This window comes from Panthera onca, chromosome A2 (genome assembly GCF_046562875.1).
Source record: "Panthera onca isolate mPanOnc1 chromosome A2, mPanOnc1 haplotype 2, whole genome shotgun sequence".
Taxonomy (NCBI): domain Eukaryota; kingdom Metazoa; phylum Chordata; class Mammalia; order Carnivora; family Felidae; genus Panthera; species Panthera onca.
The window spans coordinates 42,365,597-42,487,492 of record NC_138340.1 but is presented as its reverse complement, the minus strand read 5'-3'; the positions used below and the strand labels follow the sequence as shown (position 1 = coordinate 42,487,492).

The following is a 121,896-nucleotide window of genomic DNA, read 5'->3' as shown; positions in this document are numbered from 1 at the left end:
CTTGTCAGCTTTTGCCAGGGCCAGAAGATGAAAACTAGAGCGTGTCCTAATCAGTTAATTTGTTATTGTAAGCTCAGCTGACATCTTGGGGATGGACCCATAAAATCTGGCCATTTTTCATTTGTCATCTGCAAAGTGCAGAACTCCTTAGCCCTTAGTCACAGTTTCTACTCAATATCTTAAAGCTGGGCTCAGTCCCATCTGTGACTCATCCCCTCAGGGTTGAGGATGGGTGCTACTCATCAAAATCTGGAATGTCATCGTAGGGGTAACCCTGGTAGCCTTTGGATGCATAGTAGGCCATGCGCAGGTGGTAAAATTCTGGCAGGAGCACCAGGGTGCCAAGGATCAGGACTGGACAAGCCTGTTTTCCCTCCCCCCACTCCCCACTCCTTCGCTGATATAGCCCACCAGCAGAAGGGAGCCTATGGCAATGAGAAAGGCACCAATCCAAACCAGGGCTGTAGCAAGCATAATGACCTTATATGGGATCTTAGGAGGGCTTTTTTTTTCTTTTTTAATTTTTTTAATGTTTATTTATTTTTGAGAGAGAGAGAGAGAAAGAGAGAGAGAGAGAGCGCCAGCAGGGGAGAGGCAGAGAGAGAGGGAGACAGAGAATCCGAAGCAGGCTGCAGGCTCTGAGCTGTCAGCACAGAGCCCAACACAGGGATAGAACCCATGGACTGTGAGATCATGACCTGAGCCGAAGTCGGTCGCCTAACTAACTGACTGAGCCACCAGACACCCCAGGAGGGCTTTTCTTAAACTGAAGGTCAATGTGGCCATTATCTGTGCTGGAGAGCCTTGAATATTTCACTTTAGTATTGAGGATTCCAGCAGCCAGGATGTAAGAGAGAGCATCATAACAGGCTGACACAGCTACAGTTGGAGAGCCACACTAAGCCACCCGTGCACAAACAGCTCACTGTCCATTGGCAGCAGAAGCACCTGAGTCCTCGTGGTATGCCTCACCTAACTGCCCCCTTGCCCTTCAGTATACTATCAATATTTTATTTATTTTTTAAAGGTTATTTATTTCGAGAGAGATCGTACATGTGCGAGAAGGGCAGAAAGAGAGGGAGAGAGAGAATCCCAAGCAGGCTTCATGCAGTTAGCACAGAGCCCAATGCAGGGCTCATTGCCATGAACTGTGAGATCATGACCTGAGCTGAAATCAAGAGGCCATCGCTTAACTGACTGAGGCACCCACGCACTCCAATGTTTTACAGATCATTTTAAATTTGCCTACATGTGTTAAGTGCACTGATATCTAATGCATCCTCTACGACTATATCTAGTACTGTGATATTTTGCATAATATCTAAAAACCATAAACATAATCATAAAGACACTAGGAAGAGCTTATGTGCCAAAAGTGTCCGGAAGAGGAAATCTATGGGGGCCTGTTGATAGCCTGTTGATGGCTCTGTGTGGATAAGACAACCAGTCCAATGGCTGTATCTTTTACTATGCATCCTGCTGTCTGCAGCATTCTGTAGCACTGTCAACTCAGATTTGCAAAGGTGAAAAGGGTAATGGTACCAGAAAAATTCAAACAAAGTTTCCACCAATTCATTAAAAAATCAATTTGCAAGCAAAGAGAGGATATCAGGTATTAATAACCTCTTATTTATCAAGTTAAATGAATCCATTTTTTTTAATATCAAAGAACTGATCCTGCAAGTAGGGTAATTTCAGACATAAGAATTGCTTTGATTATTGTTTTGTTTTGAACCTATCCTCACATGAAGTTTTTCCTTACAAGATGGTGAAGGATATTACATTTGGAATAATAATTCAGAGGAAAAAATACCAGTATGCTTGTTTACAAGCATACATATGCTTGTATATATGGACACATAACAACTTTCTGGGGTTTTCTGGCCCTTTCAGTTTTTCAATTTCACATTACCTTGGATTGAGGATACATAAAATTTAGGCAAGGAAGAAATAGAATAATATATATAACATAGTGTGGTATGCTATAACATACTTTTGTAGTGGGAACATTTAAGCAAATGCATATAAATGGGCACAACTGTAGCTTATTTATTATATATTGAGAACAGTGGGCCATCTGGCATTGAGAGGTGTGTTGGAGAAGAGCGGTGGCAAGAAGAGAGGCAGTGGATGAGGAGTATTCAGAATGAGGCAAAGGAGTTTGTATTTATATGAATTTCGGTTTGAGCATTCATGGAAGATTAAAGTGACAGCAGAAGTGTCATGGCTCTAGAAGTGTGACCTTTCATGATGAGTAAATGGATTCGAAGAGAGAGAGGAGCCAAGAAATGAGCTAGGGAGATACTGCAATGATCCAAGCATGATGTTGATATGGTGGCAGGATGGTAATGGAGGGAGTGATATACAGGAAAAAATACTTTAAAGACAGAATTGAGAGAATCTAGTGTTTTTATGCCCTGTAAGGAAACCCTAAACTAAGGATTCGAGTTGGATGGAAAATGGGAGAGAAGTCTTCATAGAAGCACCAACTCTGAGATTTGCTGCTCATCATGTTTTCCCTTGAGACTCCATTTTTTTACACCTGTAAAACACATTACCAATAGAGGCTTTCAGCTCTGAAATGTACGCTTCTACAATACAATACATGGGAAGAATGGCCAGAGTAAAAAGGACTGCAATGAGATAAAGAAAAGGTAAGAATGGGTAGTCGTTTGAATAATAATGCATATAATTGAGCATTTAATATGTACCAAGGATTGTATTAATTTAAAAAATTTTTAGTATCCTCTTTAGTTCTCATAACATACCAATAAGAGAAGAGGCAGATAAATAAAAGAAGAAAGGAAGAAAACCAAATAAAGAGAACTACTCGTCAAGTGAGGCAGCAAAGTATCCTCCGGGGAAAGATTAGACAAACTGAAAGGGTAGAAATCTGAGGGTTTTGGGGAATGTGGAAGTCTCCATCAAGTCTGGCTGAAGTGGCTTGGGGTTTAGTTTAATATGAACTCGATGCTATCTCTTGTTTATTTCACTCTCAATGGCTCATCTGAAGAGAAAGAGCAGTGACACCCATCTTAGCGTGCACTTACCAGCAGCGTTGTGAATCTTCTTTTTTTTTTCTCCTACTTGCCAACCACAGACCACTAAATTCCTGTAGCTGCCTCATTACTACACCATTTCAGCAGCAAATGCATTGTTCTGCACCTTTCTTGACCAGGAGCAAAGTAGGGAACAATTCTTTAGGTGACATTAGCACTTGAACTTAGATTAACGATGCCAAATCTGATTTATATTGTCTTTCCCCAGCCATATGATCTAGCATTCTCCCTGCCCTTTCACTGCGGCTGTACATTAAGCTGCATGCTTTAGAGGTTTTCTCCAACAACTCCCAGACCACTTTCCTAATCAGTATTCAACAGTATCTTTCCTTTCAGCAGATGCACATTTTCTTCGCCCTTTGTCCTTATATTTATTCTTCTAAGTTTTATTGACATCAACTGCCTTTGTTGTTTATCAGCCTACTTTAAATAATGACCGCAAGACCTAAAAAAATATACATTTAAGTTGCTCGATAGCAAAACACACCAAACTGTTTATAGAAAAATTAAGAGAAAAAATTTACGAGGGATACCTAAAAAAAGACATTGTTCTTCAGTTGGATGATCCAATAGTGACAGAATTTTCAAAGTTTTAAGATTTATAGTGGAATCTTGTGTTAGCCCCTTCATAAAGCATTTTATGTATCTGAGTGTGTATAAAATTATTTTAATCAAAATAGGGACAGTGGCTTCAATTTATTTTTTGGAAGATGAAGAACTAATACATTCTTGCTTTATGAAGTTATTACAAGACTTACTTTTTGAAAAAAGGTCTGCATATTATATTTTAAAAGACAATTTGTTGCAAAAGCGTCATTGAGTCAGTCTTATATAAAAATCATTTTCAATTTTCTTGATATGAAAATGTGAAAAGCTTGATGAAAATCAAAGAATATGAGATGTTGGTTAAAGATAATCATCTTTTCATTCCAGGCTCACAGACTGTGCCAGGGAGAAAACACAGGCAAACAAAAGCATTAAGTCCCCAGGCTTCCAAATGAGGAATAGTCATGATCACAATCCGTCAGTTCACTCAAGTAGTGTTCACAGTGACTCACCAGTTGAATTCTGGCTCTAATTGCCATTACTCAAACTATGCCTATTTATCACCAGACAGGACAAAATGGCTGTCTTTGTAGCCCAGCTTTACAGCAGCACATTTGCCACAATCAGCACTTGTGGCTGTTCTCAATTCATGCTTCCAAGAATACAAATTGCACTGAATGGTGAGAAATAGCAATATGAATAATGCTTAAATTCTGAGTCAATCAGATTATGCATCCATCCATCCACCCATCCATCTAATGTATATGTGGTAGACATTGTCCTAAATGTTGGGAATAAATGGTGATTAGGCAATTTCATTCTCATTTTGGCTGTGCTGAAATTAGAAAGATCCCAGAGAAGATATTCTTGGACTCAGCTGATATGTCACCTTGTGACCCAATTATTCTGCAGTGAGTGTGGTGTTACGTGAATAACCTAAGGAGGTATGAAACCAAGTTGTCTATCAGCCTCTTTACCTCTGTGACCACAGCACTGGTTTGAACTGCATGTTTGCCTGCATTACCTCAATCACTGTCTCAGTAGTCATCCTTCTCCTCTTTTATTCCCATCCAGTCCAATCTCAACAGAATCACTAGAAGGATCTCATGAAAATATGTCAAATCGTGTCACTCTTCTGCTCTTCCAATGGCTTCCATCTACCTTGGAGTAAAAGTCAAAGTTGTCACAGGGTGCCTGGGTGGTGCAGTTAGTTAAGCATCCTACTTCAGCTCAGGTTGTGATCTCAGTTTGTGAGTTCGAGACCTGTATCAGGCTCTGTGCTGACAGCTCAGAGCCTGGAGCCCACTTTGGATTCTGTGTCTCCCTCTGCCCCTCCTCCACTTGTGCTTAGTCTCTCTCTCTTTCTCTCTTTAAAGATAAAGAAATTTAAAAATTTTTTTTTAAGTTAAAGTTGTTACAAAATGCTTATAAATGTCCTAAGAGATCTTTACTCTTAGCCTCCTGTTATGTGTCTAATCTGGCTTCCTCCCTATCTCTACTCTCTTCTCTCCTCCCTTCACCAGCTTTCTTTCTTTGAATAGGTATACTCTTGCCTCAGGGTTTGAACTTGATGTTCCATCTGCTGGATCACTTTTCTTCCAGATATCCACTTGCATGGCTCCCTTATTTCCTTAAGGTTTTCACTCAAATGTTCCCCTTCTCACAGAGAGCTAACATGACTAGCCTATTTCAATCTGTACACAACCCAATCTCATTCATCAGGTTCTTGCTAGCATATCCCTCCATCCTGGTTTCATTTTACACCCCACCCAAAATACATGATAACAATTGAAAACATGACTTGTTTTATTTTTTGCTTTTCTTATCTTTCCTTTCTTACTAAGATTTTTTTTTTCTGTGTTGTTGTTTTCTGAATTCCCATGAATAAGAAGAGAACTTGATGAATCATGGGCTCTCAACACATATGTGTGAAATGCATGAATCTTGGGCCACTATCCAATGCTTCTATCCAAGGAGTCCATCCAGGAAATTTCTCCTGCAAGTATTTCATTGCTAAATCAAAGCCTATTTGTTCTCTAACTAGATCATGTGCTCTCCACATCAACTCCATATCAACTCCATTTCTTCATTGGATTCCTTTATTCATTCAAGATGTATTACTGCATCAGGCACTTACAAGGTATCAACTATAAGATGAACTCCATGTGCTATGCTGGGAATTCGGTCAAAATGTGCAGACTCAGCTCTCCAATATCACAGTCCTGGTAAAGACTTACATACACACCACAGGTGTAGAATATACAAAGTGTTATTTTGGAGGTCAGCCTGCTACTTCTGGAGCACAGTGGGGGAAGAAACTAGCTTGGACATTTAGGAAAGACTCCAAAAAAGAAATTATTTTGATATAGGCTTGCAAACTAGCAGTCAGCAGGCTGACTCCAGACTACAGATGTATTTAATGCAGCATGTAGAATGTTCTCTTTCTCCATTAAATTAATTAAATGATAAATATGTATATTCATATACCTGGATTTTAAAATGGGATGCTTCATATTAAACTATGGATTTCTGGGGCACCTGGCTGGCTCAGTCAGTTGAACATCTGACTCTTGATTTCCACTCAGGTCATTGTCCCAGCGTTGTGAGATTGAGCCCCACATCAGGCTCTGTGCTGAGTGTGGAGCCCGCTTTAGATTTTCTCTCTCTCTCAATCTCTGCTCCTCTCCCGCTCTTCCGTGCTCCCAATCTCTCTCTAAAAACAAACAAACAAAAAAGAAACAAACAAACACACCCAAAACAAGACAAAATACTCCACAGAACTATGGATTTCTAATTACTACCCCCCCCCCCAAAAAAAAAACTTAAAGGAAATAGAAGATACGACAATACTGTAGCCATATCCCACACAGCAGTGATGAGCCTAGGCTGATCATTACATTTCCATCAAAATTCTTTTGTCTAAAAGAACAACCAAGAAGAGAGAAAATGTTAAGAAAAAAATGGGATGGAGCATATCTCTTGTTGCAAGAGTTATTTCTATGTGTTTAATATGCATCCACCAGCACATTCTTCTCATTTGCATTGTTTCTCTGTCCCTGTAGGCATCTGAGATTGTTTGATGTGATGTAGACCTTGAAAGATGAGTCAGGAAGGACACTGCAGGCAGAGAGAGAGCAGCAAGGTCAAGAAGAAGATGTTATTCTCCGAACACATGAGTTGCTGGAGACAAGAGAGTGTGGAAGAAGCAGTGAGGAGTAAGACAATGAACAAAGGTTGTGACCAGATTAGGAAAGCCCTTTTATAAAATGCTAAAATATTGAGTTTACCCTTTAGGCAAAAACTGAGGCAAACCTATTTTTCAAGCTGTGGAATGAGTTAATCATTAATTCTGTTATCACTGTGAATTAAAAACTCATAAATGAAACTGAAAATGAAGGTCTGAGGCATTTCCTGTAAATTTAGGCGCACGAACTTGATTAGAGCTCTTTGAGCTGCTTGAAGGTGTTTTGCTACTTTCCGGTTCAAGAGTATATTGTGATATGTTTGAAGCTACGGGAAATAATGGACTTTAGTACATTTATTGTACTAGCACTAATTCGCACTTCAGTTTACAAACTGAAATTAAGATACAGTGAAGAGGAACATACAAAGAAATGTATGCACTGTGTGCACGCACTACTGATGGGCACTCAAAAGCTGTTCACAACCCCAGGCTCCCTTGCTGCTCCTATATCAAGGTTGAGGGTAAACATCCACCACTCACTTCCACCTCTATTTACGGGAGCCCAAGTGACACAAACAAATGTCTTCCAGGAAGACACAAGAAGATATTAGCTTCCCTAATAAAAAGGAGAGGCATGTCTGGCATAGACCTCCTTCTTCCTCTCTCCCCTTGTCCCTGTCAAATGCCAGGAGATGACTGGCATTCTGCTTTCTTGGCAGCCCAGAACATTTTCAGCTACTGAGCCTCTCTCTGGCTTCTTGTTATGTGAGAAAGAAAAAGCTCTCTTTATTTAAGCCAATTCTGATTCCTGGCTGCCTTAGGCTATCTCTAAAATGTCCCTCAATGGTCTTCACTCTCTGGTATGCCAATCTTTTTGTAATCTCTCCCCTTGGGAGTGACTTAGACCTAGTGGCTTGCTTCTCAAGAACAGAGTATGTTAAAAGTGAAGGGATGTCACTTCCAAGATTAGGTTACACATGACCATGGCTTTCATATGGGGTTCTCTTTGTTGCTCTCTGGATCACCTATTTTAAGGTGTCATACTGGGAGCTGTTCTTTGGAGAGGCTCACATGGCAAAAACATTGGTGTCTCTGCAAAAACCCACAGGGACTCAGGGATTGAGGCTACCCAACAACCATGTTAATGAGGGAGCATAAGGCAAGCTGACAAGGTGGCAGACACCCACCACCCCCAGGTGGGATATGTGCGACATTCCCTGGGCACTCCTGGCTACCCAAGAACAAAGGAAAGGGGAAAAACAAATGGCTAACTGATGGTGATCACAGTCCTGCAGGACTTGAGTCTCCATCAGTTTACACATATCTTAGTAAAGTACAAGAAAAAGGCAATCATCAATAGTCCAATCTCCAGAAACCTGTAGACTCAGTTTCCTGGAGCCCCAACCCTTCTCTCCATAGTGTCTGGGAACAAAGGCAAAAAGGAAATGGCAGGTAAAATTAAATTTCCTTATAACCTGCAGCCCGTTGACAAATACTTGAGGCTGGCAGAGTAAAACGTTTCTCCATGACCTCCCACTGTCTTAACGTTAATGCTTTGCTAGAGGGAAAAACAACCTTAGCTTGACAATAGCTAGGCCTATGGGATCCTGGGAGTCTTCGTTAGCATATGAAAATCTCTTTGGAAACTTCATCTGGACTTTACTTCCCCCAACCCCATAGTACATAACCAGTCTCTCCTCATGGTCCCAAGGGGGCTCTTACAGCCCACAGGTCCTGTCCCTGTGCTTTAATAAAATCACCTTTTGTGTTTGTTTTTTTTAAATTTTTTTTAAAAAATTTTTTAACATTTATTTATTTTTGAGACAGGGAGAGACAGAGCATGAACGGGTGGAGGGTCAGAGACAGAGGGAGACACAGAATCTGAAGCAGGCTCCAGGCTCCGAGCTGTCAGCACAGAGCCCAACACGGGGCCCGAACTCACAAACTGCGAGATCATGACCTGAGCCAAAGTCGGATGCTTAACTGACTGAGCCATCCAGGCGCCCCAATAAAATCACCTTTTGGAACAAAAGTCATCTTCAAGAATTCTTTCTTGGCTGTCGGCTCCAGACCCCACTATCACCCCAAAAGACTCATCAGTGTGAGAGGGCTAAGAAGCAGATCATCCCTCAGCTGAAGCTGGACACAACTGTAGTCCCAACTGATACCTTGATTAGTCTTGGGACAGAGCCTAAGCCGCAGGTACCCAGCTCGACTGTACCAAGATTCATGACCTAAACATGTAAGATAGTAATATTTATTGTTTGAAGTTGCTAAGTTTTGGGACAATTCATTATGCACCAATAGATAACTGATACATAGACTGACAATAGAATGACTAAGAGAATTAAAAAAAAAATACTTATACAGGAAGAGACCAGTTTCACCAGAAACAGAAAGAAGTGGAGCTAATATTCACTCATTTTAAATGCTGTCTAGGTAATTCTAAAATCAGCCATGTTTTAGAACAACTGCTTCAAGCTATTTGTGGTTGGTTTTTCTGCTACCTGCAGCTGAATGGATTCCTAACCATTACTACTCAATAAACTCAATAATATTCTATTAGGAATTTTAACTTTAAGTATATAACTAAACATTTTGTTATCCATCATTTCTTAACTTCTTTCCTTTTTTTTCTTTTTCATTTAGCAAAATACTTAACTTATTCTTGGTTGTTATCTGATCTCATTATAAGTAAGAAGTCTGCTTTTTTTTTCACCTATTATTCATCTTAACACATCAGTTTTTATGAGGGGAGAATCTGTTCTCTTCTCATAACAGCTATATTTGTCTATGTTCTGATCCTTCTAAGTTTAGAATAGGAATAGAATGAAATGTCATGTTATAAGACTATATTGGGCACTACATAAAGACTATATAAAATCCCTGTCTTTGTCTTCTTCCATTCTGTAAAAAGATACCATAGAAGCTACATCTGGATGGTTCGTCCCAATTCTGTGCTCAGATGGAGTCTGTCCTTTCTCGGTTAACATTACATCACTATGCTTTTCTGATTTGTAAAGTTTTACAAAGTACTCAGACAAAGTTTGTTTGTTTTCTAGCTTTAAATAATGATTACACATTTCAGGCAGCTCTTACTGAAAGTACATGAACCCTGGACCCAGAAGGAACTGGTTTTGAAATCTCCTTTCATTTACCAACTCATATTGAGTGCATTCTACTTGTGTGCAGCCTACTTCTTCATGTATGAATAGTAACACTAATATATGCTTAATAGAATTATTGTGAGATTCATACATAAAAAATATAAAACTCAAATAAATCCTAGACATTTAGTCAGGGCTCAGTAAATGCTAATTGCTGTTGCTAGTGTTGATGTTTTTATTTTTCATAAGAAAAGGAATCATTTCATGAAATATAATGTTGCAGTTAACTCACCAGGAATAACAATAATAATAATCTCCTTATTTCTAATTTTCTAGAAAGTTGTTAATAGAGGGGGGTAAAATGTTTTTTTTTTTTTTTAAATCACGTCTTTGTAGAAATTATTGCCTTGTAAGAACATTCTGTTTAAATCTAGGGCATAAGCCTTAAAGAATTTTGAAGATGGCACATAATGTTTAAGATAAGAGTCCACAGATACCTTTAAAACTGTGAAAGAACCTAGTAGGAATTAACAGGTACTATATATTTAAGTGAGGCAAGGGAGCTGGACTAATGAGTCCCATGAACATATTTCATTCAGATTTATGTTCATTCTGTTTGAATTCTGCCAAAGCAAATTTCCCATAATGGAGAGTCAGATGTTTAACGGGGATTATAGTGTAATAGCAAAACCACTGGAGCTTCTATGGGGAATTTTGTGTAAGAGTTCCCTCAATTCAGTTCATATTTCTTCAAAAATAAACCACAATCTGGATTGTCTTACATAATTGATCTAGAGATAAGGATTATGAACATTAAGTAGAAATAAAAATCAAAATAAAATAAATGGAAGAATCTTGAAAACACTAACATTTTATAAAAATTAAGGTATGTTTTAGATTCTGGCAACTATGACCAAAGTTAGAGTTGTCCTCAGCAAAAAATAAAATAAAATAAAATAAAATAAAACCAGCAAACTTGATCATCTCTGTGAAGCATAGAGTCTAATGGAGAAGACAGAGTAGAACAAATAATGCAAATATGTTCAATGTAACCATGAAGAGGCATCAAATACTAGGTATAGAAAAGCATAACAACCAAATTTAAACACGTTGGGGGAAGACTTCGCATAAGCTTTCTAGAGGATATAGCTTTTACATTCAGATTCAAAGACAGAAATGCTATTAACATGTAGATATGGAAGTCACAGGTGTTGTGACAGCCTTTTGCTAAACAAAGAATTACTAAAATTATAAGAACTTTAACTGGAAGAAATGTTGGAGACCATCCATAGTAGATGAGAATCATGAACGATATGCCTCTGTCCAGGAGAAATTGTCTGGTAACAGCAGTCGTGCAGTGAACAAAGCTATGGAAAGTGGTAAGAGTGGCAAAGCACAAGAGCTTTCTTTCTAGGTACCAGGGATAACCAGAAGAATAGATATGAAAACATTGTGAGCTTAGAAACTAGGTCATTCTTCCAAAGCCCATTCTGTGACAGTGATCTGGCTTTAAGAGGGCATCTGGACTTTTCTGCCTAGAACTCTTTGGTCCCAAGGGTATTTTACTGGCTAAAAGTGTTTTCTTTCTACTCAGAGCTATGTCATCTAGGTGGAATGAAAAGTTTGTAAACTTAGGCATCTAAACAGAGTGTAGGTAGGCATGCAGTGGAATTGGGGAATATGGTGAATTATAGTTGGGCACCAGTTACAAATTACTATCTAGTTCACCAAACCACAGAGCTTCCAGTAGCAAATACGTATATAATGCTTACGGGACTTAGGTAATGGTCCAGGAATTATTCAAAGATCTTCACATCTATGAACTAGGGGAAGTCTAGTTTAGGAAACTGAGGTTAAACAACTTGTCCATTGTCACACAGTAAGTGCAAGAGCTACACGGCAGCCTGTCTCACTCCAGTATCTTACGCTGTTACACATCTCCAGGCTGGGTTTTGTTGTCCTTTGTGTGTGTGTGTGTGTGTGTGTGTGTGTGTTTAATAGGTAGATGAGGTGTAGTCTGGAGAAGCAAGGTAATAATTATCCATAGTGATATGGGAAACTCTAGAGGCCTTTGGTAGAAAGCGGGTAAGTCGTTTCAAGATTGTGTTGTCATTCTTGAGCTCCATTAGATACGGGTGCAGAGATTATGTCTGCCTGCAATTCCATCCCGGCGGGCCCTCGTTAGAAGCTAAAGTGAATAGCTTTGCAAGTGGAACCGCCAAGGCAGGTAGTCATTGCGCAGACTGGGGAGTCATGTGGGGGGTGGGCAGGTCTCTAGAGCAGGTGAGAACTATCAAAATAGATGGGCAAAATCTGTCCTTGACATATTCAATTATAAGTTTGAGGATTTAAGAGGCACAATTTCATAGCATCTCTTGAGAAAACAAATCCTGGGATTCAATGGTATTGTTTTCATTATTATTTATACTGTTATGTCAGTCAATGTAACTACCATTTTTTATGTTCTTATCATCACTGCATCACAGATTTTGCCCCATGATGACAAGGAATGCATCTATTTTGCTTACAGTTGCAGACATGGTGTCTCACAGAGGTCAAGTTTAAAAAATATTTATAAAGTAAATGTATCTTAGTAGAGAGAAATATTTATTTAAAAATCAACATTAATTGGGGTGGGTTATTTAAGAACATAAAATATGAATGAAGAGAAGAAATCCAATGTGTGCTTAAAAAAAACAGGAGGAGAGGTATTTACTGGATATAGAGTTCCACTTTTGTAAGATAAAATAGTTCTGGAGATTGATTGCACAACAATGATAATATACTTAGCATTACTGAACTAAACAGTTAAAATGGTTAAGATGGCACATTTCATATCATGTGTTTTTTACCACAATAAAAAATGTTTTTTAAAAAGAGCATTGTCATAAGAAACATTTGCAGAGTAAAACTCAAATAAAGACCCTGGTAAATTAAAACAAAAACATAAACATACAGATTGGTTAGGAAAAAAACATAGACAAACCTATAAGAGATAATAATTCCTTGATATGTTGAGATAGTAATTTTTTTTTCTGTTCATTTCCTGCTAAATATTTGCTACTAGGACTTCCCTTGCCTGCTTTTAGTTTCCTCATCTGTGAAATGAGGTTCATGCCAATTCATATCATATTCTTAGGAGATGGGTTTCTATCATGACAAGTACTGCTGGTGCTTTTAGGGGGAAAAAAAGTCATGTCTGCTTTTATTATAGATACTTTACAAGACCTGGTTTGTGTAACTACAGCACTTTCTCATTTTGATCCTAAGCTCGAGTCAGACTGCATAGTTAATATGAGTATGTTTAAGACTTTTCTCTGCATGTGGTGCCAAGTTCATTTTCCCACTCACTGATGACTCTGCCTTGGGAAAAATAATCTTCTGTGTGAATGTTTATTATTACATTTAACCGGCTCTGAGGCTTTCATACAGAAGAGATTAAAAACAAAACAGACACTGAATACTTGTGTCCCCTTAAAAATCATATGTTGAAAACCTAATGTCCAAGGTGATGGCATTAGGAAGTGGAACCTTTGGGAAATAATGAGGTCGTAAGGTTGGCGCCCTCACGAATGGAATTAGTGCCCTTATAAAAGAGAGGCCAGAGAACTCCCTTGCCCCTTCTACCACATGAGGATACAAGAGCAAGTTTGTGACCCAGAAGGAGGCCTTCACCTGACATGCCGGCACCCTGATCTCAGACTTCCAGCGTCTGGAACTGTAAGAAATAAATTTCACTTGTTTATAAGCTCCCCAGTCTGTGGTATTTTGTTATAGCAGCCTGGATGGACTAAGACGCAAATAGAACAACGCTGACTAGGCAAGACCACTGAACTTGGAAGCAGACCATCTGCATTAACATTCAGTTGGGTTTATGATCTAGTTCACATTCTTGCTAAATCTCCCTTGTTCTGCCCCCACATCCCCCAAACAGAATTGCTCTCCAAACCAGATTCTATTGTTTCTCTGACAAATGTATTCTGACATCAGAAGCAGCTGTCAGGAGATTTTCAGGGTTTCACTTCTCATTTTGCCAGAAGAGCTCATTTTTTCTTTTGGCATGCATAACTACACACTGCACACACATCATGCATATACAAATATATGTATATAATCGTGTGTGTATGTACTAGGTGAGAAGTTGCCTGTGCAGGTCATTGCAGGAACCCTAGGGAGGGCTCTGTCTTCCTGATACCACAACCTGTAAGGCCTTTCTGATCTTAACATTACCTCTGTTTGAAACCAAACCTTCAAGTAAATGGTGTCTATTCCAACTCTATTACCTGTCAAGGTCTGGTCCAGGGCTTTGGTGGGATGGGTTAGGGTACAGAAAGCTAGGAAGGAGAAATCTACAGACAGCATTCTCCGGGGGTCACAGTAGGAAACAGAAGCCAGTCAGGTGATTTAAGGAAGAAACAATTTACCAATGCACAGATGAGTTTACTAGAAACGACACTGAACATTCAGACCTAAAGCCTAGCAGCAGCAAAAGCCATTAGCACACTCAAGTTTGAAGAGGGAAGAGGAGGAAATGACAGTGTTGGAGAACAGAGTGAGCTACAAACAGGCAGCAACGCCAGACGAGATGAGCTCTGTAATTATGGAGGCAGGCAGCCTTTGCCAAATTTCGGCCCAGGGAAAGAAACAAGTATAGAACGAAAAAAGCTTACTCCTCTCCCTGTGTGTTTGTAGATTTCCTGCCAGTACTGGCCACTGGCCAAAACCCTATGGCAGGGGTTCTCTAACTTTAACATCAGAATCATCTGAAAGGCTTGTTGAAATACAGACGGCTGGGCCCCACCTCCAGAGTTCCTGATTTACTAGCTTTTGAGTGGGGCCCTGAAATTTGCAGGACTAACCATGAAGTTCCCAGGTAATGGTAATGCTGCTGGGGTAGGGATCCTACTCTGAGAACGCGGGTGTACAGGAAGCCAACCAGCAAGAGAGCCCAGGTGATGCAGTGCACACGCAATCATCCTCCTCAGACAGGCACAGAGCAGAAAATGAGTATGAGTCTAGGGATAGCCGATGGAAAATCACCAGCATAGAGAGAGACCATCAACAAGCATGAAAGAAACCGAAAAGACAAATACAATAGGAAGTTTGTAGGTTGCGTGTGTGAATTTAGGAGCAGGAAGCAGGAAGAATTCCAAGAGTAACTGAGAAGGCTTAGTTCTTTGAATGAACCTAGAAAACAAGGCATGATTCCACTTCCCAGGTTGGGGACAGAGGTAAGGATCAGGTGTATCAAAAATAAGAAATCCTCAATGCAGGGTCCAAAATGGTGAGATAAAGGGGAAGGGGCTTGGGCAGTGAGTTACAAGCAACAAGACAAGACATTATAGTAGGAGTGGTATCAAGGATTACAAGATGCTAAACTTTGAGCTACTGACTTGGATTTCTTATTCTTCCCCTTACTACTGGGCAAGATTGGTCTCAATGTATGGTGTAGGAAGTTCACGTGTTCCAACTTTTAGTAGAACTGACAAACTGGGAACATGGATGCAACCAAAAGAGTAAAAACCAATATATATATATATATATATATATATATATGTACACACACACACACATATACATATATACACACACACACATCTATTGTGTATATACACACACATGTATGTATATATATACATATATATGTATACATATACATACACACACACACACATACACAGAGTTAATTTCACCATTATTTAAGTTAACACTACTCCAAGTGCAGACACAAGACCCGTGGAATCTGCATTGAGAGGGACCTTATTAAAATTGCAGTGTTGACCCCCACTACAAAAGTGCTGAATCGGTATCTCTGAGGATGTGGTTCACGAATCTGTAGTTTAACAAGTATTCCAAGTGATCCTGATGCACCCTGAAGTCTGTTTTTGTTGTCATCGTTGTTGTTGTTTTTTTCTTCTTTCTTGGTTTTATTTTTTACTTATTTATTCTTTTAATATAAATTATCGTCAACTTGGCTTCCAAACAACACCCAGTGCCCATGCCAACAAGTGCCCTTCTGAATGCCCATCACCCATCTTCCCCTCTCCCCCACCCCACATCAACCACCAGTTTGTTTTCTGTATTTAAGAGGCTCTTATGGTTTGCCTCCCTCCCTCTCCGTTTGTAACTATTTTTTTTTTACCTCTTTGAAGTTTGAAAAGTACTAGTCAAAATCACTGATCCTCAACTTAATTGCAAATTGGAGTTAACAAAAGTGGTTCTTACCTCTATCCATGTTCCACACCCAGAAATTCTAATCATTTGGAATGGGAGGTAATGTTCTCAAGGACGCTGCCATATTCTCCCGTTCCCCCAGCGCAGGAGCATTTGCCACTCCACACATGAAGAGGTGGAGTTTACTTTTCTACTCTTAAAATCCAGACTTTATCACGTGACTTGTTTTGTCCGATTGGTTATTAGGAAACATGATGTAAGCAGTGACTTGGAAAGACTTGCACATTATTTCTTATTGTTTCTTGCTCTCTTTGGCTACTTTCAGAAACCTGAGATCCTACTGTGAACAAATCCAAGCTAGGCTATGAGAGAGGCCACACGGAGTGGAAATGAGGTATGCCTGTCTGATGATTTGCCAACTACCAGGCATGTTAATGAGGCCACATTCAGTCATTCCGCCAGATGACTACATGAGTGACTCCAGATGAGAGGAGCAGAAGAGCCAGCTGCATGAGCCCAGCACAAATAGCAAATAAATATGGTTTCCATTTTAAGACGCTAAGTCACAAAATGGGTTGTCACGCAGCAATAAATACAGGGTATGACCTGAGCGTTCGAGGTTTTAAAAGCTTTCTAGGTGATTTTAATGCACAGCAGAGTTTGAGTACCACTGCTGTAAATCACCTGCTCTTCCACTCTGGTCACATATAGGAATCATCTCGAAAGCTTTCCATACTCAGAGCTGGCCTCACCCCCAAAGTTTCTGATCTGATTGATAAGGGCTAGCTCCCAGCCATTGGAATTCTGAAAAACTTCCCAGGTGATTCTAGCATGCAGCAAAGATTGATGACCACTGGTCTTAAATTATAGGATATTTTTGTTAATATGGAAATAATACAATCATTTGTACAACCACCTAGTTATAAGGACACCATGGCTGCAAAGGGAAGTGAAACAGAGGTAAAGCTCCACTGGCCAAAAGCGAGCCTTACACACAGAGTCCTTTGTAATAAATGTCCATACATCCTATCCCTACCCCTCCTGCCACTTCCCTCACTTCTGTTTCTCCAGCACTGTTTAGGTTACTTGCCAGGGCCCCTGTGAGCAGAGGAAATTTTGCATTCTCTGATAATTCTTTCCTTGATTTCCTAATATGTTACATTTTGATATTCAATTGCTTTATTTCTTATATGGTTATCTTTAAAAAATTTTTAACGTTTATTTATTTTTGAGAGGGAGACAGAGACAGAGAGAGTTCGAGTGGGGGAAGGGCAGAGAGAGTGAGACACAGAAGCAGGGTCCTGTGAGCTGTCAGCCCACAGCCTGACGGCTGGGCTCGAATTCACGAACCAGGAGATCACGACCTGAGCTTAACCGACAGAGCCATCCAGACACCCCAGAGCCACCCAGGCTCCCCTGGTTATCTTTTCTATTACAAGGGCAAATATTCCCTCTCCAGTTAGACTGCAAACTCCTTGAAGCCCAGAAGCACTGTATAAACTTCTCTGACATCTCTGAAAGAAACTAGCAATGTTAGACAAAACAGAGTGCCTAATAAATATTCATGGAAATATGGTTGAAGAACGTGGAAGGAAGTGGTCATTAGTAACTTGAGTCAATTACACATCCCCTTAATTATAGTTACTATTCAAAAGTGGTTCTGGAGCCTCACAAAATTGCCATGTTAGAACAGCCCAAATTTGGGAAATAAAAATCATTTCTAAAAGAGAGAAAATGATTCACTAGCTAGCACTTCCTGAGGGTTGTTGGCATGACATATGCATTGTGTTAAATTCTGGTAAGCTATTTCCAGATACTAACTTAATTAATCTGATTCTGCGTCTTCTATCACTGTTACCAAATCATATGTCTTAATCTATCTTTTTCCTGCATTTCAGGTCAAATAATAAAGAAAATCCATTAGACAGCAGCTTGGTATGCTCCTAAGTGCACCCCTGCAAGAGAATTTTAATAATCAAAGAAGTTGCTGATGTAGGGATATGATAAATCACTTGGCTATAGGGTAATATAAACCTTAAGTAGTATGATGAATATTCCTGCTTCACAAGGAAAACTGAAATACTGCAAACTATTTAAATATGTGCTTCCTGATAAATGAAGACAATCATCTGCAAATATTCTAGAGGAGACAGAATATGACTTTCATGTTAAAGTAAAATGTCTCTTTAGGAAGAAAAAGGCTCAAAGGAAGACATTTTGAGAAAGGAAACAGAACCATCAAAGTGTCTAATATCACCAGTGTATTTTGTAGAAACAGCTTTAGAACAATGATTTTTAAAAATTCATTTTCCAATTTACAATTACCAAAGTTCAGAATAATTGTCTTTCAAAATTCTTTCTTAATGCTAATTTTCATGGCTGATAATGAAGAAAGGTCTTTAACAACTGAAATCCCTGGGGTTTAAAAGTCATTAACACAAAGAACACTTGTTTTCTGAGCCTTCCTCATATATTGATACTAAAATGTGCCAAGAAATATTAGTGGAGTGGTCACTGTGCTTGCTTCTGTGTACAAGATAAAGAATAGCAATATCCTGATATCTCACAGAACTGTGACAAATGGCACCAGAACATTCGGTAGCTAGATGGAGATAGTCATTCCTGTCAACATGTAGCTGGCATCTCTCTCATATGCTTTTGGAGTGTCCTATTTTATTTAGTGTAATTAATTTATGCTTTTACATTTATTATTGCATCCTCACTCCCTTACTTGGTTTTTCTTTGCTGTTCTCCTACTTTGTTGAAATATATATATACACATATAGCATATTTGTGTGTGTGTATATATACATATATATATATATATTTAATCTTCTCTTTTCAAGACTCATTTAAAATTTTTTTAAATATTTATTTATTCTTGAGAGAGAGTGAGACAGAGCACGAGCGGGAGAAGGGCAGAGAGAGAGAGGGAGACAGAGAATCGGAAGCAGGCTCCAGGCTCTGAGCTGTCAGCACAGAGCCCGACACGGCGTTTGACTCACAAACTATGAGATCGTGACCTGAGCCAAAGTCAGACGCTTAACTGACTGAACCACCCAAGACTTATTTAGATGTGTGTGCTTGTTATAATCTTTCAAGGTATTATATTTGGCTACTCTTTATTTGTTAATTGTTCAATTGTATTACCTCTTAATTCAATCATCTGGGCTATATATTTTCTGTTTTGGAGACTATATTGAGATTTTTACTTTGATCTAATACAACAGCATTTTTTAGCCAATGGTTCATGTGTTTAAAAATATGTGTTATGCCCCTTTTTATACTTAAAAAATCTAGATATACATTAATGCTATGAAGCTTATCAATTGTATTTTTCATATTCACTTCCTCTACTCATTTATATTGTCAACTTGATATATCAATTTTTAAAAGGGAAATGACTTTCATTGTGTTTGGTCAAGTCTTTTTATTTCTATTAATTTGGCAGATAGTATTTCCATTTAACGTGTTCATTATGATGCCACATTATAAATGGGATATAAAAAATAAAAGCTTGAAAACACTAAGAAGAGGGAAAAAGAAAAGAGTAAAAATAACTCAAAACATCTTGTATGTAAAATAGTACAACTGGGTGAAGTCTTGAGAATCTTAGTCTACAGTTGATAAGACGTGGTGAGGGGATGGGAAAGGTAAAAAATAAACCATCCAAATCTGAATATATTGTATTGTCCTGTGGCTGTGACATGGCGCTTCTGGGTTCTAGAACCATGTCCACCATAGAGAAAACTGTTAACAAACATTAAATAATTCATTGTTGTCATTGTTGTCTTACCAAATATAATAGGAAGCAGGGTGCCATTGTGAAAAAATTAGTGCACCTTCGCTTTGATTGCAGTTCCCTTACACACTAGCTGTGTGATCTTTGGCAAATTGCTTATGTCTCCTGAGCATCAGAGTCTTAAACTAAAAATAATATTGCCTTTCTTGTAAAGTTGTTATGAAGATGAATGAGATAATTTCTCTAAAGAACCTAGTGAAGTGAACGTGTCTGGCACGTAGTAGGTAATCAATAAAGGGCGATCTCTGTAGTGACTGTAGTAAAAGTAATAATACTAATATACTTTTATTACTTTTCATAAAGCTTCTTAAGGAGAATTATCATTCAAGCCATGATGTGTAGTTTAGTAGTTATCTATTGCTGCATAACAGTATCACTACAAATTTAGTGGCTAAAAAACCCACACATTTATTATCTCATAGATTCTGTGAGTCCGGAATAAGAGCACAGCTTAATAGGACCCTCTGTTTCAAGGTCTCTTACAACCTGCAGTGAAGGGCTAGCCAGGACTGGCATCTCATTCCAAGTTCAAAAGGGAAGGATCTGCCACCATGCTTATGTGTCTGTGGGGAAAATTCAGTTCCCTGCAGCCTTTGGACTGAAGATCTTCGTTAACTTTTTTTTTGGTTTTTTCCCCATGGTGGTGCAAATGGCTAGATTTTATTCTTTTTGATTGATGAGTAATATTCCATTGTACGTATATACCACACCTTCTTTATCCATTCATCAGTGCTGATTTTTTCCCCATTATTGTTCAACCATAAGAACCATGTATTTATTTGTTTGTTTGTTTGATTTATTTAATTTACATCCAAATTAGTTAGCATATAGTGCAACAAAAATTTCAGGAGTAGATTCCTTAATGCCTCTTACCCATTTAGCCCATCCCTCCTCCCACAACCCCTCCAGCAACCTTCAGTTTGTTCTTCACATCTGAGTCTCTTCTGTTTTGTCCCCCTCCCTGTTTTTATATTATTTTTGTTTCCCTTCCTTTATGTTCATCTGTTTTGTCTCTTAAAGTCCTCAGATGAGTGAAGTCATATGATTTTTGTCTTTCTCTGACTAATTTCGTTTAGCATAATACCCTCCAGTTCCATCCACATAGTTGCAAATGGCAAGATTTCATTATTTTCGATTGCTGAGTAATACTCCATTGTGTGTGTGTGTGTGTGTGTGTGTGTGTGTGTGTGTGGATAAAGAAGATGTGGCATATATACCACATCTTCTTTATCCATTCATCCATCGATGGACATTTGGGCTCCTTCCATACTTTGGCTATTGTTGATAGTGCTCCTATGAACATTGGGGTGCATATGTCCATTCTAAACAGCACACCTGTATCCCTTGGATAAATACCTAGTAGTGCAATTGCTGGTTCATAGGGTAGTCCTATTGTCAATTTTTTGAGGAAACTCCATACTGTTTTCCATAGTGGCTGCACCAGCTTGCATTCCCCCCAGCAATGCAAAAGAGATACTCTTTCTCCACATCCTCGCCAACATCTGTTGTTGCTGGAGTTGTTAATATTAGCCATTCTGACAGGTGTGAGGTGGTGTCTCATTGTGGTTTTGATTTGTATTTCCCTGATGATGAGTGATGTTGAGAATTTTTTCATGTGTCAGTTGGCCATCTGGATGTCTTCTGTGGAGAAATGTCTATTCATGCCTTTTGCCCATTTCTTCACTGGATTATTTGTTTTTTGGGTGTTGACTTGGATAAGTTCTTTATAGATTTTTGGATACTAACCCTTTATCTGATATGTCATTTACAAATATCTTCTCCCATTCTGTCAGATGCCTGTTAGCTTTTCTGATTGTTTCCTTTGCTGTCTAGAAGCTTTTTAGGTTCCAATAGTTCATTTTTGCTTTTGTTTCCCTTGTCTCCAGAGATGTGTTGAGTAAGAAGTTGCTGCGGCCAAGATCAAAGAGGTTTTTGCCTGCTTTCTCCTCGAGGATTTTGATGGCTTCCTGTCTTACTTTGAGGTCTTTCAACCATTTTGAGTTTATTTTTGTGTATGGTGTAAGAAAGTACTCCAGGTTCATTCTTCTGCATGCCGCTGTCCAGTTTTCCCAGCACCACATGCTGAAGAGACTGTCTTTATTCCATTGGATATTCTTTCTTGCTTTGTCAAAGATTAGCTGGCCATACATTTGTGGATCCATTTCTGGGTTCTCTGTTCTGTTCCATTGATCTGAGTGTCTGTTCTTGTGCCAGTACCATACTGTCTTGATGATTACAGCTTTGTAGTATAGCTTAAAGTCTGGGATTGTGATGCCTCCTGCTTTGGTTTTCTTTTTCAAGATTGCTTTGGCTATTCAGGGTCTTTTCTGGTTCCATACAAATTTTAGGATTATTTGTCCTAGCTCTGTGAAGAATGCTGGTGTTATTTTGATAATGGATTGCATTGAATATGTAGCTTGCTTTGGGTAGTATTGACATTTTAACAATATTTGTTCTTCCTATCTAGAAGCATGGAATCTTTTTCCAATATTTTTCTGTCTTCTCCAATTTCCTTCATAAGCTTTCTATAGTTCTCAATGTATAGATTTTTCACCTCTTTGGTTAGATTTATTCCTAGGTATTTTACGGTTTTTGGTGCAATTGTAATTGGGATCAATTCCTTGATTTCTCTTTCTGTTGCTTAATTGTTGGTGAAAAGGAATGCAACCGATTTCTGTGCATTGATTTTATATCCTGCAACTTTGCTGAATTCATGAATCAGTTCTAGCAGTTTTTTCGTTGAATCTTTTGGGTTTTCCATATAGAGTATCATGTCATCTGCAAAGAGTGAAAGTTTGACCTCCTCCTGACCTATTCGGATGCCTTTTATTTCTTTGTGTTGTCAGATTGCAGAGGCTAAGACTTCCAATACTATGTTGAATAACAGTGGCAAGAGTGGACATCCCTGTCTTGCTCCTGACATTAGGGGGAAAGCTCTCAGTTTTTCCCCATTGAGGATGATATTAGCGTTGGGTCATTCATATATAGCTTTTATGATCTCGAGGTATGATCCTTCTATCCCTACTTTCCTGAGGGTTTTTATCAAGAAAGGATGCTGTATTTTGACATATGGTTCTTGTCCTTTCTTTTTACTGATGTGATGAATCATACTGATTGTTTTGTAGATATTGAACCAGCCCTGCATCCCAGATATAAATCCCACTTGGTGGTGGTGAATATTTTTTTTTAATGTATTGTTGGATCTGGTTGACTAGTATATTGTTGAGGATTTTTGCATCATGTTCATCAGGGAAACTGGTCTATAGTTCTCCTTTTTAGTGGGGTCTTTGTCTGGTTTTGGAATCAAGGTAATTTTGGCCTTGTAGAATGAGTTTGGAAGTTTTCCTTTCATTTCTATTTTTTGGAACAGATTCAAGAGAATAGGTATTAACTGTTCCTTAAATGTTTGGTAGAATTCCCCTGGAAAGCCATCTGGCCCTGGAGTCTTGTTTTTTGGGAGATTTTTGATTACTAACTCAATTTCTTTCCTGGTTATGGGTCTGTTCAAAGTTTCTATTTCTTCCTGTTTCAGTTTTGGTAGTGTATATGTGTCTAGGAATTTGTCCATTTCTTTCAGATTGCCCATTTTATTGGCATATAATTACTCATAATATTCTCTTATTATTGTTTTTATTTCTGTTGTGTTGGTTGTGATCTCTCCTTTCATTCTTGATTTATTTATTTGTGTCCTTTCCTTTTTCTTTTTGATCAAACTGGCTAGCAGTTTATCAATTTTGTTAATTCTTTCAAAGAACCAGCTTCTGGTTTCATTGATCTGTTCTGGTTTTTTTTTTTGTTTTGTTTTGTTTTTTTTGGTTTTGATAGCATTAATTTATGCTGTAATCTTTATTATTTCCTGTATTTTGCTGGTTTGGGGTTTTATTTGTTCTTTTTCCATCTCCTTAAGGTGTAAGGTTAGGTTGTGTATCTGAGATCTTTCTTCTTTCTTTAGGAAGGCCTGGATTGCTACATACATTCCTTTTATGACTACCTTTGCTGCGTCCCAGAGGTTTTGGGTTGTGGTGTTATCATTTTCATTGGCTTCCATATACTTTTTAATTTCCTCTTTAACTTCTTGGTTGGCCCATTCATTCTTTAGTAGGATGTTCTTTAGTCTCCAAGTATTTGTTACCTTTCCAAATTTTTTCTTGTGGTTGATTTCAAGTTTCATAGCATTGTGGTCTGAAAATATGCCCTGTATGATCTCAATCTTTTTGTACTTGCTGAGGGCTGATTTGTGACCCAGTATGTGGTCTATTCTGGAGAACGTTCCATGTGCACTGGAGAAGAATGTATATTCTGCTGCTTTAGGATGAAATGTTCTGAATATATCTGTTAAATCCATCTGGTCCAGCGTGTCATTCAAAGCCATTGTTTCATTGTTGATTTTTTTGATTAGGTGATCTGTCCATTGCTGTGAGTGGGGTGTTGAAGTCTCCTACTGTCATGGTATTACTATTGATGAATTTCTTTATGTTTGTGATTAACTGATTTATATATTTGGGTGCTCTCACATTTGGCGCATAAATGTTTACAATTGTTAGGTCTTCTTCTGGATAGACCCCTTAATTATGATATAATGTCCTTCTTCATCTCTTGATACAGTCTTTATTTTAAAGTCTAGATTGTCTGATATAAGTATGGCTACTCCAGCTTTCTTTTGTTGACCATTAGCATGATAGATGGTTCTCCATCCCCTTACTTTCAATCTGAAGGTGTCTATAGGTCTAAAGTGGGTCTATTGTGAACAGCATGTAGATGGATCTTGTTTTCTTATCCATTTTGTTACCCTATGTCTTTTGATTGGAGCATTCCATTGATGTTTAGAGTGAGTACTGAAAGATATGAATTTATTGCCATTATGTTGCTTATAGAGTTGGAGTTTCTGGTGGTGTTCTCTGGTCCTTTATAATATTTGTTGCTTTTGGTCTTTATTTATTTGTTTATTTATTTTTTCATCTTTTCTCCCCTCAGAGAGTCCCCCTTACAATTTCTTGCAGTGCTAGTTTAGTGGTCACAAACTCCTTTAATTTTTCTTTGTCTGGGAAACATTTTATCTCTCCCCCTATTTTGAATGACAACCTTGATGGACAAAGAATTCTTGGCTGTATTTTTCTGATTCAGCATATTGAATATATCCTGCCACTCCTTTCTGGCCTGCTAAGTTTCTGTGGATAGGTCTGTTGCAAACCTGATCTGTCTTCCCTTGTAGGTAAAAAGTAGGACTTTTTTTCCCTTGCTGCTTTCATGATTCTCTCCTTGCCTGAGTATTTTGTGAATTTGACTATGATACGCTTTGTTGATGGTTGGCTTTTGTTGAATCTAATGGGGGTCCTCTGGGCTTCCTGGATTTTGATGTCTGTGTCTTTCTCCAGTTTAGGAAAGTTTTCTGCTATGATTTGCTCACATAACCCTTCTGCCTCTGTTTCTCTCTCTTCCTCTTCTGCAACCCCTATGATTCTGATATTGTTCCTTTTTAATGAGTCACTGATTTCTCTAATTCTCAAATCATGCTCTTTTGCCTTAATCTCCCTCTTTTTTTCTGCTTCAATTTTCTCCATATGTTTGTCCTCTATATTGCTGATTCTCTGTTCTGCCTCATCCATCCTTGCTCCTGCGTGATCCATTTGAGATAGCAGCTCAGTTATGGCATTTTTAATTTCATCCTGACTAGCTTTTACTTCTTTTATCTCTGCAGAAAAGGATTCTAATCTATTTTAGACTCCAGCTAGTATTCTTATTATTGTGATTCTAAATTCTGGTTCAGACATCTTGCTTGTATCTGTGTTGGTTAAGTCCCTGGCTGTTGTTTCTTCCTGCTCTTTCTTCTGTTGTTAATTCCTCCATTTCCTCATTTTGAAGGGAGAAAAGGAATTTGAGGTAGAAAAATTGAAATTAAAAAAATATTAAAATTAAAAATTTAAAAACAAACACACACACACACACACACACAATCGAATAAATAATTCTAGATCCTAGGTGTGTTTTGGTCCGGGTGTTGAAAGTGGCTTGACAGATTAGAGAAAAAAGGGGGAAAAAAGAAAAAAAATGAAATCGTTTGAAAATTTGCAACAATGAATACACTGAAGGAGACTAAAATGAAATGATGGAAGTAAAATAGAATTTGAAAAAAATTACACAAAAGTAAAAAATATAGTAGAAAAAATTAAAGAAAAATATTTTTAATAAAATTGAAAATAAAAATGAGTTTTTTGTCTTTCTGTATTCAAGAAAAACGGAAAAGAAAAAAAGAAAGAAAGAAAATTGAATAGTTGGACTGGCTAACAGACTGAAATACGACTAAAATTACTTTGTTTTCCCCTAGAAGTCAAACTATGAAGTGCTTTATAGTCCATGAACTAAGCAGGTGGTGAGACTTGTGTTCTTGTAGAGTGAGGTTGGCCCAGTTGGGCAGGGCTTTGTGTACAGTCTCCATTCTCCACTGGATGGCAACTGCTAGGGGTGGATTGTTATGACGCTTGTAGGTGCATATGCACATGCGCGGGACTGGTGATAGTGGTGTCACCCAGCTGCCCAGTCTCTAGTATCAGAACTCTGTTCTCCGATATCAGAAATCTTGCACCTGTCCTTCATCTTTGGCTTCCATCCACTTCCTGCTTCCACACTGTACATGACCAAGCCCCACACGGCACCTCCCTCTTGAGTTTTGTCTCAGATGAGGCTGTCTTCCCCAGCTCCCCACTTCTGAGAGACTGCGGCTTTGACCCACTCTGCCCTTCTGTGGAGGGTCTCACTGAGCAATGGCTGGTTGCCGGCTGCACCCAGGGAAGTTCATGGGACTGTGCTGCTGCTGATACCCTGAGACTGTGGCCAGGTGCCAGCCCAAAAGTTTGCGAGACAACTTTTGGGATTGGGTGCAATCCCAAAGGTTTGCGAGACAGTGTAGCAGCAGTGCCTCAGGGATTATGGAAAAATCACAACAAACATCTGGCACAAGACCTCACCCCCAACGACCTTGTTCCAACATCAGTGAATGTGTCTGTTTTCTGGGAACTCCTGGGCCCAGGTGGCCTCACAGCCTCTACCAAATGACCTTCCAACAGTGGAACAGCTTCTCCTCATGTGGCCCAAGAACTTCCTACCCCACTCTGCTCTTGGGGTTTGCCCTTCCCACCAGAGCACCACCAGGTATCGAGCTGCAGAGTTGCAGACTCTGTGCTCCCCTTGTTTACAGTCTTACTGGACTTTAAACCCTCTCCTTTCTCCTCTCTCCCTTTTTAGTTTAATCCCTGTGGCTGTTTCCAATTTTCCACTTTCTCTCCAGCTGTTTTTGGGGAAGGGTGCTTTTCCCATACCCACCCCCCCCATCTCTGTCCTCTCTCCACACACAAAAGTGGCTCCCTGCCTTCTGCGGCTTCTCTCTCCCCAAGTTCACCTCTCCACACAGTGTACCTGTTGAATTCTGTGGTCAGGTTGTGCAAGTTGCTATGTTAATCCTCAGATCAGTTTTCTAGGTGTGCTGTATTTCATGGATGTGAGACACATCCATGTTTAGTGTTGGTCTGGCTGTATTTCATGGATGTGAGACACACAAAAAACTTCCATGCTGTTCTGTCATCTTGGCTCCTGCCACTGAAGATCTTGGTTTCTTTTGGGCTATTGGTAAAGGCACCATGTATCCCTTTTCATAGGGCAGGCCACAATACAGCAGCTTGCTTCTCAAGTCAGCAAGGAAGAGAGTGTACTAGAGAAACAGATGTTACAATTCTAAATAACATAACCACAGAAGGGTCATCCCATCACATTTGCTGGATTCTTTTGGTTAAAAGTTACAGGTTCCACCCACTCTGGAAGGGAGAAATTACACAAGGGTATGAATGTGAATATGGGATCATAGAAACCATCTCAGAATTTCTCTGTCATGGGTAGAAACTAGAGGAAGGGGTATTGGGCTTAATTTAAGGGATACTTTAAAAAAATTATAACTATTCAAAGAAGGAATGGGCTATAATACGGGTAAGTGCTCTCATTGGCTAGATGGGTTTGTCAAAGATATTAGAGATTACATGTGGCATGAGAAAAATGCTAGACAGCTCATTTCCAAGGTATCTCCTGAATATGATATAGTTTCTTTAGAACATTGCTGATAGTGCTTCACTATGATTTTTCTCTAATTATATTCTAATTTTTTGCTTAAAAGAGACTAATATCTTCTTAAGAAATTGGTGTTCAGGGAGAAAAAAGAGTAAGCTGGGCTAGTCCAATATCTACTCTCTACTATCCCCAAACATTAATGAAACTTAAATATTCTTTAAATTCCAACTGTTTTTTTGTTATGTCTTTGATTAGTTTGATTTGTTGTGTCTTTGATCAAAGAATAGGAAATTACCTAATATAAGAGAGTTGTATGGTTTAAAAAAGCAAATTATTCTGTTGACACAAGAGGTCTAACCAGAATCCTAAATAATAAATTTAATGACTGTCATTTCCCATTCCATGTTCAGAAAATAGTAATTAAGCTCATTAAATATTTGTTGAATGCATAACACATTTTGCTTGAAATCAAGAGTGAATGCTTAGAATCCCAAAAAGCCAAAGCAATTCTAAGAAATAAAAGAACAAAGCTGAGGTATCACAATTTCAGACTTCAAGATATACTATAAAACTGTAGTAATGAAACCAGTATGGTACTGGCACAAAAATAGAGATACCGATCAATGGAACAGAATAAAGAGCCTGGGAATAAACCCACAATTATATGGCCAATTAATCCAAGATAAAGGAGGCAAGAATATACAGTGGGGAAAAGACAGTTTCTCCAATAAATGGTGCTGGTAAAACTGGACTACATGTAAAAGAATGAAACTGGACCACTTTTCAACACCGTATACCAAAATAAATGCAAAATGGATTAAAGACCTAAATGTGAGACTTGAAACCATACAAATCCCAGAAGAAGGAATAATTTCAGTGATATCTGTGGTAGTAATATTTTTCTAGATATGTCTCCTAGGGCAAGGGAAACAAAAGCTAAAATAAACTATTGGAAAACATCAAAATAAAAACCTTTTGCACAGTGAAAGGAACCATTAACAAAACAAAAAGGCAACCTGCTGAATGGGAGAAGATATTTGCAAATGATATATCTGACAAGGGATTAATATCCAAAATATGTAAAGAACTTAAACAGCTCAACACCAAAAAAAGAAAGAAAGAAAGAAAGAAGAAAAGAAATAATCTAATTAAAAATACGCAGAAGATCTAAATAAACATTTTTCCAAAGAGACATACAGGTAGCCAACAGATACATGAAAAGATGCTCGATATCATTAATCAAGAGGGAAATGCAAATCAAAACCACAATGATAGATCACTGTATGCCTGTCAGAATAGCTAAAATAAAAAAGACAATAAATAACAATCATTGATGAGAATGTGGAGAAAAAGAAACTCTCATGTACTGTTTCGGCACACCCACTGGGAAAAAAAGTATGAACTTTCCTCAAAAAAATTAAAATAGAAATATATAATCCAATATTTCCATTACTGGGCATTTACCCATAGAAACCAAAATACTAATTGCAGCATTATTTTCAATGGCCAAGATATGGAAGCAATCAAAGTGTCTATCAATAAATGAATGGGTAAGGAAGATGTGTTTTATATATATCATTTTTTTAAAAAATGAGCCTTAAAAAGAGATTAGATTGTGCCATTTGTGACAACTTGGATGGACCTAGAGTGTACTATGCTAAGTGAAGTAAGTCAGACAGAAAGACAAACACCATACAATTTCACTCATATGTGGAATCTTAAAAAAAAAAAAAAAAATCTCAAATGAATAAAGAAACAAAAACCAGAATCAGACCTATAAATACAGAGAACAAAGTGATGGTTTCCAGAGGGGAGAGGATGGGCAAAATGGTGAAGGGGAGTGGGGAATAGAGGCTTCCAGTTACAAAATGAAGAGGAATAAAAAGCACAGTATAGAAACTATAGTCAATGATATTGTAATAGCACTGTATGGTGACAGGTGGTGGCTATATTTGCAGTGAGCACAGCATAATATATAGAAAAGTTGAATCACTATGATGTACACCTAAAACTAGAGTAACATTGTGTGTCAACTATATTCAAATTACAACAAACTAACTAAATTTACTTAGGAAAAAAAAAAGTGAAGGCTTAGAGCAAGACTCATTTTAACCCCTTTTCTGATCATTATTTCCAGATGGCCTGGGGCAACTTACTTAGTTACCATGTCCCTCAGTGTCATCATCTGTAAAAGTGAAGGTAATTGTATTACTCTTCAAGTACAGTTGTTTGAGGATTAAATGAACGTATTCCTATCAAGCTTTTACATGGCATGTCCTTTGTGCTTAATAAGTATTAGCTATTTTCCTAATATTATCTAGTCAATGGATTAAAGATAGAGACAAATGATCGTTTTTGGAAATTAAAGAGATTTTTTTAACTAATGAATTTTTATATGTAAGTATGTAAATAGCCATCATGAATTAAGCCTTCACACTTCTATTATATCAACTATTTGATAATTTATAGGGCGTGTATAGAACTAGCCAATTCACTTTTGTTGTAGCTTGATTACAATGCTTTTGTTCTTCTTTTTCTAAAAATATTTTTTAATATTTATTTATTTTTGAGAGACAGGGAGAGACAGAGCGTGAGCAGGGGAGGGGCAGAGAGAGAAGGAGACACAGAATCAGAAGCAGGCTCCAGACTCCAAGCTGTCAGCACAGAGCATGACTCAGGGTTACACCCACCGTGAGATCATGACCTGAGCTGAAGTCGGATGCTCAACAGACTGAGCCTCCCAGGTGTCCCGCTTTTGTTATTCTTTTTTTAAATTTTTTTTTTTAACGTTTATTTATTTTTGACATAGAGAGGGACAGAACATGAATGGGGGAGGGGCAGAGAGAGAGGGAGACACAGAATCAGAAGCAGGCTCCAGGCTCCGAGCCATCAGCCCAGAGCCCGATGTGGGGCTCGAACTCACGGACCGCGAGATCGTGACCTGAGGCGAAGTCGGACGCCCAACCGACTGAGCCACCCAGGCGCCCCCCGCTTTTGTTATTCTTAATGAGAACCTTGGAGGAGATTAAAATGGAAGAAAACAGGTGGTTTCTCACATTTTAATAACAGCAGGATAATGAAGACTTTGTCTTCCAATTCAATTAATAAATTGTCCCCTTTTGATCCGAAAGCAGTAATAGCTTTTGCTAAATAATCAGTCTGCCAATATTTATCAAACATTTCACACAAAATTGCTATCATTTGGATTACAGATGTATGTGGTTCACAAACCCTCCTCCTGGTTTTTTCCCAGGAGCAATGTGCAACTAAATCACCAAAGAAAAAACATGAGGATTTGGAAGAACTAATTTGAATATATTAAAAGATATTTAGCAAAAGAGCTAGTTTACATTTTTGCACAGACTTGAGCAATGCTGAGAAGGCTGTTTCCTTCCCTTTCGCCTTTCTTTGTAGGTGGGGATTTACAAAAGAAAAAAGTTTATATTGATGGTAAGAAAGTTTCAGAATTAACCCATAGATTGAAATGCTGTAGCCTTCCAGTATGTCTTCACCACCTTCAGTTTCCTTGTCAAACAGAAGTCTTTTATTTTTAATCTGTCAAAGTCCTACCAATGGCCATGAGGAGGAGACAGATACTGGACACCAGTGGGATGGACTCGACAACATGAGATGCTATTCTATGGTCCATCTCTACCTTCATGTTCTTTGCATTTGTGAGATAGGGACACATTTTTGCATAATTATAAAGTTATACACTAGGAAACACACAGAATGGGAGACAATTTGGAGGTTTCTTACAAAACTAAACACACTCTTATATGGTCCAGCAATCACACTCCTTAGGATTTACTTTAAGGAGCTGAAAACTTATGTCCACCCACAAACCTGCCCGTGGATGTTTATAGCAGCTTTACTAATAACTACCAAAGCTTGGAAGCAACGAAAATGTCCTTCAGTTAGGTGAATGGATAAATAAACTGTGGTACATCCAGACAACGGAATACTATTCAGCAATAAAATGAAATGAGCTATCAAGCCATGAAAAGACATGCAAGAACTTTCAGTACTTATTACCAAGTGAAAGAGAAGCCAGTTTGGAGGCTAAATACTGTATGACTCCAACTATATGACATTCTGGAAAAAGCAAAACCATGGAGACAGTTAAAAGATCAGCAGTTGCCAGGAGCTGGGGGAGGCAAAGGAGAGGTGAATAGACAGAGCACAGAGTTTTAGAGCAGTGACAATACTCTGTATAATAGTGTAATAATGGATTATTATAAATTTGTCAAAACCCATAGAATATAAACAACAAGGGTGAACTCTAAGGTAAACTACGGACTTTGGAGTTTGAATGATTATAATGTCTCAATGCAGGTTCATCTTTGGGGGGAAAACACCCACCATTCCAGTGGGGGATGTTGACAATGGGGAAGCTATGCATGTGTGAGGATGGGGGGCATATGGGAAATCTCTGTACCTTCCTCTCAATTTTGATGTAAAGCAAAAAAGCTCTTAAAATTAAGTATTTAAAAAGAAAGGAAAATACAGAGGCAATCTTTCTAAACCAAAAAAAGAAATAAAAAAAGAGTAACTTTATTCCATGTCTCCAGACAACAGAGACCTCTGCTAAGGGTGAAAGTATTCAATTTATAGTGTCCCCACCTTTCTTCCCCTCTTCCCAGGGCCTGCTAACTTAAATGGCCATTAAATCTGTGCCACTATTTATTTGTAATGTGAGCACCTGTGTCTCAGCTACTAGACCAAGACAACCAGATGATTTCACATACCATTGAACAGCAAATAGACGACATTATTGTCTCAAGCTATAAATTTTACACACATACACACATGCACATAACTCTTCAAGGAACAGTGTGTTTGTCCAGCTAGACAAAATAAGAGAACAAAATCATTAAGGATGATAGACAAATTCTTTTCTCAAAACACTCCAACTTTACTATAGAGAAGTAATATAGCATAGGAATACTTTGGATACAGATTGTCTGATTTGTTTCTTGGTGGCCCTGAGGCAAGGTATTCAACGCTTGGATTTTGATTCCTTAGTTTCCTCATCTGTAAAACGGAAATAACAACAGATTCTACATCACAGAGTTGTTATGATAATTAAATAAGTTAATATAGGCAAAGTGCCTAACACAGTATCTAGTCCATCCATTATAGATGACTATGAATACTAGGTAGAAGGAATTTGAATACGTGTAATAGAATAGAAGAAGCAACAGGCCTTTGTCTTTCACTTTCCTGAGTCCAACAGGAAATATATATATATATATATATATATATATATTATACACACACATACATATATCTATTCTTCAAATTGCAAGACTCTGCCTTTCTCCATCCTACAATTCAAATAAACTTAGTATAAAAAATAAAATTTTTGGTTCATGTCAATGGCAAATCTTTCATTGAAAGTCCTATATTTTTATTTTTATTTTTTGGCCATAATTTACATTTGGGAAACAGAAATATCCTTTGGCCCATCAATTGTGGGAAACATTGCTTTTGATCAAGGGATGAGAACTGGTAAAAAGTACCCTGAGTCATGTCAAAATTTTCAAGAGTTTGCTTGAGCATACATCAGTTTGAATAGGAGTAGTACTAAACCAAAGGTGATTTGGGGTCCTCCACCAACAGAAGCCAAGGGCGAGGTTTTTATAAAGATACTGAAGTAGAGGAAAGCAATTATTTGATTGTTGTTGGCAAATAAGATGCCTTGTTTGAATTTACAGTTTTGATTTGTTGTTCTTAAGTTTTATTTTCTGATTTGAGTGCATGACTGGCTTCCATTTTGTTTAGTTTACATACGTTATCAGGGCGTTAGAGCCACCTCTCTGTAGTGACCTCCATATTTAAATACTTCAAAAAACTGTAAAGCTATTACTTCAGCTATTACTATAACCATACATACTTGTTCTGGCAGAGAATCCATAGTGCTTTGCATGTGGTCCTTTTTGATTAAAGCCACATTTACCACCTGTGAACACAACACATGTAGAAAAACTACTTACACTTGGCTCTTTCAGAACCAATTTTGAAATTAATGCATTTGGAAGGATTTCACCTAAATTTTTCTTCATCAATATTGCGCTTTCTGTCATGGCCTTTTACATTTGAAAACAAACTATTCACTTGATTTATTTTTCCTTTAAAAAATAAAGAAAGCAAAAAGCATGAGCTAAAGACATAAAGTAATGCATTAGATAGATATATTTATTATTATTTCTCATACATCAGCTTACACTGATGAATGAAGTATACTATTATTATTTGATTATAGGTATTTCTATTGTTATAACTAATACTCATTGAGCTTCTACTATGGGGCAGATGATGTCAAGTATTTTTTTAAATTTTTTTAATGTTCATTTATTTTGAGAGAGAGGCAGAGTATGAGTGGAGGAGGGGCAGAGAGAGAGGGAGAGACAGAGTCTGAAGCGGGCTCCAGGCTCTGAGCTGTCAGCACAGAGCCTGACGTGGGGCTCGGCTCGAACTTCCGAAATGGGAGATCATGACCTGAGCTGAAGTCAGACACTTAACCGACTGAGCCACCCATGGGTCCCTGAAGTCAAGTATTTTTATATGTACTTCCTCAATCTCCTAGTAAACCTATGAAGTTGGTGTTATAATAATTGCAGTTTTACAGATGAAGAAACTGAAGCACTTGCAGAGGTAAGTAACTTTACCGACACCTCACTTACTATAGTAGATGGACCAGAATTTAAATGCAGGCAGTCTTGCTCCAGCATCTCCTCTATCCTCTCCCTTATTTGTTGAACAAATACATTGTTTTTCCACTAAAAAGAATAGTTTCTGGCATTATCCTTATATTATTTAGTTGGCTATTCTACATCTTATTGGTGTGGAAATTGAGGCACAAAAGGAATGAGTTATTTGTTCAAAGTCACTCAGGTAGCATAAGAGGGGAGCCAGAACTTGAACCCAGGCAGTCTGGCTCTCCTGCCTCAGCTGGGCACACAAGTATATGTTTTGTTCAACAAGAGAACTTGGTTTTTGAGTTTTAGCTTTGCAAGATGTAAAGAGTTTTGGAGGTGGATGGTGGTGATGGTTGCACAACAGTACAAATGTACTTAGTGCCCCTGGACTATACACATAAAAATGGCTAAGATAGTAAGCTTTGTGTTATGTGTATTTTACCACAATAGAAAATAAAATAAAATGGTTAGTTTTTATGTAAAAACGTATTTTCTACTTGAACTGGCTTTCATTGCTAATAGAATAGTTGAGTCTGTCAGAAGTATCTTGTTTTCTAAGGGCTGGCCTTCTAAGTCTAGCTGGTCTGAAATGTCCACCATTAGTGTCCCTTCTTACATTTAAGGCAAGGTCACTTGCACCTTACCCCATTAATAGAGTACCATCCATTCATCCATTAACATCCATTAACACATCCTCAGGGAATACCTGTCTCTGGCTGTAGAAAAGAGGGTCAGAAGAAAATGGGTCATAGTACTCATGAATTTCAACAAGTGTTGGGTGGAAGAAATAAGAAAGATTGCAAACAAGGCTCAACTCCTCCGTAGGTCCTGAGGGAGCAATGAAATGGGAAGAGGGGAACATTGCTAGGTTAACTTACGAGAATCAGGACCTAAGATGTCTCAGCACAAAGTGACCATAATTTAAGTCCAACAGGTACAGAACACTCAATCTTCCTCACCTCAAATCGTTCCCACTTCTGGAGATTACCGAAACCTTAGTGTTTTATGGAGCACTTTCTCAGTTAGTGTTTTATCTCTTAGGCACCAATAAATATCAAGAATACAAATACTAAATGAAGCCTTTGATGTGGCTAAATTTTTGCATGAGTTTAGAAGATTTGGGGGAGACAGAGGAAGAGGACACAAAACACTTTTAGTCTTTAGTTTTAAAATGACAAGGCTTTAAAGAGGAACAATAACAAGGTAGTGTATAGGAAACATGCATAGATAGACTATTTTCTTGTGGTTGGGGAGAAATATTGACGTTTGCCAAATGTTACTTTGCCATTTCTTTAGTGACACTCTGGCATATTAGGGGATATAATGAGATATGGCTGATGAATCCACAAGCAACTCAGGTAGCTATGAAGGGGACAGCAGAGACCCAGAGGTGACTGAATGCTCTCAATGACTTGGGCAATTCTTTAAACTTGCCAGAGTGCGTTGAAAGGGAGGAAAACCTTGCCAGCATTTTAATTCTATGAATACATTTTCAATACACTCATCTTAAGTCATTATTTCACCTTGTTTGTGAAAGAACAGAGATCTTTCTCAGAGAACTGAGCTGGGTTTAAATTGGAAGGAAAACATTAGTTAGGTCTAGAGATTTGAGCTTTGGTCTTCTAATGACATGTTTGGTTAGTGTGTCCAAACCCAATAAAATGCAATCATAAATCAAAAACCCAACTGTGTAAAGAGTAGTTATAATTGATATATAATAAACACTTTTTGAGGTGGTAAGAACTTGAAACTGATCATATTAGAATCTAATTTCCTCCTAAAATAACCCAACTTTCCAGGAAAATTAAGATAGTACCTCTCCACTTTGGATTTTATTATTCTTCCTTTTTGTCCAGCTTAGGCACTGATAAGAGACAAAAAAATCTATGTAAATATAAATATATAAGATAATCAATCTTCTACACCTACTAAATTCTGACAGTGATTAAATATTGAAATAGATTCACTTCACTAGAAACACACACACACACACACACACACACACACACACCCCAAGATATAAGCAAAAATAAAAAGTGCTTACTGAGAATATTTCTGAATAGTTTCAAAGCTCTAATAAGTAAAATTCCATAATATAATACACTGTATGACCCACTGTATACCCAATATGAAGTAATGTTATAGCTTGTTTTAATGTGATATATTGCTAGGGTGTATTAAAAACAAATCATGGGGGCGCCTGGGTGGCTCAGTCGGTTGGGCGGCCGACTTCGGCTCAGGTTATGATCTGGCAGTCCGTGAGTTCGAGCCCCGCGTCGGGCTCTGTGCTGACAGCTCAGAGCCTGAAGCCTGTTTGAGATTCTGTGTCTCCCTCTCTCTGACCCTCCCCCGTTCATGCTCTGTCTCTTTCTGTCTCAAAAATAAATAAACGTTAAAAAAATTTTTTTAAAAAAACAATAAAAACAAATCATGGGGCGCCTGGGTGCTTAGTCAGTAAGCGTCTGACTCTTGATTTTGGCTCAGGTCATGATCCCAGGGTCATAGGATCAAACCCCACCTCAGGCTCCATGCTGTGCATGGAGCCTGCTTAAGATTCCCTCTCCCTCTCTCGTAAGCACTCTTCCTCTCTCTCTCTCTCTCTCTCTCTCTCTCTCTCAAAAAAATCAAATTGCTGTAAATTATGACTGTATCTGTTTCCTTTTAATTATTGTTATTTATTCTTCACGTATCACTACAAACCAATGTTGAGAAGACTTCTGGTAGAAGACTACAAACCAATGAACACTTGTTTCTTAATATTTGTGAGGTATTAATGTGAACTATGGAAACTGGCATGTCTCTAAATAAGCTTAGCCTCTACTCTAGTGCCGTTCAACCTATTACCATGTTTTTAAAGTTTATTTATTAAGAGAGAGGGAGAGAGAGCACACACACGAGCAGGGGAGGGGCAGAAAGAGAGGGAGAGAGATAACCCCAAGCAGGATCCATGCTGTGAGTGCAGAGCCCAATGTGGGGCTTGAGCGCATGAACCCTGAGATCATGACCTGAGCCAAAATGAAGAATCAAACACTGAACCAACTGAGCCACCAGGCACCCCAACCTATTATCATTATTACAATGTGCCTTGATCCCTACCATCTGAATGACTTTTGTTACTGACCTGGCAAAATAAGAGCAATTTGAATAAGCTGAACACTCAATAATGTCACATGTTCAAGAACACATTTGTATTCAGGAACATATGGAAAAATACAAGATTATAGAAGCTTTATATATGACAAGTTTTGTACGTGAATACCATCTGACATTGTGTTGTATATTGCAAATATATAACAACAGAGATAAATTGAAATTTCAAAAGATGTCTTAGCTCTTTCTCTTTGGTTTTCCCTTTTTCTTCCTCTTTTTTTCTTTTCTTTCTTTCTTTCTTTCTTTCTTTCTTTCTTTCTTTCTTCTTTCTTTCTCTTCCAGAACAATTCAATCTTAAAGGGTTTGGTAGGATAGAACAAAGTAAATGTGTGTACCAAAACTGGGAAGGGACCACAGTGACCCAGAGAAGGAGGTAAGAAAAGTAGGATATCAACTAGGAGGGTTACCCTGTGGAGGTGGGCAAGGAAGGCATCAATGTAGTAGGATGGGCTGCTAGGGTAATTGGGACCCAATTGAGGTTTTGAGGGTGTTCACATAAAGGATGCCAAGCATGGGGTGTTTTAGTCCAAGTGGATTAAGGAGAACATTCATTTGGGGGACAGGATGCTGGCTGACACAGAATATTGTTATATACAGGAGGATTGATTAAACAAGTAAATTTAAAACAACAGGAGCTAGATTTCTCACTATCAGAGAGGGGGAGATACAAATAAAGGGGGGAAAAAGAGAACTAGACTGAACTCTTTGGTGTTAGATTAAAATTGCCGGTATGAACTTACGGTTTCTGAGGTATATATGATGGCTATGGAAATAAATATAAATACACTTGTGAATATACTGTGTGTATACATATGTATACTGCCTGGTTCTGTTCATTAGACGTCCTGGAAATAGTGACTCCCCACCAACAGCAAAGAGCACTCTTAGTGCCCAGATGTTGGTTTCTAAGTATCATTCTAGGGCTCCTTGCCAAAATGCCTGATTCCATGGCCGAAGGAGGGAAATAAAGTACAACATGACCATGGAATGTCATGTTTGCCAGAAAATATGAAAGCACTGGAAAAAAATGTCTAGAGACTACAGAAGCCAGCTAGAAAGAATTCTCACTGGCCAAATGAGACAATAGAGCATCAAAATAAACAAACATAACAACTAATTGTAAGCTGCTGAATAAAATAGGAAACCATGAGTCCCTTATACAGATATGAACAAATGAATTAATTAATTGAATGTTGTATGAGGAACAGACTATTTATACAATTTCTAAGTATCTCCCGATAAAAAATAATTATTAATTGCAAAAAGAAAAAGTGTAACTTCACATTACAGGAATCTAGCAGACATCATGTTGAGTGGTTAAAAGGAACAAATACAATGTGACAAATAGAAATCATGTGCTACATATAGATGCAGTGAAAAGAACACAGCTTCACTCTGGTGATATTCCTGCTAAAGATGCATCCCCTAAATTTAATCATGAGGAAACATTATGCAAACCCAAACTGAGAGACAGTTTATAAAATATCTGCCTGGGATCTTCAAAAGTGTCAAGGTCATGAATTGAAAGAAAGATAGACAGACTGCCTGGAACTCAAGAGCATCTAAATCACACTCAAATGTGGCTTGTAATTCTGAACTGGATCCATGGCTATAAAAGACATTAATGAGACAGTTGGTAAAATTTGAATGGGATCTGAGGATGAGATGGCAGCAATGTATCAATTCCAATTTCCTGCTTTTGATGGGTGTATTGTGGTGATGTAAGGGGATGTCTTTGTCTCTACGTTACTAGGTGATAGTACAGCACAGCCTCTGCAATTCACTCTCCAATGATTCAGGACAAAGTTCTCTGTTACTGGGTTCACAATTTTTCTGTAAGTCTGCATTTGTTTCAAATTTTTAAAAATGATGAAATCTTTTGTAGGAGAGTCTTTCACAATAAAATCTGTTATTCTCCCAATTTTAAGATAGTTGTAATAATTCTGATTGCTTGTACAATCTCTGAATTTTAATGGATGTCATAGATTTTTACCACCCCAGAGAATTTCTATAAAATTCAATTATTTTCTAGCTCATTTTATATCTCACTGAGATGTATTTACACATTGTGCCCTGGGACCTAAGGATAATATGGAAAATCAATTGTTTAACAAAATGGAATGTGGCCCTATGACAGCATATATTGTTCTCATATTTGGTTTCAAACGTGCTTATTTAATTCCATTTTAGAGTGAAATCAGATAAAATTACAATTCTATTTAAGTATTCTCCAGAAGTTAACTGAGCCCCCAAAGTGATTAGCCACAAAGAAATTTTAATTAGTTTGATGAAATCTGCCTTTTAAGCAGTTGGAAATTTAGAGATCCAAGAAAATGATCTGGGGTGTGTGTGTGTGTGTGTGTGTGTGTTTCCCTTCTTTAAAAAAAGAAAAGAAGCAAAACCCAGGGAATTAAAATGCTTTGTCTGAGAGAAGCAGAGAGGCAACTCCATGCCAGCGCAGCACAATTTGTATGAAACCATGTTCCTCCACAGTTATCTCTGTCTTAATGCATGTGTTGGTTTCCAGATTACAAAGAGGCTAAGGTAGGCGTGAGGCTGTAATGTGAATAATGGTATTAAAACAAACAATATGGATTATTGACACTGTATTTTACATAATGGCAGATAAAACAATGAGCCTTGCAGAGCAAATCTGTGCTGAAAAGGCACAACCTTATCACATTACCATGGATCGGTGTGACTTTCCTGTTCAAAGCAGGGTTCGGACCAGGGTTAGGAGCCAAGTTTTTTTTTCCTGGGTATATGCAAAGACTTCATTTCAGACACCATGGGCTGGAGCAGCATGTAAATTGTCAGGAAAAAATATTGATACCCTGAAGCTACCAATAGAGCCAGTTGCACAGCCAAATGTGCCGATTTGGCAAAGCAGCTGTTTTCCCTGCTCAAGAAATTTTCATGTTGTGTTCCTGCTTAAGCAAGTCAAACAAGCATTACATCAGTGCCTTTTATATTATAACAAAACCTGAGGCTTTTGTGCAGATTGAAACAAAGCCTACTCAATATTTTCTCTTTTGGTGCTGATTATATCTTCCCTTGTTTTCTATTTACAAGGTCCAGAAATTGAGAATGACTAGCAGACACACAGTTATCCCACATGTCTGTGCTTTTAACTACCAATTAAAACAGAGAGAGAGAGAGAGGTCAGGATTCAGGCAGACAGAAGACAGAGCAGGTTCTAAGAATACAATGCTGGTTGTTTGTTCCTTTGTCTCTACAGGGATAGAACCAGGAGGGTAGCAATGTCTACTAAGTTCACTATCGTTATATTATCAGCACATGGAAAAGTGCCTGGCAGATTTCTGAATTTAAAATTGCTAATGTCTAGGATAGAAAAAAGTAAATTGTATCAAGTTGTCACTGTGGGTTTAGATCATTACTTTTAACTAGGAAGGTTAATTCTGGGAGGATGAAATGTCACAAGATGAAAAAGGAAAACTCCTCTCTTTCCTACTTTCTCTGAATAAATGGCTTTCTAGCCAGGTTGGAAAACGGTCCAGACCAAATGTTTCCTAGAGCATCCCTCATTCTTAATTTATTCATTCATTTAATACATATTTATTATGTATCTACTATGTGTCAAACACTCTAATATGTGCTGAAGATTTAAATGTGCAGATGTGATCTTTGACCCAGGTGATGCTAATATTCATGGAGAATGAACATAAAATAATAAATGAGGGGTGTAATAAAACCAAAAGACAGACAGACAGGAAGGCTGAATCGCAACTCTCAAGACAAAAGCCTTCAGGTGGGTTCACTGCAGGCATGCTAAATTCTTTCCTTCTAAAAAATTAACTCATAACAGGTGGGAAAGTTAAAAGATCTCCACTGTTTGCCATAGATGAGTACTTTCTAGAATAAAGCTTTTACTGACAACGTTGCTTTAGAAAAAGACTAAATAAATAAATAAATAAATTTTTAAGAAGTGATGAGATAGCTTCTGTTTTTATTTTGATCTTTTGGTCTGAGCAGACAGTGGTCTGTTGGCTTTGGTTTCTACCTGCATGAAATCTCACTGTCAAACTCTTGTCACTTCCCAAACTACTTTTTATTAGATACTGTGCTGTTATACATACATTATCTCATTAAGTTTAGTTTAATTTAAATTAATTAATTAAATTTTAATGACGTAAGCCCCATGCCCAAAGTGGGGCTTGAACTCGCAATGCTGAGACCAAGAGTTGCCAGCTCTACCAACTGAGACAGCCAAGTGCCCCTATCTCATTAATTTTTAAAAATATACTGTAAGTTAGACATTTCTATTCCTAATATACAGAAGATGGAATTAGGGCTCAGAATACTTAAAAAGTCAACATTTCACATCTAGTAAGAGTCAGAGGCAGTATCACTCAATGACCTATGACCTTCCAAACTGAACTAATGCTCTTTAATAAGGTGACCAAGTCCATGCTTATTCTGCTTTGGTATCAATAATTGTTGCATACTTACACTTTCTCCAACTTGGGCACTTTAGTTTTTGTGTCACTATTTCTATGGGCAATTACCATTACGGGATTTAAGCCAGAAATTCTGTTTTTGTAGATATAGGTATCACTGAAAAATATGTTGAAATGCAATGTTCTGAGCTCCAGTTTAATCTACTAAACAAGAATTTCAGGGAGTAGAATTCATGAAGCAACACATTTACCAATAATCGGGTCATTCTAATGCAAGTGATCTGTGAACCACATGTTGAGCCACATTACTCAATTATTTTAAGATGGTTTTTGGAGTGACTCCCACGGTGGCATAGGATTGTTACATTATCTGAATGTTCTCAGTAGCTCAAGGATAGAGAATCTACAATCAACTTTAAAATCAGGCTTTATAGGACTTTTAATTTATGATTTCAACATATATTCACTGAGCACCTAATAGGAACCAGATGCTGGCAATAGAGATCAGAGAGCAAAAGAAATAAAGTTATCTGCTTACACAAAGCTTGCATTTTAATCATGAAAAACAGAAACTAAATAGATACAAATAAAGTAAGAAAGCATCAAGTGACTCCAAGTGCAAAGAAGGAAATGAAACTTTGTGAAGAGGGCTTGGTGATGGTGGTGGGGGGTGGGGTGGGAGGTGGCTATGTTTGAATGAGTGGTCAGGGAAGCCTTCTCAGGGGAAATGGGCATTCAAGTTGCAATCTTTGAGGTAAGAAGGCATTGGGTAAGAACCAGGCACAAGGGAGAGAGAAGGGAATACCTAGTGTGTAGGGGACTTGGTGGGAAACCAGCTTGGCACCAATGGGGAACCAACAGAAGATAATGTGGCAGGTACAATCAGGGGAGATAGCAAGTACACTGAGAAAAGTACAAGAGGGAGGCTAGAGGGAAATCATGCAGGATTTAATGGGAGATCTGGATTTATTCTAAGTAGAATGGAGGACACTGGAGGATTTTAAGCAAGGTAACAAGATGGCTTGCTATGTAATTCTTTGGAATAACACGTGTAGATAGATTTATTGCACTGAATGGGATTGTATGTCATTCATCTATGAGTCAATCTTTCTCCATGTCTTCCTACCAAGAAACTAATTATTATACTTTCTCTTATTAGTGATGGGAAGCTTTTTACCTTCATGTATTGGTTCACACCTTGCTCAAATCCAGCTACATTTCTAATCCCATCTTCTTAGAATTTTAAGATTTTCAGTTGTCCATGTCATTCATGTGTTCATAGATCTTGATTGCGGTAACTGACTTTGAGGAGTTAACGTAGAAAATGTGGTTGCTTGTTCCTTGCTTGTCTTGAAGAGATCCTGGAACCATGATGGGGAAGGACTCCATCATATGTGGACTCCATCTGATGTATATCTTTCTCCTGCTGTTTTTACTTTATAAAGTTTGCTGTAATAAATTTTATCCATGAGTATAACATGGTATTGGTTACTTTCAGTCACCATGTGACTGAATTTAAGTTTGAATAACACCACTGAAACAGTGCCTAATGTTTGTTTCAGCTGATAGAAGTATTATAGTGATTTTAATCTGTTTGTTAATTGATCTTGACTCTCATTCACTAACAACTGCTTTCTTTATTCTCCTGTTAATACCACCATAGTCTAGTTTTATCTATAAACATATAAAGGAAATACACACACACGTGCATGGACAGAGATTTACACTTATTTACATATGTAAATTATAGTTAAGTATATGTTGCATAATAAAGAATTTGACTGGCTTCTGTCCTTCGTTACTGGGGGTAAGATTTTAAATCTTTGAAATTTCCCAAATAATGTGTATTTTGGTTATGCATGACATTTGGATCACACCTCAGTTTATGCTAAAAAGACAACTCAGGATGGAGTCTGGTCACCAGAAATACCAAGCTTATACTTAGAGGATTAGGGTTTTGGGCCAGCTTCCCTTCCAGAGAGGAGTGGAAGTGGGTGGTTGGAGTTTCAGTTCAACAAAATGGCCAATGATTCCATCAACAAAAGAGCCCTGTAATTAAATCCCAAAAAGAAATCCCACAAAGAGCCCTCAACCCAAAAGCTTGGGGAAGCTTCTTGGTTGATGAACACATCGATGTGCTGAGAGAGTAAAGTGCTCTGTTGGGAAGAGGGCCTGGAAGCCCTGCATTTGGGACCCTTCCAGATCCCACCCTATGTGTCAGTTGATTTCAGTTGGCTGGTCCTGATTTGTATTCTTTGTAATTGAAAACACTTTCCTGACTTCTGTGAGTCATTCTAGTGAATTATTGAACATGAGTGGGAGTCGTGGGAACTTCTTAGTTCTGTAGTCAGTTGATCAAAAGCAGGTGGCCTGGAAACCCCCAACTTCACTGCTGGCATCTTAAATGAGGGAAGTCTTAGTGGGGACCATGTTCTTTAACCTATGGTAGTTTGATGCTAACTCCTACCAGTTACTTTCAGAATTGAACTGCAGTGCTCCAGTATACATATATGAAGGATGAAGTTCTGGTACCCTGAACGATATATGTAATACTAAGATAATGCTTTGTTTATAATGTCCAATATTTCACATATGTTTTAAAAAGTTGTTCAAGACTCGTTGAGAACAATATGCAATGAAGCCTAGATTGGCTCTGTCCATGGTAGAGATTTATACCCAGTGCCTTTCACTTCTTACTTGAATTTAATTACTCAGTGATTTTAGCACTTATTAAATGATACATATATAAGGTGCCAAAGAAAGCATTCTTTTTAAAACAAATGTTTATTAGTTAATTTGAGACAGTGGGGGGGGGGGTGCGGGGGAGAGGGACACAGAGAGAGGGAGAGAGAGAATCCCAAGCAAGCTCCACACTCAGAGCAGAACCCAACATGGGGCTCGATCCCAAGAGCCTGGGATCATGATCTGAGCCAAAATCAGGAGTCGAATGTCCAACTGACTGAGCCACCCAGGTGCCCTCCAAAGAAAGTATTATATACAAATTCAGTGGTCATTTCATATTGGCTATTGTCCAACTCTTTTGGTAGCTCAAATTATATCTTATTAGCACAGACTTTGAGAAAGTAAATCCTCTAGTGATGAAAAAAATCCCATTTTTAATACCTGTTCTGAAAATATACTACCCTCAGTGGAGGACCCCAATAAGATCACAGAAGTTGTGATCACCATAGACACATACTATAAATGGATTTGTGCTCTCAATTCTCTTCTCACTCTGCTCCCCACAGCCCTACATCCAAGGGCAAAAAAATGTTTTTCTGGCATTGGGATTGGGGATTTTAGGACTTATTTTATGAAACCATTAGTGCTTCACCAAAATAATGAAAGAATGGGTGTTAGAGACATGGATATTTGGCAGGAGGAAGGCATTTGGGATTAACAAACATGAATAGGGATAGGGGGGGTAAATTATTACCAGTATCTGGGGAAGGACTTCAGCTATTATTTGGATTAGGTTCCTTTTGTATAGTTGACAATTCTTTTATGAACAAAAAACTGGTTTCTTTGGAATTATTTTTACCTTTATTTCTTTCCATCTTTGGTGTTTCTACTCATTTACATGATTGGCCTAGAGAACAATTTATCATCCCTCTTTTACACATCTGATTTTCTAAAGGTCGCCTGGCAAGTCAGGGATGACATTGGGCATATTCTCTTGGGTAGCTTCTAATAATTGCACTTCCTCCCCAATGCTTTGGGTGTCTGGCACATTTGTAATTGACAGAAGGATAACAATGCAATCTGGCTGGTTTCCAAGGCCACCCTCATATGGAATTGGATGGTATGGGGGTGGCTAAACTGCCTATATCTATCACTATGAGGAAGAGAATTTTAAAAATCCAAAACAAAGAAATTCTCTGATTGGATCATTGTTTGTTTCTTTAATGAAAAAACTCACACATTTAGTTAACCAAGAAGCCAGAGAAACAAACTGCAAATAGCAATAGAAATGTGAATGCTACTTAATCTCTCGCTAGCTAGCTTTAGAAATGCCCAGTCTAGAGGCGCCTGGGTGGCTCAGTCAGTTGAGCATGTGACTCTTGATTTCAGCTCAGGTGATGATCTCATGACTCCTGGGTTCGAGTGCCACACTGGCCTCCATACTGACAGTGTGGAGCCTGCTTAGGATTTTCTCCTTGCTCCTCCCCTGTGTGACTGTGTTTGCATGTGTGTGCTTTCACTCTTGTACTCTCTCTCAAAATAAATAAATAAACTTAAAAAAAAAAAGAAATGCCCAACCTGTTTCTGTGTATGACACCCTATTCTTTCACTAGAATTTGTGCACAGAGAGACAAATCTACCTGCAGGTAAAGGCTATGGGCAGGTGTAGTGGTTTCTGAGTGGCATTTAACCAGGCTGATTCACATAAGCATGCCTGTCTCTGGAATGATCTAGGGATGCCAAAGTGGAAAGGATTCCACCTGTCACATCTGTGATTAGAGTGGGGAAAAAAAGGATCAATGATCCTCTCCTTTAAAATGTGGATAAAATAAGAAAAGTATTTCTTCAGCACTAAGTGTCAGCCAGGTAATTTACTAACAGACACAGAAGATATTGAAATTATTGTTGTGCATCCTTTGACAATCTTGTATTAGTTTATTAAAAGACATCAAACTTTTTGTTTAATATGAAGGATTCTTGTTGTTTTATATAACTCAAGGTATTATGATAATGATGAAAGAATTTTTATTCTGCTTCTGAAATAGTTAATTATGAACAGGTAACTACATAGTGTAGATTTTAAAAATTAGAATATTTTTTATTTGCTGAACGTTTGGGTAGAAGATAAGTATACAAAAAATCTAATTAATTATACCTTTTGGAATTGGGTCAATTATATACTATATATACTATTACAGTGTATATGTAATATATAGTATATAATACATAGTCTTTCAAACTTACCAAAGTACTTTTATATTCTAACTGTTGAACATTTCTCCACCCATCTGGTATGCATGCCAGTCTGAATGTTCTTGCCATGTGGCCCTGCCGTGGATTTGATCTGGGCCATGTGGCTTGCTTTGGCCAATAGAATGAGGTTAGGGTACATGTATGCATAATCTGTGCTTAGACCTCAGGATGTCTTATGGGTTTTTCCTTCTGTCCTTGGGCTTCAGCCACCATCATGCAGAGGACATCCCTAGACTAGCCTATTGGTTCCAGGAGATGGATGAGGGACACATGGAGCAGAAATGTCCTACAAAGCTCTCCCAACCAAGCCCAACCTAAGCAGAAACCTCAGCTGACCTACAACTGCATGAACTGTAATAATAATGAATTGCTTTTGTGAGCCCCTGAATTTGGGTATAATTTGCTATGCAGCAAAAGCTAGTGATTCTGCAGCATGTAAGGCTGGAGCGTTGGGCTGTTCATGGTTTCTTAAACTCAATACAGAGATTACAAATGGTTAAATGGCTTACTCAAAATCACTTGTAATTCAGCATTCCACTGGGCTATAAATGCATCTCTTGCTTTCAAACCCCCATGTTCTTTTACTCTGAGAAGCCCTTCTAGAAACTGAGCATGATTGTTTTTAAAGTGTATTAAACCTCAGGGAGGACATCTATTATTGTGACCCAGCCTCTCTGCTGCCTCAGCTATCTTGTTCCTGGAGTGGAGCAAAGCCGTGTGATCTATGCTGTGAAAAGCACATTTCTACATGCCCCTTTCCAGGTATGGTGCTCTATCTCTGTGATACACACGTCTTGTTCTGAGCATACTATACAGGAATTGATCGGAACATTTAATTTTGAAAATGGCTGAAAAAAGAAGTGAGTCATGATACAGTGGTAAACACTTTAAACATCCCCTCCCTGTTTCCCAAATTTAACACTTTCCTGAGCTGTGATTAAGAGCTGTTACACTGAAGGGATGAAGACAGACTGGCCTTCTGGTTCATAAATCCGTCTTTACCAGCTGAGGCTTGGAAAGTCGCACACAGCTGGAAACATTAATTAAGTCTGCCCTTATAAGAAATTCCTCAAGACTCTCTCCTAATGCCATACGTAAAGTTTTTAAAAGGAACAACCAAAGATACAGAGTTGAGGCAAACTGAGACAACTAATATTCATATAAGGAAGAAAAATTCCCTACAGTAGAGTACTGGAAATCCATCAGAGTCCAACCTCTGTCTAGACTTCATTTATGTTTGACAGAGTGGGAGGGATTGCTGTTTACTTTTTTATTTAGTTTAATTTTTTAAAATTATATTTGCTGGTGGGGGTGCCTGGGTGGCTCAGTCGGTTAAGCATACCATTCTTGATTTCGGCTCAGGTCATGATCTCACAGTTTGTGGGACTGAGCCCACGTTGGCCTCTGTGCTCACAGCTTGGAACCTGCTTGGGATTCTGTCTCTCCCTCTCTCTCTGCTCTTCTCCCCGCCCCCCCCCCACTCTCTCGCTTTCTCTCTCTTTCTCTCAAAACAAAAAAACTTAAAAAATTATTTTCTGGAGGCATTTATGAGGGAGACGCTTATTTATTCCCTGTTGAGGTCTCTGAAGATACATTTTGAGGCAGAAACCAGTAAAGTGACTTTGGCATCTTCTAACGTATTTTGCAGATTCAGCTAACTCAGCAGGCCCCCATGGAAGGCTTTTAATAATTGGGCTTCCGAAGTTGTGTGTGCACTGACAGGTAATATTCATGCACATAAATTTGACAATAACAATCTTATTGCTCTCGTGGTTTAACTACCACCTACATGCTGATGGCTCTTAACTTTTTAATTCTAGCAGAGACCTCTTCTGTGAGTGTCAGACTTCTAATTCAGCTGCCTTTTCGCCATCTGCATGAGAATGCCCCAAGGCACCCCCAAATTAACATAGGCAAATCTAAATGTATCCTATGCTTCCTACTACCTTTTCTTCCTAGATTTCCCAGTCTCAGTTAATGGCCTCATCATCCACCCAGTCACCTAAGTTATCATTCCAGGTATCATCCTGGATGCGTTCTATTTCTAGACTCTTCATTCTTCATGGGCACAAAGCCCTGTCAATTTTACCCCATAAGTATTTCTGAAATCTGTCTCATTTAAAATTCCTAGCTTCCCAACATTTCTCAAAAGAAGTATTGCACCTTTAGTCCTACACTAGCTCAGATCTCTCTTTAAGGAAATGAAAGCTGACCAAGGGGCTGTCACAACTGAACAGCTTCCAATATTCTATATTCTTTTTTAAAATTTTTTATTACATTTATTTATTTTTGAGAGACAGTCAGACAGAGCGTGGCGGAGAAGGGGCAGAGAAAGAAGGAGACACAGAATCCGAAGCAGGCTCCAGGCTCTGAGCAAGCGTTCAGCACAGAGCCCAACGTGGGGCTCGAACACACAAACCATGAGATCATGACCTGAGCTGAAGTCGGACGCTTAGCGAACTGAGCCCAGGTGCCCAGGTGCCCCCCAATATTCTATATTCTAAAATTCAGTTTCCTTACCATGATCTTAAAGGGCTTGAGTAGTGTGGTCACTGCCTTTCTGTCAAGCCTCATCTGCATACAGTGGACTGGAAGCTGACTGAGTTCCTGTCCCAGCTTTGCTGCTCACTGGTGTGTAACCTTGGGCAAGTTTCTCCACACCTTTTAGCTTCAGTTTCCTCTTCTGTAAAAGGAGATTATAGTACTACTTACCTTAAAAGGTTGTTATGAGCATTAAGGAGTTAATATAGTAAATAACTTAGGATACTACTTGATAAACAATAAGCACTCTAAATATTTCCCAGACCTCAGCTTTGTACCTTAGACATTCTGGTGTATTTGTCGCTTGCTGCATGAGCCATGTTGTATCCTATGTTCACACATTTCCTGAAAAACTGCTTCCTTTGCCTGTGTTAACATTATTCTTTTTTCAATTAAATATCTCCAATTAATGCTTCATTTCATCATTGAGTCATTTGGTCATGCCTTCATTCATTCATTGAACTATAATTTATTGAGTAGTGATTCAATAAAACGTGACTATAAACAATATGGCTCTCTGACCTCAAGGAGTTTGTGGGAAGATGGCATTGGCAGATGGATGAACATATAATCAGGGTCACTTAATTAGAGAAGAGTATGTGTTTGGTGATGAAAAGACTAGAGAATATGTGAACATACATGAGGAACACTAATAAGTCTGGAGGAGGCATTTCACTTATTCTCTCCTCTAGGAAATTGGTGAGAGAGAGCGATCTCTCTTCTTTATATAAAGCCACTAATCTCATCACCCTCATGACTTCATCTAACCTAATTATCAAAGGCATTACCTCCAGATATCACCACATTGGGAAGGGGGCAGCATATGAATCTGGGGGGTGGTACACAATTCACTCCATAGCACCTGGCTAACCTCTCCCAGAAATCTTACCTTAACTTACTGCATATGCATTTTCTTTTCTGCTCTTCCTTTTGGAATGCAAGTGACTTGGAACGCAATCCCTGCATCTTTTGGCTCTGTGACTCCAAGGCCAGATACACTTGTAGACACACAGTAAGTGTGCAACAAATATTTGTTGAACCAAACTGGGGTGTTCATACAAGGTGGTGGTGTTGGCAACATTGTCTTATCTGAGGCTAAACTCCATAACATCTGTTAAAGTGGATGCCTCAGAAAATGTATTGTAATCTTTAAATGACTTTGAGCAAATCATTCCCCCATCTCCCACATTGAGCTTCAGTTTTCTCATCTGTAAGAATTAGCCATCTTCGAGTGAATAACCAAAGGCCTTTCCATGTCTCTGATTCTGGGATTTGACCCTCTGGACAAACTCTTTTGTCCTCTAGTAATCAGTGTCCTTTCTCCTTTTCCCTTTCATGGAACTTCCCCACTCGTTACTTCAGATTTTCTTCCCACTTCTGTCACCTCCCCTCCTCAGTCTCCTTTGCTGGTTTCTTTGCAGGGTCCTCCTCTCAGTTTTCTTCCAGGACCAGGAGAGTAAACTAAGACCAGAGGCCAAATCTGCCCCTGCAGAGAGAGTTGTACTGGAACACAGCCACACCCATTCATTGACTATTGTCTCTGACTGCTTCCAAGCTACAAGAGCAGAGTTGAGTACTCATGACAGAGACAGTCTGTCCTGAAAAGCCTAAAATACTTGCTATCTGGTCCGTTACAAAACGAGTTTACCAACCTCTGTTCTAGGAGATCTCATCCTGTCCCATGGCTTTGATTATTATCTACATTCTAATGATTCATAAGTTTCTGTCACCAACTTTGATTCTCCCCTGAGCTTCACCTTCGTATGTGCAACTGTTAATTCCATGTTGCTACTTGATCTTTAATAGGCATCTCAGAATAGGGTTGCACAGAAGAGGATGACGCTGGGGCCAGGCCTTGGCTTTGAATCCCGCTTTTACTAAGTACTAGTAGTGTGGCCTCTGCAAGTTATTAACCATTCTCTGCCTTACATTCCTCATGTGTTCAATGAGGATGATGATCATAGTAACATCGCATAATTTGTTGTGATGTTGACTGTATTTATCAATATATGTAGAGCACTGAGGACACTGGCTGTGGACTCAGATTTCGGGAGTTAATCACTGACCCTCACTTTCCCTCGTACTCCACATAGAGCATATCAGCAAGTTCTCTCAAGTCTACCTTTAAAATATTTATTACTCAGCATTTTCACTGTTACTATTCTACACTAAGCTACTATGATTTCTCACCTAAATTCCAGGATCTTCTGATTATTGTTTCTGTATCCTTTTTGCATCCCTTCTATGTTACCTAGTTCTCCACCCAGCAGCAGTGTAATCTTTTAGAAATATAATTTTATCACATCACTCCTTTGCACAATATCATCTAATATCTTCCCAACACACTCGGAATAAAATCCAAACTCCTTACCATTGAACTACAAAGCCCTATATGTTCTGTCGCTGACTTTCCTCTGAACATTCTCCTCCATTATTCTCCCTGTTATCCTGTCCTTTCCAGTCCTCCTCAAGCATGGAAAGCCTGTCTATGCCTCAGAGACTTTAGACTTGATGTTCTTCTGTCTGGACTGTGTTTCCTCCAGATATTCTTATAGCCCATTCCCTTATTTAAGTCAAGTCTCTACCTAAACGTCACATCCTCAGAGTATCCTTTCCTGCTTTCTCTATTTAAAATCTACCTTCTTTCTGGGCACCTGGGTGGCTCAGTCAGTTAAGCGTCTGACTTCAGTTCAGGTCATGATCTAAGGGTTCGTGAGTTCAAGGCCAGCATCGGGCGCTCTGTTGTCAGAGTGGATCTTCGGATCCAGAACTTCTGTCTCCCTCTCTCTCTGCCCCTCCCCCGGCTCGCGCATGTTCACTCTCTCTCTCTCATAAATAAATAAACATTTACAAAATTTATTAAAAAATAAAAGAAATAAAATCTACTTTCTTTCACTGTCTATTCCCATTGACTACTTCTTTGGTCTTTATAGCACTCATCACTAAATCATGTTGCGTTATGTATTTATTGAATTATTTGTTTACTGTGTTTACTGTATAAGCCCCAAGATGAGAGTGATTTTGTTTCTTGGTCACTATTGTATTTTTGGTGGCTAGATGAGTATATGTCTTTTTGTATGCAACCAATAAATACATGTCATGTGAATGATAAGATCACTCTCTTCTCTAACAAATTCAGATAATAAAGTATATACATCTCTCAAAACCTGATAGAGATTTTTAGCATCATGCCACAAAGGAGAAACCTGAAAATTTATACAACATGATAAAAAAAGAACACACAATTTTATACCACCTGTCCTGACAACTATTTTCTCTGAAAAGATTATTTCAGACCCTTAGACAAAGTATTAAGCTTTAATCAGTACTAGATCTACTCTGAATATTTTTTGTTCTGTCTTCCTCCATCTATTTTTTATTGTATGCACTGTATTTTGCTGAAATTGGGACTACACTGTGACAATAAAAAGTCTTTGTTTTTATGTTTAAGGAATTCTCCCCCAAATGTCTTGCAGTTCAAAATGAGAATTACAACGTAAAAATGTCTAACTTGCCCTAGTACAGCCAATTTTTAGACATGCCTCTAATCCTTCTCTCATCTCATCCTGCCATTTCTGAAATATGTGTGGAATCAAACTGAAAATAAGATTTCTCAGGGCTCAGATGAGAGTCCATGAACGAACTGTGATTCGGCCTCAGGAGGACCTGACATGCACTCATTTTGTGCATCTGTGAAAAATTGTTGCAAGGGTTCTATCAGAGCAACATTTTCTTTTGGAAATAAACCCAAACCCCTAGATTTGCATTTTAACCATGATAGTTCTTTCTTCTTTGACTTCACTAGTAACACCTTTTGTTATGAAAAAGCAGCCAATACAATTTTGTGAAAATAAGAATAAAATATCTCTATAATATCACCTCCCAAAGATGGTCAGTTAACATTTTAGTGTATTTCCTTACAGTATTGTTTCTCTGAACAGATAAAATACACCTTTTTCATCATATAAGACCAAAATGTGGGGCGCCTGCATGGCTCAGTCAGTTAAGTATCCGACTCTTGATTTCAGCTCAGGTCATGATCTCACAGTTGGTGGGTTAGAGCCCCATGCTGTCAGTGCTTGGGATTCTCTCTCTCCCTCTCTCTCTGCTCCTCCCCCATTCACAAGCACCTTCTCTCTCTCTCTCTCAAAATAAATAAGTCAATGTGAAAAGAAGACCATAATGCTATCTAAATAGGATCATGTTATATTTCCTGTTTAGTAAACTACCTCTTAAATATAACCATTCATCGTGAATATGTTCCAGGATGTGACATATTCTTAGACAACATAATTCTAATACCTGCATAAGGTTTTGTTGTGTAGCTGTATCATAATTAAGTTGTATGTTGTAGAACTAGGTTGCTTCAGTCCTTCTTGCCATGTTGCTTATAACAGATGTGTTGTTTTATGTCCTCCCCAGCATTACTTCTTTGAGGACGCTACCACTCCCTTAATTCTGGAGACATGTCAGTAATCATCCATTGGCCATCCCTGGCTACAGTGACCTTGGCTTAACCAATAATTTATCTCCTGGGAGAAGCAATTTGCCTAATATTGAGAACATACCAGATATAAGACCCCATCCAGGGAATGGTATGTAGATATTAGGGACGAGTTGGAAGGAAGGGGAAACTGTTCCTTTGCCTTCGTGTTGCTCATCATAATAAAGTAAGATCTCTTGGGAGAAACCCACCTGTGGTTAGGGACAGAGACGATAATGCAACAGTGGAGATTGTTTGAGAAGTTAAAGAAGAGAAAATGAGCCCTCAGTTTTGGAATCGAGCTATGCCTAAAGCTGTAACAGTCCTGGATTTCATCCTTCCATGAGCCGATACATTCTTTTACCTCTTATTATTATTATTTTCACTTAAACTAGTTTGGGTAGTTTCTCATACTACCTAAGTAATAATTTTAATACTGTAATCTGCTACATTTTCCATGAACAAACGTGAATCTCTTCATTTCATTGAATGGCGTTATTATTTTGATGCACAATTTGATGCACAGTATCTGCTTAACTTGATAATGATGTCCTTAAAGAAATCCGGGAAATACATAGCTCATAGCTATATTATTTTTTATACTGTCTTTTCAACACACAATAGGTTTTACTCCTACAGGCCACTCTTCAAGAGCTGGTTTGGTTCCTTCAGATGCGTACAGCACATGGTAAATGTACAATAGATTTGTAGAGTAGATTACCAAATGATTGAATTTGCTGCATGAGGAGCCCCAAGAGTTTCTTTTAAAAGGTGCATTGATTCCCTCAGGTTATGCTCAAACACTATATGAAACACTTTGAAATGCACACTGTTCTCTTTGGTCCTTCAATTTTATATGGTCGTAAAAAACTGCACCGTGTTTGTTTCAATTTTTCAACATGAAATGGTAAGCTGGACTTTAAAAACATGAATTGTGCTCCCCAGGAAGGAACTATAAAGCCCCACTGAGATTTAAACATAGAAGATGGAACTATTTGCTAGGTTTTTGGGTTTGAATTCTAGGTATCTACAGAAATTCTGACAGTTTGACAAAAGCATAATGTGCAGGAGTTAGAAAGCTTTTGACCTACAGGATCATATTCAAGGCCATAAATACAGTGTTTTAGGTCTCACACAAAGAGAAAAAGGAGAAAGGCTTTCATATCCTATTTTCACATTCCATTCTCCACCATCAGTGGGTAGCACTCACCATGTTTTTCCTCCATAGCGTTCTAAGAATGCTAAAGCTTTCCTGAGAATGTTCAGGAAAGTGAGACTTCTGTGATTGACTAAGAGGCAAAGAAAAAGGAAATCCCATGAGATTTAGTTTTAGTCATAAAGTTTAGGTCCATTTCAATATCAGAATCAATAGCATCACAACAGCTAATTAATAACGCAGTTGTCAAAACAAAGTCTAAATAAATGGCTACAAGGCAGTCGACAGGGTATAACAAACTATCATAATGGATTGTTCCACTCTAATTTCAGCATACCGACCAACATGCTTGTCAACTATAGCAATTTTTTCTTATTGCAATGAGTTTATTTGGGTATATCCCTTCTTGATATTCCGTTTTTTCCCCTTGATGTTCTACCAGTTTGTTAGCTGAGTCAAATCTACTACTGTCATAAGCGTCATTCTGGCAGGCTGCTGTATGTGTAGTTACCAAGAGGGCCCATCCTATTCAGGGCTCCATTCAGTAGGGGCCAAGCAGTGCCCACAGCCTCAGAGGAAGACCATCCTTCAGTAGGACATCTTGTCTCCAATGGCATGAGTCAAGGGGGAACTCAATAATTCTTCTTCCTTCTAGCAAGGCCCCCTTTATCACTCTTTCTCCTCAATGCTAGCAATCTCTTCATCCTTCTGCCTTGGGACCACCAGGGGCTAATGAGTATGACTCTTGCTGGATTCAGGTTGACCATCCTGGGATGTTTAGGATTTTCACATTGTTGCTCATCATCAGATTCTATCCCCATTGCCTGTTGTGACTCTAATCTTTCCTGCCCCATCTCCTAAAACCCTTTCATGGAGCTCTAGGTTAATCATCAGCAAGCACATATTCTCAGGCTCATCAGCAAATGTTTGCTCCTTTTTTGCTCAAAAATCTACTCTCTGCTGATGGCACTACTTTTCCTGAAGCAATTTCAAGGGAGTGGTTTATTTTTCTCCTACAATTTTCCTGTCAAGGCATCTGGAGGCATAATACTTGTCTTACTGCTCTGCAATGCCACTTTCAGACCATTCTTCCCTGAACATTCCTCCTTATTTTACATCCACTGTCAGATTACCCTCCCTCTTTCTTTGGAAAATTTTTCTCCTGGTATATTTCACTTCCTTTGACACTATTGATAAGGTAATTCTTTTTTTGTAGGTTTATTTATTTATTTTTGAGAGAGACAGAGAGAGAGAGAGAGAGAGTGCACACACATGTGCACACAAACAGGAGAGAGGCACAGAGAGAATCCCAAGCAGGCTCCACGCTGTCAGTGCAGAGACTGATGTGGGGCTCCACTCACGAATCTTGAGATCATGACCTGAACCAAAATCAAGAGTTGGACGCTTAACTGATGGAGCCACCCAGGCATCCCAGATAATTCTAGATAATTTCTGTAGCCACACATAAGATCTTTCCAATGTCCTCATCTTAACTTCTTGATCTTCTCTGCTCCAGTGATTCTGTCCAACACTCTATCTCAGGCACTCTATTATCACTGCCATATGCTTGACCAGGACACTTACCAATAATGGCATCAAACTCCATTCTATTTTTCAATTCCCTTCTTGTAGTACTTAAGCTCCAATAACACTTCAGCCCCTCCAGAATATCTAATGCCTCGATCTATCAATTTGGCATTGTTCTTCCCTGTCTTCCCAAGCCCTCTCCTCCTGCTACATTCCACTCATATTTCATGGTCAGTTACTATTACCTTTTATAATTAATCTATTATTATAGTCATTCTCTTCAAATATATCACCCCTCTCTACTCTCTTCGCAAAACCACATCCCTGGTTAAGTCTATCTCTTTGAGTACTTAATGCCTCCACCAGTACTGCTGAACTTGGCTGGAGAAGACACAAAATATCCTGACTGATCTCATTTTAAATTCATCAATTACCGCAAGTTGGCTATTGTTGCTGCTGGCCAAACATAGTATATACCCTTAACCCCTTCTTTCTTAGTCTCTAGTCAGTGCCTCTCAAACTTTAATAGGCAAAAATAAAATCAACTGAAGACCTTATTGAGATACCCATTCTAATTTTGTAGGTGTGTAGTGGAACCTGAGAATCTGAATTTCTAGTAGCCTCCTAGATAATAATGCTGCTGGTATATCAAGAAGTTGATATGGAACTTCTGTGGAATGCCTGGGTGGCTCAGTGAGTTCAGCGTCCAAGTTCGGCTTAGGTCATGATCTCACAGTTCGTGAGTTCAAGCCCCAGGTAGGGCTCTCTGCTGATAGCTCAGAGCCTGGAGCCTGCTTTAGATTCTCTGTCTCCCTCCCTTCCTGCCCCTCCCCTGCTCACATTCTGTCTTTCTCTCTCTCAAAAATATATATGTTAAAAAAATTTTTTTAAAGAAGGAATGGCCCAATAATGATTATAGATCCTTCTTTCCTTTCTCAAAATTCCATTATGTTTTCCCCATGATCACTCTCAACCTTTGACTGACCTTGCCTCCTACTTTACTAGAAAATTGAAGAAATCACAGTAGAAATCCTGTAAGCATTGCTCATCATACTTTCCTACAGTCCTGCAATTGGGGTCATGCACTTACCTTATCTCCCATTAGTAAGGATGGACTATTCAGGGTCCTCACCAATGTCAAACCCTCTACTTTATACACTAAATCCAGATCCCATTCTTTCTATTCTGCTCTCTCAGGTTGCCCTGGCAATTCTCCCCTCTCAGTTTTAAAATATCTATTGGACCATTCCCACAATCATATAGATACACTGCCATTTAGCCTTTATTAAAGGAAATTCTCTCTCTGGACCTCACTTCCCCCTGAAACAATCACCTAATATTTTTTTCCTTGAAAAGATAACTATATGCCTTGTGACCGATTATTCTACATCCATCTCTCTTTCCACTACTACAGCCAGGTTTTCACTCCGTCGCTCCATCATAACTGGCCTCTGAATGCTAACAATGACCCCACAGTTACTAAATCCAAGGTCATCTCTCAGTCTACCTATTATTCGCCACAAATGATCTCTCTCCTTGAAAAGTTTATTTGTTTTGCTTCCAAGACAGCTCACTTTTATAACTTGCCTCCTACCTTTCTAATCACTTATTTTCAGTCTCTTAGACTGGCTCTCCTTCATTTCCAACTCTTGCATGTAGTAAGAATCCAGGGCACAATCCTAGGACCTTTCTGTGCAATCTCCAGTCACTCCTAGGTGCTCTCACCGAGTAACATCCTTTTGAATACTTATCTGTGTCCTGATGTCTCCTCAATTTCTACCTTCTTCACAACCTCTCACCAGAAATCTGCATTTGTATGTCCCACTATTTGTCATTCCCACTTGAATACCTAAAAGGTGACCTGAATATTAGTGTAACTAAAACTGAGTTCATTATTTCTTCTTCTCAAACTACCTTTCCCCCTATCAAAACTTCTTTACCTACAGAGATTTTCCTGACAGGGGGGAAGAAAGAGAGACACAGAGAAAGAGAGACAGAGAGAGGGAATGAGAGCATCTTAAGCAGGCTCCACACCGAGCAAGGAGCCTGACATGGGCCTTAATCTCATAACCATGAGATCATGATGGGAGCTGAAATCAAGAGTCAGATGCTTAACCAAATAACCCAGCCAGGTGCCCCAATATCTCTTCTTTTAAAAAATTTTTTTTGATGTTTATTTATTTTTGAGAGAGAGAGAGGGACAGAATGCGAGCAGGGGAGGGGCAGAGAGAGAGACAGACACAAAATCTGAAGCTGGCTCTAGGCTCTGAGCTGGCAGCACAGAGCCTGACAGGAGCTCGAACACAATAAACATGAAATCATGACCTGAGCCAAAGTCGGATGCTTAACCACCTGAGGCCACCCAGGCGCCCCCACCCCATATCTATTCTTTTAGTTCAGGCCCCAAACTTGGATACCTTCCTGAACTCTCCTCTTTGTTTTACACTCCATATTCAGCCTATCAGCAAATGCTCCCAATTCTAATTTTAGAACATAATTCAGAATTCATCCCATTCTCACTGTTCCTACAACCATCATCCTGAACCAAACCACTATGCCAAGATTCTTATAATGATCTAGTTAATCTCCTTGCCTCCACCTTGGCCAAATTTGTTTGACATAGTACCCAGAGCGATCTCCTTAAAAAGTTAAGTCAGATTCAGGTGCCTCGGTGGCTCAGTCTGTTAAGCATCCAACTTTGGCTCAGGACATGATCTCACTGTTCATGGGTTTGAGCCTCACATTGGGCTCTGTGCTGACAGCTCAGAGCCTGGAGCCTGCTTACAGATTCTGTGTCTCCTTGTCTCTCTGCCCCTCTCCTGCTTGCACTCTGTCTTTCTCTGTCTCAAAAATAAATAAACATTAAATAAATTTTTTAAAAGTTAAGTCAGATTCAGGAGGCGCCAGTTGCTTGTGGGTTTGAGACCCACATGAGGCTCTGTGCTGACAGCTCAGAGCCTGGAGCCTGCTTCAGATTCTGTCTCCCCCTCTCTCTGCCCCTGCCCCATGTACGTGCACTCTCTCTCCCTCCCTCTCTCTCTCTCTCTCCCCTAAAAAAAATTAAAAAACACAAAACATTGTTTTAAAGTAAGTCAGGTTTTGTCAACTCTTTGCTTAAGCTCCTCCAGAGTTCTCACTGCAACCAGACTGAGGGTTCTATAATCTCAAGGTTGTACTTGTCCTCACCCTTGTTATATTTCTAGTATCATTGTCTTGCATTCTTTCTGTCTTGCCTTCTATTCCAACCATGTCAGCTCTTTGATGTCAAGGGCAGCTTAGGACCTAGACACCTGACTCCTCCAACGTGGAATGAGTTTCTTGAACTATCTGTCTGGCTCACTCTCTCACTTCCTTCTCAACTTGCTCACAATTCCTAGTCTCATTAAGGCATTTCAGGACTACCTTTACTAAAATTTCCTCCAACATGCCCTGATTTAAGCTCTTTATCTGCACTTATCACTGTCACACATCTTTTATTTGCATATTGTCTCTTTCTTCTACTGGAATGGAAGCTCAGTGACGGTAGTGATTGCTGTTGTTTTCTGTTTATTATTGCTACCCTAGTACTTAGATCACACTCTGACATAGTGTAGAGAACTAAAAAGTATTTGATGAATCAACAAATCACCTTGAAACTTATGTAAAAAGAACTAAGATAAATAACTTATTTTTTGCATCTATCTTGTTTTGGGGGGCACTCTAGACAAATGCCAATAAGGTGTTAAGGAGAAAAAGATAGGGTTGTCACTTGTACTTCAGCTGTTTATCTCATGCTAACTTGAATACCCTCCTTGCTTTCTCTTCTATTCCTTTTTGTTTTTTTCCCCCTAGAAAACAAAATGGTGGACAAGAAGTAGCAGCCATGTTCAGCTTTGCTGAGGATGGGAAAATTGTACACACAAATGAATTTGCTTCAAACGCAACTCTCTAGGTGTTACAAGAACCTGTTGACATTATTACAGTAAAGCTACAAAAACTTGAAATCATCCTCTCCTTCCTGCAGCCCTCATGCCTGTATTAACCTCACCAGTATCAATCAGAGACATCTGCTCTAATATTTTACCCCTTACTCAAGGTTCTCTGGCTATGACCCTCATTCCAGTAGGAAGAATAAATGTCAGAAGCATGGGTTTTTACATTTGTGTAAACTCTTCTATTGTCAACATTTTACACAAGAAACTTTATTTGCTGAGAGAATTATTCACATGTCCTAATGAGCTTCTTTATCACTCTCAATCTTACAAACCTTTCCAAATGATAAATTTGTTGGAACTTGCTCCAGTTATAGTTCTCATTCACTTTCTCTTTCTGGCTCACTTCCTAGCATTCCCATTATACCTTGCTAAGGAGACCACAGGGTTCCCAAATTGCTGCTGAGTGCATAGTGTTTGTCTAATAAATATCATTTGAGGGCTTGAAGTGTGCACTGAATCATGGGATCTCAGGTTGTAAAAAACATCAAATCATCTAACTCTGACACTCAACCATGGTTTAATTTTTTTCTCTAATGTTCCCTTCTGAACGCCTCCTGTGATGGAGTGCATACTGCCTCTTGAAGAAATGCAAAGATAGGCCTGTTACAGAAGTCTTCTATCTTCAGTGGTGACCTCTGTTCCTTTCGTTTATAACATTTGTCCTGGTTTAGCTGCCTGGCAGTATAGCACAAGAGAAAAAGACTTGGATTCAGAACGAGGTGGCCTGGAGTCTAACTGAATGATTTGAAAGTTTGTTTTGGACTCTACACTTACCTGTTGAGTTTCACTTTCTGAGTCTATTCAATGAACTGAAGTGGACTAACTGCTTCAACAATACACTTCAATGTGTCTAATGGCTCAAACTCATTAGAAACTGAATTTTTACTACATAACTGTACCGAGTGAATTAACAGATTGGTGGAGCAGCCCTTCTACACACGGTCAGTTAGGGACCCAGGTGGATGGAGGCTTCATCATAATTATGATTAGGTTGTTTTGTATCTCTCTTTTTTTTAACATTTACTCATTTTCGAGAGACAGAGAGAGACACAGAGTGAGCAGAGGAGGGGTAGAGAGAGACAGAGACACAGAATCTGAAGCAGGCTCTAAAGTCTGAGCTGTCAGCACAGAGCCCGATGCGGGGCTCAAACCTACGAACCGTGAGATCATGACCTGAGCCAAAGTCAGACACGTAATTGACTGAGCCACTCACGCGCCCCAAGTTTTTGTAACTCTATTACAGCTAACCAGAAGGGGAAAAGCACACAGAAGAATTCACACAGGGCATTGTGCGTGAATGTGCATGTGTGTGTGTGTGTGTGTAAGTACAGAAGTACCTTCCAATTCTTCCACTGATATTCCACTGACCGGAAAGCCCAGTCAGAGGGCCATGTCTAACTTCAGCTAGGGCTAGGAAATGTAGTCCCTGGCTGGCAGTCACTTCTTAGTGGTAACACTACAGAAAAGGGAAACATGAACTTTATTGTTCTCTGCCACCACTGTCAAATAGGATGGTCATAACTCACAGGGTTGAGAACACATACACATGTTAGTGTTTTGTAAAATGGCACTTATTATTTTGTGTACACTGCATAAAAACAGATGTGCTCCTTTTGTCCTCTGTGTAGCAGTATCACAATGCTTAAAGTCAACCGTCGTATGTCATTTGAGTATCCTTTTCTCCTGGTTAAATAATTCCCCATTCATTTTACTATTCCCCACAGGTCATCTTTTCAAACCCTTTAATGGCTATGCTTTCTTTCTTTGCACATGATTCAAATGTGGCATTCACACCTGGATGGAATACTCCAGGTAGAGTGTGAGCAGCATAGAAAAGAGACAAGCTGTTTTTTTCCCTTGTTCAAGATTCTATGTCTCTTTTAATGCCGTTAATGATAGAGAGAGCTTTGCAGGAAGCCTTATCATAGTGTTGATTTATATTGACCTTGCAGTTGAATAAAACCCTTAAGTATTGCACTGTTATATGTTGCTTTGCATTTCAAAGATGTTCTACTTCCTTTTGTCTGAAAAAAATATCTGATTTTCACGTCAATATGAAAAGCACTAAATGATCAAGAGAATTTGGGGCTTATCCAATGGAAAAAGCTTTGATGAAAATGTACAGCCATACATCACAGTAAGTCCTTGTTTTTATTGAGCTGACTTCTTATTTTTGTCATTGTTTTAATTGTTTAATTAGATGCTACCTTAATACAATGTCATTTTACAATAATCAAACAATATAGGTAAAGTGAATGCCCTCTGACTCCCTCACCAATAGAATTATGCTACAACTTACATACGTACATAAGGATTATTTAGTTTTGTCTATAAAGATTTCAGACATAAATTATATTATACTGTGCATAAATATTTGCAACGCATTTTCACTTGTCAATGTGTTTTTAACGTTTATGCATGACAGTACATAAAAATCTACCTACTGCTTTCTTTATGAATAGTTGTTATTTGGATATGGATAGTCAATTTAACAAGTAGTTTGTTAAGAGGTATTTAAATTTCCTCTGATTTTTTTCCATTATTATAAATGATACTGCAGTGAAACTTTTGAACTTACCTCTTTGTACACCTCCGTAATTTCCCTTTACATTTAAAAGTGTCCATTGCTGGACCATGCTAGTGGCACATTTTTAATTTTAAGAGATGCAGAAACATTAAAAAAATTTTTTTAATGTTTATTTATTTTTGAGAGAGACAGAGAGACAGAGCTCAAGTGGGGGAGGGGCAGAGAGCGGAGACACAGAATTCGAAGCAAGCTCCAGGTTCTACGCTGTCAGTGCAGAGCCCGATGTGGGGCTCGAACTCCCAGTCATGAGATCACATCATGAGATCATGATCTGAGACGAAGTCAGACGCTTAACCAACTGAGTCACCCAGGTGACCCAAAACATTTTTTTTTCTGAAGAGAAACATTTTTTTTCCAACCCCACACTCCCAACAAAAATGGAAAGTATTTGTTTTCCCTACAGCTCTGCCAATTTAAAAAAGAGTCTGATGTCTCTTTTTCATGCAGTTAATGACTGAGATAGTCTTTCAGGCAGCCTCACCACATTGTTAATTTTTATTACCAGTCTTCTAATTTTTCCAGTTTTGTGAAAAAAGTCATAAAGCTAATTTACATTTCTCTGGTGAGCACTGATTAAGCATCTTTACAAATGTGTACTGCCCCCTGGTTGGTTCTTCCTTGTGTGGAACAAGACAGTACTTCCATGCGTGTTCTTGGCCTTTTGAGTTTTATCCTTTTACCGAACTTTGATCACTGAGGGAGGATCTGGTCTCTACCTTGCCATCACAGTCTCTGCAGGGCCTAATGCTGCATCATCCACTCAGCAGGTGCTCCCCGACTCAGCAGGGGGCTCGAGTCCTGATTTCTCCCTTCTTCTCACTCCCCATGTCTAATTTCCCAGCAAATCCACTCAGTTCCACTGTCAAAATGTATCCCAATTTATTGTATACTTACTATTTCTCTCCTTCCCAAAGAATTTAATTTCCACATGAATAAGGACTCCATCACTTATGCTTGTGCACTTATTCCCAGGAATCAGCAAGCATTCTTATGCTCTTGGTGACATATCTTCTGTCCTTGGATTGGTTTTTCTACTTCTACCCCAAGTCTGGAGAGAAGAAGCTCTTGAATCCAACTTTTGAAGACAATATCGACAAAGAAATCAGTGAATTGTTTCTCTTTTGGCTTCCAGAAAAATCGTTCTCAAGGTTTATCTGAGCCATAACACCCATTAGGACCACATTCCCATGTGTGGCTCTATGAAAAGGAAAGTAATATCCCTGCCCAAAATGACCATGTCCCAATCCCCAGTACCTGTGAATAAGTTACCATATATGGCACATGGAACTTAGCAAACATGTTGAAATTAAAGATCCTGAGCTGAGGAGATTCTCCTGGATTATCCACGTGAATCCAACGTAATCACAGGGTCCTCATAAGAGGCAGGTGTCAGAATCAAAAGGAGATGTGATGACACAGGTGAGGTTGGAGTCATTGTGGAAAGAAGCCATGAACCAAGGGATGCAGGGAGCCTTTAGAAGCAGAAAGACAAGGCAACAGATTCTCCCCTAGAACTTCCAGAAGAAACACAGCTCTGCCAACTCATTTTAGACTTTTGCTCTCTAGAGCAGTGATAATACATTTGTGTTGTTTTAAACCAATACATTTATGGTAATTTGCTACAGCAAAAATAGGAAACTAATATAGACATTAATAAACAATTCGCATCCCAGTCTGCTGTAGAGATAAGAGAGGCTGAGGATTTTTTAAAAATCTCCAATTTATTTTTTAATATTCTTACTCCTTTGTCATCAGCTGATCCTTACCTACCTTACAGCAGTAAGAGTGAGAACTGTTAATTCAGAGGGGCTTGATATCTATGCCACAAAGTGAGGTAACAGTGCATGTATTAGTCAGGGTTCTCCAAAGAAACAGAACCAACAAGATGTGTACAAAGACAGTTTTATTTTAAGGAATTGGCTTATGCAATTGTGGGGTTCCAAGTACAAAGTGTGAAGACTAGGTGGGCAACTGGAGATCTGGGGAAGAGTTGCAGTCCGAGCCCAAAAGTGTTCTGCTAGCAGAATTCCGTTTTGCTCGAGGAGGTCATTCTTTGTTCTCTTGGGCCTTCACCTGAATAGACAAGGCCCACTCACATTAGAGAGGGTCATCTGCTTTACTCAAAGATCACCATTTTAAATGTCAATCTCATCCAAAAAGTACCTTCACGGAAGCATCTAGAATAATGTTCGACCAAATAACTTATACTAGCTTTTCCTCTCACTTGCTAAAGTCTAAGCCCTATCACCTCTAAAGTCCTCTTTATCCAATTACTTGTTAAACTTCATTTGGTTTGAAACAACAAAAATTAGTTCTTCTCTGGGCGCCTCAGTCTGTTAAGTGTCCAACTTCAGCTCAGGTCATGATCTTTTGGTCCGTGAGTTCGAGCCCTACGTCGGGCTCTGTGCTGACAACTTGGAGCCTGGAGCCTGCTTCAGATCTGTGTCTCCCTCGCTCTCTCCCCCTCCCCGACTCATGCTCTGTCACTGTGTCTCTTTCTCTCTCAAAAATAAATAAACATAAAAAAAAGAAATTTGTTCTTTTCAGCAGAAAGTATTAAGAGAATACTAACATTGTATTGGGAATCAAAAGAATCACCAGGCAAAGCATCTTCAGTAAGAGCAAGAACTGAAGCACAACCAGACAATTTCAGGGCCAATTCTCTGGACTGTCTCTAGAACTGGGATAATTAGGTGAGGAGTATTTGGTGACTTTCAATCTGTCTCTTCATTCAATATTTTATGGGTTTTTTTTTTAAGCTTATTGATTTATTTTGAGAGAGAGAGAGAGAGCACGCGTGCTCATGAGTAGGGGAGGGAGGGAGGGAGAGAGAGAGAGAGAGAGAGAGAGAGAGAGAGAGAATCCTAAGCAGGCTCTGTGCTGTCAGTGCACAGCCTGAAGCAGGGCTTGAACTCAAGAACTGTGAGATCATGACTGAGCCACAATGAAGAGTAATAGGCTTACTCCACTGAGCCACCCAGGCACCCCCCCCCCATTCAATATTTTAAATTAGATCAAATTTAATTTTAGAGTAAGGCAAATTTTACTGTCTGCCTGAATCAGTTATCAAACCCAGAAAACAGACTACAAGAAGAAGGAAGAGGCTCACATTGGAGAGAGATAGCCACTGAGAGCCCAGACATGGGTACCAGGGCTACAAAAAGGGTAGTTGCTGGGAGATCGGCAGCCCCTGGTAATTGGGAGCTGTGCCACCTCAAATAGGTTTGGTGGCTGCCAGAGCTGGGCACAGATGCTCGCCACTTTTTAGTAATGACCTTGGAATGTCTGCAATGCCAGGTATTTGCCATGCCAATGATGAATTGTCGCATCATCTGAGTTGTCAAAGGTGAATGATGTTCTGTTCACAGCACATGGGGAGAATGCCTCTTCCTACTTGAAGAGTTTCAATCCATATAAACTGTCTCCAAGACCTGCTGCTTCTCCAAATATCCTGTAGGATCTGTTCATTTTTCCTTAGAGCTCCCCTGACCCTCCTTCCATGTGACTTACACAAGAGGTCAAAGAGGAAGAGCCAGAAGAGAAATCTAAGCATAGCTCCTGTACTGGTTTCACACTCATATGCTTTCTCAAGAGAGCAAAACTGTTTTTTGGTTGATGTTTTTGTTTTGTTTTATTTTGTTTTGTTTTGTTTTGAAACTGGCTCCAGAATGTCATGGCTGCCACAGGCTTCTCTTATTATGACTTCTATTGAAGCAGGCACCAGGTCTCTTAGGCAAACAGACTCTGGGGAGAACGGCTCCACCATTCAGCAGTCATGCTCAGACATGCCTGAACCCTGGTGTTAGGCGCAGTGTCGATGTCCCTCGTCCCTCCTGGTAATGCTTCACCCTCCCATCATGCTGCTCATTTTACAACATAGTCCCCATATGTTATCTCATCTGATTGTCAATGTGACTCTCAGAAGGAGGCAGGATAGATAGTTTTAATTCCATTTTACAGACTCAAACCCTGTCTTATCCAAGTTCACACAGCCAGTAAATACGTTAGATCAGGCTCCTTTAACTTCAATCCAGTGCTCTTTTTATTCCCTTCTACTGTCTCCTTTAAAGGGGGGCATGAATTAATTTATTTCCACATGAGAATTTATCAGGACAATGAGCAACCAGAGGACAAACAATGAGGATTTGCTATTTATTATGCAGAGAAGTAGGACATTTTGCTTAGTGAACAGCAGGATTTCACTTATTGCTCATTTCAATACCATGGTGAATATTCCATTTTTTCCTTTTTTCAAATTAAAAATAGGGGCATACATGTAAAGTAGGTGGCTTTACATGTGGGTGAGCCACTGGGTGGCTCAGTCTGTCAAGCGTCCAACTTCGGCTCAGGCCATGATCTCACGGTTGGGAGTTTGAGCCCCACGTCGGGCTCTGAGCTGTTAGCTCAGAGCCTAGAGCCCACTTCAGATTCTGTGTCTCCCTCTCTCCCTGCCCCTCCCCTGCTCACAACCTGTCTATCTGTCTGACTCTCAAAAATAAACATCAAAAAATTTTTGATTAAAAATAAAATAATATTAAATAATGTATTCCTCACTGTTGTATATATAAGAGCAGCGAAGCATTTTAGGTTCTTACAATACAGTGTCAAGGCATCCTTAAGACCTGCTGAGGCACCAAAACAAAAACATTGGGTGTATATTTTACACACAAAAACAAAACTTTCCCAAAAAAGCCAAGAAAACTCAAATGGATACCAATAAAGCCTAATAAGTAACACAACCAAATTACATGCCTAGATATCCCCACAAACACAGTGCCAACAGACTAACTGGAGCCAACAATATTGTCTTTTTTAATGACCAGAAAGGGTCTGAGGTAACAAGAAACTTCTGAAATTATTCCAAAGTGTATACGATTTACTTTTTCATTTCAAAGTATTCACAGAGAAGACATGACATTTTCCCATCTCTTTTCCAACCACAATTCATGTTGGAATCCTTTATTAAATTTCATTAACGGCCCAGAGTCTCTTGGTTATTGAAATGATGAGGGGAAAGATAATAGGCGGTTTGCATTGTGTTTGAGTCTTGTTACTAACTTCACTTGGTGAAGACTGTGAGCCGTGGAGACGAGAATGCCTGGCATATAGGAGTCATTCAGTAGATAAAATTAAAAAAAACAAAAACAAATCACATTCAAACATACAGACTTATGTTAACTTGTCTTATTTCAGCATCAAAATAAAGCTAACTTCGAAAATTCTATTTTAAACTGTGATAATTCTGAAGATTTCTTGTTATCTTAAAACCCTTTTCTCAGAATAGGATTTCTTGGACATTTCCACACAGCTTTTCTCAGTCCTGCCAGGACTGAGCACTCTCCCTACTCACTCACACACCTTTATTTCCCAGTTAGTCTTTCTGATGTGTGCTTTACAAAGAATAGTACTCACATCTCTCCATGCACAGTTAGCTTATTTGGAAATATTGGATTTATTTTATTTTTTAATGTTTATTTATTTTTGAGACAGAGAGAGAGACAGAGCGTGAGCAGGGGAAGGGCAGAGAAAGAGAGAGAGAGAGAGAGAGAGAGAGAGAGAGAGAGAGAGAGAACTCAAAGCAGGCTCCAGGCTCTGAGCTCTCAGCACAGAGCCTGACACGGGGCTTGAGCTCACGAACCGCGAGATCATGACCCGAGATGAAGTCAGACGCTTAACTGACTGAGCCACCTGGGCGCCCCGGAAATCATTTGATTCAACACTAGTGCTACTAATAACAACAATAGCAACAATAACAGCACTTGTATTTAGGCAACGCTTTCTGTATACTAGAAGATATGCTCAACTTCTTTACGCCTGTCATTGCTTTTTGTCTCCATGTCAACCTTATGAGTTACGTTCAATTATCCCCTCTGGCCATCCCCTGCCCAAATACAAAAACTCAGACTTAGAGAAGTTATCTAATGGGTCCATGGGCACATAGAGAGTGAGTGATTGAACCCAGGCAATAAGGCTGTATTCTGTATACTCATATTGAATAGGCTGCACTTCAAAGTTTTAAACTTACATCATTAGCATAGTTATAGGAATGATTTAACAGAGAAAACACAGAATTAAACCTCAAGATCCCTCATTATTCACTCCAGTGAAGGGGTAGACAATTTTCCTAGGTAGGGGTAACATTTTTTCTTTACAGCACCACTGGTCATTCCCATGGATTAAAACAAAGCAAACACAGTTCATTAAGAGGCAAGCCCAAAATTAATATTTGAATCCAAGCTTTATTGAGGCTGAGTTAGGTTCAGATAGGAAGAAAAGACAGTATACAAGTAGGAAAACATCAAGTTTCAGGCCTGTCCCAAACCAGCTGTGTGGCGTTGAGCCAATCTACACCCTTCCAGGTTCTCAGGGTCCGATTCAATAAATAAAGATGGCTTACCTATCTCCCACAGCCTCTTCCACCTGTGTGAGTCTCTGCTTCCGCCTGGTCAAGCTACTGGGTGCCCTTTCAGGGGGATATTTCTGACAGACATAGTGTAGGTCTTAAGCTTGTCTGTATCTTGCATTTTTACTCTGAAGTACCCCTCTGAAGTATTGGTTTTCAGAGCAGGGAGCAAGGGCTCATTTGCCCATCAGAGGACACTTGGCAAGGACTAGACACAGTTTTGATTGTCAGGGCTGGGGTGATGCCACTGGCGTCTACTGGGTACAGGCCAGGGATACTGCTGCACATATATCCTACACTGCACACGACAGGTCCCCACAACAAAGAATCATCCAGCCCAAAATGTCAATAGTGCTGCCATTAGGAAACCCTGTGCTACATAGAATTTAATGCCACTGTGCACTGCAGAATGCTAATCTCACATTGCTACATCTCATCAATGATAAATAAATCTAATGCCTCTATTTTTTTCCAGTTCTGCTTTCTATTTGTGGGATGGTGCCAATAATGCTATATAATTTGAGATCCCCCAACTGCCATAGCTAATGTGTATTGCTTGGTCATATAATTATCATTAAGAATAGAAGTGCAGAGGATGAACAAGTCTATTCCTGCCAATTTTATTTTTCCTTCCTAGTAAAAAGAGATAGTTACAACTCCCTTTGCACCTGCTGTTTTCCTAACCCTGAATGTATTTTCTTTTAAATGTGAATTCATGGTCAAAAACTACTGAGGCTTAAACATATCCTGCTCAGAGAATTCAACACTGCAAGATATCACAATGGTGCTGCTCTTAATGATGCCCTGTTTTATCTACACAAAAATGAGAATCATGAGCATAAAATATCATTAAAACAAAATAACGTACATTTTTCAAAGTGTCTCCCCATTGCAAACTGGCAGCTAAAGGCCCACGTGGTTACAAAGAGTAAGTTTATTCTTCCTACATGAAACACATTTCAAACAAGGTTTATTGTGTCTTTGCCTATCATAAAATTCATGCAGATAAAATGGAGGCTACTTATCACTGTTAATAAAAATGAGCCTTTGGTAGACAGAAGCAAATGTCTGAAAAGTCATCAAAGATGTTCACAGAGGAAAAACATATTGAAAAGAAGTCAGAGTCAACCAGTTGGGTCAAAAGTTGCCCTCAGCTATAAAATTTGAACCAGGATCTATAATACAAACACGTTTCAGAGATTTCTGTGAAACTTTAAATTGGAAATCTAAAGTATTCCAACCTTCCTCCAACTCCAGAGAACTGTTCATCAGTCAGCCCCTTTGTTTTTGTTATGAATGACTATAGAGTCAGGCTATTTAAAGCAACTGATGCATTCAGTTGTCAGTTATAAATGTCTGTGGAGAGTACCACAAATGAACCACAATTTGATTTAAATCTTTTTCCTTCTTAACCAAAATGGCTGGGTTTGAAAGAATACAAAAAGTACATCTGTTATCGTGACAAAGGCTGGGGAAACAACGGAGACAAAGATTAGAAGGCAAAAACACCTGCAAATAGAAGTTAAAGATCTTTAAGAGAGAATTAGACAAATTCCCTCCTGCTCATTGCCTTTGCTAAGCCAAAGAAACTTGGGACTTAAATAGGAAAGAAGGCGCAGGCTGCATTAAGTATTCATGTATGTGATATCAATTACATGGTAGCCATAGTTTGTAAAGTAATTTTTTTAGTAATTGGTTCTATTTTTAATCTTGCAGTGAAACTATAGCTACTCTTAGTTGTAAATGGCTTTAAATCAAATTAAGGAGTTTTTCTCCACCACCTTTCCATCTGTTAATATATCCAACAAATGTTGATTGTCTACTACGTGAGAGATTCTTTCTCAAGAACAGGGCCTCGCAGTTAGCACAGCATGGGTGTTATTAGCTATCTGCCGCTGCATACCAAGTGACTCTCAAACTTAGCAGCTGAAAACAAAAAAAGCAAATACAGGGGCTCCTGGGTGGCCCAGTCGGTTGAGCCTCCGACTTCGGCTAGGTCACGATCTTACAGTTCATGAGTTTGAGCCCCAGATCGGGCTCTGTGCTGTCAGCGCAGAGCCTGCTTCAGATCCTCTGCCCGCCCCCCACCTCTGCCCCTACCCAACCTGTACTCTGTCTCTCCAAAACAGACATTTAAAAAACAAGAAAACAAATACAGTTCAAGCACAGAATATACACCCAGGAAGTGTTTGTTGAATGAATAAACGAATGACTAATTACATGAATAGAAGAGCAGCTCTTGCAGTGTTGTTGAGGAAAAATGACGGAAATGTAGCCTGTAATGGTATGAAAGTGACACCACTAATTTGAAGCATGAGAAAGAAGAAATTTGGCATCGTACACTTCATGTGCAGTCCCTAGAGAACCAGTTATGGGGTTGACTCTAAGAATATTCCTGGATAGGAGATATAGACATAAAAACGGGCTCCTATGATAAACAGCCAGGAGGTAGTCTGGCCTTGGTGCTACCTACGGGCTCTCTTAGAACCTTAGGATCTTTTGTCAAAGGAATTATTCCACAAATGTTTAATTTGTTGCTTCTGGAAATAGGTTTGGCTGCTCTCTTACCCGTTTTTATGCAACACTGGCCTTTGGCCAGGGGAGTTTATAATGACTGATTCTCTTCTTTAGCTCCACTTCTTTTCAGTTTCTTTTCCTTGTGTGGCTTTCACATCTTCCCCAAATGACGATCTCCTCGTTGACATTTTCCTCTCGCTGCTTTCAAATTTGAATTTAAGAAAGAGATATAATAAATACTCTCTACAAAGCGTGTTCACCTCTTCAGAGGAAATAGTGTCATGGAAACATAACAAATGCATAAAACGAATGAACTTGATGCACTTGCACATCAGATATATTAGTATCATTTATTTTAGATTTTCACCATCTAAGCGATAAAGGTCACTGAAGGGTGGATATGAAGACAATTAAGGTCACTGGGATTTCCTAGGGATTATTAGCTTTCCTTAAAATGGCACCAGACGTAATATCGGGCTAGGACTGCAGAGTGGGGAGAGCTATTTTTAATTATTAAAAGTAATTTCACATGTGATTTAACAGTCATAATTGGAATTTTGAGTTATGCTTTCCTTAGTAACAACCCATTTCCTTTGTTTGGATAAACCACAGGCATGGCAAGATGAAATATGATGTCCTTTAATATGTGTACTTCAAGAAATTATGTTTCACTGGAAGGCATCTGGCATTTCTGCAGCTGAAATGGAATTTCAGTAAGATACAATAGAAACGAGGCCCTCATCATTAATACGTCTCCCTCGCCAGTTTCTGGGGCTTCGGTAAACAAAGGCTGTTGGCAAAAAAGTGCAAGCTATTCATAGAAGTACTCACAAAGTCCTCAGGAAGGATTAGCAATATGTGGCTGTCACCCTGAGTGGCCCAGTGGGTCCCGAGGAAGCTGGCGTTCCAGGAGTAACAGCAGAAGCAGATGCGTGGCAGGTCCTAGCTGTCTGAGGGGAAAGAAGGCAGATGTGCTCAAAGGACAATAGTCATCTGACAGAAGCACCACCACCACAAACAGAATTGCTCCTGCCACTGCACCGACCCGGGGTGAGCTTCTCCTCTCTAAGTGCCTGGCAAGATCCTCCTCAGCCTGCAAGGGCCATTTCAAACACTTTGTCTTCTTGTGCTACCTTGGCTGATTTACAATGACTTAATCTCTGCTTTCTCTAGGTCCTCAGGACCATTTAGTTCCTACCCAGCGATGCTGCTAATCACTCCCTCACGCATGAAGTCAGGACTTAGTAAGGACCTACCATGAATCAGGGACTAGGAATTTCTAGGCTTTTCCTCACAACAGCCCTCTGTGATAGGTACGAGCATTTCTCCCATTAAATAGACAAGAACACTGAGGCATAGAGGGGCGAAGTAATTTACTAAAACCACACAGCCTATGAGTAGTTAAGCTGAAATTTAAGGTCATATTGCTCCTGTCCTAGAACCTAAAATTTTTGTTTTAATTTTTTTAATGTTTATTTATTTTTGAGAGAGACAGAGAGAGAAAGACAGAGCACGAACGGGGGAAGAGCAGAGAGAGAGGGAGACACAGAATCTGAAGCAGGCTCCAGGCTCCGAGCTGTCAGCACACAGCCTGACGTGGGTCTCAAACTCACGAACCGTGAGATCATGACCTGAGCTGAAGTCAGATGCTTAACTGAGTGAGCCACCCAGGTGCCCTAAAACCCAAACTTTTAACTAATAGCTTATATCACCTTAACATGGCATTATCTTATATGATTTTAGATTACTTTGCATTTATCATATTTTACATGTTACATACATATATTTATATATGCATGCATGTACTCTCTCAAAATGAATAAACATTTAAAAACAGAAAGAAGTTAAGCGGTCTCATTTCTAATCTCTGCTCTACCATTAAGAAGCTCAGGATCTCTTGCGGTGTTTAACCTTAAAAGCGCTGCTCAGGATACCTGCTTATTCTAACCAGAATACTAACATGGCATTATCTACAGTACGCTATAATGTATAATTATAACATTATAATACAATGCAATAAATGGTAAGCTGGGGCTGACGGGTCCTGCTTACATTAACCATTCTCTTCCCAACTCCAGATTCTATGACATCATGTTGGTAACTTAATACTGGTCGTGGTACTGCATCATGGCAACTATGCCTGATACAAAGATGTTTTCTTGAAAATCTGGTTAAACATTTACCAACACTAGTGATTGTATTATTTTATAGTTACTGATATAACAGTCCACATCTGTTACTTAATTGTGAGCTCCTCCAGTGAAAGGATTTGATTTTCAGGACGTCTTTTTTTTCAGAGCTTGTCTCCAGCACAGTGCCTAGCACAGGGCGGGTGCTCAGTAAATTGTTCTCCCGCGAATGAGTGAATATTTTACAGCATCTTTCACAGCTTTAGCAATATTTACTCCCATTAGTCTAACAGCCTCAATGTTTGTAATATCACTGCAGTGGGTTGCCAAGGGATAAAATGTATAAAGTCTCAAGTGCAATTCTTCGTTTCTCAGCTGAATTGCTTCACAGGGAAGGAAGGCACCGCATAACAAGTACCTAACACTTATTTCTACCTGGAAGGATGCTGTCTGCTCAGGGAGACTAAACTGGGTCTACAGCAGCTCCAAACAAAATGACTACAAATACACAACTGAAATACAAATGTGTGAGTTACTTATGTATGCTTGCCTTTTGTTTTCTTTCTTTGGCGCCTTTTCTCCTGCTCTGTCTTAACGTGACTTGGAAGTGATCCGTACATTAAAACCCTAGGTTCTTGGACTAAAAGAAAATCTTTTCCAAAATGATTTAAAAAAAAAAAAACAACAAAAATGAAAGCTCGATCATTTCTCACAAATGCTGCTGCTGCTCCTGTAGTCCAGAAAGTTAATTTTTTATGGAGAGTATTCCAGAAACCGTTTCTATCACAGGTTAACATCGGCTTTGGAATCTGAAAGACTGTTTATGCATCTCAGCTCTGCACTGGCCAACTGTGTGATCCTGGGCCTCAGATGTCTCTTCTGTACAACAGATAGAACGTATCTAGCTCAAAGGGAGAAATCCACATAATGTATTGGGAAGTACTTTGCATAACATCTAATCTACAATAAAGATTCAGAAGGTGGGATAATTTTTTTTGACATCTAGCACACCGCCTTTAAACTAATATATTTTGAATGAACGATTAAATGGGAAAGATAAAAACAAAAACATAACAAAGAGCTCCTCAAGGTTTAAACATTCATCCAGTTTTTTTCAGAACTGTCTATTACTTTCTGTGATGTGGGAATGTTACATATCTGCACTGTCCCATATGGTAGCCACTAGTCATGTGAGACTATTGAGCACTTGAACTGTGTAGTATGACTGAGAACCTTTATCTTTTTTATTTTATTTTTTAAATATTTTTTTAACGTTTATTTATTATTGAGACAGAGGGAGACAGAGCATGAACGGGGGAGGGTCAGAGAGAGGGAGACACAGAATCTGAAACAGGCTCCAGGCTCTGAGTTGTCAGCACAGAGCCCGATGCGGGGCTCAAACTCACAGATGGCGCGATCATGACCAGAGCCGAAGTCGGCCGTTTAACCGACTGAGCCACCCAGGCGCCCTGATCTTTTTTATTTTATATAAATTTTATATAAATTCAATTCACCCAAATTTCAATGCCTGTATGTGGCTTATGGCTACTATATCAAAGTGAATGTCAAGGATCAACTACAGGAAACTAGCTCTTGGACTTAGTACAAAATTTTTAAAAACTTACTCGTTTTTTGAAAAACAAAATGAGTAAGTTTCTTCTTTTTTTTTTGGTTCCTTGTTTATCCTGGTCTCACCCACAAAACTGGAAAAGCTTGTGAAATTTCCCATTTTTGAGAGAGAGCTTCGGGTGCTACGATTATAGCCGCCACCACCCCCTTTTAAAAATCTTTTAGAGTCAGCTTTTAAAGATTCTACCTGCCTGCTTGGATATATTTAAGTTCTGAGGATTTCCGACAGGCACTGGGGTCACTCATCAGAATATAATGGGAGATGAAAAGAGTCAGAAGTCACGAGTGGCCAGGTCTGTGGGCCACAAACCTTTCTCAGAGTTCAAATGTGGTTGCAGTTAAAGGTGGCCCCAATTATGCTGCGTGAGCTGCTGGTAAATGTGACCTGGCAGCCTCACCAGCTTCATTTGTTCTTAAGTATTCCACGAGGGAGGAACGCATAAATTTGTTTTAGGTAGTGCCTTGAGTAATGAGGAGAAGAGATGCTACATGCATTTTAAAAATGTTGTGACAGGGGCGCCTGGGTGGCGCAGTCGGTTAAGCGTCCGACTTCAGCCAGGTCACGATCTCGCGGTCCGTGAGTTCGAGCCCCGCGTCAGGCTCTGGGCTGATGGCTCGGAGCCTGGAGCCTGTTTCCGATTCTGTGTCTCCCTCTCTCTCTGCCCCTCCCCCGTTCATGCTATGTCTCTCTCTGTCCCAAAAATAAATTAAAAAAAAAAAAAAAAAAAAAAAAAAATTTGAAAAATGTTGTGACAAAGAGGTGCTCCAAGCATTAATATTTACAAACATCTACAGCACTAAATCATAAAAGCATAATGACCCTTAGAAAACATCTGACTCAAACTATTTATTTTACAGTTGAAAAAGCTGCAAAGTGACCAGCTCAGGCACAACAAGATAGCGCAGAGCTAAGACTGTAACTAGGGTGTACTGGTTCTCTGGGCTCTTTCTTCTACACCCCACAGGCGGTTGCAAATAGAAAGAAAAAAAAAATTGAATCTATTTTGAAAGACTGTCGGAATGTCAAAGCACTTGTAGGCTAAGAAAAGTTATATGCAAATGTACTGTAATGTGATATTGGGAAAGGGCTGGGAATCATTTATGTATTTTCCCTAAATTTGCTCCCCCCGCTTCTCTGCAGGCACACATTGACTACAATTCTCTCAGAGGACATAATACCCTCTTGGAGTAAATTAGGCAGGTTGGAAAATTGCATTAACTCTTTCTACTCCCCAGGGAACGCATTTGGCAAATCCCTGCTTCAGTGCACTAATTTTCCTCCTGGTGTGTGGCTAATGCACTGGGGGAAAAGGGGCTTATTGGGTGTGCCGGTGAGGTCAGGGACCACATTATCGCGACTTTATTGCCAATGAGATGAGCGAAGCCTCCCACATGTAAATCAAAGAGTTAACAATGGGGCCTGGTGGCTGCTCTGGCTTTGTCGTTTCAGGGTCACCAATGGACAGGCTGTGATCTGTCATCTTTCAGACACTTGGGTTTAGCAGCCACTATATTTTGCAAACCGTCAGTTGTGTTCCCACAAAGCCCATAACATGGTATTACACAGCCTGAAATCACTCAATCTGAGGACTCATTCTGCTCCTACCACCTAATCTTCCATGGGATTGAGAAGCCAAGGTGAGCTCAGAAATCTATGCAGCCATTATTTCTCTGTTTTTCCAATTTCCTACTTTGATACAGGCACAACTGTGGACTCTGAACCTAGCATTCACTTCCAGATTAGAAACTCAAAATAGCTTCATTTCCCTCCCTACAAAAGAAGAATTGCTTCAAGATTAGAAATGAATATAACACTCTCCCCCACTGCTGCCACATTTCTGCACACATTCATACTTGTCTTTTTCTCATGGGAAAAAAAAAAGAAAAGAAAGAAAGAGAAACAAGAAACAAACTATAATTCTACTAGAAAAGGTGAGACTAGCAAGTGCCCATCTCAATTCCTAATGCACGGTTTTTAGAAAATAAGGATTTGCAATTCTGTGAGTGGAGTTATGTGCATGGAAAATTAATTCAAGAGGTTAACTCAATCAATATTAACCTTCTGGAATCTTCTCCACTTTTTCCAGTGGCTGCAGGCTAATGTGGAGGGATTCTGTGAGACCCAGGCTTCTGAGCATTCAAGTTCATTAGGCATGCATCTCATTTTGGCAGGAAGCCACCCTCTTTAAGCAGAGCCCAGTCACAGATAAACGGAGGGCAGTCATCTCCCGACTAATAAATGCAAGGCTGCAGAGTCAGGGCTGCCAATCTTGTGCCACGGCGGGTGGGGGGGGGGGGGGGAGGCGGGCAAAGGGGTGGAGGGAGCGATGGCGCTTTGCATCTCCTCTGATCCCAGAGCAGACAACACAGCCAAAGCGGGAGGAAGCCCCAGACCAGCTCTCAGAGGCAAGATGAAAACCACCCATACAAACAGGAACAACACAATGTGTTTGGCCTTAGTGGTGCATTTGTCCCTGAGAGCTTAGAGCATCTTACAAACCCTTTCTATTAACTCTCCGTGGCGTCCTTGGGAAAGGAAGGGAGACCAGGGCAGCAGCAGAAATTGGGATGGTGAGGCATAGAGAAGCCTAGGGATGAGGTTGAAGGTGATCCCCGAGGGGTAGATAAGAGTGGAATAGAGGGCTGATGGACCCATTAACAGTTTTCAGGCACGACCACTGAGAAAAAGCCAGAACAATGCAGTTGGCATACTCTGCTATGAAAAACTGAAATGTTCACGGGTGCCAGGAAGTAACATAAAGGAATGAAGCAAGAGTACGTATAATCACAGGGAACAGTGAAGACTTCTGTCAAAAGAACTTAGGAAACCTGTTGTTTTTGGTGGAATCTCCCGATCTATATACACTGGAAATTTAACAGTTTTAAAATACAGCACAAGCCCAACAAAACATGTTGCCAGGTCTAACCCAGCCAGCAGGCCAGCAGTTGGTGCCATTTGCCTTCATTAATTGATACACCAGCTCAGGGACACCTGGGTGGCTTAGTCCGTGGAACGTCTGACTTTTGATTTTGGCTCAGGTCATGATCCCAGGGTTGTGGGATCGAGTCCCGCATCAGGCTCCGCATGATGAACATGAAGCCTGCTTAAGATTCTCTGTCTCTCTCTCCCTTCGCCCTTCTGCCCTGCTCATACACTGTCTATAAAATAAATAAATAAATGAATGAATGAATGAATGAATGAAATACAGAAGCTCATAGTTGAAACCTCTTTTCTCCTGCCTGAATAGAGATGGCAAGACTTAGCTTCCTGTCATCATGTGAAACAAGATGGCATTGTGGTTCATTCTGAGCACACACAACGTGTAAACTTGGTTAAGAAGCTGTGACAGCAGCATGATCCAGGCCACAGAAATCAACACTGGAAGCAAAGATGCCTTGAACAGGATGCCCAGAGGATGTGAGACTGCCTTCCTGCTTTGTAAGAAAAACAAAGGACAGCCACCTCATTAGAAAGTTAGTAACAAAGATCTGTTCACATCTTTTTAATTCTGGGGCTAATTGTCTAATATTTTGAGGCCCTTTCGGGCCAACCAGTTCTCCACAAACTTGGTATATCTCTACCCCATGACCCACGTTGCATCTATCCCTTAAATCCCTGCATATCTGTCTGTCAAACGGCTGTCTAGGTATTCACATCTTCGCTAATATGCTAGAGAGGCTAATGTTTAGGATTTTTATAACCCCTGGAGGTGGGAGAAGGTAAGCCGACTGATGAAATCCCTTCTGCATTAATGGGCGATAAAGTAAAATCTGATCCCCAAGGGCCATGATACAGAAACCCTCTGGTCCACTTTTATGTGGGTCATATATCTTAATAGGTTTTCAAGCAATTTAGAAGACAAGACAAAGCAGCTGGTAAGGGCCAATTTACAAGGCCTCAGTTCTCCAGCATCACACATGCTGCCCTGTAACAAAAGCCCAATTGGTGTAAACAAGCCGTTTCCAAATAGGAAGGCACATACACACATCTGAGAAATTCCTCCTGCCCCGAACACACTAGCTTGATTTCATAGAAGCCTCATTGTCTTATTTATCCCATGACCTGCTACATCTGTTCAGTATTTATATTCCTTCTTGGCAATTTCAAAATGGCCACTCTGAGCCCCGTAAATACTAGCTGCTTTCCGTGTGTCTGTCGTAAAGGGGAAAAATAAAACTCTGTCCATTCATCCTCTGAATAAACCAGCAACCCACAGACATCTTCCTTTATACTAGTGATTCCATGGCAACATTTTCACCGGTTCGGAGGTAAGAAAGTGATAACAGATCCTACATGTGATAATAATTTAGCTAAGTAATTTCATATTATGCAAATCCAAGGCAAGCTGTGATCTGAGGTGTGCCGGTGGGGTACAGTGTGGTTGCATGAATCAAGACAGGGTAATCCGCAGGAGGAGAAAATGAGTCTCGCTCTTCAAGGTGCCTTCTGCTCTGGAATACATGCAGGAAAATTAATCAGTCACTAACATCACCAGGTTATTCTCTCTCATTACAAATCAGAGTAAACAATTACTGCATTAAGCACTCACTGAGAGGTTTCAAAAGGCCACTGGTGCTTACTGCTGATTTTCATAAATGATCTTCAAGGAGCTCCCCCGGGGATGGGAGATCTGGGGAGGTCTAGGGAGAGGTTAGTGAGAAATGCATCTCATTACCATGGTGATGAAATGCAACATGCAGCCTGGCTACGGAATTGGTTGTCATGATTTAGGCTGTGGGTTTCTGGTTTTCTGGGGAAGTGTCAAACCTTAATTGATGGCAGCCTCCCTGGGCACCCAGTGATTTTCTTCTGAGCACTGACCATAAGAAGGTAAGCCATGAAAATGGGATCCAGGCTCCAATACTTTAGAACTCTATGACTTCTGATAATTTGGTTGAAATAGGACAGAATCACCTACACTTCACTGAGTTGTGGGGATCTACAGAGGGTAAAGCATTCTAAGTGCCAGCCCTTGAGTAGCACTCTATGAGCAGTCACTATTTTATCCATTTATTTATTTTGCCAAGGTCTAGCTCCCCCATTACCTGGACATGTTCCATAAAAGCAGGCACAGTGCTCCTATCTCATGCATTGCAATATTAATGGTACCTTGCAAAGTGCCAGCTATGTAGTAGGAACTCAGCTAATATGCTGTCAGTGAATAAACAAATGAAAAAAGAATGGCTATCTTCTTTGAAAAAGGGAGGCCCTTTATTTATTTAGAGCTGCTTTATTTATAAAGTCTAAGTAGAAAGCTGAAACCAGGATGGTTCAACTTTAGAAATTCCACTCTACCCCTTGATTCTACCAAGGGGAAGAATTTTGGACAAGAGACAAAATGTAAGAATGCCAACGTGTTGAGACATTCTTGAGACGAGTCAGTCTGGAGAAAGCAAATGCAATGAACTAATAGATAGGAGGTAATTCTTGGAGAAGTCACAGGTCTGTATCTTATGTTCTCTTCCCTTTGTTTGGGGCATGATTGATAATGCCCGTCCCTCTCCTGAGGCTTCAAGCTGCCATGATGACACAACCACAGAACTTAAAGCCTGTTGTAGGAAGAAGCTATGAAATCAATGATTTTTCTTATTACTTCTGTGGCCATAGGGCACAGCTTGCACTCAGACAAGCATATCAACAGAGAGAGGCGATAGAATGTGATTTTAATACTAAGTGAGCCCTGAGAACACACCCAATGGGTTGGTGAACAATGGGTTGGTGAACAACCTAGTCTCAGCCTCACAGAGTCCTGTTTACTTTTGGATCAAAGGCTAACATATTACTCTGTGAGGGTGCATGAAGGTGTAGGGTGGAACGTGCATCATATGCGTTGAATTCCAAACTGACTGTTGTACCTCACCAACAGACAGAACCTTTTGGCCTGGGAGAGCAACAGTTCCTTTAAATCCAAGTGGTTTCCTAACCAGAATGTGTAACTAAGTCTGCGCAGGCAGCTCAGGGGCAATTAATGCTCTTCTGCTTCCCAGGGAAACATGAGGCAGATCAATGAAATGCTCAAATCAGATATTGCTTTCAGAACAGAGAAGGAGTTATCAGGTTTATTTTTCCTGACCAAACTGTGTAATAACCTCTGTATTTATTCAGTTGTATAGTTTATGAATCAATGGTATTTACTGAGTGTTTACCATATGTACCTTACTGTGTCTCATAGGAAAAGAAGCCTATTGTCGGCCAATAAAAGCCAAATGCCTTAGCTTCTCATTCAATGACACTGATTATCTGACTCTACTAACCATTTTGGCTTCAACTCCACACACTGCTACCCGTGGAACCCAATCCTCCAGTCACTGGAACTACCCTGCAACCTAACTGTGCCATGACTGTTTAAGGATAGGAGGGTCTTGGAAATTGCCTTTCCTTCCTCCTTGATTGGACTAATTAAAAACCTATTTAAGATTAAGCATTACGTTCAAGCACGACTTCTTCAAAAAGCTTTCCTGACTTCCCTCACCCTGTCTTCTGCTTGTGTGTGCAAGCATGTACGTGTGTGTATGCAAACATACTGTAAAATGCATTGTGGTAGGTATAATAAAGGCTTCCCCAAAGATGTTTACATCCTTCTCCACAGAACCTGTGAATGTGTTATCATGCACGGCCAAAGGATCTTTGTAGATAGGATTAAATTGTAAATCTTGAAATGGGGGAAGTTATTCGATGTGGTCACAAGGGTTCATAAAAGTGGAAGAGGGGGACAGAAGTCTTGTAGTTAGAGAAGGTGTGCCAATGAAAGAGGCTGAAGTGATGTCATTGCCCGCTCCGAAGATACAGGGGGCACAAAAGACAAGCAAAGCAGGTGACATTTAGGAATTGGAAAAGGCAGAGAAATGATGTTTCCCCTAGAGCTTCCAGAAAGAATGCAACTCTGTCAAAACCTTGTATTTAACCCACTGAGACCTATTTCAGACTTCTGACCTCCCAAATGGCAAGATAATAAATTTGTGTTGTTTTAAGCCAGCAAGTGTGTGGTAATGTATTGTATTAGCAATAGGAAACCAATGCACACCCATAACATTTTATTGATTTTGTTTCCATGTTTTTCTCCTTCCACAGAACTGCACGTTTCTTAAAGTAGGTTAAAAGTAGCAACCCAATATCAAAGGTGTCCATGTCAGGCCCTGTCAAAGTATATGCATTACCTACAATATCAGATTAGAAAGTGTAGGCATTGGGATCCAGCATCTAGTATTGGGCTCCAGACTGTTGGATTATCAGCTTTATCACATATAGGACCAGGACGTGGGGTGAGTATCATTTCTCTGCCTCAGTTTTCTTGTCTGCAAAATGGAGATAAAAATGATGCCTACACTAAAGGGGAGTGGTGAGAATTTGTTGATTAGCTCCTATAAAGAGCTTAAAACAGATGTCTGATACATAATAAGCAATATGCAGATACTTAACAATAGAAATTAGCATCCCCACTTTGAAGGTAATAAAACTGAAGCTCAGAGGGTTTAATGCACTTGCCCTGCAGAGCAGGGATGGGAACAAAATATAGCCCATCCCCTCACCTTGAACATATGAGAAGACTACTTGTTTCTTGACTGAATACACCAACAAATCCATAAAGCTCTTTCCCTAATGGGGGAAACAGCACTTACAACAACACGTTAGAAAGAATGAACCACTGAAGGTATTTATGGATGTTTTAAGGAGAGGTGAAAAAGGGGTTATGTTTTGATGGAAATGAGAGAGACAAATACTGGTATAATTTGGTAGGTACATAGGTAGTGGTCACATCAGAAAATAATGCGTGACAATGCCAGGCAGGTTTTATGCTGAGAGGATGATTGGCTTGGGGAGATTCGTACTTACTGAAATAATGGTTCACTCTGGAAGCGTGCTAAAGAGTCAAAAATCAGAATCACAGATAATGGTGTTTTCACAGACTTCACAGAAGAGCATGCATTTCTTTGTGACCTGAGTACATCAGATTGCTGGGCCCCACCTCCAACGCATTTCAGACTTAGGAGGGCTGGGGTCAGGCTGCAAAATTTGTATTTCTAACAATTAGCAGGTGAGGCTAATGCTTGTGGTTAGGAGACCACACTTAGAGGCCCACTGATCTATAGCAATTATTTCCCCACTCTCTTAGTTCCAGATTACTTCCAAAAGATTCGCAAAGGGAATTTAATTGTCTCAATCTAACATTTCAGGGAATTGAAAGGGAAGTCCTGTCTGAGTATTTGTAACAGCATGAAACCCATTAAAAGTACAAGACTCCAAGAAAGCAAATCGGCTTTATTCCGGAAAGCTTTTAAAGGACTTGCAACAACAAGGAAATGATTCTAAGGCAATGGCCACATCAAATACTCAGTTCTCAATATACAGGGCCATTTCATTCTATGCAGAAAGTATCTCCTGACTTAACTAAATCTCTTAGGCTGTACTTCCAACACCACCCCCATCAATTTGTCCACATTTGAGGATAGGATTTTATGGATATAAGCGAGAAATCTTTAAGAGGCTTTCAGTTGGCTTTCTGTGTTAGTACTTTGGTTAAAAAAAAACATTCTCACTGCAGCCGAGGCATAGAAGGCTAATCAACCAAAGAAGACGCATTCCTGACACAGATACAAACTCAACACTTCTTGCTCCATTCATCAGATAGGCTGGGACTCTCTCTTACAGCTTTTCTTTTACCTCCTTTTTAAATTCTCATCTAGCTAAGAAATAACTTTGGGCTCAAAGTGAAACGAATTGAAAGTGAATAATCAAGTGTTTAAATTAAGATGATGAAATATTAAAACACTGCTAGTTAAGAAAAAGCGAGAAGGTTATCTTTGATCAAAATTGAGGGCAGCCATTGGGCAAGATGAGCAGAAAAGAATAAATGTGCACTTTTGCAAAAGTTATCTCCGTCATCTTTAAAATTAATCACCCATCAAAATGCACAAGAAATACTGTGTTTGAGGATGTGGGTCATGAAGCAACATACCTATAACCATACGAATGTAAATGGCCTTCAAAAACTCTTAATTATGAATAGCCATACTGTTAATGCTCAGTGGTCGGTAAGAAGTTATTACAATTTTAAAAGTTACTAAGCAAAAACATAATCAATGTTTTAATAGAAAAATGATAAGTAATTGATTTATTTGTAAAACTACTCTCTACAATTTTCCACCCAGCACATTCTCAACAGGAAGTTGTAAATGTAGTTGTAAATTAATGCAAACATTGCAAACAACATAAACAAGAATGAACTCATATACAGTCCTCCATTATCCACAGGGGATACCTTCCAAGACCCCCAGTGGATGCCTGGAACTGCAGCTAATACTGAACCCTATAAATACTATGTTTTCTTTTTGTATATATACCTACCTATGATAAATTTTTATATATAAATTAGAAACAGAGATAGCGGCACCTGGGTGGCTCGGTTGGCTAAGCATCTGACTTCAGCTCAGGTCATGATCTCAGGGTTTATGAGTTCGAACCCCATGTCAGGCTCTGTGCTGACAGCTCAGAGCCTGGAGCCTGCTTCGGATTCTGTGTCTCCCTCTCTCTCTGCCCCTTCCCTGCTCACATTCTGTCTCTCTCCGTCTCAAAAATAAAAAGCATTAAAAAAAAAGAAACAGAGATTAACAACCATAACTAGTAATAACATACTGTAATGTGGTCTCTCTCAAAACACCTTACTGTAATGTACTCACCCTTATTCTTATGATGATGTGAGATGATAAAATGCCTAAGTGAGAAGATGAAGTGAGATGAATGAGGTCAGCATTGTGATGCAGTGTTAGGCTTCTGCTGACCTGACATATAACAGAAAGATAACCTGCTTCCTGACTACAGTTGACTGAGGGTAATGAATCTGCAGAAAACTTTGGATAAGGGGGAACTGTTTGCCTCTTAGCTCAAAGATGAGTGTTTCCCACCAGTAGATATAAACTGACTGGCAAAGGCGCAATTTCTCTCTCACTTTGCATGGGTGGAGATTTATTCCCTACTCAGTAAAATAGAAATATGATGCTAAAAGGAAAAAACAGACTGAATGCCATTAAAATGTTCTATAATGCATTTAAATGCCATTAAAATGTTCTGTTAGGATACACGTATGCCAGATCTTCCAGTCTGTTGATTCATCTCTGTATTCTTCATAGCATCTTATAAATAATGTTCCTGCTATTACTAGCTTTGTGACTTTGGTCAAGTTAGCTTTATCTTAGTAGTTAAAAATCCTTAACGTGGGTCAGGCATTCTTCTAAGAGCTTTAAAATTCTAACTTATCTTATAACCCAGTGAGGAAGGCATTATTGTTATTCCCAATCTATAGATGAGAAAACTGAGGCACAAAGAGATTAATAAATTTGCCCAAGGGCACAAATTTGATAAGAAGCAAATCCAGAATTTTTTTTTTTTTTTTACCATAAAGCTTCTGTGTCTCAATTTAGAAAATAGAAGAACCCACCTTGTGGAGCTGTAAAGATTCCATAAGTTAATTGTTAAGCCTTTGGATGAGAATGCGGCCTCTGGTTATTGATGAGAATGTGTTAGCTAAAAATAGTGGTGCTAAATAAACAATTTTTGGATGAGAAGTTTGACTTTGCAACAGTCACTGCAATAGTCACCATTACAAACATACCCCCCAAAGTAATTAAATACCGTTTAATAGATAATTACTCTTAGCAAAAAGAAATTCCATTTCTTGATAATCACCTTACTACCTCTAATAAATTTTCTGTATGGATAGTACTGAGGAATACGTATGTGTAACACATTATCGACTGAAAAGGTATCAACATATTTTTCCAACTCAGTTTGGAATCCAGACTGTTGAGAGCCACAGTTGAAAACAATATCCAAGATTGTCAAATGGACTTTGGAATGAGCTCTGAGAGGGATGGAAGGTTGCAGGTTGAAGCAAAAGCAATTAGTTACCCATCATGTGGTTATTGATCTTCCTGTCTTTTTTGTTATCAGGACCTCAGAGGCGAGATAAAAGCTGTGACTTCAATACATCACAATTTGGAGTAAATATTAATAACCTTTAGAACGTACGGGTTGTATTCTTCTGTGAGATACAGACAGTAACTAGCTCTGACCCCTGCAAAGGGGAAGTAATTGTCGAATTCAGATGACACCTTTCAAGGACGTGTACTTTCCAAAAGAAATTAGGAGAATGAAAAGCCACTTGGAATAATTGAGCTGAATTAAAAATAACAATAAATATTCCACCTCTGTCACTCAATTTTAAAACGCCTCCTAACCTCCATTTTTCGCTTGAGGTTTGAAAACAGAGAGATCCTTTAATCAAAGCACACAGATCATATTTTGAGATTCTATACCTTGTACATTTGGGGATGAATATATTTTTTTTTAATTTTAGAGAGGGGAGGTGGGAGAGGGGCAGAGGGAGAGAGGGAAAGAGAGAGATAGAATCCCAAGCAGGCTCCATGCTCAGTGCAAAGCCTAGGGATGAGTATTTGAACACAGTCAGATGCTCACCAGAATTTTTAACAAGGAAAATAAAATGACTCTTAAAAACAAAACAAAACATAAGACTGGTTTTGTATTCTTTTGTGTAGCCTCTATTCCTAAGTTGAATATGTTTTATGAGTAGTATGAATTAGAAGCATATATGAGTTTTGTTCAGGATATCATTCTATGACCAGGTGTAAGAAGGGTGGGGGAACTTCAGACCACACCTGTTTTTCCTAAATAATACAATACTGGAATACAGCCACACTCATACACCTATAAACTGCCTATGGCTAAAGACAGTATGGCCCCCAAGGCCTAAATTTTTTACTAACTGGTCCTTTGCAGAAAAGTTTTGCCAACTTCTGACATATACTATAGGAATTGTGAAAAAAAAAAAAAAGTTGGGGAGGTATTGCATAGCCATCAGCATAAGTTGGAAAAGTTGTACACCTTTTAAAAAGGACTATCATTAGTTTCAGTTTGAAAAAAAAAAACCTTTTTTTTTTTTCAGATGAGAACACATCAATAAATTAAAATTAAAAACATTTTTTTTTTTGGTTTTTCAGCAATGGTACCTCAATCCACTCAAATGCTTGGGACAAAAAGTGAGGATTCATTCTGAAGTTGTCCCTTCTTCTTCCTCTGATATTCACATTCATCAGCAAATCCTGTCATGACTATCTGTATGACCTTCAACAGGTGTCACAATCCATACACCTCCCTCTGATACCCCTGCTGCGATACTCGTGTGAAGCAAAATAAATTTCCAGCTGGACTTTAGCAATGACATCTTAACAGATTTATTTTTTGCCCCTGCTCCAAAGGATCCAATAGCTAATGGGATCTTTTGAAAACTGAAGTCTGACTATGTGTATCTTCTGCTTAAAAGTCTTGGGGTACCTTGGTGGCTTAGCCAGTTGAGTGTCCGTCTTCGGCTCAGGTCATGATCTCACAGTTTGTGAGTTCAAAACCCACATCAGGCTTGCTGCTATAAGTGCAGAGCCCACTTTGGACCCTCTGTGCCCCTCTCTTTGCCCCTTCCCCACTTGTGCGCTCTCAAAATTAAAAAAAAAATTTTTTAAAAAGTGTACCCTGATTTTTCATTTCACTTACATTAAAATCCAAATTCTGTGTACATCACCCAGACCTACACGGTCTCACTTCCTTCTTCCTCTGTACCACTACCTGCTTGCTTACTGGGTTCCAGTCTTACCTACCATTTTGTGTTCCTCAAACAGGTCAGCCTGGCCTTGCCTCAGGACTTCTGTACTTGTTCTTTTTGTCCAAAAGAAACTGCTCCTAGATCACGACATAGTCTATTCCTGATGATGCAGGTCTCATTCAAAACATAGGTTCCACAAAAGGATTTTCCTGAATGCCCTAACATACCCTGCCTCATCCTAACAATCTCTTCCTAACACATCATCTGGTTAATTTCATTCAGGATTTATCATTGTCTGAAATTATCTCATTTAGTTACATCTCATTTCTGTCATCGTATTATACTTAAGGTCTATGATAGCAGGTAGTATGGCCGTTTACTCTTCTATACATAATCCCAGTGAAGTGTCGTGTACAAAGGACATGCTTAGATCATATTTGTGGAATAAATAGCATGGTGGGAGGATTATGATTTAATGGAATAGAAAGATACATAACCTATTTACTCACCTAAAATCTAAGAATTATGTATGTGATATAAAGGTCAAAGACAAACATGATTAATAAGGTCCATAGGAGATTAGAACACAAAAAATATATAGGTTGGCATGGGTGGGAAAGATCTTCGGCAGAGACAGTAAGACTCCAGTTGAAGGGAAGGAAGAAATGGCAAACGCTGAAAGATGGGTACTTGTGAAAACAATATAAAAAGGCAAAAAATCCTAGAGACTAACCAGATATGAAATTTGCAGAAATAACAGAAACTTTACTGACCATAAAATCAAAATTAATGAGGTGACTGAAAGCACATCACATGAGGAAGAAAGACTATTTCAAACCAAATTACTTAAGCACTGCAAAATCTATAACAAAATCAAAAGAAGAGATAAGGAAATATTCTGTGGCTAACGTCACAGTGTAGGCACCTGTAGACAGTTTGCTAACTTCTGCAAGTAGAAAGATATGGGATTGGATCACTTCCTTGGCTGCCCTTTCTCCTTTTTTCATGCCCATGTTTGCCTAGGCAGTTTTCAAATAGCTCTTACTTTTCCAAGGGACAGACTGACTGATACCTGGTCCCTTTCTCTTTAATTTAGGAGTTTACCCTCTGCAATACAGTTGATAAATATTCCAGGTTGCAGTAAGTATTTTCCCAAAACTCCAAAAGCATTTCCAGGGTGTTCAAAGTCAGGGAGCCACTCCCTTTCCTTCTGATGCTCCAACCTTCTTGTTCTTCTTGTACATTTACCAGCATTCCCTGAATCTGTACACCTCTTGTTCTTGTGCCTGAAAACTCTTTCTCTTGCATTCTCTGTCCTCCCTACACCCTTTCCTACCCATATCTAAACCTACATCCTTTTAGAAGCTCAAATGCTAGTTTCTTCTTGAAGTCTCAACTTTTTACAGCCTGTTTCTCTTTATAATAGTTTACAGATGGAAAGTGTTTGCCATGGGTGAGAAACTGTGCATAAGTGTAATGTATGTAAATATATTACTGTATTTGATCCTTGTAACGACTTCAGCATCCATCATTATCCCCATTGTACAGATGAGAAAATTGAAGCTGAGAGGGGTTAAATAAATTACCCAAGTGCAAATGGTTCTAAGTGTGAGAGTCTGACTTTAATTCAGGTCTATTTGATTCCAAAGCCTATATGCATGATGACTTAACTCAGCATTGATTATTTTCTTCCATAAACTGAGTTCCAATTCCTCAGTCCACACGTACCACTACTGTGTAATAATGATATCCTTTCTGACTGTCCAGTCTTCTTCTGATTGGTCTATGCCTAGCTGAAGCCATCATTACATTCTGAACACATGTGTCCTTGTACTTTTTTGTATTATGTAGCTTATTCATCTTTAGAATCTTTCCAATGCCTAGAAAATCAGATACCTATCTATTCTTTTTCTAAGGAAAAAATATGAAATAATTAAATAAATAACACATATTTTAATTTTTAATAATTTAAAATTTAATTCTCCAAGGTGAACTATAGTGTTCTTGAAAGATATTCATTCATTCATTCATTCATTCATTCACTGACTCTTCATCTATTAAACATTCTTCATACAGGGAGCTCTTAGTATTTTCCTGGTAGCAATCAAGGTACTTGGTTACAGGGAGTAAAACAGATCTGGTCCCCGGTACACAAAACTTAACAACTTGCGCTCCTCTCTGCTGCATGATGCCAGGCATCAACCTACGGTGACTGATGGAGAGTATTAAGTAAGCCACACTCATAATGGATTATCTGTAATATCCACTTTCAATTTCTACAAGGAATAAGAACTTACAGATATATGTGATATATATCTTTTTCTGACTCATTTACTATTATCTTGTCACATATAATTGAACAAAATTTCTTTAGCAACCTTCCTTTATTGGGTCCTTCTAAAACAGTGCAATTAGTTTCCATAGTGACACAACACTTTATTTTCACACAGATATTTGATCGGTTTATACTGTATTTAATTAAATTACATAATTATAACAAGTAAATAAACAGGTTTGGGAACAAATGGCCTAACAGATTCTTGGTAAACATTCAACTCAACTGGTGGGAACAAAGGTGTACGAGTCACTACCGAGTTTCTTGTTAGAAATTCAAATTTAGTGTGTAATGAATAAAGTGACTATCTGGGTTCTCCTAGCACTGATGGTTTCCTGGGATTCAGGACTGTCAATGCTAAAATCAGGATAGAATGGGGCAGACTACATTGGTTGCTCACTGTAGCTATGAGCATTAGTGGCTATGCTTTATAGAAGAGAAGCAGAGAATGGGTAAAGCCGATAAATTAAGTGGAGTCTGATTAACAGAGTTTGTGCACAGTTTGTGCATAGACTCAAACAGAACCTCAGGATCCCTTACCCAGCCACATTCTTGTTTTATTCCAACATGCCTAACTTGGCAAGAGGCAGTTTATACCTACCATTGGAATCACTCTGTTTATGTCTGGGAACCAAAAGCTGGGCCGCAATAACCCATAACACCACAAAGTAGACAAGATTGCAACTCATGAAACTCTCAGGATGAATGAGTTTCTGTCCTGCCCTGTGACCCACATCTCTACAGGTTGATTGCTAATGGAGACAACTATTTCTTCTTAAGTATGCTCCACCTACCCCACAAGGGTGTGGTTGGGCCTTGGGTCACAAGGAGAAAATCACACAATCTTCTATCTAAGCATTAATTAGAGTAGTGTCAGATACTATCTGGAGGGGAATTCCAATAGTTTAGGACAGGTTGAGAGCTTCAGCAGACACAATCTAGGTTTTATGACATGTTTTCTCATCAAGGGATCAAGGTGTTGTAAGGTCAAGTTTTACCAGTTCTCACCTGATTACACCTGGGTTTCTGGTTATCTGAGAACAGGAGGCAGATTTTAATAGCTCTACCCCCTGATAAACCTGATGTTTATGTGGTTCTCCCTTTCAATAACAGGGCTGTAAACAAAATCTTTAGAAGAATACTCTTAGAGAGAAGTCTGTATCTTTCCGCTCTCAAAAATGAGTTAAATATTCAATGTTTACTGCCATGATCGAACACCCTTCAAATATATATCTTCTGATGAATGCAAGGAGATAAATATTCTAGCTCAGACTGAAAACTAGAGAAAAGGGGAGCATGTAGAATCTCTAAGCACATGCTCCTTTGAGTTATTCAGAAGAGGGAAACTTTCATTTATTATTCAGTTGATGAAAGATGCTGACAAGCATAAGACATTTCTACCAAGGGCTATCTTGGGATTTAGGGAAATCAGATAAGGGAAACCCTGCCTGGGATTGCTATCATTTTAATAAGCATAATTCCATGAATCAACCCTTGATTTGAGGTTGTTAAAAATGGCATTTGTATGATAATCCAAATAAATCAATGTTGTATCTTTTTTCTCCCTGGAGGTTCCCCATTTGGAGAGAATTATATCAGCTCTATGTTCCTAAAGGTTGCTTCCCAGATGTTGTACTGTAAGATAGAAGGGGCACTATATTTTGGTGCCTTTTATATACAAACTCCTTTTTTAATGGCTCTTTGTATTGTAAGTTTAGTGTCAGACAATGTCTTCTCATGTCTAATGGTCTTGGCTACAATTCTCAGTGCTCACACTATCAATAAAAGTCAGGTATATGTCCCAGTGAGGAATGACAACATTGGCATACTCCTGGAAGGCTGAAGGGCCCTGTCACAAGATCTGGTTGGTTGGTCATCTTTGCAGACATGAGCGGTGGGAAGAAAGCTGTAGGCAGTGCAATTTTGCAGGGAACATATGGGCAGAAATTTACAAGATCCTTGGGGAGGGACTCCTGTTACCCAGATGGTTGCCAAAATTCCTGATCTTTGCACTCTGGAAATGAAACTGGGAGAGTTAATCAGATCAGTATGAATGATGATGTGGGAACTTCAATGTGTGCCACCTCCCTGGTTCATAGACCTCTAATGAATGCCTTCATTATGGTCTACCTCTTTGGGAAGCTCTTAAAGTCATGGAGATATTGTCCTAGCACCACTAGGCATTTTACTCATTTGTGAGTGGATCATGAATGTGTGCAAATCTTAAGCCAAGTCCAATAGAAGAATAATTAAAACAATCTCTTCCTTTAAGTGCCTTGATGATCAGTTTTTACAGATTATGGTTATAGCTGCTATCAAATTGTTATCGGCAAGGATAATTTTTTCTTTATAAGTAGAATCAGAGCCACTTTCTCAAACTGGTAAAAACTGTGAAAGAATGTGGTGAAAGAAAAAATTATCTGAGTAATTAGAATCTATTAGAAAATTTCCAGGAATTATCTTACCTGTACTATTTACCCCACTGACCCCAGGATTAAGCATCACACTTGCTACATAGTAGCAATTAATACTTAATTAATATTTATTATTAATATTTCTTTAAGAATTAAATCTTTCTGGCCGTTAATCATTGTTTTTAATAAAAATCATAAAATTAAACACTCCTTACTAAATTATATATATTTTTCCTTTGTGCTAAACAAAATTAGAAATTGGAAATTACTGTGTTTCTCTAATTATGGTTCACATAATGCATGAAAGGTATATTCAAATGAGAACCAGGAAACTTGCATTATAATCCCTGGTCTCATACTTGTGGTGTGATCTCAAGCAACTAACTATGGTAGCAAGATCTTGGTTTAGCATTAGAAAGACTCAATAAGCCACCTTAATTCCTCCCTATCATTCACCATTCTGAAGTTCAGTGTCCTCATCTATGAAGTGGCAGCACATAATACCTGATGCCAGAATTCAATAATGTGAGGATTTTTTTCATTGAATCAGCATAATTCTTGGCACACAGTAGTATGAGATAATTTGTGCAAACCTTTATTATATGCCAGGTATTGTTCTAAATATATGCATTAACTCAATCCTCGTAACAATTTTCTATGAACTTGGTAATTCTATTATCTCCATTTTATGGATGGAAGAAATGAAAACCAGAAAAGTTAAGTAACTTTCACAGAATTACACAAATAAGTGACAATGGGAGAATTTGAACCGAAGCTCTTCTCCAATTTCATAGTCTGTATTCTCCTTCACTCCTCTATTTATCAATAACAGGTACACATTAAAGGTTAGGGTTTTTCCTAACTGTGATATTCCATCTGTGATATTTTATCCTTACAAGCGTTTAAAAAAAATACTTGCATACTCTTGTTTTCTGGAAAATCATGAAAGTTCGAGAAGGAAATAAGGTACCACCCAATCAGGCTTGGTCTTGGTATTTGGGTTTGACTGTCTCTAGCAAAAATTTCTATCAGAACTCTCTGCTTGGCAGACTTTCAACTCTAGGAATCAGAGAATGTATGCACAGCTGATTGGAATCTTATCTGCCACGGCTGATTCAGTTCTTGGACAGACTGGATACAGACCTACAGTGATTTTCAGTTCTAGCTTTGCTGTCCTGTCCTGGGATTCTTGGGACCATATTGTAAGCTGAGTCCTACCCCATAGCTAGATTCAAGACTTTGCCTGAGACTAGGGCTAGGTGCCAACTGAATAGCTGCTTTAGCAATATAGACACCTGTCTCCTAGCAAACTAAATGAGATCACCGACTCATTAACATAAACCAGCAGATGGGGAAGAGTTGCATTTGTTATCAATTTTGGCTGGATTTCAACCAATTACATGGACTTAAAATGTTTGGTCTTTCATTGCCAAACTTCTGAGCTATCTGCTCCCCAAATGCATTTTTTTAAAAACATAATTTTTAGGACTCAAGATATTAATGACTTCTGCTTTACAATCCCCCCCTAACTGGCTAATACATTAGTTGACACACTCATACTATTATCTCTTTCTCACAAACCTTTTGAATAGTCAATAATTCCGCCAGTGATTTCTAAATAAGATTGTTATTCTTCCTGCACTATTAATTTTCCAAACATATCATAGCTTAATATATCATATAATCATAATGATATATTAATATTAAAAGTGTGTTCACCAGCTTATACCTAGGGCCAAACACAGTGCCTGGAACATAACAGGTATTCAATAGAGATTTGCTGAATAACTGAATGAGCGAATCAAAGAATGAATACTCCAACCACCAGCATTTGAATATTAGCTGTCACAGCTTTAATGGAAGGCAGTGAGAATTTTAGCAACCTCAGGAGAGTATATGCAGGGAAGAGCAATCAGTCATGCACAATGAATCAATATTAACAAAGTGTACCCATACTGTGAGCAAAACTCTGGTGGTGTGGGGGGAAGGGTAGTGTCTTTTTCATCTTTCTAATACAAGTTGTTAGGCAGGGGCACATACACAGCAGAATCTCAATAAACGCTTTCAAGTGACCACAAAAAAAAGTATATGATGTGACCCTTTCCTCCAAGGAATGCATAATCTATGTTTTGGTGGGAGAATGGCTGTCTTCCACACCCTGTGGGTTGCTGCTTACCATTCCTGCAGGTCAAAATAAATATCAAGGTAATGTTTACTAAAATGTCTTTACTTTTTTTTAAGCATCCAAAACTGTTGCTAGCTAAATTCTCTTTCAAAATGAAAAGATACTTATGACATGGGTCTTCTTATGATTTTATTCTAAGATAGGGATTTGGAAAGAGGAACCATAATTTCTTTGCATCAAAAAGAATAAAATACTTAGGCATCAATTTAACCAAGGACTTGAAAGGCCTGCACTCTGAAAACTATAAGACAATGATGAAAGAGACTGAAGACAATGCAAATAAATGGCAAGATAGTCCATGCTCATGGATTAGAGGAATTAATATCATTAAAATGCCCACACTATCCAAAGTAATCTACAGATTTAACGCAACTGCCATCAAAATAGCAATGGGATTTTTCACAGACTAGATTAGAATCCTAAAATTTGTATGGAACCACAAAAGATCCCAAACAGCCAAAGCAATCTTGAGAAAGAAAAATACAGCTGGACATATCACACTCCCTGATTTCAAACTATACTACAAAGCTCCAGTCATCCTATTAATATAGTACTATTAAAACAGACATATATGGGCCGCCTGGGTGGCTCAGTCGGTTAAGCGGCCGACTTCGGCTCAGGTCATGATCTCGCGGTCCGTGAGTTCGAGCCCCACGTCAGGCTCTGTGCTGACAGCTCAGAGCCTGGAGCCTGTTTCAGATTCTGTGTCTCCCTCTCTCTGACCCTCCCCCGTTCATGCTCTGTCTCTCTCAGTCTCAAAAATAAATAAACGTTAAAAAAAAAAAAAAAAACAGACACATAGGTCGATGGAATAGAATAAAAAGCCCAGAAATAAACCCATGCATATATGATCAGTTAATCTATGACAAAGGAACAAAAATATACGGTGGGGAGAAAGTCTTTTCAATAAATGGTGTTAGGAAAACTGCATGCAAAAGAATGTAACTGGACCAGTATTTGACACCACTACAAAAACAAATTAAAATGGATTAAAGACCTGAATGTATGACCTGAAACCATAAAATTCCAATAAGAAAACACAGGCAATAAGCTCTTTGACGTCAGTCTTAGCAATACTTTTTGGACCATTCTCCTCAAGCCAAAGACAACAAAGGTAAAATAAGCAAATGGGATTATATCAAACCAACAAGCTCCTGCACAGGAAAAGAAACTATCAACAGAACAAACAACAAAAAAGGCAAACTACTGAATGGGAAAAGATATTTGCAAACCATACATCTGATGAGGTGTTAGTATCCAAAATATATAAAGAAATTCCACAACTTAGTGTCAAAAACAAAACAAAACAGGGGCACCTAGGTGGCTCAGTCGGTTGAGTGTCCCAACTCTTGATTTTGGCTGAGGTCATGATCCTAGGATCATGGGATCAAGCCCTGCAACAGGCTTCACACTGAGTATAGGGCCTGCTTAATATTCTCTCTCTCTCTCTCTCTCTCTCTCTCTCTCTCTCTCTCTCTCTCCCTCCCTCTCCCCCTCTCTCTCTCCCTCTGCCTTTTACCCCTGCTTGCTCTCTCCCTCTCAAATAAAAAAAAAATTTTAATAGGCAGAAAATCTGAATAGACATTTTTCCAAAGAGGATGTACACATGGCCAACAGGCAGATGAAAAGATGTATGACATCACTAATCATCAGGGAAATGCAAATCAAAGCCACAATGAGGTATCACTTCACACCTGTCAGACTGGCTATTATCAAAAAGAAAAAAAAATAACAAGTGTTGGCAAAGATGTGGAGAAAAAGGAACCCTTGTACACAGTTTGTAGGAATGCATATTGGTACAGTCACTCCGGAAAACAGTAAGGAGTTTCCTCAAAATATTAAAACTAGAACTACCATATGATTCAGCAATTCCACTTCAGGGTGTTTACCCAAAGAAAGTGAAAACACCAGTTGGAAGAGATATATGCACCACTCTGTTTATTGTAGCATTATTTACAATAGCCAAGATATGGAAGCAACCCAAGTGTCCATTCATAGGAGGGATAAGGAAGATGTGAGATACATACAATGTATATATGTGATATATATAATGGAATGATTATATATGTTTATTATATATAAATATGAGATATGTATATACTATATTCGAATATGAAATATTGCTCACTCATAAAAAAGAATGAAATCTTGCCATTTGCAACACCACTGATGGTCCTAGAAGGTCTTACAATAAGTGAAATGAGTCAGACCAGGAAAGACAAATACCATACAGTTTCACTTAAATGTGGAATCTAAAATGCAAAACAAATGGCTAAATAAGAGAAAACAGAAATGGTTTCATAGACACAAGAAATAAACTGTTGGTTACCACAGTGACGAAGGTTTGGAGGGCAGACAAACTAGGCGAAAGGGATTAAGAAATATAAACTTCTAGTTATAAAATAAGCACGTCAGGGGGATGAAATGTACAGCATAGGGAATATAGTCAATAATATTTTAATAACTTTGCATGGTGACAGATGATAACTGACATTGCGGGGATCATTTCATAATGCTTAAAAATATCAGAAATGATCCTGTGATGTACACCTGAAACTAATAGGATATTGTATGTCAATTATATTTCAATTAACAAAAAAGAGAATCACAACTCCTCATCATAAGTTACTGTGTAGGAGATAAAGCAATTTGTCTTTTGTCATTAAGTTGTGACATCTGCCTGCATGTGGCCTGAGTTCCAATGAGTTTGGCTTTGTCTAATTCCCTGGGTCATTAGCTACGTAATCATAATTATTTTCAGCTGTGCAGATTGGTGTTATTTTTCTCATCCATTTTTCTCCTCCCCTTCTTCATCACATTTCCACATTGATGGAAACCATGAGAGTGCCATCTGCTACAACCTGTGCATGGGAACAGTCAAATGAAAGGCAGCCACTGAAGGATGCCCATATTTCATTAGATGTATTTGTATGCTGCCTTCAGTCTCACACCATTTCCTGTCCTTCCAGATTTCCCTTTAGGGAGTTCAAGGGCTCCCCAAAGCTGACTAAATACAGACCTCCTGCCCCTAATGGCAGTGACATCTGAAGAGCTGTCTCTATTGAGGATGATACAATTGACACCAAGTTATGAATAACTATATTTGCAGAGAATTAACATTTCCTTCATGTCTACCAACTGACTTAGGCAATTATAGAGGCAGCTGCCAAATGAGTATTAACATAACTGGAAAAGCTTCACTATGTATGAGTCAGACGATCCAGGCTGTGTGCAGCACTCTCAATAGACTGTACAGACTTTTATTTCCAAGAACTATTCTTCCATGTGCAGACAATGCCTCATCTTGGAACAATTGCCTGGAATCCTCCTCAGTAGAAATTACATTGCAGATTGTGGGAAGCAAGTGAATCAGAGAAGTTCTGCCTCTACTTTCTTTAAGCCCATGCATTACCTTTAGGCAAACTATTTGATCTTCATACAACTATCAGTAAAATTGGTACTTTAATTTCTTTTGGTATTCTTACTAGCTTTATTTAGCATTAAGAGTAGGAAATGGCATTGGAAGGGAAACTAGGACACATGGGTCCTAGTTTAGACTTGGTGTTGTGCAACTTGAGTATTTGACATCTGTATCTTTGGGTTAGTGTGTCTGGACGTTCAGTTCCATTATCTGTAAAATGTTCCTCAAAGTGTGGCCCATAGCCACCTGCTTCAGAATCACCTGGGATGCTTATTAAAAATGTACCTTCTTGAACAATTTCTGATTCCAGGAATATAGAGTAGAAATACTTTTCCCTATCCCCTATTAAGTACAATAAAAAGCATGGGCATTATATATAAAATAAATGTGGGAAAACCAAAGGATGTAGAGAATACAGATTGCCTAGGGACTTCAAGACCCAAGTTATGAGCTTCTTGTGACTTTCTCGGGGTTTCTCATATACCCTACACCTAGAGCTGAAGAAGCTAGCAACCTAGAAACACCAGTGAGTGTAGACAAAAGACAAAAACCGCAAACCACAACAACAAAAACAACAAAAGCTTATTTGCTTTAATCAAAGTTCAAGTAAAGGGGCAGCCTAGCAAGACAGAACACTTCATACAATCCCCACTCTACTCCAGCTGAACATCACAAGAAGAACGGGAGCCCCATTCCTAACAGCAAGAGCCAAGAGAGGAACATAGACCTCCACCCACACATGCTATAACGAAGCTCCCTGAACACCTGCTGGGCAGTGTCAAAAAAGGACAACTAGGGAGCTGGGACTTTCATCCCCAAAGGCAAGTAATGAGGTTCCTGCCTCTACAGTGTCAGTGGAGACCACATGGGAGATCAGATCTCCCATCCCAATCCAACAGTAATAGGGAACACTACTCTATTACTGCTAGGAAAATGAGTGGGAAGTTTGAACTTCTGACTCCATTTGACAGTAATGGGATGACATTCTCTTCTTCCTGGATATGTCAGAATGATGTCAGAGAAAGTCAGCTTAGGCAGAAGGTTTAAATAAGATCCAGGGTTTTCTACTATAAACATGCCCAGACTTCCATTTAAAAAAATTCTCATCATAGCAAGAACTAGGAAGATCTCAAACTAAATTAAAAAAAACAAAACAAAACAATGACAATCCCAAGAGAGGAAGAGAGGCTAGACTTATCAAAGATTTTTAAGTGCCATGTTAAAAGTGCTTCAGCAAGTTATCATACACATAAACGAAATAAATGAAAACTAGAAAGCCTTGGCAAAGAAATAAAAGTTATAAAGAAGAACCAAATGGAAATTTTAGAATTGAAGAATAGAATAACAAATAAAATGTTCAGTGGATGGACTCAATAGTAGACAGCAGAGGTTAGAGGATAGATCGGTGAACTGAAAGATGAACAACAGAAATTACTCAGTTTGAACGACAGAGAGAAATTAGACTGAAAAGAATGAGCAGAGCCTTAGGAACCTGCTGGACTACAACTTAACACCGAACAGTGATGTCATCAAGTACGAGAAGGAGATGAAAATGAAAGGAAAATGTAAAAAAGTGCTCACAGAAACAATGGCTGAAAACTTTCCAAATCTGGCAAGAGACATTCAACCTACGAACTCAAGAAGCTGATCAGATGCTGAACAGGATAAGCCCAAAGAAATTCATGCCCCCAAATAATGCAATTAATGTCTAAAAACCGAAGGCAAAATAACAATCTTGAAAAAAGCCAGAGAGCCAGAGGTACCTTTGTTTAAAGAGGAAAACAACTGAAAATGAAAACACTTTCACATCTGAGATTTTGTATGCCAGAAAAAAACAAAAAGTCAAGATATTTTCCTAGGCTTTAACGAAAAGAATTGTCAATTCAGAATCCTATTGCCAGTGAAAATACACTTCAGGAAGGAAGAGGAAATAAAGACATTCACAGATGAAAGAAAGCTAAGAGAATTTTTTACCATTACACCTACCCCAAAAGTCTGGCAAAAGGAAATTTCCTAAACACAAAGGAAACAATAAAAGAATGAAGCTTGGAATATAACAAAAGGAAGAAAAACATGATCAGCAAAAATATGGACATATATGATAGACTTTGGTCTCCTCCTAAATTTCCTAAAGTATGCTTGATGGCTGAAAGAATAGTTACGATATTATCAAACTTTCAATGAATATAGAGGAAACACTTAACATAATTATGTCACAGATGGGGGAGGGTAAAAGGAAATAAGAGGAGCTAGAAGAGAAAGAGCTTACATGAGGAAAGCAACAGTTTTTCCAGAACCTTCTAGCAGATTTCTCTTTGTCTGGCAAGTACTCTATACCACCATGGCCACTTAGAGGGAAAAGAGTCTGGAAAGTAAATTCTGTTAGCTGGACACATGGATTTCATTAGAAATGGAACAGGAAAGAGAAGACTATTTGGTGGGCCACTAACAGTGTCTGATACTAACCCTGAGAGTCAGTGGATTATATAACTGTTTTCAAAATACTTAACACAGAGCCTAGCCCACATTAATTGCTTTAGTAAGTGTCCCCTTCCCTCTTTCACATACACAAGAATATCACAACAACACATTTCAGGTATCTGGAGTTGTCATACAGTAGTAGACCTAGTATTTCATTGTCAAGAATAATTTAAAAAAAAATTTTTTTTACAAAGACATCAGTGGCTTTGATGTACTTTTTGTCTTTTTGGCTGACCATGTAAAGAAAAGCTGACAGTTCAACAGTAAAAAATGGGTAACGAAAAGGGCCACAGGCTCATTAAGTTTAGAAAGCAGTGAAAGCAAATGTCCAATACCAACCTATACACTGAACCTAGGAAAAGGTAGCAGTGACGCACAACAAATAATCTCTGATGTGTGTTATTTATTTATTTATTTATTTATTTATTTATTTATTTATTTAAAGAGTGTGTGTGCGTGAGCAGGGGAGAGGCAAACAGAGAGGGAGAGAGAACATCCCAAGCAGGCTGGGCACTGTTAGTACAGAGCTTGACGGAGGGCTCAATCTCACAAAAGGTGAGATCATGACCAGAGCTGAAGTCAAGAGTTGGACCCTTAACCGACTGAGCCACCCAGGTTCCCCTAACCTCTGATATTTTTATTAGAAGTAAAATATAAATGCTCCCTGGGGATAGACAAAAGCATACCCACCCAAATCCCTGCCCCCGCTACACAGTGTAATTTCCTTGTCTACGCTCTACCAAATCGTAACTATCTTATTTCAGGAATGAGGTGAAACCACAACTCTCTAAACCTGATGGTGAAGCATAGAACCTAGGCTGCTCAGTGGATTTCTGTGTCTGTGCTGCCCTTTCTGCAATACTTGCTAAAGGAATGTCTTTTTATATTCACAGTCACCAAGCCCACATTCCAGGTGCTCTTACTGTAGAATTACACCCCTGACACTATGCTTGTATTAAAAGATATTGGAGGGGCACCTGGGTGGCTCAGTTGGTTGAGAATGGGACTTCGCATCAGGTCGTGATCTCATGGTTCATGAATTCAAGCCCCACATCGGGCTGCTACTGTTAGCTCAGAACCCACTTTGGATCCTCTGTTCCCTTCTCTCTGCCCCTCCCCTGCTCGTGCTCTCTCTCTCTTTCAAAAATAACAAATAAACATTTAGAAAAAAACAAGGGGTAAGCTCCGTGAATTCTAGTTTTAAGAAAGAAACAAAAGGAAATGAGCAATAAACAAAAAACTCAGTATTGACAACAAGATCAAGAAAAATCCTAGATACTTCACAATGCTCCCAAATAATTAGAGCATCCACGGCCCACGGATATTGGTTTGGAATATGCGAAGCATTATTTATTTTTATGTTTTCGGTGAGAGTATCAAATTAAATTCTAAGAATCGTATTATATTGGACACTGTTGGGATGTCCATCCACTATACTTTCCCTGATTCTTTTTCTCTGGACACAGCTACATCACTGTTAAGCTACCCACCCCTCCCCCACAGAGACACAGACCTGTCTAAGTCCGATTGGTTATAAGGTACTTCTATGGCCCTCCTAGTTATCGCTTCAGGAACAGGCATAGGACTCAGCTCATGTGAATGTGGCTTCAGCTTTCTGTGAAAATCTACTTGCTGGTAAGAAAGATATTCTCCCTCTTTCTTCTTGACATTGCCTTTTGGGGATGGGATGCCTTGGACTGCTTCAGAAGATCTATATCAACACAGGGAGATGTTAAAAACCCAACCCTTCGATGGCACTGTTGAACTATTTGCCCCACCAAGCCTGAAGCCTGTCCCTCTCAGTTTCCTTTTATATGAAATCACAATTTTTCTTATTTTTTATTCCTTTTTCAGTTGTCCTTGGAATCAGAAGGATCCTAATTGGCACATCCAGAAAAGCAACAACAAAGCGCTTTAATTTCCACTCTGGTTTTAAAAGTCATTCTCAAATTGTATTAGCATTCTTCCAATGTTGAGAGGAAGGGGAGTAAATGTTTACTATTTATTCATTTATTATGTTTTTTTTAAGTTTATTTTTGAGAGAGAGAGAGAGAGAGAAGGAGGGGTAGAGAGAGAGGGAGACACAGAATCTGAAGCAGGATCCAGGCTCTGAGCTGTCCTCACATAGCCTGACGTGGGGCTCGAACCAATGAACTATAAGATCATGACCTGAGCCAAAGTCGGACACTTAACCGACTGAGTCACCCAGGTACCCCTCCGGGCAATTGTTTTAATGTGGCCCAATGATTCTTTTCTTTCTTTCTTTTTGAAACAAACCAGCGAAAACAGCAAAAGGAGAATAGTCTTACTAAAAATAAGAAGATATAAGTATGTGCTATATCATGGTAGTGCATATACTCATATTCAACAATTTTAAATCACTTACAATGATCCATGAAATGAGAAAGTTCTAGGGGCTTGAAAGAATCACAAGATTCATTCAGCCCCTCATTAGACAGATAATAACTATTATTTACTTAGCCCCCACCTTATGCCAGACACTGTAAATTCCTTTTTAATTCATCCCACCTATTCCTGTAAAGCAGGCATTTATTATCTTCCTCCAAAGAGAAGGATATTGGGTTCAGAGAGTTGAAATATCCACCTGTGATCACACAGATGTTGAGCATATAAGTCAGGATGTTAATCCAGTTGTCCGGCTTATTTTTGGAAAGAAGTTCAAAGCTTTCTTTCCACTATACCGCATTTCTCAGGAGGCAAAGATCCTAAGGTCCAGAGGGTGAAGCTGGCAGTCACCTCTGCAGATGTCTACCTGCCTCCTTAGCCCAGTGTTTTCTTATGCATATTATCTAAATGGACCACCTCCCTTAACGATCAGGTTCTAACATCAAGGTAATTAGAGGCAGAGCCAAACTACTTCTCTGACTTGTGGTGGTATAACTGGTTTTAAAAACTGTACTGCCCAGGGCGCCTGGGTGGGTCAGTTGGTTGAGCGTCCGACTTTGGCTCAGGTCATGATCTCATGGTTGGTGGGGTTCGAGCCCCGCGTCAGGCTCTGTGCTGACAGCTCGGAGCCTGGAGCTTGCTTCGGATTCTGTGTCTCCCTCTCGCTCTGCTCCTACTCCAACTCATGCTCTGTTTCCCTCTGTCTCAAAAATAAATAAACATAAAAAAAATATGGGCTTCCCTGCAGTACCTTCTCTACATGTCTTATTGTCCCCCTTCCTGCTAGTATTATTTTACGATAGTAAAAGCCTGAAAAATATATAACCTTAAAAATGGTTGGAAAGGCCCCACCCTTCCTAGGTACACATTTGGAGAAAACAACACATTACTTCTGATGGAGTGTAATCCATTTGCTCTATGTTTCAATTTCCTTAATCTAGCTTACATCCCTTTCTCTACCCCATACCTAGCCACCTCACAATCCCCTTTACCTTTAACCTCATTGTATTTCTACCGCTGCCATGCTCTGTGCTTTCTCCTGCCAATGGAGTATTCCTGCTTCTGCCCAGAGGTCTGTTGGCAAAGTCTTTTATGTCAAAACCAGTCTGACGTCTCTGAGAAGCCAGACTTCCTTCTTGTGATCCATGAAAGGTCAGTCCTCATGCTAGCTCAATGAGGAGGGGAGTAATATTCTTGCTTACAAATGTGAAAGAGCCACCAGCTAAATTCTGAGTTTAAGTGACCTGGTTTACAACTTTGACTTCCAGACACCCACAATCATAAGCCAAGTGATCCATGACAGGTGCTAAGCAGAGAAATTAAAGAACAGTAGCAATTCTAAGAAAAGCCATTCACAATGTCTACTCACAGCTAAAGGGACTCTTCCTTGAGTTTCTTCCCTTCCAACTTTTGCCCTATCCTTTTGCTCTTTCCCTCCCCTTAAAGACCACATTCAAAGATAGGTCTGTCTCTTTCAATTGCAAATGAAACACTGGCTCTCTAAACACAAGTTCACTTTTGGCAGGCATTGCAAAAAGACTTTTAAAAGCCCAATTCAAAGTGCCAGAGGGTTTCAAATTCTGGAGACATCACAAAATGATTCCTTATTGGTAGCAACTGGTAAAATCCGTGGCCAAGGAAGCCAGACCAGCCCTTTCCGGATGGCCCAGTGGAAAATGGTCTCTGAGCTTTTCCATGTACAATGAAAATGACACGTGTTTACAAAGGTGGTGAAAATGGTTGCCTCTCTGAACCTTAAAATGTCCTCTCCATTTTAATTGGCACTCAACTTGAGGCACTCTGGATGAAAATAACAGGAAGTGGAAACTGGAAGAAAACTGAGAAAGATGGGGATGCTTTGGAATCACGACAGTTTTTGACACATTTTCACCCATGAGCAACCGAACAGGCTATCCTGGGACTGAGTGGCAAAACTTCAGGAAAAAGATACACACGCGGGTCCGCCCGGGCGCGCGCTCACACACACACACACACACACACACACACACACACACACACACACGAGTGCATGAAAAGCTCAACGTCAGTCTAAAAATAGTACACAGAGGCTTGGTTCTAAAGGAGTTGTTTTGAGAAGGAATGTTCTCTCTCCTGAACTGGAATTCACTGCACAAGAACAATGCTCTCTTCAAAGATTCTGGCACATACACAGATAGCAGGAGCCATCCAAAAATCCTTGATAAACATACAGAGCCTTTTATACAGTGCCTGCAAGCACAGTGATTTGCAGCATGAATGAAATTTTTTGACCTCAAAACAAAAGCGGTTCCTTGCCTGATGGTAAACTCTGAAGCTAGAGTCCATTATAGTCTCTGTGGTCTGATTTTAATGAGGTGAGCGATATATGGTGGTTGGGCAATGGCCAGTGTTCAATATTGACTTTTGTCTCTTTTAAGTTACTACTAATAACAGATCAAAACCAATACAATATTGCAACTTGCAAAAAGTAATTCTTTGGAAGAGAGAAGCTAAACCTAAATTTGGAGGGCGTAGAAAAAAAGTAGAGTTCCAATGTAAACACGAAACAGTTGTGTTTTATTCAAGAAAAGCAGGACTGAGTGCAAAAAGGCAATTCTCTTGATGTAGCTACCTGCATTGTTAATGTTGAAGATGTGTCCATTTTTCAAAGCCACCTTTCGGTGTGGTATTCAATATTGACAGTGCATCCAGAACTGTGGTGTTTTTCTCGGGCAGGAATATTAGAAGGGGCCCAGTTGAAATTGGGTAGCCGGTAATCTAGAAGAAGTCTGTACCTATAAATCACCTCAGCACTCTAAAGATTGCTATGATCGTCCCCACTTCATCTCTGTTGAAATCCATTCTCTACAGTTCATCCTCTACCAAGTGAAAGGCTGATTTACTAGGTGTTCTGGCCATAAGCACGATGAGGGCTGGGTAGGAAGTAAACTAACATTTCATGAATATTAAAATACTCCTGATTCCTTATTTTATTCAGCTTGGAACAAGGCTGAGATGAGGTGTGTTCTTTTTGTTCGGTTTCCTTGATTACTGGTTTCTTTGCAGAATTTCACTAGAAAATATTTATTGAAGGCAAAAAAAAAAAAAAAGTACCATAATAGGGGATAGTAGAGGCTGGTGACACAGTGTTGAATAAGACAGCTGTATTCCAGTGGGAGAGACCAAAAAGAGAGAGAGAGAGAGAGAGCAAGCGAGAGAGAGAGAATAAAGAGGTAGTCATGCAAAGAGTTGGAGGAGAATGAATGAAACACCAGACACAGGAAGACAGATAAAAAAAAAAGTCCTGTGATAAGAAAGGGGTTGTCATAACAAAAGCCCCCAAAAAGAGTGATGTGGCTGGAGTGTGCTTAAGAGCACAGCTTGAACAGAGGTCAGAGATGAAAGCAGGGACCAGATCACTCCAGGCTGTAGGCTGTGATTCAGTGGGACAGCCTCTGGTTGACTGTCAGCCTTAGAATTTCACATGACCAATGAGCCAGGGGAAAGTTGGGGGTGGGAAGGGTTGTGGGGTGGGGGGTGGGGCGGGTAGGATCCCAATGAGTCAACCCGGCATATCGATGGGAATAAGGGGGTAAGTGATCCTCACAAGGCCATCTGGTCAAGGTATTGTCATCTAGTCACATGCATGAGGGGCAGTAATAAGTGGAATTGATGACTTGAAAGCTAATGATCTTTTATTTTACCTGTTCCTTTAAAATTTTTTTAATGTTTATTTATTTTTGAGAGAGAGGCAGAGAGGAAGAGAGAGAGCATGAGCGAGAGAGAGCAGAGAGAGAGGGAAACACAGAATCCAAAGCAGGCTCCAGGCCCTGAGCTGTCAGCACAGAGCCTGATGAAGGGCTTGAACTCCTGAACAGCGAAATCATTATCTGAGCTGAAGTCAGACGCTTAACCAACTGAGCTACCCAGGCACCCCTTTACCTGTTCTTTTATAGAAAAATTTCAAAAACATAAAATTAGTGGAATGGTAGGCTTGGGAGTGACCTAGAGATCACCTGGTCCCTCATTTTACAGAGGAAAAAATCAGAGCCAAGTAAGGTCAAATGACATTCAGAGGCAGGACTAAAAATTGAATGTATCACACCCCTCCCCTCCCCAGTGAAGTGTTTGAAAGGATGGAGGTGAGTTGAGTAGAGGAAGTTACTAGGATCAGGGTATTAGAAGAATCATTAATGGCAAGGTGATGGACAAATCTTCACGTAGTCTTACTTACGGGAGAGTGAGAAGAAAAAAAAATCTAAATTTTCATCAATAGGACATAATTTATGAAAAGTTGGTAAATTGTCATGATAGGATATTATGTAGCCATTTAGTGATATTTATGAAGATGTTTTGTTGATGGTTGAACGTGCTTATGATAAACATGGGAAAAGCAGGATATATAAGTTTATACCTAAGAAAATGAATTCTGAAAACTGAAGTCACCCATACAATGGAAAAAAGACTGAATACATATTTACAAAACATAATATTTCGATATTAAAGCTCCAATTTTGTGGGGCCTACATGGCTCAGTCAGTTGAGTGTCTGACTCTTGATTTCAGCTCAGGTCATGATTCCAAGGTTATGGGCTCAAGCCCCGCTCCATGCTGAGAGTGAAGCTTGCTTAAGATTTTCTCTCTCTCCCTCTGCACCTCTCCCCTGCTCTCTCTCTAAAAAAATAAATAAATACAATAAAATAAAATAAAGCTACCAATTTTAATACTCCATTATTATGTTCCATGTGTTAAGCCTATATATCATCTCATTTATCCCCATCAAAACACTAACAAGAAGGGGTTATAATTGTTCACATGAGGGAACAGAGGCTTAAAAAGGCTTTGTTAAGTCACTTGAGGTCATAAGCCTAGAAAATGGCCTCGCCACATTAGAAATTACATTCTACTACCTTTTGAATCGTTTTTTAAGGTGAAAAATTACATACTACTCTTCTAAATCATGTTTTTTTTTCTTTTTTGCATCTTCCAATTTCACACTGTGGAAATATACTGCATTATAATTTTAAAAATAAATTGGATGTCAAGTCAACTAAAGAAATATAATAGCAACTTGTGCTTCATTGGTGATATGATTATTTTCTTCTTTCCCTCCCTGGTTCTCGACTATGTCTTGATAGCTGGCTTTCTAGTCTGTTTTCAATTCATTAAGGGCTCATTTAGCACTTACTATGTTGCTAGTATTATTGATTCTATTTACCCTCAGAACCACTGGCATGAACTGCTGAAAACACAAGTTCCCTTTCAGGGCAATTATCCTTGTGTTAGAGAAATGACTTCCTGTGCTTTTGCTAGTTCCTAGTTGTTGAAGCTGGGTGGCCAAAGGGTTGGCACAGTTGGAATTGGCCTTCTCCTTACTTCCCCTCTGCCAACTCCTTATACTCGCATGAAAAACTGTAATTTCGTAATTTCAGTGCATTCTTACCTCATAATATTCTCCTCTCAGCCAAGGAAATGAGAAGCATTTTGAGACCGAAAAGCTGCCAACGTGAGTCATGTCAGCAACGTTATGTGCCTCGACTTTCTGCTCATGGAAAACTCTAGTTTTCCTCCAGTAATTGGGGAAGCAGTAATTTTGCAAAGCATTTATATCTTTTTTTCCTGCCCAAGCTCTACCAAGCCTTCATAATGATCTGCTACAAATATCTTATTTCAATAAAGGGTTTTAAAGAATGTGACATCTATTTTTCTGAATTTATGGCACTACTTTGGCTTTGATTATTCTGTTTGGTGTTTTTGGTACTGTCCTGACCTAAAAAGAAGAAACTAAAAACTACTGTTCTAATTTAATATACTCTAAAAATATACTTGGACATAAATGTTTATTATCTAGAACATAAAAATTCTTAAGTGGAAGACGTTTTCTCAGAAATTTTCTAAAGACATTTACTAACTATTCCAACTCACGGAACAATAATAATAATCATAATAATAAACAATAATAATAATAAACATAAAAGTAACCATAATGAAGATAACAATCATTGAGGCATAACTACATGCCAGATACTGTGCTAATTTTTTTAAATGAAATTATTATTTATTTCATTTAATCTGCCAAACAAAGCTAAGTTAGGTATTAATACTGATTGTTATTCCAACGATGACACTGAAGCTTGGAGGCTATGTAACCTTGGTCTGAACACACAACCAATAAATAGCAAAACTGGGATTTAAGCCTAAATCATCCTCACTTGAATACATATTTTTCAATAACATTTATGTTCATTCCTTTTAAAATAAAACCACAGCTTAGAAAGCCAGAAACATTTTATTAATATCCAGGTCGTTCAGTTCAGTTTATGTTGAGTGGAGGCATGTTAAAAGAAAGCTGCGTCCAAATTATTGATCAAAGCTCATAAAATTCAATGGAAGGGAAGGAACAGTGGATCTAATTTATCGACCACAGGTCCCTAAACACAAATTGATGTAATCAAATCAATCACTTAATTTTAATAAACCTTGTCTCCATATCTATAATCAATAGTATGAATTTAAATTAGCTGTCTCATATTTTTACAAGAATAATCTGCAACATGTAACACTTGGTCAGTATTCTAGGTAGTCACATGGGAAACATGCCTTTATTATCATAAATATCAAACTGAAAAAATTTTTTTTAATGTTTATTCATTTTTGAGAGAGAGAGACACAGAGCATGAGCAAGGAAGGGGCAGAAAGAGAGAGGCACAGAACCTGAAGCCGGCTCCAGGCTCCAAGGTGTCAGCACAGAGCCTGACACGGGGCTCGAACCCATGAACTGTGAGATTATGACCTGAGCCAAAGTCAGACGCTTAACCGACCGAGCCATCCAGGCATCCCCGAAATGTTTTAAAATTAACCAACACTTGAAATATAATAGATGAATACGTGTGTTTAAAGATCTTGTAGGCACAGGGTGCCTCAGCTGGTCAAGCGTTTAACTCTTGATAGCAGCTCAGGTCATGATCTCGTGGTCATGGGATCCAGCCCCACATTGGGCTCTGTACTGAGCATGGAGCCTTCTTGGGATTCTCTCTCTCCCTCTCTCTGCCCCTCCCACCTGCCTGCTGCCTGCTCCCATGCATTCTGTCTCTCTCACAATAAATAAATAATCTTAAAAACAAAGACCTCCTTGTAGAACCTTTAATATTAATAAAAATGACTATTCTTAATTCAGAGTTCACCATTTGCCATGCTATATCAGTTACTCCATACACTTCTCCCACTTAATCATCACAACAATTGTAGGAGAAAAGGAGCAGAATCACACAAAGCCTAAATCACTTGTTCGAAACCCACCAACGTTTAAGGGCCTTATAACAACTCAAATGAAGATACGGCGGCTGTACATGCTTCTGTTTCTTCAACTAAGTGAGACTGCCTATGCGGCAAACACTTGGCCTCTGTTTCAGATGGCTTCCAAATTTTATCATTCACAAGCCGAGATATCAGAAGAAGAGTAAGAAGTATTCTTTAAGGTATATTTTTCTATTTAAATTGCTTTGATATTTTTCCTAAGGCTTTACATTCAGGTATTTGTTGTTTATGTGATTTGAAAATCCTGACAGATGCAGGGACACCAGAAATCCAATTATAACTTTGCTTGCAAACATTTTAATAGCAATAACTTACGGGCCTTAAATAAAAACCCTCCCTGGTTAATGAGTAAGAGTACTTCTCTACATTAGGAAACAGGAATGTGTTTAGACGATATCTGCCAATAGGTCAGGGGAAGAACATCGGAATGCCCCATCAATCCACTGTTTTCTAGATATCATCTCCTTCTGTGTAGGGTTTCACGTGGGGAATTAGTTACTAGATGTCTGGCTAGAGTAAAGAAAATTAAACTTGCTGAACTTTAGGGGTTTTTTTTTTTTTTTTGAAAAAATAAGATTATGAAATACTACGATTGACATAGTAGCACTTCATTATATATTTTATTAAGACGAAATGAGGTTGTGTTTGTGAAAATGAGGAGCTTAATAAGGCAAGCCGACATCCCATAAGTCCCCCCTCCCCCCGGCTGGGTGTGTGTGATACTCCTTAGGTGCTCCTGGCTGCCCAAGAACAAAGGGAAGGGGAAAACAAACGGTTAACTGATAGTGATCACAGTCCTGCAGGACATGAGTCTCCATGAGCTTACAAATGTCTTAGTAAATTACAAGAAAAAGGCAATTTTATCAATAATCCAATCTCCAGAAACCTATAGACTCAGTTTCCTGCAGCCCCAACATTACCCTCTGCTCCGTAGTGATGTGGGGAACAAAGACAAGAAGAAAATGGCAGGTAAAATTAAATTTCTTTATGACTTGCAGCCCACTGACAATACTTGAGACAAATACAGACTATGACATTTCTTCAGGAACTCCCAACTGCCTTAATGTTAGTGCCTTACTAGAGGGAAAACCACCTTAGCCTGAAAATAGCAAGGCCTCCAATATCTTACGAGTTGTCTTTAGCACGTGAAAGTCCTCCTGGAGTCCTCCTTGTTGCCTTTACCTCCCTCAACTCCACAGTATACAGCCATTCATTCTTCACCAACCCTTGCAGCTCTTTCTGCCCACGGATCCTGTCCTTTTATAAAATCACATTTTTGCACTGAAGACGTCTCAAGAATTCTTTCTTGGCCATCAGCTCCGGACCCCCACCACGCCAAAACTCTGGCAAAAAGAGATTTATAAACAAAAATGTGAATTAATGTTCCTAGATATTATCACTAAATTCACCTAGTTCAATCTCTTTATTTTATTTACATCAAGGCCCAGATAATTAAAAAATATATATATAGGGACACACAGTGACATTTCTAAATACCATGCAAACTCTTTCATGATAGGGTTTTCATGCCAGCTGTCATGGGACATTGCTGCCAAAGTAACACAGTTATAGGGTTGCCCCACTGCCCACCTCTAGAGGGCACTATTCAGAGTGTGAACTATAAACAAGGCATGTCCTGAAGCACAACTTGAAAGTCAAAATGAATGAGGCCCCCGGAATTGTGCTGCCAAGTGGCATTGTTTAATAGCTTCATCTCAACTGGCTTTTTCTTTCCTCCTTCAAATACTTACCAATAAGCTCATTGTTTGAGTATTCAGAAATTTATCCTTTTTTAGTGATTACCCTTGCAATATCTTATTTTTTTGAACTGAATAAAGGATCAGTGTTGCACACCCTTTTCTCACAACACATTGCCTTTGCAGAGACTGCATTTGTGGGGAGGTCAGGGGTATGGAGCTTCATACCCTCCTGAAATCCAGCTCCTTAATATTAGCATTTCCATAAATGGATTCTTGACCACATATTTTCCTTTCTTTTTCCCTCTTATGTGATATTGTCACTTTATAGTCTTTGGTTTTCAGAAAGATTTTATACTGCCTTGTATTATAAGCTTGTCCTGCATTTCCCAGACGCCCTGAACACTTCACATAGTCCTTCCCATGAGCTTTTCCTCTTCCAACCCATGACCATCGGCCTCTCCCAAAGGTTAGCTCTAAACTCTCAGTTCTTTCCCAGCTTAACCATCCAATATCTTCCACTCTGAAGGTGAAGGCTTTGGAATCAGACAAACCTATATTTTGGATCTGAGCTCGCTATCACTTATATATGTCTTCTTTGAATAGACCCTGGACTCCCTGAGCACTGTTCTCTCACTATTAGAAGGGACTGATGATGCTATCTCATGGGACTGATCTGAAGAATAAGTGGTATTGTGTGTAAAAGGCACCATAGGTCCTTATAAACTTTAGTCCTATTGTGATCATTTCTAGATCACTGCCTTTTCATTGGAAAGTAAGTTCTTTGCGGGCTGAAGACTATGACAGTCTTGATCACTAATGTATATTAATGCCTCTCCGGGTGCCTCCACACAGATGGTTCAAAGTAAATGCAACCTGAATGTAAGCTGGCACCCATGTGTCACAGTGTATGAGCAGTATTCTGGCCAAACATACCCAGCCCAGGAGCCGGAAGCAGTGAAAGCTGTAGCCATATCCACAAAGTTACCGTTTCCTCGAGAACACAAACTGTTAATCCAAAATGCAAATTAACACTTCAGAAAATCCTCTTTCTCCTTATCTGTTTTATAGCTCCCATTCTTTCTCAGTTCCCCACAGTAAACTTCCCTGTAAACACTGTTATTCCTTTTCACCGTCTCCCATCCTTGCTACCTCTCCTCCTCTCCTTACTCAAACTGTACAAAAGTCCAGGAATTATGCAGGGAGCAGAAGAAGGAGAGTACCTGAAGGCCAAGGATAGGATTCTATTTAGCTGGCAAGGAAAGGCGTCGGGGAAGAAGGGCTGTTCTTGCGTTCATGGATTTTGCCTCTCTGTCACCTATGTGTTGAAGGAATGAATGAATGAATGCCAGTGGCCTGGTTCCATCATCTCCAAGACTTGTAGTCCTCCCTGCCCCTCAGTCTTCACTGCTTGCATTTAGCGACTCCGGTACCATGTTTAGTTTGAAATATATTCTTTTAAATGTCCTTAATGGTCAATAATTAACTTATGATGTTCTGTCATGATGAAAAGTATTTTGCAAATGCCACACTGCCTAATGAAGAGTAGGTATTGCCACAGCAGATAAAGAGAAATGAGCTGTTGTACACCCAAGGGACCACTTACTGGATGAGAAAGTTCAAGTTTACTCTCCAGTGAAGATGTGGCAAAGAAACAGGAAACAGAATCAGAACGAGGGAAGTCTCTGTCCTAAATTGAGTTTGGGGTTGTGTTGCCTGATTATTTCATCAAGGGCTATTCCTTCCCTCTAGATTGATTATAAGCTCTTTGAGAGTAGAGCCTTTATTAATTCATACATACATACATATATATACATACATACATATATATATATTCATACATACATACATATATTCATACATACATATATTCATACATACATGCCTTTTGCAACTTCTAAGGCATACCAACAGAGAACTAGGCATATTGCACTTTCTCAATAAATTGAAAAAAACACTTCCATTAATACCATTCCACTTTCTTTAGACTTGTGGAAAACAGAACAAACAATCGTCCTTACAAAAGCTGAAGGAGGTGACTAAAGATGGCAGGTGCCGAGAGAATCTCTCTCAAAATATTGTACAAAAGCTTGCTTAACTGCTGTAGTGTTTTACTCTGAAGGGCACTGCTAAGAATTCTCATGAGCATACCTGTGACATTAAAGAGGGAGAGGAGTTTCTGCGGAAGAGCAGAATTTAGAGAGTTTGACTACAGAGTATCTGCATGGAAAGATGGTGGACGTGCCTCCTATCTTGGCTACGATAGTTATGAGCTGTGTGGTTTGAAGCAAGTCTTTTAATTTTTCTGTTTTAATTTCTACATCTGACTTCATTATGCGGGAATATTAGAAACAAATATAAAATGTTGAAGGCAATACCTGGCACAGAGTACTTGCTAAAAATTTGGTAGTGCATTCTTCATAAATTATCCATGTATTTTAACCACAAACTGGCAGCCCAAATCTATAAACTTAAAAAAGAGAGATACTAAAGTTTTACCAAGTCAGGTTTTCTGTCATTGCCATTTAATCTTTTTCTTTAAAATGTGCTCTTAATATTTTGATTATTTGCATTGCATTCTGTCTGTACCTTGTCAGTTTTACCTTTCACACCCTTCTCATTCATGCTGATGTTTTTCAAGTCGTGGCTTAGTCACCATTTGGACGCAAGATTTAGGTTACCTAATTGAGTCTCATAAATTAGCTCCTCCTGGATTTCAGTAATTTTCACCACTTGGTTTTGGGTAAGGTTTATCGGGGCGCCAGCACAGAATAAGGTGAAAGCAACACGCCCTGGGTGGAGCCGTTCCCCAGACATAATGTTTCACTAGCTATACAAAGAAGGAAGAATGCAGAACCCTCACCTCCCCTGGTTATCTTGCAGAACTGCACCTGCTTCTGGCTGAGAGCAGACTGCTCCCCGCCTTCCCCAGCCTCCCGCCCTTCACTTCATAACAGTGAGAACAAAGAAGGCTGCTCCTGTGAGAGATAAACTAGTCAGCAGTGTTTGAAATGATTAAAAACAAGAACAAGATTCCTTGTGGGTATTGCTAGGGCATTCTTCTCCCCTCTGGTGGAAGGCAGAGAGAGCTTCAGTCAACACTCCCCTACTATGCAATAGGGTTACAGTAATTCTGAATCAAGCCTAACCAAGCAAAACAAAGAGTTTTTTTCTAGCCTTAGATCATCTGACATGTATTTTGGGGATTGGGCGATCTCTTTCCCCGAAATGGAGTGTAAAAGTTGCTTTCATTTTAGCAAGTTCATAGAATGACTTCAGGGAAATCTCATGTTTAATTAGTGTATTGACCATGTAAATATGTGGTTTTGAAAGTGCTTCTTTGCTGCTGGTGAGCCATCAATCAAACTGTATTTTAAAACTTGTTTTTTTGGAGTATTGTTTACTTGTCATGAGTGTTTGCAAGACTATTCAGAAAAAAAGAGTGACCTTTTGAAATGTGGCCTTTGAGACTATTCTGGAAAGGTCCGTGAAATCTATTTGCACATTTTGGGGACATTCATCTAAGTCAAAAAGTGTTTACTGAGCACACACAATATCCTCAGAAATGAATGATATTATAAGGACATAAAGACATTATAAAAAAGGCTTTATGCTAACCCTGGGCTAATGCCCTTTCCATTCTCCAGTGATTGAAAAGAATTAAAACAGTTGTATTTGCTTCCTACGCTGCTGTAAATAATTACCACAAATTTGGTGGCTTAAAACAACACAAACTTATTCTCTCATAATTCCGGATGCCAGAAATCAGATATCCAGGTGTCAGTAGGGCCACACTCCCTCCAGAGGCTCGTGGGGACACCCTATTTGATGCCTGTGTCCTAGCTGTTGGTAACTGCCACCAACCCCTGGCATCCCTTTGCTTGTAGTCCCAGGACGCCGATGTGGCTTGCTCTTCACACTGCTTTCCCTTCTGCATGCATCTTCTCTTCTGTATGCCTATCTCTAACTCCCTCTTGCTTTCCTTCATAGGAATACATGTGATTGAATTTTGGGTCCACCCAAATAACAAAGGATAAGTTCCTCTCCTCAAGATTCCTAACTTAGTCATATCAGTTAATTAGCCTATGAGGTAATGTTCACATCGGGTGAAATCCTCAGGTTCTGGGGATTAGGCCATGGGCCTGTCACACCTTTTGGGGGTGAGCTCATTTTTCAGCTTAGCAGAATCTGCCCTCTGGACTTTACAAGTAAAATGCACGCTCCCCATCCCAACCTCCCCCAAAGGTTCAACCCATCACAGCGTTAACTCTAGTCGGAATGTCATCTAAACATCATCGGCCCCAAAAGCTCCATATTTCATCATCTAAATCAGGTATAGTTGAAACTCTGGATACAATTCATCCTCGGGCAAAATTTCTCTTCCTCTGTGGACCTGTGAAACCCGGAAAATGGTTACCTGCCTTCAAAGGACAACTGTGGGACGGGCATAAGATAACAATTATAGAGATTCCCATTCTGAAAGGGAGGAGATGGAAGGAATAATGAACTCACAGATCCCAATCAAGTTTAAAGTCCAGCAGGCCCATTTCATTAGGTTTCCACGCCTGATAATAATCTTATGTTGCTTGTGTAGCGATGCCTTCCCTGCCCGATCTGCACCCAGGTCTCTGTCCTCACAGTCACTCCTCCATTTTTACAGACGGGTAGCACCTATTTGCAGCTGAGTAGCTCTATCACGCTGTTTCCTGTCTATACAATCCCAGAACTCTACCAGGAACCCTTTCTTTCCAGTCTGGCAGTGCTTCTGTTTCCGCTGCTAAAAAACCCTATGGGTCTTCCACAAATGTCAGGGGTTGTCACACCATTAGGCAAGAGTGCCCTCCATTGATCATTCCCAGATCACCCCATCTCTATTCCTAACTTCTGCTGACACGATTACATCCATGAGTCACACACCCGAAATCCTTTCATCAAATTGTTGTCCAGCCACATCCTTTGCTTGCTTCTAAAAACATGCTTTTTCAACAATGGCTCCTCTCATTTTAGCTTTGTTTTTTTGGCAGTCTAGATAGGCTATGAACTTCTGAAATTATCAAATTCCTGCATAATGGTACCTTTTAAAATTTATTTCCTTCCTCTTGTATTTTTACCATCAGCAGTAAGAAGAAATCCATTAAAATGTTAAACCATTAACATTTTGCTTGGAAATCTCCTCAGCTAAATATCCAAGTTCATTGTTAGAAGTTTGGCTTTTAATACAATTATAGATCACAACTCAGCCAAATTCTCCGTCACTGTATAACAAAGATACTCTGTCCTTCGTTTTCCAACTATATGTTCTTCCTTTCCTTCTGGACCCTCACCAGCAGTGCATTAAGCATTCATATTTCTGACAACATTCTGTTTATGACAATATATATATGGAGTCTCTAAAACTAAAGATTTCTCTCCCATGTTCCTCACTACCTTTTGAGCTCCTACCAGAATCTCCTTTAATGTCCAAATTCCTACCAACAATTTGCTCAAGGAAATCTAGGCACTTGCTATCATACTTCCCCAAATTCTTCTAGCTGCCCTTCAGTACCCAATTCCAAAGCCCCATCTTTGGTTTTAAGAATTTATTACACTAGTTATAAAAAATCTGTTTTAGTTTCTTATTGCCACGATAGCAAAATTACACATATTTGGAGGCTTAAAACAACAGATTTTTTTCTCTCTCTCTTTCTTATAGGTCTGAAGGCCAGAAATCCAAAATCATTTCCACTGAGCTGAAAGGAAGGAGTCAGCCAGACTGTGCTCCCTCTGGAGGCTCTAGGGGAGAATCTGTTCTTTGCTTCTTCAGCTTCCAATGGCTACAGGGATTCCTTGGTTTATGACAAGTAAGTCCAATCATCATCTCCACCTTCGTATCCATTTTCCCTTTTCTGTCTTTTTCTCTGTGTGTCTGTGTCCAAACTCCCTCTATCTATATCTTATAAACAAGATGGCCCACGTTTACATTTAGGGCCATTTAGATAATCTAGGATAAATGTCTCCTCTCAAGATCCTGAACGTAACCACATCTTTTGCCCTATAAAATAATATTCAGTCTTCTGCCATAAAGGTAATACTCACAAGTTCCAGGGTATAAGACAGGGACGTATATTTGTAGGGGGGAACATTTTTTGCCCTACCACAGGAATTAACAGTGCATGATACCGTACTATGGATGCCAGGCACTGTGGGAAGCATTTTACACGTAATCTTAGCCAAAAGACAGAGAAGTGTTGTGTGGTAAGCATTTTAAAACCTTATTTCATTTAGTCCTTTAAAAAGATAGTTTAGGGGCGCCTGCGTGGCTTAGTAGGTTGAGCATCCTACTCTTGATTTTGGCTCAGGTAATGATCCCAGGGTCAAGGGATTGAGTCCAACATCGGGTTCTGTGCTGAGCATGGAGCCTGCTTAAGATTCTCTCTCTTTCCCTCTGTCCTTCTTCTCTCCTGCCTTCTTTATAAAATTAAATATATATATATATATATTTCTCTCATATATTATATATATCATATATTCCAACATTTTGCTGGGAAATTTTGTCTCCATTATGTCTCCACTGGAAGAATGAAGAAATATAAAATCAGCGAGTAGAACATCCCCAAAATCTCCCAGCTAGTTTGCTGGACCGTAGGTACAGAGACCTTGGAAATATCGTTATCCCACCTCTAGGTGGCTTTTGTGCTTCAGGAATTGACATGCTTTTATATATATATATATATATATATATATATATATATATATATATATATACACATACAAAATACATGTACATAAAACAGTTACAGATTCCATCATAATCCATGCTGGTTCTCCTTCACTGTTCATCCAATACACTTTAAGAATAACCAGTAAAGAGAATGACTCAACCACAAGTAGATATATTGTGAGGTAGCATTGATTTCTGGATTACAAATGTCCATGAATTCTCATTCCCTGCCCCAGGTGAAAGATTCATTGTTATCCAATGGCAGCATTAAATTCAAGCAATAAGGTGGAGTGGGAGGAAGGGATGACTCCTTTGCTACATGTTTCCAATCCAGTGAAAGATTTAGATCCAGGAGTCTAGACAGATGAAGAAAACCATGCCGGCCAATCATCCGTCCACTAAACAAGACCTTGGTCTCAAGGTCTCTATGAGGCACCATCAAGAGAAACAAAGGAGAGAAGATGCAGTCCTCTCCTAAAAGAAAACAGTGGAAGCTCATGTACATTTAAATACACCTGATAGAGAAATTAAACGCTGGTGTTGGAAAGGACATATTAGCAAGAAGGTCAAGCATCAGGAATGACCTACGATGGAAAGAGCTACTATGGAAAGCCAGCATTGACAGAGCCTTCAGCAGAAGTATGTGGCTGGGCAGACAGAAAAGGACAAGCAGGTAGCAGTAATGACCATGCTGCACACGTTTGCACAGAGGGTTGTCTGGGGGAGTAGATTGGATTGGAGAGGAAGGTCATGAGGAGAGTTTCTCCAAAATGCTGAGTTGTATTTTACTTTATAAAATATCATCTATGAAATTTCATTATTAGCATTATTATATACATTTATGTGAAATATTATATAAATCACACAAACACAAGTGATCATAGAGAAAATAATGATTGCTGGTAATGATCTTTCAGAAGTAACCACTGTTAACATCTTATTCTGAGTCCTTCCTATTGTATGGGTTTAACCATATCTATTTGTATACTTTTATACTACCTTGAATTTTTATGTACTATCTTGGGATTTTGATACAAAATTTGCCTTGTAGCCTGATTTTTTCACTTAAGAACCTGCTAAAAAGATTTTTCAAGTAATTAACCATTCCTCCTAATCTTGATTTTAGTGGCTGTATACTTTTCTCTCATATTGGTGCCTTATTGTTCATTTAACAATTCCCTGTTCGAGTATTTAGGTTGTTTCCTATTTTAACATTGTATGATTATTCATCTGACCAACATGTTTGTACTTCTAATTTTTGTGCATATAAATTGGACTCCTCAGTTTCAAGTGAGGAGGTAAGGGAGTCCCAGTAGTTTTTCAATATTATCTCCCTGTCTTTTTCTCCTCCTTTATATATGTGTCTGTGTGTATTATACATATATCCCCATACATATACATACATATAAAAATATACAAATACATACATATATTTTGTAGGATTATTATATGTACCTATATGCAATGTTATATTAAAACATACAAAATGTCAGTTTATATATGTACTTATACAACATATTTCCATAAAATAGGGTTTGGTATTGCTTTGGTAGGAATATTGTAGATGTAATGACCACCAAAACAGATAACATTGTGCCAGCAAGGCTACAGAGGTAAGTGAAATCTATATGGGACAAATCCAGAACTCAAACTCAGTCCTCTCTAATATCCAAATCTAAATTCTTCTCTCTGAGATATTACTGCTACTACTACTACTAATTTACCTTACTTGAGCACTCATTATGTGGCAGGCAAAGTTGTACGTATTTTAGTATGAACTGCCTCACACAACTCTTGTAACAACTTTGTAAAGCAAAAGGCTAGTACTGTAACCACTGATGATAGAAGAAATGGAAGTAGAGACAATTAAATAATTAGTTCAAGGTCACGCAGCTAGTTCCATTTGTCAAGAAGTCCCAGTGTATAGAAATATAATATTAAAACATGACTGTATTTGTAGATACTACACGTGTTTGAGTTGGAACTCCCTGGTACCCACCACAGTCCTACTGACAATTATCTCAAGGGTGGCAATATTATATACTGGCTAATAATATAAGGTCTGGAGCCCGATCTCTCAAATTCAAATCTCAGCTCGAGCACACACTAGCTGCGTGACCTTGGGCAAGTTACTTAACATGTCTATGCCTACGTTTTCTTATTCCTAAAACTGAGATAATAATAGTAGGTTAGTTAGGAAAACCACGTGGTGATCAAATAACAAAATTTGTGTTCCCTTATATAAGCAAGGCTTCAGTAAATACTAATTACTAT

General features: G+C 39.1%; 1 pseudogene; it reads right to left on the bottom strand.

The window, feature by feature from the left end:
• Positions 1-235: 235 nt before the first annotated feature.
• Positions 236-63,448, bottom strand: LOC132675898 (transmembrane protein 230-like; annotated as a pseudogene).
• Positions 63,449-121,896: the final 58,448 nt, after the last annotated feature.